Source organism: Coenobita brevimanus, chromosome 58 (assembly GCF_032717465.1).
Source record: "Coenobita brevimanus isolate Jiangsu-jjx chromosome 58, ASM3271746v2, whole genome shotgun sequence".
Classification (NCBI taxonomy): Eukaryota; Metazoa; Arthropoda; class Malacostraca; order Decapoda; family Coenobitidae; genus Coenobita; species Coenobita brevimanus.
In genome coordinates this window covers 18,888,536-19,003,557 of record NC_137011.1, presented here as the reverse complement: position 1 = coordinate 19,003,557, position 115,022 = coordinate 18,888,536, and the positions used below count along the sequence as shown (strand labels likewise).

The following is a 115,022-nucleotide window of genomic DNA, read 5'->3' as shown; positions in this document are numbered from 1 at the left end:
TGTCACTGCCCTGCTCCCAACTCACACCCCCCTCTCTCATCTACCTCTCCACCCCATCCCTCCATCTCATCCTCGGCCTCCCCCTCCCTCTTCCCCCCTCCACCTCACTCACATACACTCTCTTCGTCAGTCTATCACCCTCCATCCTCTCCACATGGCCAAACCACCTCAGTGTGTTCCTCATAATGCTTCCTATCACATCCACATCCACACCACAACGCTCCTTTACATCCTCATTCGTCACCCTGTCTCTCCATGTGACTCCACAGGCTCCTCTTAAATAACTCATTTCCATTGCTCTCACTCTTGACTTGTGTCCTTCCAACAACGTCCAAGCTTCACTTCCGTACGTTAGAGTTGGTATCACAATACTGTCATGTAGTAACTTTTTCACTTCCATGCACACTTCCCTGTTTCTTATCACTGCTTTCAAAGAACCAGCAACCTTTCTTCCCTGCTGTACCCTTTCAAGCACTTCACCCTCCAAACCTCCATCCTTACTCATCACACTACCCAAGTACTTAAACGTACTCACATTTTCCAATTCCTCACCATCCAACCTCGTTGTACATTCACTGACTTCACCTCTCTCAAAGACCATCACTTTACTCTTCCCTACATTCATCTTTAGATTCCGTTTCTTACACACTCTCCCAAACTCATCCACCAAGCCTTGCAGCTCCCCTTCGTCTTCACTCAACAACACAGTATCATCTGCAAACAACAGTACAGGGAGTTTCCAAACACTATCCTCTCTCACCAGGGCCACTCCAACATCCACTACCCTACCTTGTACCTCTTTTATTACCCCATCCATGTACAGATTGAACAACCATGGAGACATGACACATCCCTGTTTCAACCGAATTTTCAAAGAGAAAAATTCACTTAGTTCACCATCCACATGCACTGCAGCCTTCGCACCATCATACATACTCTTCACAGCATTCAACAACTTCCCATCTACTCCATATATTCTTAACACTTTCCACAATCCTTGTCTATCCACCCTGTCATATGCTTTCTCCAAATCCATGAAAGCCAAATACAACTTCTTTCCCTTCTCTAGAAACTTTTCCACTAAAGATCTAAGAATGAATATCTGATCTACACAACCTCTTCCTTTCCTAAAGCCTCCCTGTTCTTCTCCAACTAATTTCTCTGTTCTTTCTCTAACTCTGTCAATAAGTATCCTACCATACACTTTTCCTATTATACTAAGAAGACAAATGCCCCTATGATTACCACACACTTCTTTTTCCCCTTTTCCTTTGTACAAGGGAATAATTATACCTGACTTTCAATCCTCCGGGACTCTACCTTCCTCCCAGGCCAATCTGCACATCTTCCACATCCATTCTACTACTATCTCTCCCCCATGCTTCAGCATTTCACCACACACTCCATCAATTCCTGGGGCTTTCCCTGATTTAACTTTCTTCATTGCTTCCACAACTTCTATCCTACTGATGTCTTCCTGTCTTCTCACCTCCCTCCTTCTCCCAGCCATTACCCAGCCACTTACACTCGCATTACTTCCATCCTCTATGTACAACAATTCCTTAAAGTGTCCTCTCCAACTGCTCACTTTTTCTCCCTTCTCCACTAGTAATCTACCATTTTTATCTTTCACCCCCCTTGCTAACTTCACTTCCACCCTGTCTTACTCTTTTCACCTCTTTCCAGAACATTTTCTTACAGTCCCTCCACTTTACACTCAAATTCCTTCCAAATTCCTCATCCACTCTCGTCTTACTCTCTCTTACTAATCTTTTCACCTCTCTCTTTCTTTCTACATATAACTCTCTCTTCTGCCTCTCATTACAATAGGGTAAAGATCACTACCATGCAAATCTGGCAAAGTCTGACAAGAAAGGTCCACCAAACAATCAGGGGAGACCAATGTAATGTCAAAAACAGATAAAGTACCGGTAGTCAGAAGAACCAGGTCTCAATCCTGAATCAAAGATGCCAGGAGATCATCACAGGAGTTAGGCAGAGTATCACCCTACAAAGCATGATGCCCATTTAGGTCACCTAGGAGAATAAATGGCCAAGGAGGTTGACAAATAAGGTGATCAAGATCAGCACGTGTAACAGGTACAGAGGGTAGTATATAAAGGCTACTATTATGTAAGTCCTCTCCAGGTGTAATTGAACAGCCACAACCTGTAGGGGGGACTGTACAGAAAATGAAATTAATGGAATTTCTGTACAGCACAGAATAACACAGCCTCCTTGAGAACCACAGTGTATATGAGGTGGTGAGTAGAAAGCTGTGTATCATATGCGAGCAGGAAGAGGCCTGCTTTCAAAGATAGTTTCCTGATGGCAGACACAGAAAGGGTAAAACTCTGACAGAAGCAGTTGAAGGTCCTCCCAATTGGCTCTGACACCTCTGCAGTTCCACTGCAGAGCAACATTTACTAGACCAGGCAAAGTTGATTACTTTAATCCATTTAGAGGTGCGGGACTGCATAGCCCCTGACAAGTGAGCAGGTTTGGACTGATGCTTAGGAAGACCCCGAGAAAGGGACTGCCAACCACCCGGAACCCACACATTGTGTCGACCATCTGAAAGCAAACGTGAGGACGAAGAAGAGAGTTTTACAGTACACTGCTTCTAGGTGGGAAGAACTGATTGCATGGAAGATGGCTGACAGGCCAGCCTAGGTGAAGTAGGGTGGCAAGTGCCACCACCAGAAGCTTCAGAAGTAGAGGCAGAGTCCACAGAACCATTTGGTGGAAATGAATTATCAACGATCCACACAACTTCATCCCCATGAGGGAGCCAACCCCTGGGAATTTACCAGCTTCACCCTGCACCTGGCTAGACTACTGAAACTCCATGGCAAGGGGAACAGCAAAGAGGTCTTTACAAGGTTCCACAACAGAACTTAGGTGGATGGTCCTCAGGCTCAGAGGATACTGAAGAGCCACACTGATCCTTTCCAGGTACAGATGGAACTTCAGGCATATTGGACAAATCGGGACAAGGAAACACACAACATGGATATCCGCCACCACCTCGGGAGTGGGCAACCCCTCAGCCACCGATGTGGAGACAGAAACAGTTTGAGAAGAGGGTGAGTGAGCACCAATCTTACATGTAATACTAGTCTTGAGGACAGCATTTGGCAAATCACCAGACAGAGAAGTGGGCACTGGAATGAGTCAAGGCAACTTCTGTGCGTAGGTCCTTTAGAAAGGACAGAAGCAAGTCTGGGCCCTCCTCTTATCTTCTAGAAATGAAACTTTCTCTTGTGTACGAATGGTCAAATCTCCTTTTTCAGTCAGTAGCAAGTAAAAATTCGAGAAGATGCAGCATGGGGACCCCCACAGTAATTGCATTTAACCCCTTGGCCATGACATTCCCTTTAAAAGGTCTGATCGACAGGCTGCACCATTCCGTTTAAAATCCACGAATTTATTTCAAAAGCTGCGCCCTGTATTTTGGCATGAGTACTTTGTGTGTCCATCCAATCACACTTAGGGTTGCCAGGTTGTCCTTTTAACATCCTCCACACCGCTTCACGCATTACCCAACCACGTGAGCCCAGTTTGCATCAGGAAGTCATGGCATCTACAGGTGGTTTGTGGCGTTTGCCCCAGCCCTGAGCTTTACGTGGTGTTACCAAGAAAAGAGGTGCTAGGGGTCGTATTGAACAGAAAAGGAAGTATGCACCTTCTAGTGACAGAGATTCTAGTGATTCTAGTGTGGAATATACTGTAAAACCTCTGAGAAAACATGCCAGCAAACCATACCCCAAGCAGCGCCAACCCCATGTTACACTAACGTGACTTTTACACATTCGTCAAGTTCTAGCCCCTCTGGAAAAGTGATTGAACATATCTAATTGACAGAGAGTAAGTGTAAGTGTAAGTGACTATAATAATAGGAAAATGATAGTTTCTGCTGTAGGCTATGCAAATATCTTTCATTGAGTTTAGCGTCATTTACTATTACTGGGTAGTTTTTCATGGTTTGGTATCACTCCAATGTAAATAAGTAATAGAGAGTAAGTGTAAGTGACTAAAATATAAGGAAAGTGAAAGTGTCTGGTGTATGCTAAGTAAATATCTTTCGTTGAGTTTAGCGTCATTTACGACTACTGAGTAGTTTTTCACAGTTCAATATCACACTATTTTGTTTTATAATATCTGTAAGATAATGAATTTGAAGTGCTAAGTGAATCATTCAAGATAATGCAAAGTGATGTGTATACTGGTGCGTGGTTGGAAAATGAAGTGTGCTGAGTGGCTGTGTGGTTGGTGGTGCGTGACAGACAGCTACAGCAGCCCCAAAAAAAACACCGAAAATGGCGGTGCTTCCACCTCTCTTTACGGCACCGTATGAGCATCTGAACATTCAGTGATGTGCTCATGGGTAAGATGAAAAGTTTCGCTTTCTTGTGCTTGCTTTATTTTGTTGTGTCGTGTATTAATATGAAAATTATTGCATTGAAAATGGGTAACTTTTGTGTTGATTGCTGCAACAGGGGTATCGTTCTCACCACCTTAAACGCAATCAGGGGGTTAAGGGGTCCTGGTCAGTAATTGGTGTGGCTCGGTTCGCTACAGGAGACACATACACAAGGAAAACCAGCCTGACAGTGGAAGCACCACTTTGGGTTTGACACATACAACTTCACAGGACGTGGCAGCCAACCAAGTTTCACAGAATCAGGCAATGTTAACTTGTCAAATGTCAGGAATGAGGTCGGAATTAAGGTCAGAACGCCATCTTTTTTCTTCTGCAGGTGCTCAACAGTCACCACACTAGATGACTGCTGTTCCTCCAACTGCTATCGAGTATCAGAAGAGGTCACGTGATAAAATGACATCCCACATAGGTTAAAGTGGTAACACACGAAACATCTGCACCAAAAACAGAAGTCAGAGCCATTAAATGGGAGTTTTCTTCTGGGAAGAACAACTCAACAAGGGTGCTTCCATCCCCTTGAAAAGAGATTTTAGGTTCTCTGCCACATGCACTAACAATGGCATGGAGCAAATGATAAATGTCAGTATCCAGCACTGACCTACCCACAGAGGAATTCAGCACTAGACATTTCGCATATGATGCAGGCACCGTATTGTCTGTGCCTAAACACAGAACTGCACGAGCCCGAAGTGAACACTCCCAAGTACCATTTGGATGCTGGGGTAATGAAGGACAGTTGTCGAGGGCCTAGTAAGGCTCTTTAGTAGCAATAAGGGGAGAAGCATCTGAAGATTGTCCCTAGGGAGAGATGCAGCGTCATTAGCATTTTTAATCAGACATGCCATCAACAGCAAACAAAACTTCACTTCCTCAACCCTCCACCCACAACTGAGACCAACAAGGGGAGGTCATTTGCCAGGGAAAACACCGCTGGTGACCCCAGAGGTAGTGAGATAGTATATGCAAGTAACCACCAAGGAACCAAGGGAAGGGTGACCCCAGAACAATAGGAGCCACCAGGCCCGTGAGTGCCCACTTGACCCTAGCCAACAAGTGACCAGCCAGTTGACATGATCGGGCTCCGACAGGTTGTCTGTCCAGCCAGAATAGGGGACAAAAGAGGTGTGTTGCTAGCTCCAAGGTGCATCATGCAGCATCACTCAACCCCTAGGACTCCCATTTCCAAGCATTATGGGACGCTATGCGTGGCAAAAATACGGGGAGGCAAAAGCCCCACCTAAAATGGAAGATGGACAGGGACGAGCAACATTGCCAGCAGGCCTCCTTTACCAGTGATGCAAGGAGAATGCTTGGTCCACGAGGCCAATAGATGCCGAACTCTACAAAGGTGGGCACGCCTCCCAAGTACTGTAGGTGGCACTGCCAGCCATGCCTCAAGCCTGGCCACCACATCAAGATGACCCTCCCCCCCTCCCTTAGTGCGGGAGAGGAGGGGGATGTTGTAGATTAACATTATGATATCTATTACATCATTGATATTGGGAAGAGACGATTATATTCAGCAGGAAATTGTGGTAGCTGTCGTGGTGATGGTGATGGCAGCTGTGATGATGACGATGGAGATGGTAGCTGTGGTGGTGGTGGTGGTAGCTATGATGATCGTGATGGTGGTGATTGCTGTTATGGTGATGGTAGAGGTCATGACATTGGTGGTGATGGTGGTGGTGGTAACTTCGGCGGTGGCGGTGGTGGTAACTGTGGTGCTTATGCTGGTGTTGATGGCAGCTATGATTATGGTGATGGTGGTGGTGGTAACTATGTTAGTGGTCATAGCTGTGATCATGGAAATGGTGGTAGGTTGTCAGAAACGGCTTTCCTTCGGGCAAGTGTGGTTCAGAGACATCTCTAATTTGGACAAGTAATAAGCGGCCTGACAGGGCCGCGAGGCACTTATTTGTTTTTAGAACATTTACACATAATTATTTTAGTAATATTGTTCCTAGAGTGGTGACGTGGTATTGATCTGTAGATGATGTTTTACTTATATCCTCTCTTAGATTAGATCTTGTAAAATAATGACGTTAGATACAACCAATTCTGTGACAAGTACCTTCGAAAGACCAGTACATAAATTATGTTGCTGTGTGCTTTCTTTTGTACTCCTTTGTTAGATAAAACCTATCATGCAACAAATAGCCCTGAAAGGTCCAGTATGTGTTTTGCAGTGTGCTTTCCCATGTACGTACTTTTTCCACAAATACGATCTATCCTATTACAAATACCCTATACCAGACCAGTAAATCTACTGCTGTGTGTTTTCCTTTGTAATCTTTAGTACAGTCATGCTACCCTCTCCCCCTTGCTTTCATCAACCCTCCCCACCGCACTACCTTTCCCCACGCCACTATACCCTCCTCCAACCCCCACCCTCTCACAGCCCAGTCTTACAAGTTTCCTTTTCACTGATTGTCTACACGAAATTTTATTTTTTCACACAACCTGTTGGTCTTCTTCGTACTTGCTATGAACATCCGTTTAAGGCATATGTGTGTAAATTATTACGATTTTACATGTTGTGTACTCGTAATACACAAAGAAAAAGTTTATGAGAGCTGTTGGCAGGTGCGATCAGCATTCTATCTGGAATAAGCCCTGTCCTACCACAGATAACTATATTCCTAACTCAGACCAACGCTCTCCCTACCCTCCTTTCCTAGTGTGTGTGTGTGTTAGTGTGTGTGTGTGTGTGTGTGTGTGTGTGCACTTGACCAACTTCTGCATCATGTGGATCTGGCCTAGGGAATATTGTGAGGTCTTTACACTTTTCACCTGGCCTCAAGATCGAGGTCGAGATGTGAGCGACCTGTAGAGGGCGGGGCCAAGGTCAAGGCTGAGAACCTGAAAACGAGGCCAGGCCATACTTGGTAGGTGGGGCACTGGACATTGGAGTGCCTCTAATGTGAGACGGTAGCGTGTGAAAATTTCTTTTTCTGTTGTTTGCTGGTGATACCGTATTGTTATGTGAAAATGAATGTGAGCTACAAGGCTTGTGGAATAAGTTTTGAAGGGTATATAGGAAACAATATATATGTGGATGTCGATAAGAGTAAATTTATGGTCTTTGAGAGAAAGGAAATCGCGGCATGCACAGTGATGCTGGACGGTGAAAAAAATAGATAATGCTGGTGCATTCAGGTTCTTAGGTAGTGTGGTGATGAGTAAGAATGGAAATTTAGAGGATGACGTGCTTGAATGGGTGCGACAGATAAGAAAGGTTGCTGGTCCATTGAAAACAGTCATGAAGAATAGGGAAATGAGCAAAGAAGTAAAAAAAAAAAGAAAGGCGCTGCATGAAAGTCTTGTGATCCCCACTCTGACATGCGGAAGTGAAGCTTGGACCCTGTTGAAAGGAATCAAGCCAACAATGAGAGCTGAAGAAATGAATTTTTTGAAAGGAGTGTGCGGAGTTATATAGAAAGATTAAGAGACACATGGGGAAGTAAGGCAGCGTTTTGGTGCCGATATGTATGTACCTAAATATGCGAAGAGAAATACTTTGAGATGGTTTGGCCATGTGGAGAAGATGGAGAATGTGAATTTAACTACATGACGAGTATAGATGAGTGATGTGGAGGAGGAGAGGAGGAGCAGGAGACCAAGAGTGAGATGCAGGGATTGAGTGGATAGACATTTTATGAAAGAGGGAAGTGTGAGTTGGATGGAATGCAGCCAAATGGCGGAGGACAGGAAGACGTAGAGACAATTTATGTGAGGCCACGTCTTACGGGATTAAGGAGTCTAACAATAGATAGACATAGATAAAACTTAAGATGGAGAGATGTCTATTTTGGGCTTGGTTAAAGTGAAGACAGTAAAGTTTGGAACTTCAGACATAATGCATTCTCACCAAGGTTACTAGTAGCAGTCCAGTGAATTGGAAAGGCTGTCATTTTGCTACATTAGTTTGGAACCAGGGACGAGTAACAGTAACACTACAACCAACAACAGCAGTATATTTAACATTCTTATGCTGAAGTGTTGTTGTAGATGGGTTACTTTGTGACGCTGAGGGGTTAACACTACAACCAACAACAGCAGTGTATTTAACATTTTGAAATATGTTGAAACATTGTTGTACATGGGTTACTTTGTGACAGAAGAGTAATTATTAATATTCTTGATATTCATTTATTGCTTGACTATATATAGAGAAAGAACAGAGAAATTAGTTGGAGAAGAACAGGGAGGCTTTAGGAAGGGAAGAGGTTGTGTAGATCAGATATTCATTCTTAGATCTTTAGTGGAAAAGTTTCTAGAGAAGGGAAAGAAGTTGTATGCGGCTTTCATGGATTTGGAGAAAGCATATGACAGGGTGGATAGACAAGGATTGTGGAAAGTGTTAAGAATATATGGAGTAGATGGGAAGTTGTTGAATGCTGTGAAGAGTATGTACGATGGTGCGAAGGCTGCAGTGCGTGTCGATGGTGAACTAAGTGATTTTTTCTCTTTGAAAGTTGGTTTGAAACAGGGATGTGTCATGTCTCCATGGTTGTTCAATCTGTACATGGATAGGGTAATAAAAGAGGTACAAGGTAGGGTAGTGGATGTTGGAGTGGCCCTGGTGAGAGAGGATAGTGTTTGGAAACTCCCTGTACTGTTGTTTGCAGATGATACTGTGTTGTTGAGTGAAGACAGAGGGGAGCTGCAAGGCTTGGTGGATGAGTTTGGGAGAGTGTGTAAGAAACGGAACCTGAAGGTGAATGTAGGGAAGAGTAAAGTGATGGTCTTTGAGAGAGGTGAAGTTAGTGAATGTACAGCGAGGTTGGATGGTGAGGAATTGGAAAATGTGAGTACGTTTAAGTATTTGGGTAGTGTGATGAGTAAGGATGGAGGTTTGGAGGGTGAAGTGCTTGAAAGGGTACAGCAGGGAAGAAAGGTTGCTGGTTCTTTGAAAGCAGTGATAAGAAATAGGGAAGTGAGCATGGAAGTGAAAAAGTTACTACATGACAGTATTGTGATACCAACTCTAACGTACGGAAGTGAAGCTTGGACATTGTTGGAAGGACACAAGTCAAGAGTGAGAGCAGTGGAAATGAGTTATTTAAGAGGAGCCTGTGGAGTCACGTGGAGAGACAGGCTGACGAATGAGGATATAAAGAAGCGTTGTCGTGTGGATGTGGATGTGATAGGAAGCGTTATGAGGAACACACTGAGGTGGTTTGGCCATGTGGAGAGGATGGAGGGTGAAAGACTGACGAAGAGAGTGTATGTGAGTGAGGTGGAGGGGGGAAGAGGGAGGGGGAGGCCGAGGATGAGATGGAGGGATGGGGTGGAGAGGTTTATGAGAGAGGGGGGTGTGAGTTGGGAGCAGGGCAGTGAAATGGCGGGGGACAGGGCGACTTGGAGGCGATTTGTGTGTGGCCACCCCAAACGGGATTGAGGCGTCTGGCAATAGATAGATAGATAGACTATATATAAAACATGCATTATGGAATGGTATATAGCTTGAAGTAGAATACCACGTTAATATATCTGTCTGTCAGAAGAATTTGCTCATTCTCATATTCAATGAACTCCAAAAGGTACGATACACTTATTATTGAGGGGACATAGTTATTGGGATATTTAAAAAACGAGCACTGCCTTATCATAGATGGGAGTACATATAGCTCTGGAGACGTGGATGCACTGAACGCCTTCTTGGGAGCCACGCCACTGCACGGAGACTTCGTTATCCTTATCATGCAGAGAAGCCAATCGGTAAGGACTTCAAGGGACACATTAACACTGATGGTGGTTTAATTTCAGTTTATTCTTGCTACTTCGAAAAAGACATTATTTAGCGCAAGGGAGACTTCTAGTAATGGAAACCTTTAAAAAGGCTGTATCTAGTCCCTTCAGATTGAAATGTCTCTCTTGACCTGAATACCTGTATAAATTACCTCCGCCTGTCATTAGAAAAACACTTTTTTTGTATAAGTAAGGTAAATTTACTGTCTTTTCACTTACAATTATTATTCTTTAAATTAGCCTATTATTTTTAAATTTAGTCTAACATTCGCGTCCTCTCCTGAAATCTATCCATAGCTAACATAACATTTTTCTTGGTTGCTGATTATAATTACATCTCTTTCATTGATTTCTACTTCCATGTAGATACATGCATTACTCTGTTCGTATATTCTGGCGTGCTCAATGCTTACACCTATTGATACACGAATTACCGCAGGTTTCTTTGGGCAAAAACTTTTACAATTGTCGTGACTGAAAAAGTTCTGCAAAGTACTGACAGCAGTGAAAGCAAGTTTTGTCTCAACGACCTACTTCTATTAAACTGAATTACATGAACCGTCATATTTTGTTTACTAGTCTGTGCGTGTGGATGAGGTTGCAGCACCATGGGGAGTTTCTGTGTTTGAGGTGGCGGTGGATGGCCAGGACGCTAACGTGACACAGTTCTCGCGGGTGGCCAGTCAGGTTGGCAAGGTAGGTAATTCATGTTAGAGCTAGGCACGGTAGGTCACTCTCAGATTACTGCTAAAATGAGTTGGTCAGTGAACCATCCTCTACTCATCCTCAGCTGCGACAGATGTCATGGCCTGTGACCATGGTGGTGGTAAGCGATGACCCAGCCTTCCTCGCCAGGTTTGCTGAGTGGTCCCTCAAGGGCCACCTCCTGGTGTGGTCAACGAGGCTCCTCTTCCTCACGTACCTCCCAATCCACTGTCTCCAAAACATCCACAACACACTTGCGATCACCAACTCCATGTTAATTGTCCTCACCCATTCACCAAAACTCAGGTAGGCCCAAGGATATGATTAAACATTAAGCTTTATCAAAATCTGTAAACATTTAAATTAAGTAGACGTGCAGTTTCTTTCCGTGCATTCAGAGAAAACATGAAAATTGCATACCGAGTCCTGCGATATATGTGATGATTTCTTTGAAAGCCCTGTGTATGGATTATTTTTTTGTATTCATTTGTTTTTTCCTTCCTCTGTTCTGTTATTTTTTTTAAAATCCCCTATTTCTTATCATTTTCATTATAGGTAAGGGCTCACCCCTTAAGAATGATTGGGGTGATCAAGTTCCCGAAATATCGCATTACAGATGAGAGTTCAATGTACAGCTTGTACCAAAACATCCATTCACTATACCCGTGAAAGTTAAATTTGGTGAGGGAGGCTGACCCCACTAAAATAGTGTGTGGAAAATTGTATACAGTGGAAGACCTTCGGAGTAACCTGGGAAGTTTAATTAAAGTCTATTTTCTATTTCTGATTGTTTATATTTTTAAGAGCATGCTAGCTTTCCCAAGACTTACTGGGGGAGCACACTCCCCATGTGTCGCATTGCAGTTGAGGTCCATTGTACAACTTGTAAGAAGATATCAAAACCATATCACTATATCTGTCATTCTTTCCCTACTTTTGAGATTTCTTAATCAGATGATTGATATCCATGTGCTCATTTTCTCTTATTTCTGATCGATTTTATTTTTGGGAGGGGGTTGACCCCTCAAGAATCATTGGGAAGTCACTATCGCCAAATACAGCATTATGGATGAAAGTCCACTTCACAACATGCAGCAAGACATTAAAGCCATATCGTCCCTCCTTTCACTTTTTTTTTTTTTCGAGGAGACCTAACCCCCTAAAATTCATGGTTGCAAAATTGTGTTCAGTGGAGGACTTTCCCATTAACCAGCTGAACTCACTTGGGAAGTGTGATTCATATCCAACAAATAGCCTATAAGGAGTTAAAGCACACACACACACACACACACACACACACACACACACACACACACACACACACACACACACAGGGTTCAGTGCTGGCACCAATCATGTTTTTAGTGTATATAAGTGATATATACAGTAACACTGGAAATGAGAGCTATCTGAATATGTTTGCAGATGCCGCAAAAATACAAATACACTGCAAAACACTGAATAAGAAGAGAGGTGATAAAGACGTAAGGAAATTCAGTTTCCCAAACAGAGCAATTGATCAAAGGAATGCACTACCGAATGAAATAGTGTGTGCCAAAACAATTCACAAATTTAAGGATATGTACAATAAATATGGTTTAAGACACGGGGCAGTACGAGCTTGACTCATTCCTGTAAAGATACAATTAGGTAAGAACAATTAGGTAAGAACACACACACACACACACACACAGCCTAAATCAAGCGCAACGTTGTAAGGTGCTTTACCGAAAATGATACCATCCTGCTATGCTGGATTGGTAATACTAAATGAGTAATTACTGTAAGGTTAGCCCATTCTGATTACGGGCGAGGGTGAAGCCCTCTCTAGTTTCTCGTCATGTGGCATTTGCTCACGTACAAGGGGCCCAACCCAGCCCTGCTCAGCCCGGCCCGACTGTAACGTTTTTGAAAAGCTTTTATCTCAGCAACTACAGGGCCAATCACTGCGTGGTTTGCACCTATGATAACGCAATTCTTCAAAAATTGTTTTTGACAGGTTTCATCACATCCAATAGGTGCAATGCCACGTGACACGCGACAAGTGCAGCATATCGAAAATCTTCAAAAGAGGGCCACAGGCCAGACAGTTTGTCGTAAAGGCATGAAACTTGGCTGGTAGATAGCCATCAATAGACTCTAGGCATCCTCGGGGCGTAAGGAGACATTTCAATGTTTTCTAAATCAAATGGACTCATTCGTACTTCGCCAACAAAGGCATTTTATTGATAAGTACACTGTTGTAGACGGGGCTTCATATTAGTTATCAGAGAGTCACTTCAACGACTGCCAAGTCTAGAAAGAGGTGGTAGATCCTATTCATGCACATTTTCGTAAAAAAATTACCCAGCCAGCTTGATTGGATGTCAGCGTCCTAGTCTGGCCAACCTTCATACCTCAGTCCTATACCAAACCTATTTACCATATCAGTCCATTTTCTTCTTAGCATACCACGCCTCACCTCACCTTGAAACTCTCTCACATTCACTCTTTTCACAGCCCAGTTCATATCTATTCTCTTGATTTTGACCTAAACATATCATCTAAGAACGTTCTGGTAAACGCTCTTGCCCACAAACTCCTCACTCCATCTTTCTTGAATCAAATTATTTCTTATTTTATGCAAACTCCTCACTCCATCTTTCTTTAATCAAATTATTTCTTATTTTATGCAAACTCCACACTCCACACAAGTTTGTCATAAATCCCAAATTTTGATGCCACACTAATATCACACCCATATGTTAATGAGAGCAGTAATAAGCCACTCCATGTAGTCGTCTTGAAGCTATCACGCTCGGATCTCTTGATTTATATCAAGGTATAGCACCAGCCACTTTCTTTCGTTGTGCCAATCTACATTCCATTTCTGTTGTACAGTCGTGGTCATAAATAATCATCTATCGTCCGTTATCCCGTGCCTCAGGCTGCCTCCTTTATGCGCGGCAAGTCACACTAGAATAAGAGGGTCTGAGAGGGAGGGGCCAGAGAGAGAAGGGAAGGTGGATGGTGGGACTAGTGATGGTGTGGGGGTGGAGAGAGCGAGAGGAGGGAAGGTAGGTAGGGGAGGGAGAACGAGATTGGAAGTGTTGGTCACATTATTTGTCTATTTCCTTTCATTCAGGGCATGATATAAAGGAGTTAATATTGGGTAGATAATGCTGCATTACATCCTGTATAGCTGCACCAGCAACAAGCTTTAGATATAGGTGGTGATATCAAGGGCTGGCTCGTAAGAAAAATATACTGACGTGACAGATCAAACATTAGTGCAGAGCCATCGAGACTGTGTGGGCCCAGATTGTCAACGCGTGGGAACCAGAGAACGAGAGGGCACGGGCCTACCTCCTCAAGCACACCAAGGACGAGTGGTAGCTGTTCGCACGAAACCAGCAAACCATCAACAACATTGTTTCCTCGGTGACGGGAAAACCGCAAGAGGTTATCGAGACAGGTCACTGGACTACTTACTAAGGCTTTCCTGGTTGCTTTGGCTTGACTAGTGTCGGTAAACATTAACTTAGTTACATTTTGGGAGTTTGGGTGGGATTTTCTTTCATTTTCCTTCTAACAGATTATGAGATATCGTTATTGTATCCACCCATGTGCACAGGCATCAGATTTATTTACCTTTTATGCACAATTATTTTCAACAGACTTTTCACATCGAGATGCCATAAAATAGTTGACATGATGGTGACTCTGTAGAAGGAGTGTACAGCGAGTGGATGCTCATATTTACTGTTGACAGGGCCGTGTCAAAGGCTGGATGTCATACTTAGGACCACAATTTATTTACATGTAATGGTAGAGGACGTTTCTTATACAAACATTACGGAAGTCAAAGCCATCCTGATTCCATTCTGCATCCGAAGTCTCCGAAGTCAAAATTCACGGATAAACACAAATATTGGCTCCGTACTAATGTTTGATCTGTCATGTCGGTAAATTTCTTTCACGGCCCAGCCTACGATATCACAACCTATCTAAAGCTTGTTATCTGACGCCGCTATACAATGTGTAATGCAGCATTATCTACCGAATATTAACTCCTTTATATGATGCCCAGACTGTAAGAAAATAGACAAATTATGCGACCACGACATCGCATTTCATTTTCCCTCCCCTACCTCCCCTCCCTCCTCCCCCTTACTCCACCCTCGCACCATCACTCGTCCTCCACCCACCTTCCCTTCTCTCTCTTGCCCTCCCTTTCAGCCCCTCCTTCTCTAGTGTGACTTGCCGAGCAGGAGCCAGCTTAAGGCACGTGGTACCGGAGGATAGGTGATTATTTATGTCCACGACTGTGTGACTACTGATGTTTTCTATAACTGCATCCAGGAACTCAACCTCATCAATTCAAAGTCTTTCCCAGTTCACCGTAGCATCACACTGGGAGTTACCCTCTTTGTCAACAATCATCATTTTGTTCCATAGATATATGGGACTGGTCTTATAAAAAAGAGGAAAAAAACATCAGCAGCCGCAGCAACAGCAGAATAAGCCTGGTTCACGGTACCAGATCAGTGAAAGACGATTATAAAGGCCTCTCCCTAATCTCACTCGCTTCTCTCTATTGTCAGTCTGATTTGTTCTCTTCCAGCACACTTTCTTGAGTTTATTACCCTGTATGTTTTGTCTGTCTGTAAACTTACCCGTTTCCATTTCAGAGCCCTCATTTTGTTCTGGCAGCTGAATCACCTGTTATACTCTATTTTAAGTAATTATGCAACCTACTTACGGCACTGGCGTATGCTTTAATATAGTTAAGATATTCTTGGCTCTAGTCTAAATTCTTACATTCTGTCTTCTCAAATCACACTTTGCATTATCCTCTCCGTCATACCAAGGACAGCTTACGCAGACTTGTATACATGCAATATTGTATGATTTACATGGCTGGTCACAACTTACTGTCTTCCTCATGCCAAGATCTGAAAACGTTGATAATGGTCAAGCTACACTCAGACATATAATATACGCCCCGGTTCATAATGTAATACTGTGAGTCTGTGATAATCATCTGACAGTGTCAAAAAGTGAGTGAAAGTGTGTCAGTCAAACTTAATGTTGGTGGGAGCCTACCTCTTCATTTTATTTATTTATTTATTTATTTTTCATAAAATAGCATTAATCACTATGGGTATCTTGGTTTGAGGATCCTCAATTTACATCGTAAAAGTAAATGCAATGAAAGATTTAACATCAAATTCTGAATAAAGCAAAGCACAACAAAACAAAAGATTTGCCTAAGAATAATCTACACAGGTCACGGCATGCTTCCCAAACACAAAAATTCCAGCTAACCATGCCCTGGCCTTCAGAATCCATAAGTATTTGTCATCACTATACACCATCACTGCTCTACATAGTGCGAAAAGGAACATTAACCCTTTAACCGCGGGTGTCATTCCAGAATGACATTAACAAAACTGGACCAAACCGCGGGTGTCATTCTGGAATGTTCGTGAATATTTTGAACACTGCGCATTTTTCCTGTGCGCAAATTGTCACACGCAAGAGTAGCTGTCGAGTTCTTTCATGCCAGCCATCCCACACCTCCCTCCTCCCACCCCGAGGGGGGCCCCCCCCACCCCTGCCCTGACATGCATCAGTCAGTATCTGTCCAGCTCTGTGCGTGATAATGGCGCTCCGTTCCGACTCATCGTTGCTCGTTTCCTCCTCGCAAATGATCAGTGCTAGTGTGCCTTCGACCTCTACACCGGTGAAGGAACTGCCGACGGCGAGGCAGAAGGGGTTGAGCACTCCAGAAATTAGAACAGAGCTGGACAAAACTGTAAGTACTACTCTGGATTGTGGCAGTGAGAGTGATACACTTACAGCAAGTAGTGATGATTTTGCAGTGATTGGTGGTGAACCCTTTACCATTGACAGTGACAGTGATGAAAGTGAGCGTGTAGTTTCCCCCCCACCACCCCCAACTTACTCTGGGAAAGGGCAGGCGCCTATGGGGAAAATTGGTGTTGCACGTGGGAAGGGAGTGAAGCGCAGACTTACGTCTCCTACACCAGGCCCTAGTAAGCATTTCCCACCACTTTCCCATTCCCCTAGCCCTATTGCCCTCACATCATCTTCATCTTCTGCCGTGCCCTCTTCTCAGTCTACATCATCTGAGGAATATGAATTCCCAGAGCCTGCACAGCGAGGGAAGGCAGGCCGTGCAGGCCGTGCAGGCAGGGTAAGCAGGGCAGGCCGGCCTAGAACAAAGGGGATGCGTGGCAGTTGGAGGGCAAAGCTGGGCGATAAGCGAGGTGATAGGCGAGGTGATAGGCGGGGAATAAAGGGTCAAATTTCACCACGCACCAGGTCAGTAACCCCCCCGCCTGCCCCCCGCTCAGCTCCCTCACCCTCGCCACCCCCCCACTCACCGCCCTCGCACTCACCCCCCTCCTGCTCGCCTCCTGCCTCACCTCCTGCCTCACCCATTGCCTCACCCATTGCCTCCACCTCAGCTCCTTCTCACGGGGAAACGAGTGCAATGCGACCTGCCACTTCCACTGAACCACACACAGGGAAAGTTGATGCATTTGTTTGGTCTGACGGTGCAGATTTTCAGCCACACAATCCGCCGTTTGATATGACAAATGCTGGAATACAGCCTGCCTTTCCATGCAACGCAGGAGATGATTTTGTTGACTACTTCCTGGCCTTCATGGATGACGAAATCGTGCAGCATGTCAGCGATGAGACCAATAGGTATGCAGCTCAGTGTGCAGCAGAAGGGCTGGGACCTATTGGCTCACCAAAGCAAGTGTCGTGGTTGCCTGTTGGGATCAGAGAGCTGTATGTGTTCTTTGCACTGATGTTCTTGATGCCCCATATCAAGAGACATGAGTTGGAGGAGTACTGGCTCGTGGATGACATTACTTCTATCCCAACATTCGGGAAGTATATGTCACGGGATCGGTTCTGACAGCTGCTAGGATACCTGCACTTAGCTGACAATGGAAACCCGTCCCAAACTGACCCTTTGTGGAAAGTGAGGGATTTTCTCAACAGGATTAGGGATCGATTTATGCGATTTTTCCGTCCTATGCAGAAAGTCGTCATAGACGAATCCCTGGTATTGTTCAGAGGACGCCTCAAATTCATGCAGTACATCCCCAGCAAATGCCACCGCTTTGGGATAAAGTTCTTTGTGCTGTGTGACTGTGAGACGGGGTATATCCTTGATTTCGTCATCTACTCTGCAAGCACAATGGACGTGAACAGGAAAGACCCCCTTGGCTTCTCTGGCTCCGTTGTAAAAGTGCTGATGGAGAGGTATTTTGGTGGGAATCATGTGCTGTACACAGACAATTATTACACAGCACCGAAACTCTCCAAATACCTGGCTGAACACGGCATTAGCACTGTTGGCACTGTACGGAGCTATAGGAAAGAGTGGCCAAGTTTCCCAGAAGCATCATCCTCATCCAAGGGAGATGTGCACCTGAAGAAGTCAGACAAGCTTCTGGCGATCAGGTGGCATGACAAGAAGGTCGTGAATATGATCAGCACCATCCACAAGGGGGAATTGCAGAGAACTGGGAAGGTCAGCTACAGGACGGGAGAGCCAATCATGGAGCCTGATGCCGTCATTGACTACAATGTCAACATGAGACTTGTTGATAAGTCTGATATGTGATTGGCGAAATAGACTGTCTCAGGATAGACACCCGATGGTACAGGAAGGCTTGCCTGCACATGCTCGATATGTGCATGCTCAACACCTTCATCCTCTACAAGACACAAGTCGGGGGCATAAGGCAACCATCCTTGAGACAATTCTCCAAGACTGTCGTGCAGCAGCTGCTTGCACGATTTGGTCAGGTGACGGCATTGACCCTGAGGCGACACTCTGACACACAACCTGACCGTCTTGAGTGCCGCAATTACATGAGACGGCACCAGCTTGTGAAAATGCCTCTTGCAGCAGGTGGCAGGTTGTCACAGGGCCACTGCAGAGTATGTCATAACACCACACGGAGGCCTCGGACGAGAAAAATGAGCACACACCAGTGCCAGGAATGCCAAGTCGCTCTCTTTGTGACTCCATGCTTTGCCGAGTACCACTCTCTGAGTAAATACTGAAAGTGACAGTGATATACAGTGATGCAACAGTGACGTGCTTTACCAATAATTGTATAATGGATAATGTAGTAATAAGGGATATTTTGCCTAGAAAAAAATGTAAATATTGGCCAGTATAATAAGTGATATTGTAATAAGAGAATCTGCGGCACTTGTGTAATTCTGCGGCACTTGTGTAATTCTGTGATGCGACAGTGACGCAATATAGTAATAAGTGCAGTGTAAATATAATGTATATTGCCCAGATTATATGTAAAATAATATTAGAAGTTAGAAATAATGAAAAGATCGCCCCAAACGTCAGTGAGCGGGTGAAGCCGCAGTGACTTGGGGTGCAGCCGAAGTGAAGTGCGGGTGCAGCCGCAGTGAAGCGCCTTTTTCCTACCTCAGTGAACACAGACTGGGTGTTTATCGTATGTGCAGTGTTGATATATGTTTATATTACCATTATCAGAGAGTGGTTGGCATTTGATACTGGTGTTTGGGGCGTAAAATAGTGATTTTACACCCCTCACTTCTAACGGCACTGCCCGTCCTGTGAAAGTCAACAAAGTCATGAAACCTACATCAATGGAAAGCTGAAGGTTAGTACTTTCTAATGGTACCTTATTTTTTTTCTCTAGCTTTATTCTGTGCAGAGTTATTAAGGTTTAAAGGCTTGTTTACATTTGGCTGAAACCCCCGCGGGAGAGGACAGTCAGGCCAAAACAATGCCCACGGTTAAAGGGTTAATATCTCTCCTCCACACACACACAAATGACTTCTCTAACTTTCCTGGCTGTCCGGTCATGATGTGGCGTCTCTCTGGAATGTAATCCAAATGAGCTGGTGACACTCAACTTTCGCAGGTAACAGTCAGGGAAAACTCTGTTACAGTGCACAGTTAAATTCAGTTCGATGGTGTAGAATGAACATTCTCCCTTCGAAAAATCTAAATTACGTCCGGTAATTATTGATTGTACTTAGGAACTAACTACGCTGGGTGGTAACCATATAACTGTGGGTTTTGGCCGGGTTAACTCTCCCCTAGATTCCCCTATCTAAAATCACATAATATGGCAAAAGTTTCAGAGGAGATCCCAACACCTCCCCAAGGCCCCAACCAAATGGGCAGAATCGTGTGGCCATTAGGGTGGAGTGTTTTTTTTTTATCATCAATTTTTAAAAAATGTAGGTACCAAGCTTCGACAAACATGTCAAAGCTAGAGAAAATGCTATTTGGGGGGCGGTGCCATCTTCCGCATGCCAGCAACCCTCATTTTATTCCTCCAGAAGAATCGTCAACTACAGGAAATTTTTAAACTTGGTGTAAATCAGAATTACCTGCTTAGGGATTATGATTCTCAGTTTATATTATCCACAAGTGAAATCAATTGCATAATATATTGGGCCACATCCTAAATATTGTGTTGCTTTGTCATGCAGGTATTGGTTAGATTTGTGTTATGGTTCATCAAAGGCTCGTATATGCCAATGTTATGTGTATTGGTATGTAATAATGGAGACTAGCAAGAATGCAACAAATGTCAGAGTACTGCATAGTGGTCATACATTCAGCAACATCGAAAGTTCTCACCAGGCATCCTCCCAAGTAAGAGGCAAATCATTGAGAGAATTTCGCACTCCAAGAACTTCAAGATGGTCAACTTCTCTGACAGTGTTGCAAACGAGCTTCATGACAGATTGGTATGGTGTAATCTCTACCCTCTTCATCGGTTACAATATCGAAGAAGATCCACAAACTAATATCATCATTCATTTCACTCGACAGATGGCCCAAGAAGAAATGAAGCGGAACGTTTTTGATGAATGAAGGATATTAATGATCTGTTCAATATATTTTGTAAGGATGAAAAGCAACAGAAGAATTTGGAGAAGGACTACAAACTGAGTATGACTGAAGAAGACTTTACTTTCTATGAAGACCAGAAGAGTGCTTGCATCAGTCAATGCCTGGATATTGTAGTGTAGTTGACTCCATCTGATGAAACATTCATCCACAGGTCGTGTTATGCACCTGCATCTACATCTGTTCCTGCATCTGAACCCTTGACAACTGCATCTGGATCTGCTCTATCTTCCCTCTCCTTAAGTGACCAACCATCCGGATCTGGTTACTTGTCCATCGATTCATTGTCTACAACGACAACAGAAACAGCAGTAACTTCAGAATTCGCACCAGGTGCTTCTGCACAATGCAGCAAGCATAATCGCAGGGAGTGGAAGAACCTTGTTATGATGTGTGAGCAATATCAGGTGTCTGACAGAGCTGTTGCTGCAATCACTAATAGCATGTTGGGCATCATATCTGAATATGATAGAAGACATGTCATCGACTGCAGTAAGTTGCACAGCCAACGTGATAAATATAGGGAGCATATATGAAGAGAAGAACAAGTAAATTTCAAGCTTGTTGACAGCATTTATCTAGATGGGCGAAAAGACAGTGCACTGATGATGTTGGAAGGAACAAATAAGAAGCACAGTACAGTTCAGTTGGAGGAACATTACACCGTATACTAGTTGGGGAACCTGTTAGTTATTATTTAACTCACCTATTGCCCAGTGATGGAAGAAGTTGGACGTTGCTCAGGCTGTTTATGATGCAGTTAAAGGCACCGAGTTGGCAGCTACATTGGCGGTTGTTGGCACTGATGGAACAGCTACTATGACAGGACCTGAGCCTACTAATGCCAAGTTGGATTCACTTTCCATCAGGGCGCAGGGAGGCGTGTCTTGTGTGTTACGTCAGAAGGCTTATGTAACAGAAAATGCATAAAAGGGCAGACTCAAATTAAATATTTATAATTAGGGAAAATGAAGAAGGGGAAGAAATGCTGACTCGTTTAACCCTATAATAAAGCAGTAGGTTCCCTCACACCCTTACACCTTCCATCACACCCCCACACCTCCATTCACACCCTCATATCCTCCCTTACACCCCCGCACCGGGTTGTGTCTTGAAGGTAGTGCTTATACATTCATGGGGCAAGCATTCACTCACGACCATGGTCAGAAGTCAAATGAACTGGGGCTTCATACCCACTAACGTCACTCTTATGCTCCGCCCCCTGCGCCAGCTTGGAGCCATTTTAGAAGGAAGTGATCCGACTTGGTATAAGTAGACTTGGGACAGGACGGCATAATGGTTGGATACGGGCTCCTGAGGAGATGAAAAAGCCACTACAGTGGGTTATTTGTCTACTGCATACAAATGAATTGCCATTGTAATATGTATTTGCCTACACCGACGGAACCACAAACAGTCCTGACAGCTTTGCAGGACCCATTGGCAAACAACTGAATGGCACAGTGTCTGATTGGGTAGTTGTGGGGTTCCAACCTGTGACCAATCCAAACTTCCCTGAATTACCTGAGTCTGCTGTTGATGATCTGAATACAGACCAACACTATGGCTACAGAATCTTCAAAGCTGTCATTTCAGGATTGGTGGACAATGACCTGCAGCTCCTTGAAGTCGGTCTGACTGTACACTCACGAAGGATGACTCTTGGGTGCCGAATCCTACAGCACTATGTATCAGTTCAGAAGCCCTCTCTTGCTCTGGTTCTACTGGTAGAGTTTTGTATCTTGGTGTACTTTCCCACATGGTTCAACATCAAGTTTAACTGCAGGCTGACTGATGGAACAAAGAACTATTATCAACTTGTCCATCTGAATGAGAATTTACCAAACGTAGAGGCCTGGGATGTTGCTCTGAAAGTGGTTAGGAGGAACTCATTCTTCGTGCATCCCGAGAACGTCCTGCTGACGATGCTGGCCGACGATAATGAAGAGATTGACAGAGAAGCAGTGGCTAGAGTGGTTACAGGACAGGGGTTCGACTGAAATAGGAAATGGATTTATTGAGAGCAAGAAGCACATAAAGAGACTAGCAAACAGGAAAAAGAAGGAGGTATATGATGATCTAGGAAGAGAAATGAATGCAACCTACTGTGAAAATAGGAAGTTATTCTGCAAAGAGGTGCGGAAATGTAGAAGTGAAAGCAGAAAGAAATGTGAAAGTGTGAAGGATGTAGGTGGTAGATTATTAACCCATGGGGATGATGTAAGGACAAGACAGAAGGAATATTTTGAAAGCCTGATGAATGGGAATAGAGAGAGCAGAGGCACTGTAAACATAATTGGTTTTGGGGGTGTACAGAGAAGGAATGCAGTGCCAGGAGACGTGACACTCGCACAGGTGATGAGCACTGTGAAATGGTTGAAAAATGGGAAAGCAGCTGAGGTTGTTGAAGTGTATGAAAAGATGATTAAGAGTAGTGGAGACAGCGGAATAAAGTGCTTGTTGGAGATATGTAAGAAGGCATGGATGAGTGAAACTGTGCCAGCGGTGTGGAAAAATGCTGTGATTGTACCCCTGTACAAAAATAAAGGGGAGCAAAGTAAGTGCAAGAATTATCTTGGCATAAGTTTACTGAGTGTGGTGGGGAAGGTATATGGAAGAAATATTATACAGAATATAAGAGAGATATCAGAAGTCTTAGTGAGTGATGAACAGGGTAGCTTCAGAAGTGGCAGAGGATGTGTGGATCAAATACTTGCAATGACACAGATAGTAGAGAAGGCTTCTGAGAAGGACTGTAAGGTGTTTATGGCATGCATAGATCTGGAAAAAGCATACAACAAAGTAGACAGAGAAGGATTTTGAAAGGTTTGCGCATGTGCAGTGTAGATGGTTAGCTGCTACATGCCATCAAGAGTTTTTATGATGGTAGTGAAGCATGTGTAAGGGTTAATGGGCATCTAAGTGAATAGTTCACGATCGATGTGCGCGTGCGATAAGGTTGTATGATGTCCCCATGGTTGTTCAATATATTTTTATGGATGGGGTGATGAGAGAAGTAAAGACACAAGTAATGGAGATGGGGATGGCGTTGGTAATGAGTGGTGATGAATGAAATATCTCAAATTTGTTGTATGCTGATGATGCAGTACTACTTGCAATACTGGACAAGAACTTGTTAGACTAGTGCAGAGTTTTGCTGATGTCTGAGAGTGCCGTGCCTTAAGAGTAAATGTAGAAAAGAGTAAAATGATGGTTACTGAGAGAGAAGGTAACTCCGAGTGCGATGTTATAGTGAATGGAGATAGACTGGAATTGGTGGGAGAGTTCAAATACCTGGGTACAGTGATAGAGAAAAGAGGAAAATGTGCAAAGGAAGTGGAAAGTAGAGTGACACAAGGAAAAAAAGTAGCTAGTGCAATGGCCTTGATAAGAAACAGAGGTTTGAGTGTTGCAGCTGCATGAGGCTTGCGTGAAGTAGTGTTAGTGCTACCTTTAACATAAGGATGTGAGACTATGGGGAGGGAGGGGCATGAAAATGAAAAGTCAAAAGTGAGAGCAGTGAAGTTGGGACTGCTGAGGAATGTATGTGGAGTACAGAGAGGTGAATAGTTTACGAAATAATGTGATTCGTGAAAGGTGTGGAGTGAGGAAGTCTGTGGACACCAGAATCGAAAAGAGTGTACTGAGATGGTATGGTCATGCTGAGAGAATGGATAACAATAGAATGGTGAAAAAGGTATATGGAAAGGTCAATGTTGAGAATATCTTTAACCCGTCACATCCCGAGGTTTTCCGCACCTCCGACATCCCACAGTCCCGAGCCTTTTTGGAAAAAATTTTTTTTGGCTAAAACTTCCGCTTTGGTTGAGAAACGAAGGAAAATCACCAAGAAAGGGTTTACCGTGGTCTATAAGTGGTCGGAACAGGTGAGGTCCCCCGCACCAGGTATCATATTCTTTCATTGACGTGTCAGGCGCTCACGTTTTCTATGGTAGGGAATACTGGGAGAAACAATACACAACACCTCTATATTTATTGAATTAGAACTAATAAACAATAACAGTAACAATATAATGGATTTCAGACACATATATATGAAAAATAAGCATTGTAGGCTACCATCGCGCGAGCATAGCGAGTAAGGTCCGAGTCGTAACATGCTATATGCTAAGTTTCTTGTATCAGTCAACATATCATTTTTTCTACTTGTATACTTCTGTTTCAATGACATTTTACCAATTTCTACTGTTTGTAAATGTTTTCAGATGTTTTCATTCATTATGATGACATGCAGCATAAGTTTAGTGCACATCAGCTTAGTAAGCGCACTCGCTATGACTCGTATTTCAACATACCCAATTGTTTTATCACTTTCCTATTATTTTTCCCTTTACATAGAACCTTTCCTCCACCACTGTAAATGTTTTCAATTATTTACATTCATTACGAGGGCATTTAGCGATATGCTAGCGCATATTCACGTAGCAACCACAATCTCAAACACTCGTGTTTCATCTTCTACTTTATTTATTCACTCCAATTATACTTTCCCACTTACATTACACACGTTTACACCCCTATACTGCACTGTACATACTTACTGGCATTATTTATTCAAGTGAGCGTCAGAATATCACATGAAAATACCCTAGCCATGAATGTTTCGACCAACATAATACTCAAACACTTATATACTAATTCTTCACATATATTACACACTTTCCCACTTGTTGACTTCTATTTTCATTATTACGGGCCTTATTCATTCAACTGAGCGTCAGGATATCGCATCTCTATACACACGCTATGAATATTTTGACTTAGAATATATTTCAGCACTTACAATAATTTGAACTTATATTATACCCGTTAGCATTTCCAATAATAATAATTACATAATTACGGGCCGTATTTATTGCACTGAGCGACAGAATATCGCATAAAAAAAACCCTCGCTATGTATGTTTCCAGTTACAGCATATTTATACACTTACATACAATTTTTGCACTTATGTTATACCCGTATGCACTTTATACTAATATTTTCAGATCAACATGACTGATAATTTCACTGAGCGTCTGTCTGTCGCATTTACTTCATAGTTTCAGCGTCCTGTCGCATTCACACCATATCAGAATTGCATCAACGTGTGATATTCGCTGAAACATGGGTGAATACAAAGACCCACGTCACACTCCACGCACTCATAGCGGGTGTCCTTCCTCTGTGTCTTGAGTCTCACCCGGTAATTGCTACACACGTGACACCTGCGTTGGGACCTAGGTCTGTTTGGCTGGGGAGGGATAGGAGTGGGGAAATGGCGGCCGGATATTCTCAGGGGAGTTTGGGCAATAGGGGCAGTGCGGGTGCGATGTTGGGGCCTTTCTACAGCATAAAGTGCAAACATCTCTCTTGTGAGCTCCCTCACAAACCCTTCAAAGGTTTCCTGAACTCCTGTTGTCATGGCATGAAGGTGGTGGCAATTCAGAGCAGTGATGTCTAGCAAGTGAAAGAACAGTTTCTTATACCATTTCATCGTGGTCCTGGCACACTCTACCGTCGATATCATGGAGTCTGACTGGTCCACCAGGCACATGTTTATGTTATAGTCCATGACACACTCAGGTTTCCAAATGTGACGCCTGTTCTCGCTACGGTAATCTACGGAATCAGTACGGTGCATCAAGGGGCGGTGAACCGTTGACAAGAGGCTTATTCTCTATTGTGGTTCCACACAGTTGCAAGGATGTTGTTGGCTTTGAAGAAGACAACCTCATTCCTTGCAAGTTTCTGCCCTACCTTGGCCATGTGATGCCGGTTCACCTTCATGGTTCCACAGACTCCCGTTTCATGCGTGTGAAGATAACGAGCGAGAAGAGGGCTAGTGTACCAGTTGTCCAGGTAGAGGACGTGACCACAATGAAGGTAGTCTTCTATCATCGTCTTTACCACTGCTCCCGACAGTCCAATACTTCGATCTTCTATTATGTCTGTCTGTACACCGGTGTACAAGACTATGTCTTGCACATATCCAGTCCTACAGTCGCACATAACAAAGATCTTGAACCCAAAACGGTGCCTTTTGCTGGGTATATACTGCCTAAATGAAATATTACCTCTCCACAACACGAGACTCTCGTCTATGACAAGGTCTCTATAGGGATAGAATGACAAACGAAAGGTTTGCCTCAGGTGATCACAGACCAACCTAATTCGCCTCATTTTATCAGTGTCGTTCGCATTTGCAGGATCATAAGCATCATAGAAATGGAGGCGACTTAGAATTTGTTGAAACCGATTACGGCTCATCACTTGCCCAAATATTGGGGTAAACATAACAGGGTCCCTCGTCCAGTAAGCAGGAATTCTGTTCTTTCGTATAATACCCATCAAAAGGACCAGGGCAAAAAATTGGAACATTTCTGAAAGGGAGACAGGGTAATCATATATGATAAAATGCCTACTCCTTGTTCCCAATCTTTCACTCTCAAGGTGCTGGGTGCTTACGAATGCCTCACTAAAAAACAGGTGGAAAAAATCCCACCTGGTGGAATTACGGTGAATTCCGGGAGCAATGTAGCCAGAGCGCCCCTGCTCAATGAAGGGGTGAATGAGGGGAGAAAAATCACTCCCATCCTCTCAATTCCATCCCACAAATCCCTCGTCCCCATCATCCCCATCACCGCCTTAGTCTGGGTGGGGAGGAGATCCTGGTGGGGGAGGTGGGGGAGAAGGAGTGCGGAGGGCTTCCCCACTGTCACTCCTCTTCCCTCTGCCTTTACCCTTTCCCTTTCCCTTACCCTTACGGCCTTGAGGAACATTAGGGGGCTGTGGGGATGAAATAGGGGAATATTGGGGAGCATAAGACGTGCTGGGGAGTGGTTCCTCCCCACCTTCCCCCTCCATGACAACACCACGTGCTTTCTCACGCACCGTAGCTCGACCACATGTTAGGGGATACTGGGGAGCATAAGACGTGCTTGGGAGTGGTTCCTCCCCACCTTCCCCCTCCATCACAACCCCACGTGATACTGAACACACCCGCACTCGCCCACGTGATACACTATGCCGCCTCACACTATCTAGGGAGAGCAATGACTCACTCACGTCACTCTCACTTTCCCTAATCCTCCCTGCACTTTCCCTTTCACTCCCCACTCCCTCCACGGCACTTCTTAACTCCCCAAACAAAATACTAGGCTCATACTCGCTCGTCCGACGTGGTGTGCGCTCTGGGCCGCGATGAGTGATTACCTCACGTCCATACCACGTGGCAGCACGTCCCACGACTCCGTCCTCGTCCTCATCCTCGTCATCGAAATCTGGTTCCAAATCACGTTGGGGATGGGCATAGGATGTTCCACGTGGTTTCTTGGCCGGCTGCCCCTCTCCAGCAGCACGGTAAGTCACGTACTGCCGCTTCTTGGGAGACGGGACATCTTCATCACTTCTGGTGGTTTCTTCCTCCTCTAGCTGCACATAATCTTTATCCAGAACCTCATCGTCCAGTGGGGAATCACTGTCGCCTGTAAAGGCGTCCAGGGCGGCTTGAATTTCGCCCTCTGAAAGACCTCTCTTTGCCATGTCTGAGTAGGGCCATTGCTACCAGGTGAGTGGACGAGTGGCAGGTTAGCGCGGGTTGCGAGGGGTCGCCAAGTGTCCCCGCCTGGTGGCAGGTAGGGGAAGGTCATGTGAGGATACGTACCGCAAATCAAGCACGAAATTTGAAAATTGTCGAAATTATGCACTTTGCAATTGCACGATGTACCAGTACGTCGCCGGGACTGGCAAATGCAAATCGTTGCAATGTACCCATACGTCGACGGGACGGGGCGGGTTAAGAGACAGGAAAAGATCAACTTGGATGAGAGGGCAGACAGGAGGTGGAGAGATGAGATAGAGAAATTTGCAGGGAAAACGTGGCAAAGATTGGCTCAGCCAAGGAATTCGTGGAGAAGGTTGGGGGAGGCCTTTGTTCAGCAGTGGACTTATAATGGCTGCTGCTGCTGCTGATATATATATATATATATATATATATATATATATATATATATATATATATATATATATATATATATATATATATATATGAGCGAATTTGAAGGAGGGAGGAAGCGAGGTAGGCCAAGGAGAAGGTGGAGGGATATGGTGGATGAGTGTGATATATATATATACAGTATATATATATATATATATATATATATATATATATATATATCTGAGCGAATTTGAAGGAGGGAGGAGGCGAGGTAGGCCAAGGAGAAGGTGGAGGGATATGGTGGATAAGTGTGTGAGAAAGAGGTATGGAAGTTGGTGAGGTTAGGGGACTGACAAGAGACTGTGCTGGCTGGATGAATGTTGTGGGAAAAGTGCATGGTCATGGATATGGTACCCCTCTTTAACGTGACAGCATTCAAACTGACTCTGTCGGATACGTTTATGTGAAGCTACAGAATCTGATGAAAGTTTTTTGGCGTATCAGAGAGAGCCAGGATTCCGTGAGCTTGAATGATGAGTGAATGGAAGCATGGCCCATTGGATTTGGCAAACTTGGGCTGTCAGGACATTGTTACTCTTCACTGCCCTAGGGTGGGTAAGGAGGTCCGGATGATGATGATGATGAATGATGATATACAGATTTAACTGCCATCATAATCACTCTTTAATAGCATGCTGCAGTTATCTTCAATGCCATACATATGCTAACCCTTCCATGATACCTTTCTATTTCCTTTATTAGATCCAAAAATCGAATAAACACCTTAGTGTTTTGCTGAGGAATTCTGAAGTGTGTCGTAATGCAGATATCTGATCCACACATCCCCTATCATTCCAGACGTTCCAAGTTCGTCACTCACGAAAACATTTGATATGCCCCTTTCTCTCCCTGTGATAATCCTCCCATTAACATTTCCTATACTCTCAACACATTTTTACCGCGATCACTTTTGCAGTAACATCGACCACCTTTACATTCATATGAGGACACAATGAAGCTTTCTTCCACTCGGCTGGTAAGTTCCACTCATCCAAACTTTCATTCATATTTCCAGCAAACACTTAATTCGAACGTCTCCACTACTCCCTAGACACAAAGTCTTCACTACTGCTGTAGGTATAATGTGTTGTTTCACCTAAGAATACAAGGATATTACTCATCTCCCTCAACCTCCGCTTTCAAGAGCCAGAAAATGACTGGATTTCATTTCAATCACCTTACTTGGTTTAGATTACCCCAATTTTTTCATGAATTATCCTAAAGGCCATCAATAACCGTAACTGGACTATAGCGAAATTTCAACACACTAGTCCGGAAAAGTACTCGGGGTACTATTTACAGATTATAATTTTTCTTTAAAAATGTACTTTCATTACTACCTATAAAGTTGAGGTCTGGATTAATGCATTGGTTTATCAGCCATACACATCTGCATAAATGCAAGAAAGTTTTGAGAAGTCTTGAAACACGAAACCATTTGGAAAAGTCTTATTGTTTAACACGTCACAACCGGCATATATTCCCGCCAACCCTTCTCCCAGCTGGACATTCCTGAGAAAATCGTTTATTTTTCAACCTTCATATCTCAGCTAATACTTAACCAGAAATAAAAAAAAACTATCTACCTATCTATTGCCAGTCGCCTTAATCCTGTAAGGGATGGCCACAAACAAAACGCCTCCATGTTGCCCTGTCCACTGCCATCTCACTGCCCTGCTCCCAGCTCACACCCTCTCTTTCATATACCTCTCCTTCCCTCCATCTCATCCTTGCCCTCCCCCTCCCTCTCCCCCCCTCCACCTCACTCATATGCATTATCCTTGTCAATCTTTCGCTCTCCATCCTCTCCACATAGCCAAACCACCTCAATATGTTTCTCCTAACGCTTCCTATCACATCCACATCCACACCACAATGCTCCTTCACATCCTCATTTGTCAGTCAGTCTCCCTATGTGGCTCCAGTGGCTCCTCTCAAATAGCTCATTTCCACTGCTCTCTCTTGACTTCTGTCCCTTCAACAAGGTCCAAGCTTCACTTCCATATGTTAGAGTTGGTATCACAATACTGTCATGTAGTAACTTTTTCACTTCCATCTCACTTCCCTGTTTATTACTGCTTTAAAGGAACCAGCAACCTTTCTTTCTTATTGTACCCTTTCAAGCACTTCACCCTCTAAACTTCCATCCTTACTCATCACACTACCCAAGCACTCACATTTTCCATTTCTTCCTCATCCATCTTCACTGTACATTCACTGACTTCACTTCTCTCAGAGACCATACTTTACTCTTCCATACGTTCACCTTTAGATTCCATTTCTTACACACTCTCCCAAACTCATCAAAGTGTCATAATACTCACCAATCCTTCGATTTCAAGCTAAAGGCCCCAGATTGACCGTGAAGGGCATGAAGTCAGAGACAGTGAGTGGGGAAAAGGGGTAATTTTGTTGTTGTTGTTGTTGTTTTGCCCGTATCTGTAAGCATGACAGATGTGTGGTGACACAGTTAAGGCTTATACTAGTCCTCCACAATGATAAAACTTCCAGAAGACCGCAGTCCACCACAAGCACCATTTCCATGTACAGTACGTTTTTCAAAATGTGGAGGGAGAGCTGCTTTGATTCTAGTAACCATAGCAAAGACCTTGAGGCAGGCTGCCTCAGGTACAGACACGGGTGCTTGCTCGCCTCACCACCGCTTTACTACCACCACCTTACACACACACACACACACACACACACACACACGTACGTATTTTTGGCTTGCATTGTCGCTCGATTTTAGCACGGCTATGCCACTAGAAGTCTGGGTATTACAACAGTTACTACAAATACTACTACTTCTGCTACTACTACTGTATTACTACTACAACTATCACTACTACAGCTACTACTATTACAGCTACCACCACTACAACTACTACTGCTACTACAACAACAACTACTACTACTACTACAATTACTACTACTACTACTACTACAATTACTACTACTACTACTACTACTACTACTACATAAAACTTAAAAAAAAATATAGTGAACTATTACTACTACTGCCACTGCTACTACTACTACTAGTACTATTACATAAAACCTAAAAAAATAAATAGTGAACAAAATAGTCACATACTGTCCGTAATTGAAAATACTGTATTTTCTACTATAACAGAAGTTTTTTTTCCTGTGATCTGTTCTGCTTTATCATAATAAATGTACACACACAAAAACTTTCAGTAAATAGTATAGCAATGACTTCATCATGAAACAAACATTCTGCTTCCATTATTCATGAAAGTAGACAGAGCGGTGGGATTCCTCCTCCCTCCTCCCTCGCTCCTCCCTTGCTCCACTCCACTATAATTTCCAGCATAACAAATTTTTGCCTGTGATTTTTACCTTTTCATCATAACAAACATACACACACGAAAACTTGCAATAAAAACTGAAGCACTCATTTCATCATAAAACAAACTTTCTGCTGCCATTACTCATGCAGACAGAGTGGTGGCACAAGGCAGTGGGGGTTCCTCCTCCCTCCCACCTCCACATCCTCACTTTCTCCACTCCCTACCTTTTCTTCCATCTCCTCATCTGTGCCAATATCCCCCTCTCCAGGATCGTCAATACCCTCTGAACCATTCCCATCATTGGTAATAACAGATGAATGTACAGGGGGAAATGATGGCTGCACAGTGGAGGACTCACTCCTCCTCCTTCCTCACACGACGCATAAATATCGGCACTCATTATGGTGGTCGTTTTCCTGAGAGGAAGAGTCACTTTCTCCAATCACAATTGGCATTAATGTCACCTCTAGTTCTCTCTTTATCATACTGTCACTAAGGCCTTTTCTTTTCTGGCCTTTGGACTTCATTGGTGTTGAAGTCGGTGGCTGCAGGAGCTCAGCCAAGGATCCGGACACAGGGACAGCTTTTTGTGTAGGTCTATCCATTATGGAGGTAGGCAGGTAACTGAAGCATGACCCAGATGCATACAGGGGGGTTGCCAGTGGTTGCATGTGGTGAAAATAACCCGCAGAATATTCAAACAATGCTGTGAAACACTAGATCATATATATGTGTCACCCGGATATCCCTGGGGCATCATGTATACATGTCACCTGGACACAATGGGTTAACTATAGTATTAAAATCATTGTTGTACCACTGAGGTAATTAACATTGTTAAAGCCTGTGTTCAAACAGGTCATACTTGAATTGATTTACCTGTCCCATACCCATGACGTATAATGTACGTCGCAACTTTTTTTTCACACTCAGTCCCAACGATGTATGATGCACGTTTAGCTATTGCAATGTCCGTCGTTTGTACATTTTTCAAATTTCGCGTATGATTTTTCGTTCATATACACAGGACACCTTTCTCTACCACACCTTAGTACATTTTAGTACATTACTATGTCTATCTATCTATCTATTGCCAGACGCCTCAATCCCGTTCGGGGTGGCCACAAACAAATCGCCTCCAAGTAGCCCTATCCCCTGCCATTTCACTGCCCTGCTCCCAACTCACACACCCCTCTCTCATATACTATGTGCTTCAACTAATATTAGGCTCACTATAATAGTAAGGCCTGTAAATATTCAATAATATGATGCTCACTACAATAGTAAGGCCTGTAAATATGTGATAAGTTATATAAGGTGGAAACTGGTATACTGTTAGTGGAAAAGTATAATGTAAGTTGAAACAACAGTCATAGTGAGTCAACTGTGCAAGAATTTGGCAATTTTCATGTGTTTGTGAATGAAACAACGCTTATATCACCTATATATTTGTGTGAAACCAATAAATTCTTGTACAACATGTAAATTTGTACAAAATTAATAAATATCTACATATTTTGAGTGGTTTCCAATAGTTACCCTTACCATAGAAAACGCCACAGTAGCAGCACGGCTACAGAGAAGACAATATCAGGTGCTCAGAGGGTCACCTGTCTAGACCATTTCTAACCTCAGGTGAGCACTTTATTGGTGATTTTCCATTGTTTCTCACCAAAAACGGACATTGGAGCAAAAAAAAAAAAAAAAAAAAAGTAAAAAATTTGTCGGATTTTGGGTGTAGGTTTGGTAATTAATTGGTCGGTATGGGTGGGTTAAATTGTTCAGAATTAACCATGATAATTTTATGCATCATGGGGTTCAGATCATTTTTTTGCTGAAATTATATAACAACGATTCCTTCATGAAGTCAATATTTTAGTACATCACCATTCTTTTTTTTTTTTTCCCCAGTGTATAACAGTTCTCTCTAGACTTTACATTTCTCATTCCAATTTTTTCATGGTACTCTGATAGGATTTACCTGTTTATGGAATGTTTCAGGGGTGATGCATACGTGGTCCTGCCTTACACCTCATCAAAGACACAGCCACTGTCTGTAGCCTTCTGGTCTTCTGAAAAAGGATTAACAATACATTCAGCATTTATGTTATACTCTGATAAGTTTTCCAAGTAAGTGTTTTATTATTCATTTTGATGTCTCTAACACAGACATTGCAGTAGCAACCTTTTTAAATTTTATACACTTTTTACATTCTTTTTTCCTTAGAACTTTGTGTGCTCCCTGTACCACTCATCTGTCCCATGTTATTCGGTAGGTATATTCACACTCTCCTCAGTCCATGTGTCACATATCAAGATGTACTGTAGAAACGCCCAAAGAAGTGGTGACCCGATTCTCAGTACCTTTCCCTCAGAAATTGGCCTAGTCATATTTCCTTTATTGTGAGTAAGAGGGGTAGGCAGCCCCGCCCAGGGAAGCTCTACCGCCAAGGTAACGGGAGACTCAGGGAATAGCCTGGATTCCATTTTCTCTCCTAGGACTTGGTAGCTGATTACACATCTTTCTGCCTCAAACATCAGAGGGCATCAGGCTGCCCTCTTTACACAACACACACATCCACATTATATCACATCACCTTAAACCAGCTATCCTCTCTCCATAAAACACCAATCTTGTCATTACATATCATACACATTCCACAACTCATCCTAGCTCTCCCCCCCCATAAAAAGAACCATGGCTGCTGCTATACTGGGAATTAGTGCGGTGGTTTCTCGGGTGACCACCACTGGCAGGGCTGGGTCGTCTGCACAGCGTCCTCCCGGTCATCATGAAATGACTATGCCACTTCCAGAGTTGTGGCGCCCTAAATCTGCTCGACAGTGCAGTAAAATTTTCTTTTGCAATATTGGAGGACTTCACTCCGACATCAACTCTGTTCAAAATTTCCTCCAGTTTGCATCCCCTGATCTGCTATTTTTGACAGAGACACAAGTTAGCTCTACCTCAGATTTAGCTAGATTTAATTTTCCTGGTTATATCTTGATTCAAAATTTCAGACCCAAAGGAGGCGTATGTTGCCTTGCTAAATCCGAAATTGCCCTGGAGGAGATTACTAAATTTAATTGTCCATATTTCGATTATTCCATATAAAAATTAAATTCTTAGGGTAAAATTATGTATTTCTGTTGTGTTTATCGTTCCCCTAATGCCCCTCCAGAGCCAAATTTATTCGACTCTGTCTTCACAGCTAAGTATCCTTAACATTAATACTGCATCAGAAATTACTATTCTGGGTGATTTTAATGTCTATATTGTTGAATGGCTCACTTACTCAGCCAGAACTGATGACTCTGGTCTTGAATGTGAGCTATTTGCAGACTCATTTAATCTCACCCAGTTAGTCAGTCAACCCACCCGTGTACCAGACAACCCCGATCAAAATCCCCACCTATCGGACTTGTTTCTATCAACCAATTCAGATAATTATAATGTCGAAGTGGAGTCCCCCCTCGGATCCTCGGATCATTGCCTGATTTAAGCCACCAGTTTAACACCTACCACACCCTCCTGCTTTGAACCTGTCATGGTGACTAAATGGCACTATGACAGGGCCGACTGAGAGGGACTCCATAATTTTTTCATGGATGTTCCTTGGACCTCCTTTTTCTCCCAAGATGCAAATTCCACATTGGGCCACAAACAGGATTTCATTAAAGTTGGCATGGAAACATTCATTCCCCATCATACTTACAGAAAAAGATGTAATTCTTCTAAATGGTTTGACCACAATTGTGCTAGAGTAACAGAACATAAAACAATAGCCTATCACTCTTATACAAGGACCAAAACAAAGAAGCCTTTAACTATTATAGAAATATCAGAAACCATGCCAAAACTATTATCAATCTATCTAAATCAAACTTTCTACATAGACAGGCTAACAAACTACTAAACAACCCAAATGATAACAAAATATTCTAGTCAATGCTTAATTCATTCAAAACTAACTTCACTAACACCTCTTCCATTCCACCTTTACAGTCCCCCAATCTAGTAAGTGACCCACGTGGAAAAGCCAAACTTCTTGTTGACATTTCTTCACCAAACTCAACCCTAAGTACAGAAAATCACAATATTCCTGCACTTGATTTTGATTCCCTTCAAATACTTCCTTTCATGATTCACACCAGATACGTACAAGCTGTATTACAGAATCTCTCAGCAGACAAAGCTACTGGTCTAGATGAAATTCCTTCAATAAGGAAAATTTTTCCGCTTATGCATCTGTACCTCAAGTTTTCCAGCCTCTTGGAAAGAAGCAAACATCCATCCTGTTCCTAAAAAGGGGGCAACTTCAGATCCATCAAACTATAGACCAATTGCAATAACTTCCATTCTCGGTAAAGTGTTTGAGACACTAATTAACAAACACATAGTCAAGCATATAGAAATTAATAAATTATTCAATGATCGACAATATGGATTCAGATGAGAACGTTCAGCTGTAGACATTCTTTACCTTCTTACCCATCAGATTAATAAAACAATAGACCAACACGGTGAAACACACACAATAACACAAGATATATCAAAAGCATTCGACAGAATATGGCACCGGGCCTTATTGTCTAAGATGTCACACTATGGCCTTGCATCACTGGTTCCTCTAATTTCTTCTTACCTTCATAATGGAAAAATATGGGTCATGGTAGATGGAATTTATTCTCAGTTTCATTTCGTAAATGCTGGCGTACCTCAAGGATCAGTTTTGGCACCAACCCTCTTTCTCATTCATGTAAATGACCTATCTGTCACTCACAACCCAATACACTCTTATGCTGATGACTCGACCCTTCATAGTTATTTCACATTTAGTACCTCCTTTACACAATTTGATATTATATATTCCCAAAAAAACAGCAATTTTCTCTTAACCAGGACCTTTCTAAAATTAATCAGTGGGGACAAACAAATCTGGTCTCATTTAATGCTCAGAAAACTAAATACATTGATTTCTCCAAAAGAAAAAATCCCTCACACTCTCACATAATTTAAAATGATGTCAATGTTCCCATATCCACTACAATTGATATCCTAGGTGTTACTCTAAACCCCAACCTAAGTTGGACATCTTATGTTAAATCCCTTGCTAAAAATGCCTCCAAAAAATTGGGACTTATGTCCAGAGTTCGTGAGTTCTTCACTGACGAGCAGATGGCCACAATATACAAAAGTCATGTGCGTTCTCAGATCGAATACTGTTCACCACTGTGGAATGGATGTGGAGCGGTTGCATTGAGGCAGTTGGACAAAATTCAAAATAAAGCCTCTAGATTAATCAATAATCCTGCCATTACGCAGGACCTTCCTCCTTTATCAGTACATAGAGATGTTACTTCTTCAGCATTATTCTATCGATATTTTTACCGTAAGTGCTCTGACGAACTAACTTCAATTGTGCCTCCCCTTCACATTTTCTCCCCAAATACTCGGGCAGCTGAGAGCGCCCATGAATTCACACACTCTCCCCCGCAATGCAGAACCTCTGCTTATGAAAATTCATTTATCCCCAGAACTACTACTCTCTGGAATTCACTTCCTGGGAGTTGTTTCCCACAAACATTTAATCCACTTCAATTCAAATCCATTTATTATAAATATTTTATGAAAGGAGGATGCCTTTAGGCACATGGATTTTTTTTTTATTTCCTTTGTTTTTCCTTCCTCCATTCATTAATATTAATAATAATAAAAAAACAGAAAGAATGGTATTTAGGTTAACCCGCCCCATCCCAACCACTTTTCCACCACTGACTCCCCCCAATCCCTACCATTTTAGGAAAAATTTTTTTTTTGCTCGAACCTTCGCTTTTGGTGAGAAACATCGAAAATTCATTAAGAAATCGCTCACCTGAGGTTTAAAATACTCATTACAGGTAGGAGTACCTCCTTACCTTACTGGGTTTTCTATCAGGCTGGCACCAAAGAAAACGAGTTCTATGGGAGGATAACTATTTCACACCACTCATAAACGGTATTTATTTATTTACTTGGTACGAATTTATATGTAGTATAAGAGTATATTGGTTTTCAAGCAGTAATATAGGCATTACAAGCATTGTTTCACTCACTAATACCTGACCTTTTTTTGCCACATTACCTGATCATCATTTCTAACTGTTTCTTCCTCTAATGCTATGTAAAGTTTGTCCTCCACATTGTCACTGATTGGGGAATCACTCTGGCCCTGAATTTCGTACCGTGGGGCATGACATGGCTATACTGGCCAGGTCACTGATAACAGGTGAATTGCTGAGATAATGGCATGCGGGGGGGGGAGGAGGTCATGCTGGGTAAGGCATTGTCCCTGCCTGGCATCTTGTTGAGGAAGGTGTCACGTTTATACGTACCAAAAATGACTCGCGAAAGTTGAAAATTGTGCAAATTAGGGACCTTGCAATTTTTTCGCGTTTATGTACATTGACGGGATTGGCAGTGACAAAACGTGTGGACGTTAAAGAACGTCGACGGGATTGGCAGTGACAAAACGTGTGGACGTTAAAGAACGTCGACGGGATTGGCAGTGACAAAACGTGTGGACGTTAAAGAACGTCGACGGTACGCCGCGGGTTAACATAAAAAAATCATTATGTAAGTGTTGTTAATGTGTGTATCTTCAATTACGTGAAAGGAAACCACAATATACTTGAGTTGAGGCTGTAGCCATAAGAAAAACTATGAAATGCACAAGCTTTTGCACAACGATTTCAGGGTTAAAATGCAGCGAATCTCTAGTAATGCTTGTTATATATCCTAAATCAACAATACTGTGGGGTAAACGTTGCTTGAAATGAATTCTATAGTCAAAAGTAATGTCCAAATCACGAGTGTCATCGAAAATAAGTATCAAAAAGTATATTTGTACCCACATTTAAATCTCTATGCAGGATGAAATTCAGGCAGGAAAACAAAGCTGTAAGTGCAACATCACGAGCACTATGAGCAAACAGTGGCATAATAAAAGGCAGCAAAGGCTATCTACTGAACCTAGTGAAGAGGTGAAATTATTGGAAAACAACTATAATCTTTTACCTTAACCTGGTCCAGATTTTCATCATTTTGCAGTTTATCTCTAGTAATCTAATAGAGGCAAGACAATACTATGGCTCCACAGTTATTCCCATGGCCCTTCTTTCTAACTGTTATCATAATTTAGTACTCATATATTTTTACAATTCACCATTCAAGATGGAAATATGACAATTTTAACCCATCACGTCCTAAGGTTTTCCGCTCCTCCGACATCCCCCAGTCCCGAGCTATTTTGGAAAAATTTTTTTTTGGCTAAAACTTCCGCTTTGGTTGAGAAACGAAGGAAAATCACCAAGAAAGGGCTTACCGTGGTCTATAAGTGGTCGGAACAGGTGAGGTCCCCCTCGCCAGATATCGTATTCTATCATTGCCATGTGAGGTGCTCACGTTTTCTATGGTAGGGAATATTGGGAGAAACAACACACAACACCTCTATATTTATTGAATTTGAACTAATAAACAATAAGACTAGCAATATAATGGATTTCAGACACATATGTATATGAAAAATAAGCATTGTACCATCGTGCAAGCATAGCGAGTTAGGTCCGAGTCGTAACATGCTATATGCTAAGTTTCTTGTATCAGTCAACATATCATTTTTTCTACTTGTATACTTCTGTTTCAATGACATTTTACCAATTTTTACTGTTTGTAAATGTTTTCAGATGTTTTCATTCATTATGATGATATGCAGCATAAGTTTAGCACACATCGGCTTACTAAGCACACTCGCTATGACTCGTATTTCAACATACCCAATCGTTTTATTACTTTCCTATTATTTTCCCTTTACATAGAACCTTTCCTTCACCACTGTAAATGTTTTTAATTATTTACATTCATTATGAGGGCATTTAGCGAAATCCTAGCGCATATTCACGTAACAAGCACAATTTCAAACACTTGTGTTTCATCTTCTACTTTATTTATTCACTCCAGTTATACTTTCCCACTTACATTACACATGTTTACACCCCTATATTGTACTATACATAGTTACAGGCATTATTTATTCTAGTGAGCGTCATGAAAATACCCTCGCAATGAATGTTTCGACCAACATAATATTCAAACACTTATATACTAATTCTTCACATATATTACACACTTTCCCGCTTGTTGACTATTTTCATAATTGCGGGCCTTATTCATTCAACTTCGTGTCAGGATATCGCATCTCTATACACACGCTAGGAATATTTTGACTTAGAATATATTTCAGCACTTACAATAATTTGAACTTATATTATACCCGTTAGCATTTCCAGTAACAATAATTACATATTTACGGCCCTTATTTATTGCACTGAGCGACAGAATATCGCATCATAAAAACCTCGCTAGGTATGTTTCCACTTACAGCATATTTATACACTTACATACAATTTTTGCACTTATGTTATACCCGTATGCACTTTATACTAATATTTTCAGATCAACATGACTGATAATTTCACTGAGCGTCTGTTTGTCGCATTTACTTCATAGTTTCAGCGTCCTATCGAATTCACACCATATCAGAATTGCATCAACGTGTGATATTCGCTGAAACATGGGTGAATACAGAGACCCACACCACACTCGATGCACTCATAGCGGGTGTCCTTCCTCTGTGTGGTGAGTCTCACCGGGTAATTGCTACACACGTGACACCTGCTTTGGGGCCTAGGTCTGTTTGGCTGGGGAGGGATAGGAGTGGGGAAATGGCAGCCGGATATTCTCAGGGGAGTTTGGGCAATAGAGGCAGTGCGGGTGCGATGTTGGGGCCTTTCAACAGCATAACGTGCAATCATCTCTCTTGTGAGCTCCCTCACAAACCCTTCAAAGGTTTCTTGAACTCCTGTTGTCATGGCGTGAAGGTGGTGGCAATTCAGAGTAGTGATGTCTAGCAAGTGAAAGAACAGTTTCTTATACCACTTCATCGTGGTCCTGGCACACTCTACCGTCGATATCATGGAGTCTGACTGGTCCACGAGGCGCATCTTTATGTTATAGTCCATGACACACTCAGGTTTCCAAATGTGACGCCTGTTCTCGCTCCGGTAATCAACAGAATCAGTACGGTGCATCAAGGGGCGGTGAACCATTGACAAGAGGCTTACTTCTCTATTATGGTTCCACACAGTTGCAAGGAAGTTGTTGGCTTTGAAGAAGACAACCTCATTCCTGTCAAGTTTCCGCCCTACCTTGGCCATGTGATGCCGGTTCACCTTCACGGTTCCACAGTCTCCCGTTTCATGCATGTGAATAGAACGAATGAGAAGAGAGCTAGTGTACCAGTTGTCCAGGTAGAGGACGTGACCACGATGAAGGTAGTCTTCTATCATTGTCTTTACCACTGCTCCCAACAGTCCAATACTCCGATCTTCTATTATGTCTGTCTGTGCACTGGTGTACAAGACTATGTCTTGCACGTATCCAGTCCTACAGTCGCACATAACAAAGATCTTGAACCCAAAACGGTGCCTTTTGCTGGGTATATACTGCCTAAATGAAATATTACCTCTCCACAACACTAGACTCTCGTCTATGACGAGGTCTCTATAGGGATAAAATGACGAACGAAAGGTTTGCCTCAGGTGATCAAAGACCAACCTAATTCGCCTCATCTTATCTGTGTCGTTCGCATTGGCAGGATCATGAGCATCATAGAAATGGAGGCGACTTAGAATTTGTTGAAACCGATTACGGCTCATCACTTGCCCAAATATTGGGGTAAACATAACAGGGTCCCTTGTCCAGTAAGCCAGAATTCTGTTTTTTCGTATAATACCCATCAAAAGGACCAGGGCAAAAAATAGGAACATTTCTGAAAGGGAGACAGGGTAATCATATATGATAGAATGCCTACTTCTTGTTCCCAATCTTTCACTCTCAAGGTGCTGGGTGCTTGCAAAAAGGTTGATTTGGTAAACAATCTGCTCAACGAATACCTCACTAAAAAACAGGTGGAAAAAATCCAACCTGGTGGAATTATGGTGAATTCCGGGAGCAATGCAGCAAGAGCGCCCCTGCTCAGTGAAGGGGTGAATGATGGGAGAAAAATCACTCCAATCCTCCCAGTTCCATCCCACAAATCCCTCGTCCCCATCATCCCCATCACCGCCTTCGTCTGGGTGGGGAGGAGATCCTGGTCAGGGAGGTCAGGGAGAAGGAGTGTGGAGGGCTTCCCCACTGTCACTCCTCTTCCCTCTGCCTTTACCCTTTCCCTTTCCCTTACCCTTACGGCCTTGAGGAACATTAGGGGGCTGTGGGGATGAAGTAGGGGAATATTGGGGAGCATAAGATGTGCTGGGGAGTGGTTCCTCCCCACCTTCCCCCTCCATGATAACACCACGTGATTTTTCATGCACCCTAGCTCGCCCACGTGTTAGGGGATATTGGGGAGCATAAGATGTGCTGGGGAGTGGTTCCTCCCCACCTTCCCCCTCCATCACAACCCCACGTGATACAGAACGCACCCGCACTCGCCCACTTGATACACCCCGCCGCCTCACACTAGCTAGGGAGAGCAATGACTCACTCACGCCACTCTCACTTTCCATACTCCTCCCTGCACTTTCCCTTTCACTCCCCACTCCCTCCACGGCACTTCCAAATTCCCCAAACAAAATACTAGGCCCATACCTGCTCGTCCGACGTGGTGTGCACTCGGGCCCACGATGAGTTATTACCTCACGTCCATACTATGTGGTAGCACGTCCCACGACTCCGTCCTCGTCCTCGTCCTCATCATCGAATTCGGGTTCCATATCCCGTTGGGGCGGGCATAGGATGTTGCACGTGGTTTCTTGGCCGGCTGCCCCTCTCTAGCAGCACGGTAAGTCACGTACTGCCGCTTCCTGGGGGACGGGACTTCTTCATCACTGCTGGTGGTTTCCTCCTCCTCCGGCTGCACATAATCTTTATCAAAAACCTCGTCATCCAGTGGGGAATCACTGTCGCCTGTAAAGGCCAGGGCAGCTTGAATTTCCACCTCTGAGAGACCTCTCGTAGCCATGTCTGAGCAGGACCATTACTAACAGGTGAGTGGACAAGCCGTGGGTTAGCGCGGATCGCGCAGGGTCGCCGAGTGTCCCCACCTGCTGGCAGGTAGGGGAAGGTCATGCGAGGATACGGACTGAATATCAAGCAGAAATTTGAAAATTGTCGAAATTATGCACTTTGCAATTGTACGACGTACCGGTACGTCGCCGGGACTGGCAAATGCAAATCGTTGCAACATACCCATATGTCGACGGGACGGGGTGGGTTAAACCAGGTAAAAGGGGTAGTTATTTCTGCTGATGATGAAATTTCAACATGGAGTAGCATCTACAGTAATTCCTCAATTATTCGGACATAACAGAGCCAAAGGCATGTCCGGGTAATGGCAACATCCGGATAATGAACACTATTCCCCTTCCACACCCAAACCTTACCTATACCCACCTCCAATTAATACCAAACACATTTCTGCAGTTCCTATGCTTGATTTGGCAGTGTTTTTCGGACATTCAGGCTTATTGAGACGTCAAAACACACATAGGCATATCAAAAATAATGGTAAACACCAAGAAAAATATGCAGGAAAACCACTGAAAACCAAAAAACACCTTACCCAAACACTATTGTATGTACAGCATATCTCCTTATTTTGGTAGTCTTTTCATGTCATTCTGGCATATTTTGGCATAAAACATACATAGGAATATCCTAAATAATTTTCAGGACCAAGAAAACCTTGCATAAGAACCACAGAAAACCAAAAAACACCCTACCTAAACACCACCGTATGTACGGTACTTGTCCTATTTTTGGCATTGTTTTCGGGTCATTCTGCCCTATTGTGACCTCAAAACACACATAGGAATGTCTTACATAAATTTTAGCACCAAGGAAACTACAAAAGAAACCTAAAGCTACCTGCTGAAAAAACATTCAGTTGGGCTACTTACCAGCCAGAGCACTGCCACCAGGCATCGTAACCCGCCATCTCCAGCAGGATGTCCTGTGTGGTCTAGTGGCAAATTCTAGTGTCTAACAGAGGTCAAAGAACTCGGCCTCGTCATCCTGAACCTGCTGGAGCTGGATGATAGCGGGTGATACGTGGTACAGTGATGGAGGCCTAGCCACCTCAGGAGACTCCGAAGACAGCTGCAGACTTACGTTTAACAGAGACTCAATGGCTGTCAATGTGCTCGGTTGCGGGTCCGTAGGTGAAGGGGGGAAACGAGGTGGTGGTGGTGGTGGTGGTGGTGATAATGTGGTGGCACTCATGGGACTCACAGGCTTGAAGAACAAGTTGATATTGGTCTGAGTGGAACCGATGGTTATGCTGGAGGATAACAGTGTCCCAGACTGCCCACAGCTCCATCGCCAGGCTGAGTGGCACCAACTCCCTGTCACAGTATGGATGCTCAGCATACTCCAGCATCTCTTCCAGGTAGCCATGGAGGACACTGAGATGAGGGAGTGAAGGTGTTGTGGAGGGCTGTGAGTCAGGGTCCTCATCCTCATCCTTGTTGGTTCCTCTGTCTTCTTCCACGCCTGCAAAGGCAGCAGTGGCGATCTCCTCATCAGACATGGTCTGGTAGCCAAGATCACTGCTGTCATTGTCCAACCAATGCCGCATGTCATCAACATTCACCTGTTTTCCTGCTTGTCTAAGGTGATTGTTGAAATCATCCACGTCAAACCCCTCAAAATCTTGCTTGGCTTCGATTCCCTGCAGGAAATGAGACCAACCACTCTTGAGGGTTTTGATGGAGACTTCATTCGACATGTTCGCTCAGTTGATCACGGCAGACTTCAGGTCATAACGCCGAAGATTCTGCGAGGTCTGCTCCCCACGTATGTCCTCAACCGTGTCCTCATCCTCCAGCACCACAATCACCTCGTTGAGGAACCTCCATCAGTGCAGTCTCTTCTCAGCCAAGATCACACCATGGTCCATTGGTTGAATCAGAGCGGTCATATTAGACGGCAGAAACATGCACATAATCTGCCTGTCAAAAGCAACCAAATGCTTCTTAGACAGATGTGCAGGAGCATTATCCAGGAGCGGGAGTGCCTTCACCTGGTTGTGAGTGATTCCAAGGACCTCCATTTGATAATACATAACTTCCTCAACAAAATGTCTGTGGAACCAATCTCTGAGAACTTAGAGGTAAAGCAGGCCTCCACAGAATGGTACCAAACAACAGGCCGGCTATCCATCAATGCATGGAGACAACGTTGTTGTTTTGCATGCCCAACAACAATGGGTTTGAGGCTATGCATCCTGTTAGCATTGGCACAGCCTAAAACAGAGACATATTGTTTGGACAACTTCCCACCAGGCACAGACTTCTCCCTTTCCTCAGCCACGGTGTGGGTGGGCAAGGAGAGGTAGAAAAGACCAGTTTTGTCTGCATTATAGACTTCACCAAGGGCAAGGCCCTCATCCTTTATTAGGCGCTGCACTTTCTGGCAAAATGGGTCAATTCATTTTGCTGCTCCATTCAATGCATCACCGTGTGCCTAACGACCTGTAAATTCATGGCGTACCTGAAACCTAAACAGCCATCCTTCTGACACCGTGAAGTCCTGGATGTTGTGCAGGGATTCAAACTTCTCAGCAGCAGCCTTCACTTTGGTCCCACGCACTAGCACACCAGCACCATATTGCTGACGAAACCACATCAAAGTTGACTAGACAATAATGGTGTGCCAGGCCTGGGTCATTACCTTCCTCTTGCCATGTCACGTGCTTTCGCTGAAGTCCCATCCATACTGTCTAAGCTTGTTGTCTGACTTCTTGATATCAAACAATGTTGAACGGGCTAGATTATATTCGTGAAGAATGCGTCCTGTGGTCCAGCCTGCATCAACCTTGCTCAGTATCTCATGCTTCTTCTCCAGACTCAGAACCTTCCTTTTCCGTTTCTCAGGTGGTGACAACTGTCTATAAAGTTCACTTCCGTTCATCCAGGCAAGGGTTAGTACATGACGACAACAGTGGATGACCAGTAGATCACTGCCTCAGCCAGTGTATGATTCTTGTGGCCTGCCAGGCGACTGACCATTCGGTAGGGAAGTGGACAAGAGTGCATGATGTGGGGTTTCCACACTAACCCCGAAGGCTGGGGGACTCCTGCCATTCGGTGTAAGGCCGGACAGGCACGGTGACCACCGGTACCCTTCAGCCAAGAACCATGCTTGCCTCGTCCTTTCAAAAATAACCATAGGATTTTCTTAAAAATGGGCTCAATAGGTTGCCAAGGCAAAATTATATTGATTACCTGTATTGTACCTTACCAAACCTAACCTATCCCAATATGGCTGCCTAGCAGAGGTGGATGACTGTGCAATTGAAATCAATTCCCACACTATATGGAAGTGTACTGTACAGTATTGTATTGTACATTCACACATACAGTACTGTACTGCATACAGTACACTACTGTAGTACTATTATATATATTGGTACAGAAATTACAGTACTGTACTGATATTGTACTCAGCGTAGGAAGGTCTCTCTCTCTCTCTCTCTCTCTCTCTCTTTGTGTGTGGTGCGAGTGCCTCCTGATGGCCGTGCAATTTTCGACGTTCGGTAGAGAGGCGGATGGGCGCTATCAGTGAACATGTACTCATGGCTTGTGCTCTGTGTTACACACATTGTGGCAGTGAGGACAGAGCTAGTCCAGTGGCAGGGTGATACCAGACATTGGGTGGGGATGCGTACGGACATTTTGACACAACTTGCACGTTATAGTCATATTGCTCTGGTGCTGGAGTTTCACTGGGAGCGATTTGATGAGCACACAACTTTGACCATTCAGTACAGAAGCAGACGGACATTTTAGCTCTGGTTGTGGGTTGTGGACTTCTTCCCATTCACAGCTGGAGCCCAGTGGCCACAATACCGAATGTCAGGACATGTCGGTTGGCTGAAAGAAGTTCTCAGGCACTTTTATGTTCAGATAGTAGCAAGTAAATTCGGATAATGGTTTAATAGAGCCAAGGCACAGCATCCTGATACTGAACACATCCAGATACTGAAAGTCCGAATAATTGAGTTATCTCTGTATTAAGCAGTCTCATGAAAGACGATGAAAAGGGTGGTGGCAAAAAGCAAGAGTGACAGAACAAAAAAACTAAGTTAGTGGTAATAAAACTTGGGGGGTTAGCAAGGCAGGAACATGAAAATGAAGGATGGAGAGATACACCTACCCTCCTGGCGTGATCAAGACTGACGCAGTCCTTTGCATCGCTTGGGTGCAACTGAAAATAGGCCAAATATTGGTTATTATTTAATTGTTGTTATTAATATGAAATATCGAAGACGAACCTTAAGTTAGTTTTTCACAAGATCAATTATTATTTATTTCGTCAACAGTGTAAAATAAGTTAGGAGGGTAGGTAAGTTATGAAAAACATTAAAGAAAGGATACCACATTCAGGGAGTTTTATCCGACTCTTAAAGAAAGGTAGCCATCACTCATTTAGGTAACTGTACATTCATGGTGCAATACTGTGCAAAGAATATATATATATATATATATATATATATATATATATATATATATATATATATATATATATATATATATATATATATATATATATTATATATATATATATATATATATATATATATATATATATATATATATATATATATATATATATATATATATATATATATATATATATATATATATATATATATATATATATATATATATATATATATATATATATATATATATATATATATATATATATATATATATTATCATCATCAGCCGTTTGAGTATCCACTGCAGGACCGGCCTATCCCAACCGAAGTGGGGACGATACAGCCAATGAATCTCTACCAAGTGGCTTAGGCTGTCTGATAGAGACTGTAAGTAGGGTGTGAACTACTTGTAAGTGTAACTGTAGTGTTGGAGTGGCATTGGTTGTGTGTGTAGTCTGTGAACCAAGTGTAATCGGCCCGCGCAAGCCGACTGGGTGGAAGCATATTTTATAGTATGGGACACTGGTTCAACCACAGCACCCCTGATGTTCGCCAAGCAGTACGTGGCCAGGAGAACGCTCCCAAAGTTTTTGACCATGGCGGTGCGCGAACCCTCACTCTCCAGTGTATGAAAATGCACACTTTGCCACTGTACCACAGAGGCTCATATATATATATATATATATATATATATATATATATATATATATATATATATATATATATATATATATATATATATATATATATATATATATATATATATATATATATATATATATATATATATATATATATATATATATATATATATATATATATATTGCACGGAATTTGTGTAACCAGTGATTTCATGAAATCCCTAGGGAAATCATGAAATGAGTTTAAATTAGGATGGGTTAAGTAAGGTTAGGTTAATTTAGGCTGTGGTTAGGATAGGCTGGAATAATTTATGTTATGTTTAAATTAGATTAGGTTAGGTTTTATTAGGTTAATTTACATGAATGCCTTAGATAACTTAGCTTTCATTTAAATTAACCTAACCTTATCCAACCATCCTAGCATAACCCAATCTAAACTTTAAGTAGATTATCCCAGCCTAATGTAACCGCAGCCTAAATTAACCTAACCTTAAGTAACCCATCTTAATTTCAACTCATTTAACGAATTCCTTAGGGATTTCATTAAATCACTGGTTCCACAAATCCCTGTAACAGAGAGAGAGAGAGAGAGAGAGAGAGAGAGAGAGAGAGACCGTAGCACCAGTCGAGCAGGGCAGTACTCCAAAGGTGGAAGGAAAGCTGATGACAGGGAAAGCTGGAGCTCTCGTTTCATCAGTCCTCAGGACTAGTTCCTGACTATCCCCCTTTGCCGAACTTTTCTCAGTAACACAGAGAGTAGTCCAGCATGCTCTACAATACAAGTTTCTCAACACCAACCTACATGTACATTACACACTACGCTTCCATTTCAAAATTAAAGAAAAATAATGGCATCTAATAACCAAGCCTCAGAGTCCCGGGATGAGGGCATAAATGACCCCACTAGCCACCCCTCTCCGTGCTGACAAACGAGCTGCCTGGAACCACTGTCTACCTCGTTCATTTCTGCTCCAACTTTCCCTCTGTTGATTACCATCTCTCCTCCTCTAAACCTCACCTTCTCTTCTTAACTGAGACTCAGTTGTCTGAGGCAACTGATAGCAAACCCCTTTTCTGTATCCTCCTATTTTCTTTATACTCATTCCAAAGCCAAAGGTGGTTGTTGTCTGTACACAACGACTTATCTTGCCCTCGTATTCCTGAACTTGATTCTTCTGAATTCTCTAGTCTCGGGCTTCAGCTTTCCTGACATTCTCTGACTAAATATATCTGTGCTGCTTACTTGTCCCCTAATTCTACTGACTTAAAAATTCTTCGACTGTCTTACTTCTACGATGGAACACATCCTATCCGTTTCTCCTTTTCTGAAATCATCATTCTAGGAGATTTCAATGTTCACCACCACCTTTGGCTCTCCTCTCGTTTCACTGATCCACCTGGTGAACAAGCCTACATCTTTTCTCTCCTTCATGACCTAGTGCAGCTTGTACAGCATCCTACCCATATCCCTGACCTCCCTGGAGAGAGGTCCAACATACCTGACCTCTTTCTTACAACTAATCTTTCTGCTTACACTGTTACTCTTTCTTCTCTGTTGGACTCCTCCGATCACAACCTTATTACCTTAACCTGTCGTATCACACCAGTACAGCCTGTGGACCCTCGAAAGAAACGTCGGCTGTGGCACTTTGGAGATTCTGATTGGGATGGCCTCAGGCAGTACTTCTTTGACTTTCCCTGGAATGATTATTGCTTCCATGGCCGGGAGCTATCTGAGTGTGCCATGCGCATTCCATAGGATATTTTCATAGGCATGGAAGCATACATTCCTTTCTCATTCCTTTGACTAATGCAAAAAAGCCTTGGTTTAACCCCTACACCGCGGGCATGTTTCCCAATGTTTTGCGTGTCCCGCAGGGTTTTTCGGGCTCCGACAGACTCTCAAAATATTTTTGCCAAAAATCAGTTATTAGTCCTAGAATATTAAAATTACATATGCTTATGGCACATACCTTCAGCTTTCTCTTGGAATGTTTGTTGAGCCTTCGTCTGTTACCGTAGGACTTGTGGAGACCTCTGAAGTTGGGTAACGAAGTCTCCACTTTACACTTCCCGACAACCCGTAATATGATTACCACAGCCAGACTATAAACACTATAAACACTACTCTATGATTTTCAAGTAGTTTGGGATCCATACTCCCAAAAAAACCCACTGTGAAAGCAATGGAAATTACGAGCACGTCTGACCGTCGCACTTGTGCTAGTTCGCTCTTGGTACTCTGTCATTTATTATTCGTAAAACCCCTCACACTTTATATTTCTATTACTATATCACACTCATATATATCTGGAGTCTTTCTCCATAAGTTTCCTTCAGTAGTATTACTTTATTGTCACTGAAGTCATTCAATTTTTCATTCAGTAAAATACGTAGAGAGCCACGGATTCACTTTCACTGTTATAACAAAAAGTATTTGTACTCATATTCTTATACTACTAATTACTTGCATTACTATTTACATTTTCTTTTCTATTTTCAATATTTACCCTTCTATCTTACTTACACTATGTTATTCACTGTCACTTTCAGTATGATAAAAAAATAATACACTGTTCAATCATATGTACTGAACATCCATTGCTTTCATTTGCTATTTACACATTATTTGCACATTATTTACTCATTATTTCCACATTATTTCCACATTACTCTCCTTTCCCACTTACACTGTTAGAACTGCTTCTGGATGTGGTAATCAAAGAAGCAGGTAATACGGAGGGGAACCTGGCACTCAGCGCACTGCCAAGAGGTGCATTTGTGCTCAGGTGTGTGGCGGGTGGTATGTGCACACACCTGACACCTGCGGATCGCAGCCTTCCTTTTCCCTGTGGCAGGCATTAGCTCCAGTCTGTGCCGATTCATATACGCCCTCTGCTCAAGTCGGTCGGGAAGTGTTACTGGATGGCTCCTTGGAGTTGCTGCTGTCACCCTACCATATCTTTCCAGGGGCTGCTGGACACAAGTCCTGGCGAACAACCTCAGGGAGGACTTGGGTGGCTTGACCTTCATCTTGCACAGGATGAAGGCGTTCAGCATCGTCATATCTATGAGATGCAGAAAAACTTTCCTGTACCACCTAGTATTCTTCCTGAGGCAGTCGATCTCACCAATCATCATGTCGGACTTGTCCACCAGCCGCATGTTGATATTGTAGTCCAACACAGCATCAGGTTTCATCACAGGTTCGCCTGTCCTACGGTCGACCTTCCCACTGTCTGTCATCTCCCCGTTATGTATGGTGTTGAGCATGTGCACGACCCTCTTGTCATGCCACCGTATTGCCAGCATCTTCTCAGAGTTGTGTAGGTGCACGTCTCCTCGCTGCGAGGTTCCTGCCACTGTGAATTTGGGGAAGTGGGCACGATTCCTTTTGACAGTGCCGCAGGAGCCAATGCCGTGCTCAGAAAGGTATTTGGCAAGTTTCGGTGCTGTATAATAGTTGTCTGTATACAGCACATGATTCCCACCAAAATACTTTTCAAGGAGCACTTTCACTACACAGCCTGAGAAGCCAAGGGGGTGTGTTTTATCCAGATCGACAGTGCTGGTTGAATAAATGATGAAGTTAAGGATGTACCCCATCTTAGAATCGCACAGTACAAAGAACTTAATTCCAAAGCGATGGCGTTTGCTTGGAATTTACTGAACAAACCGAAGACGTCCTCTGAACAAAACCAAGGATTCGTCAATGACAACCTTCTGAAAGGGGTGGAAGTATGACATAAACTTATCTTTCATTCTGCTCAGAATCTCCCGGATCTTCCAGAGTGGGTCGGTTTGGGAAGGTACATCGTTGTCGGCAAAGTTCAGGTTTCCCATGATGTTCCGGAAGCGATCTCTGGCCATGTACTTATTGAAGGTGTGTGAGGGTAGTAAGGGGTCCATGGACCAGTATTCTTCCAACTCATGCTTCTTGGAGTGTGGCATGAGAAGCATGAGGGCAAAGAACACATACAGCTCCTGCACTCCCAGCATGGATCTTGGCTGCACCTGTACCACTTGCAGCACGTTGTGATTCATACCTGTTGGTCTCATCACATATGTGCTGCATGACTTCGTCATCTAGGAAGGCCAAAAGGTAGTCCACACACTCAGCATTATCGTCAATAGTGAAGGCAGGCTGAACTCCTGAGGAGCTCTCATCAAAAACTAAATGTTCAGGAACAAAATCGGACCCTTCCGTCCACGCGAAGGCGTCCAGGATTCCTTGTCGTGGGGGTGTAGGGTGGGTGGTGGTGGTAGGTGGCTGTGAGGAAGATTTACCCCGTTCAAGGTCACTCGCACTGACCCTGGTTGCCGTACAGCACTAGCAGCCCTTATTCTACTACCAACTCTACTTTTACCAGTCCTGGATTCACCTATTCCTCTACGGCCTGCCTTCACTGTTGATGCTGGTGGTGACTCCGACGACGAAGACTCCGGAGATAACTCAGCCGACGATGAGGAAAAAATGAGTGAAGTGGGGCTTGGGGAACTGGGAGGTGAATCAACTCGGGACTCATGGCAGGCTGGGTCACGTGGGGCCATTGTTCTGGGGCTAACACGCCGCCTTTTCACTCCCTTCCCAAATTCATTCCCTTGCTGCACTAACGGCTCCTTTCCCTTGGAGCTAGGGATAACTTCCGACACTGGAGCACTCGTACTAGCACTTTCTGGCACGATTACCTCACCCGGCTCATCACACGATTCACCCGAATCGTCAAAATCACTATCCATCATCACCATGGACAAATCTGGTAGTTCATGTGCCACTGCACGACTTTTTATGGGGGTAGAGGTCACGGGGCCCTTTGCAATGGGCGCAGAAGCGGCAGAAATGGCGGGGCGCGAGTGCGACATGGTTTGACCACAGCGGAGGACAAGGAACTAAATGCCGCGGCTTATCTGCGAAGGCAAGGGTTGACAATGACACTGAGGCTGACAACTGCTAACTTACATGCTAATTTTTTATTGGTAGAAAATCTCGCCAATACATAAAGAAATAGGTAGTTCCAGGTGAATGTAAATGTCACTTAGGCTTCTCCCTTCCTTTCTGATATATATTTTTATTACAGACATCGATTACAAGGCATAATTCAAAGGGGAAATTACCGTTGTAATGTAGCAAATGAATGCACGTGAGGTGTTGTCAGGTGATAATTAGCCAATTCCTTGTGTATAACACTATCACTTACCTTATTTTTTGGGGGTATATATTATTTTGTATAAGTATAGGGCATAGGGCTTATTTCAATGGATGAAATCTGTGGAAAAATCTGGGGGAAATTTGCTTAGCGCAGCGAGGCGTGGGAGATGAGAGGACAGGGTAATGGAGGGAGGGCAGGTAGGGAGGGGAGTCAGGAAGGGGGGAAAATCGCTAAAATGTCAACAATGGATGGGAGTATAGATGAGATTTGGAGTGCTGACTAGTGTTGGACATTGGCGGTACTGATAGATGATACAAGCCACCACTTGAGAGCCCGGGATAATTCAAAATAACACAGAATCACAAAAGTGACACCCCGTGGTATGATCCATTGTGGCTGAGCGTCACGAAAGTGACGCCCTGCGGTTAAGGGGTTAATCATCCTTGATCTAATGTTGTCCACAACAAGAAGGCCTATAAAAGGTACCAGAGGCAACCCACTCCTCAATCTCATCTTTTTTATGTTTATGTCCGGAATCATGCTAAGTCTGTTCTTTGCTCTGCTAAAAATAATTTCATATGTATTAAATGCTCTCAACTCTCCAACTGAAATTCTTCCCATACCTTCTGGCATCTTGCCAAAAACCTTTCTAACAACTTTACCTCATCATCATTCCCTACTCTTTTCTACTCTGATGGCTCTGAAGCTATTCCTTCTACTGATAAAACAAATCTCTTTGCTCAGACTTTCTCCTCCAATTCCACCTTAGACGATTCCGGTGCTGTTCCTCCATCACCTCCCCCCTTTGACTTCCTCATGGGTGACATTAAAATTTTTTCAACTGATGTATTTTCTGCCATCACTGGCCTCAATACTAACAAGGCATATGGGCCTGATGGGGTCCCTCCTATTGTCCTCAAGAACTGTGCTTCTGTGCTGACACCCTGCCTAGGTAAACTCTTTTGTCTTTGTCTGTCAACTTGTACATTCTTGCTGGGAGTTTGCTTTGATTCAGCTAGTCCCAAAGAATGGTGACCATTCTCAACACTCTAATATCACTCAATTTCTTTAATATCCTATGTCACAAAAGCTTTTGAGTATATTCTTAGCAGAAAAATTTTAAAGCATCTTTCCTATCACAACCTTCTTTCTGATCGTCAGTATGGGTTCCATCAGGGACGCCCCACTGGCTATCTTCTTACCTACCTTTCAGACTCCTGGTCATCCTCCTATCGGGACTTTGGCGAAAGCTTTGCCATTGCACTTGACATCTTAAAGGGTTTCGATCGAGTCCGGCATAAATCTCTATATTTCAAACTGCCCTCTTACTCTTTCAAGCCTTCTATCCGTGCCTTCATCTATATCTTCCTTTCTGGTCGTTCTAAGGCTGCTGTTGTAGATGGCCACCATTCTTCTAGATCTATCAATAGTGGTGTTCCTCAGACGTGTGTCGTATCACCAACTCTCTTCCTTATTTACTCATCAATGACCTTCTAAGCTGTACATCTAACCCTATTCATTCATAAGCTGATGATTCCACAATTCACCTTTCCATTTGGTTCTTGCAACGTCCATCTCAGCAGTTACTTCAAGAAACAAGGGATGAGGATATGGCACAATTAATGTCTCATTTGGCCCATATCTCTGACTGAGGTAAAAGTAATCTTGATTTTAATGCATCAAAGACTCAGTTCTTACACCAATCAGCCCAACAAAATCTTCCACAGGAGTACAGACAAATGTTTAATAACATCCAGCTCAATCCTGGATCATCCTTAAACATACTTGGGGTTTCAGTCTCTCGAGATTTATCTTGAAAAGACCATATTTCATCTCTTGTAATATCTGCTTCCAAGAGATTAGGTGTGCTAAGGTGACTCCAAACCTTCTTTACACCTGCACAGTTGTTGACTTTATACACAGGTTTTGCTTGCCCCTCTGTAGAGTACAACTATCATTTGCGGGGAGGCTCGCCACATACAGCTCTTCTCAATATGGCGGAGTCAAAAGCTTTTTGTCTCATTAACTCTCGTCCTCTTACTGGCTCCCTTCAACCTCAGTCTTTTCACCGCACGGTTGCATCTTTATCTCTTTTCTATCGTTACTTCAATGGTCTCTGCTCCTCTGAACTGTCTGCTTGCATCCCTCCACCTCTGTGATGGGTGCATAGCATCCGTCTGGCAAGAAATTCTCATTCCTTTTCCGTTCATCTCTCTAATGCAAGAGTTAACCATTACTTCCAGTCCTTCATTTATGCAACAGGTCAACTTTGGAATTGTCTCCCTTTATCTGCATTTCCTACTTCCTATGATCTCCAGTCTTTCAAATGCAGTGTGTCCAGGCATCTCGAAATGAACCGATCTTGAATTTGGCTGTCTTTTTTATTGTTTTTGTTTTTTTTCTTGGAAGGAACAGTTTGCCAGGTCCTGACCTTTGGTTCCTTTTTCCTTTAATAAATCAATCAATCAATACACACACACACACACACACAATATATATATATATATATATATATATATATATATATATATATATATATATATATATATACAGTATATGTGTGTGTGTGTGTGTGTGTGTTGTAGAAACTTCGTAGCTTCTTGTAGTGTGTTTTGCAGATCATTTATACATATATTAGACTCGTGGACGAGCGGCTGGTGTACGTGAGTAGTTTTGTAAGTAGATAATCTTGGTTCCCATTTGTCATGCAATGACAGGAGAGGTAAAGATTAGTATGGGACTATTTTTATTATTCTTGGAAACATTAACTAAGGCTCTCACACACAAGTATAGAGTCTCTCTGTTACCTCCACACTGTCTCACTCTCTCTCTCTCTCTCTGCCACACTCTCGCCCCTGTTACTAACCTCCTTTTCTCCAATACCTGTCGGTTCTATGGCTAGCCCCTCTCTGACCTCTGATTCCTACATTCTTGATTAGCAGGGGTCATGTCACTTGGGCTATAGTGTTGTTGAAGCTTCTAGAACACTGTATGTCTTTGTGTTTGTGCTGCTTCCGGTTCACGTCAAGCGTTCCTTCACTTAAGGGTTGTAAGCCCGTTTCTCTTTGGTCGATTCTCATTGAGACACTTCCTACCTCACCCCCTGGCTTGGTGCTTCTATCTATCTATCTATCTATTTATCTATCTATCTATGAGTTGTATTATTATAATATGGTGTCCTGACATCTCTCGGTCATGCCAGCTGGCGGTCCTCTGACAGTAATCATCATTGACATATGCTAATCTATTAATACATAATATTGATTATAATATTGTATAGATACTGTATAATATTCATGTTAATATTGCAGTGATCCAGTAATATTAATTTTAAACAAGTTGTATGCATAACTGAACAAATGCACTATAGTTAAATTGATTATAGAATATTGTATAACATATTGTAAAATGTGTATGCATAACAGACATACGCATATAATTGTGCAATGGTAATACTGCTAGGTCATTACATTACATATGGAGTTATCCCTTTAGTAATGTCTAATATTTCACCTAACGTGTGATAATTCTGGTTGTATGAATTGTTACACAATAATTGTACTGTACATAATTGTATTGTAATTGTTATATATCGTTTGTAGTGACATAACTGTAGCAAGTGTAACATAATTCTAGTAACACTGCAGTAATATTGTACTAATATTGTAGTAATACATAATTGTAACATTGTATGAATTGTTACATAATTGTATTGTTACATAATAATTGTATTGTAATTGTTACATATCGTTTGTATTTACATAATTGTAGCAAGTGTAACATAATTCTAGCAACACTGCAGTAATATTGTAGCAACATTGTAGTAATACTTAATTGTAACCTTGTATGAATTGTTACATAACTGTATTGTTACATAATTGTATTGTACATAACTGTATTGTAATTGTTACATATCTTTTGTAGTTACATAACTGTAGCAAGTGTAACAATTCTAGTAGAACTGCAGTAATATTGTAGTAACACTGTACTAATACATAAGTGTATCATTGTATGAATTGTTACATAATTGTATTGTTACATAAAATAATTGTATTGTACATAATTGTATTGTTCATAATTGTATAGAAATTGTTACATATCGTTTGAAGTTGCATAATTGAAGCAAGTGTAACATAATGCAATCGTTTGTCGTTACATAAATGTAGTAACTGCAGTAATATTGTAGTAACTTGAATTTGGCTCTCTTTTGTATTTTGTTTTTCTCTTGGAAGGAATAGTTTTGCGGGCCCGTTGCCTTTGGTTCCTTCATCCTCACATAAAAAAAATAAATAAATAAAAACTGCAGTCCTGACATCGCTAATCCGCTCATGCTGCAGTCGATGATAGTGATGATGTGCCTTGCCACTGGTTCGTGGAGAACAATAATTTGCTATTTTTTTTTTTCACTTATAGAAAGAGTTTATGTGGTATTTTGGCATTTGTAGCAACACTAACACATATTTTCATTTGTTTTTTATGTGACCTTACTGTATTTTTTTTCTTTTCCCTTTTTTTTTTGTGTGTGTGTATGTATTGATATTCTATAGTTTGTTTCTCTTCGAGTTAGAGAAAGAACAGAGAAATTAGTTGGAGAAGAACAGGGAGGCTTTAGGAAGGGAAGAGGTTGTGTAGATCAGATATTCATTCTTAGATCTATCTATCTATCTATTGCCAGACGTCTCAATCCCGTTTGGGGTGGCCACAAACAAATCACCTCCAAGTTGCCCTGTCCCCCGCCATTTCACTGCCCTGCTCCCAACTCACACACCCCTCTCTCATATACCTCTCCACCCCATCCCTCCATCTCATCCTCGGCCTCCCCCTCCCTCTTCCCCCCTCCACCTCACTCACATACACTCTCTTCGTCAGTCTTTCACCCTCCATCCTCTCCACATGGCCAAACCACCTCAGTGTGTTCCTCATAACGCTTCCTATCACATCCACATCCACACCACAACGCTCCTTTATATCCTCATTCGTCAGTCTGTCTCTCCATGTGACTCCACAGGCTTCTCTTAAATAACTAATTTCCACTGCTCTCACTCTAGATTTGTGTCCTTCCAACAACGTCCAAGCTTCACTTCCGTACGTTAGAGTTGGTATCACAATACTGTCATGTAGTAACTTTTTCACTTCCATGCTCACTTCCCTGTTTCTTATCACTGCTTTCAAAGAACCAGCAACCTTTCTTCCCTGCTGTACCCTTTCAAGCACTTCACCCTCCAAACCTCCATCCTTACTCATCACACTACCCAAGTACTTAAACGTACTCACATTTTCCAATTCCTCACCATCCAGCCTCGTTGTACATTCACTGACTTCACCTTTCTCAAAGACCATCACTTTACTCTTCCCTACATTCACCTTTAGATTCCGATTCTTACACTTACTCCCAAACTCATCCACCAAGCCTTGCAGCTCCCCTTTGTCTTCACTCAACAACACAGTATCATCTGCAAATAACAGTACAGAGAGTTTCCAAACACTATCCTCTCTCACCAGGGCTACTCCAACATCCACTACCCTACCTTGTACCTCTTTTATTACCCCATCCATGTACAGATTGAACAACCATGGAGACATGACAAATCCCTGTTTCAACCCAACTTTCAAAGAGAAAAATTCACTTAGCTCACCATTCACACGCACTGCAGCCTTCGCACCATCGTACATACTCTTCACAACATTCAACAACTTCCCATCTACTCCATATATTCTTAACACTTTCCACAATCCTTGTCTATCCACCGTGTCATATGCTTTCTCCAAATCCATGAAAGCCGCATACAGCTTCTTTCCCTTTTCTAGAAACTTTTCCACTAAAGATCTAAGAATGAATATCTGATCTACACAACCTCTTCCCTTCCTAAAGCCTCCCTGTTCTTCTCCAACTAATTTCTTTGTTCTTTCTCTAACTCTGTCAATAAGTATCCTACCATACACTTTTCCTATTATACTAAGAAGACAAATGCCCCTATGATTACCACACACTTCTTTTTCCCTTTTTCCTTTGTACAAGGGAATAATTATACCTGACTTCCAATCCTCCAGGACTCTACCTTCCTCCCAGGCCAATCTGCACATCTTCCACTTCCATTCTACTACAATCTCTCCCCCATGCTTCAGCATTTCACCAAACACTCCATCAATTCCTGGGGCTTTCCCCGATTTAACTATCTTCATTGCTTCCACAACTTCTGTCCTACTGATTTCTTCCTGTCCTCTCACCTCCCTCCTTCTCCCAGCCATTCCCCAGCCACTTATACTCGCATTACTTCCATCCTCTATGTTCAACAATTCCTTTAATCTGTAGTGGAAAAGTTTCTGGAGAAGGGAAAGAAGTTGTATGCAGCTTTCATGGATTTGGATAAAGCATATGACAGGGTGGATACACAAGGATTGTGGAAGGTATTAAGAATATATGGAGTAGATGGGAAGTTGTTGAATGCTGTGAAGAGTATGTATGATGGTGCGAAAGCTGCAGTGCATGTGGATGGTGAACTAAGTGAATTTTTCTCTTTGAAAGTTGGGTTGAAACAGGGATGTGTCATGTCTCCATGGTTGTTCAGTCTGTACATGGATGGGGTAATAAAAGAGGTACAAGGTAGGGTAGTGGATGTTGGAGTGGCCCTGGTGAGAGAGGATAGTGTTTGGAAACTCACTGTACTGTTGTTTGCAGATGATATTGTGTTGTTGAGTGAAGACTAAGGGGAGCTGCAAGGCTTGGTGGATGAGTTTGGAAGAGTGTGTAAGAAACGGAATCTAAAGGTGAAGAGTAAAGCGATGGTCTTTGAGAGAGGTGAAGTCAGTGAATGTACAGCGAGGTTGGATGGTGAGGAATTGGAAAATGTGAGTATGTTTAAGTACTTGGGTAGTGTGATGAGTAAGGACGGAGGTTTGGAGGGTGGAGTGCTTGAAAGGGTACAGCAGGGAAGAAAGGTTGCTGGTTCTTTGAAAGCAGTGATAACAAACAGGGAAGTGAGCATGGAAGTGAAAATGTTACTACATGACAGTTGTGATACCAACTCTAACGTATGGAAGTGAAGCTTGGACGTTGCTGGAAGGACACAAGTCAAGAGTGAGAGCAGTGGAAATGAGTTATTTAAGAGGAGCCTGTGGAGTCACATGGAGAGACAGGCTGACGAATGAGGATATAAAGGAGCATTGTGGTGTGGATGTGGATGTGATAGGAAGCGTTATGAGGAACACATTGAGGTGGTTTGGCCATGTGGAGAGGATGGAGGGTGAAAGACTGACGAAGAGAGTGTATGTGAGTGAGGTGGAGGCGGGAAGAGGGATGGGGAGGCCGGGGATGAGATGGAGGGATGGGGTGGAGAGGTATATGAGAGAGGGGAGTGTGAGTTGGGAGCAGGGCAGTGAAATGGCGGAGGACGGACGACTTGGAGGCAATTTGTTTGTGGCCACCCGAAATGGGATTGAGGCGTCTGGCAAAAGATAGATAGATGTTTCTTTTCGTTTGTCTACGCTTTTTCGGTGTTGTCCAAGGTTGCATAATTGCTGGTAAATTCCCTTGGGACCCTTTTTTTAAGGCTTAGTTTATATTGCAAAGATATTAATGAAAATGATATTATATAGCCCCATATTTTGTTATTATATATATATATATATATATATATATATATATATATATATATATATATATATATATATATATATATATATATATATATATATATATATATATATATATATATATAGTTACATAGCCTATGATTTCATCATCCTTTGTGTAATTCTAATGTACAGTGTGCTACCTGTTTGATCACGAGCGTGTTCTACCTCACTCCCCCTTTCCACCGTTATAGTAGAGTAAGTCGTTCTTTCTGCTGTTCAGAGCGGGATTGTCAACTCTTTGTCCCCATGGCTTCATTTGCGCGTCCTTCTTACACGTTGTATCAAGCTCTGCCAGCCCCTATATAATGAGCTCAGAGTCTGCATCATGGCCACTTAGATCTACTCCTCATTTTGTTCACATCTCTGTCCTCCCCTGTACAGTTATTATTGTGAGTGCTCAAGAAGTCTCCAACCATCTACCAGCTATGTAATTTGAGTATAAGTGTTGTTGCATTTTTTCTTGTACTGTGTAGCATAAGGTTGATTCTTAGGCCTAGTTAGGTTTTTGTAATTCATGTAAGATTCTTTATGTCAGTCATCATTAATAATATTTTGTATCTGTAATAATTTATCTTGCATTCACTGAGCATTACCCAGTGTATTTTCATTTTATCAGGGCTGACTTAGATAAATTTACTCTTGCTATTTTCGTGTTAATAGAGGCTATTGCAGTTAACCATATATTTAACCTGTTTTTTGCCATTACATTATCCTTATGAGTCCTGAATGTTTTGTTGTTAGTTTGTGCATTAAACTTTAACTTGTAATTTTATCTAACTCTTTTGTTTTGAACCTGGAACTTTACGGGACAGTAGTGATTTTTAGTATTCTCACTTAAAGTGTACATTATCTTTCGCTGTTCCGTAACATAAATTTGGCGACCTCTCATCAGGATATTCAGGATATTATCATAAGGATATTGCTTGATATTTTGTGACTGTGATTTATTCATGATGTCTACTATTACTACACTTGGTGAAGCCGAAGATTTTTTGTCAAGTGTGCAAACAGTGTGTGATGTAGAGAACAGAACAAAGAATGAACTTAAGCTTGTTGCTCAACAATTGGGAATTGCTGTTCGCTCTCATCATTGTAGAGATCAAATTGTTGACATGATTAATGAAAGCTTGTTTAATGTAACTCCTCCAAATGAGCAAACGCAGATTGAATTAGCTAAGTTACAGCTAGCCCTGCAGGAGGCTCATTCTAAGGAGGCGGAGTCTCGTGCTAAGGAGGCTGAATTTCAGGCCCGTTCTAAGGAGGCTGAGGCACAAGTTGAAATTGCTAGGATTCAGGCAGACCATGAGTATCGCATGAAACAAGGTGGAACTGGATCATCTAGCTCTGATGATTTTGATGTGGCTAAAAATGTTAAACTTGTCCCTCCTTTTAATGAATCTGATTTAACAAAGTATTTTCAGTTGTTTGAGAGGGTAGCTACAGGTTTTAATTGGCCCAAACAGTATTGGCCAGTACTCCTTCAAACTATTCTCACCGGTAAAGCTCAAGTAACTTATGCATCTTTGCCTCAGGATCAATCTGATAATTATGATGTAGTTAAGAGCTTGATTCTTAAGGCCTATGAGCTTGTTCCTGAAGCCTATAGAGTAAAATTTAGGACAACTTACAAGCAAGATATGCAATCCCATGTTGAGTATGCAAAAATCAAAGAAGATCTGTTAGAGCAGTGGTTAAATTCTAAGAATGTGGATTCTGATTTTGGTAAATTTAAGCAGATGATTTTGCTGGAGGACTTCAAGAGGTGTATTTATAAAGATGTAAGCCTATATCTTGATGAGAAAAGAATAGATAATTTGTCTGATGCTGCAGTTTTAGCTGATGAATATGTTCTCACTCACAAGAGATATTCTAAAGAAAAAGAGAAAGCTGAGAGTAAGTACGTTGCCTCTACTCAGAGTACAGGTAACAGGAAAGAGAATAAAGATGATGTTTCTCAGGAAGTAAATACCAGCTCCACCTCTAGATTTCAGAAAAGTAAATGTACTTATTGTAGTAAGCTTGGTCATACTACGGAGAAATGTTTCAGGAGACAGCGCGATGTGAACAAAAAGGAGTCTTTAAATATTCAGTCAATTGGTCTAGTGTCCACCCTTGAGAGTTCCCATAATTCTTTAACTGAGTTAACTGAACCTGCTTTGAGGGGTAACTTAAATTCTCATGATGGAGCTCCTCTTTTGAGCAGTAACGTGGGTGACACTCTCAAGAGTTCATGTGCTAATTTCCTTTCTGATGGTTTTGTCAGTCCTCTGGACAGTAATGACAGGAAATCAGTTAAAATATATTGTGACACAGGTGCTTGCCAATCCCTTATGCTGACCAGTGTTCTAGGCTCTAATGTTAATTCCTCTGATGAAACTGTAATCTTACAAGGTGTAGGGAATAATTACTTCTCTGTCCCTCTGTGCAGAGTGAATTTAGAGTCTGGTTTTGCTAATGGTTTCGTTATGGTTGGGTTGGTTGAGACACTCGCAATGTCAGGTGTAACTTCCTTACTTGGAAATGATATTGGTGGAAGTCAAGTGTGTCCAGCTCCTCAGTTGTCTAGTGAGCCAGTGGCTGCGGCCCAGGATTGTGATGTCCCTGATGTGTTCCCTGCATGCGCTCTCACTAGGGCTAAGTCTAAAGTTACTGGTGATTTAGAGGATAATGATGATGATGATGTTATCCTAGCTGACACTTTTCTTGCTAATTTGGACCACTCACCAGATGAGGCAGTACCCCGTAGTGTTGATAATTTGTCTCGTCAAGAGTTGGTTGAGTTGCAGGTTGCTGACCCTGAGTTGAAAGGTCTAGCTAACTCTGCTTGCAGTGAGGAAGAGTCAGCTGGTGCTTCTACTTGTTATTATATAAAGTCAGGAGTACTTATGAGGAAGTGGAGACCCCCAACAGCATCAGCCGACTGTGAATGGGAGGTTGTACATCAAGTTGTCATCCCTCGTGTTTGTAGGCAGGATATCATTAGAGTGGCTCATGATTCCAGTTTGGCAGGACACCTTGGAGTGAGGAAGACTGTGGCACTCATTTTGAAACACTTCTACTGGCCAGGTATCTTCAGGGATGTTTCCTGGTATTGTAAGTCTTGTCACACCTGTCAAGTTGTGGGGAAGTGTAATCAGACCGAAAAGGTTGCACCTCTAGTTCCCATTCCTCCTTTTGAGGCGCCATTCACACGTGTGTTGGTGGATATTGTGGGCCCTCTTCCTATGACTTCTTCAGGATTTTCTTATGTGTTGACCCTGATTGATATGGCTACTCGTTATCCTGAAACCATTCCACTTAGAAATATCTCAGCAAAGAACGTGGTTAAGGAAATGCTAGGGTTCTTCACAAAGTTTGGTCTGCCCAAGGAGGTACAGTCAGACCGGGGAAGTAATTTCATGTCAAATGTTTTCAAGCAGTCTCTGAAAGAGTTGGGCATCACCCAGATCACGTCTTCAGCTTACCATCCCCAGACTCGAGGAGCGTTGGAGAGATATCATCAAACACTCAAATCGACGCTCAAGAAATACTGTTTGGAACATCAGAAAGACTAGGATAAAGGTCTTCCATTCGTTGTATTTGCTGCAAGAGAATCTCCAAATGAATCACTGGGCTTCTCACCTTTTGAACTACTGTTTGGCCATGAAGTAAGAGGACCCCTTAAGTTACTCAAGGAATGCTGGCTGTCGGAGGAAGATGACGTCAACCTGCTGGAGTATGTGATGAAGTTCAAAGAACGGCTGTCCACTGCTTTACAGCTGGCGAGAGAGAATTTAGGAGCTGCTCAGGAGAAGATGAAGACTTGGTATGATAAGAAGTCCAGGTTACGCCACTTTCAGCCAGGAGATCAGGTTTTGATTCTGCTACAAGTTCATGGGCAACCTCTTCAAACCAAGTTTAGTGGTCCTTATTTCGTGGAGAAGAAACTCAGTGATGTCAACTATGTCATCGCCACACCAGATCGTAGAAAGAACAAGCAACTATGTCACATCAACATGCTAAAGTTATATCACAGGCGGGACGAAAATAATCCAGTCTGCACTGTAGCTGTTCCACCCGAGTCTGCAAGTGAAGCTCTCCCATGCAGTATGAGCCTGAGTGATAGTTTGGGGAAGAATCCTGATATCATGAATGATCTCCAGATTAAGCTTTCTTATCTACCTCCCGAGAAAAGGCAGGAGTTTTCGGCATTACTGCAGCAGTACCCGCAAGTGTTTCGTGCCACTCCAGGAAGAACCACTGTGTTGATGCATGATGTCGATGTTGGAGACGCAAGGCCAATTAAATTGCCTCCTTACCGTGTGAACCCAGTGAAAGTTCCTCTCGTCCAGAAGGAGCTTGGTTACCTGTTGGACCACAAGATGATTGAGCCCTGTCAGAGCGAGTGGAGTTCTCCTGTCACTCTAGTCCCTAAGCCAGGTGGGTCACAGCGGCTTTGCATCGACTACAGACGTGTTAATCAGATAACCAAAACAGACACTTACCCTCTCCCTCGCGTGGAAGATTGCATAGACAAGATCGGAAAGGCTAGGTACATAAGTAAGTTTGATTTGTTAAAGGGTTACTGGCAAGTACCTATGACTGAACGTGCTAGGGAGATCTCATGTTTTGTAACACTAGGAAAGACTTTTGCATGTTCTGTAATGCCATATGGTATGAAGAATGCACCAGCCACATTTCAGAAGCTCATGAATGTTGTAACAGAGGGTTTGGCAGGGTGTGTTGTTTATATTAATGATGTATTAATCTTCAGTGACAACTGGAAAGATCACCTATGCCATGTCAGTAAATTTCTTGACCGTTTAGTTCAGGCTAATCTTGTAGCTAATTTATCAAAGTGTGAGTTTGGTCAAGCTAAAGTTCAGTACCTTGGGTACGTAATTGGTGATGGACATATTGCACCACCAGCAGCTAAGGTTCAGGTTATAAGTGATCTTCCCAGACCTAAAAGTAGGAAAGAGCTACAAAGATTTTTGGGAATGGTAGGTTATTACCAGAGATTTGTTCTTAACTTTTCAATTCTTGTATCACCACTTACAGACCTACTGAAAAAGGGAGTTAAATTTGTCTGGACCGATAACTGTGAATCCTCTTTCAACAAACTTAAAGCTATCCTATTAAGTCAGCCAGTGCTCGCTACTCCAAATTTTGCTAAGCCTTTTAACCCTTTCGCGCACGATAAGTTTCAATAAGTTTTCTGATCCCGGAATTTCGACTACGAAGCCGCCCGGCCGGTGAGCGCGCGCGCGGCAAATTTGAGCAAATTTGAGCGAATGAAACACATTCTTGCCTTATTTTCGCCCCCCCAAAATCAATGTATTCCCATGAAACCTATGTCCAGGTATGCATGGATGTTTGTTCTATCTGATAAACATGACCAAAACACAGGAAAACAACAGCACAGAAAGTTATGAGCCCTGGAAGGCATGTCGAGTAAACATTTTTGACTTCCCAACATCACCGTTTGAATGTTTTCCATCCTACAGGAAAATGATCTAATATTTTTTCATAGAGAATTTCATCAGCTTTCTAACGAAACCAATCTGGTTTAGATACGATGTATACTTTTCGAGAAAATGGTCAAAAACTGAGAGCCATTTTCGAAAAATTTTCACTGACCTCTGAGAGCTAAGTTTTCCCAGGGACCTAACGTTTTTATTACATAGTAATATGCCCCCATTATCCAGCTTTCCCACTGTGACGGGAAAACCCCATACGCCTCATAGTTCTCGAGTAAATCGAAAAAAGTACAAGGCACTCCGTGCGTGATTGACTTTCGTGATGCGCGCATGGCGTACGCAATGTTCCCGTCTACGTAACCACGAATTCTTATGAGAAATATTACATTTTTATGTATTGTACATATATAGAATTTCCTGCTCTTCATCATGGTTCAAACGTGAAATCGATACGTCCAATAGTTTCCGAGTAATTGGCAGAGAAAATGAGAGTATTACTACGAGCCTTTCTCAATGGTAACAGCCGGGAAGAGACACTCATTTCCACCGTCTTTTATCGCACAAAACGTAACATAATGCTTACATTTTGGTATTGATCATACGTAGAATTTAGTGGTATAGATCATGGTTGTTACAGAAAATCGATAAGTCAAACAGTTTTCGAGTAATTGGCCGACAAAGTGAGGTTATTACTCCGAGCGCTTGTCACTGATAACAAATGCGAGGAAAAACATTTCCCTCGCCTTTTACCCCCCAAAACGCTACCAAAGGCTTACATTCTGGTATTGATCTTACGTAGAATTTAGTGGTATTGATGATGGTTGTAACAGAAAATCGATAAGTCTAATAGTTTTCGAGTAATTGGCCGACAAAGTGAGGTTATTACTCCGAGCGAATGTCACTGATAAACGCGAGGGAAAAAAAAAACATTTCCCTCGCCTTTTATCCCCCAAAACGCTACAAAAGGCTTACATTTTGGTATTGATCATACATTGAATTTAGTGATATTGATGATGGTTGTAACAGAAAATCGATAAGTCTAATAGTTTTCGAGTAACTGGCCGACAAAATGATGTTATTACTCCGAGCGCTTGTCATGTCACACAACAACCGCTAGGAACAAAAACATTTCTCTCGCCTTTTACCCCCCAAAACGCTACCAAAGGCTTACATTCTGGTATTGATCTTACGTAGAATTTAGTGGTATTGATGATGGTTGTAACAGGAAATCGATAAGTCTAATAGTTTTCGAGTAATTGGCCGACAAAATGATGTTATTACTCCGAGCGCTTGTCATGTCACAAACGACCGCTAGGAACAAAAACATTTCTCTCGCCTTTTACCCCCCAAAACGCTACCAAAGGCTTACATTCTGGTATTGATCTTACGTAGAATTTAGTGGTATTGATGATGGTTGTAACAGGAAATCGATAAGTCTAATAGTTTTCGAGTAATTGGCCGACAAAGTGAGGTTACTCTTCCGATCGCTACCAACTTTTACACACACTGTTTCTTCCTCGCACACCGGCCTGAAGACTACTGTATGCTACTAACTTTCTTTTTCCCCTATCTGTAGACTATTACATCTTCCATGGATGTTTTTCTATTGTTATAACCTACTACACATAAACATAACTCTTCTATAGTTACTGCTGTGGAGATTTACTTTCTTTCATATGTGTAATCTGTAGGAGAAAATGGATATTTGTCTGAAAGTGTGAGAGGTAATGGTAATAGATTATTACATATATCAACAAAATTTGCAGAACTCACTTCCTCCAGGGGTGTTGATCCAGTTAGACCACGGATTTGAAGATAAGGAGTTATGTAGTGTGTGTGTGTGAGTCAGCTTCTCCCTGAGAGCATGAGGCAACGCTATTTTTAGCACACACCACACTCGTTCACGGAAACTCGCAGCTTGTTTGACGTATATTTCATACAATTCCATACGCATTTACACTATCAGAATCACAATAATTCCAGCCCTAAAAACACCGGTAATTCTCCTCCCAACTTCAGGTTTGCCCCTTCACAACACTGTTTCATGCCACACATAACGCTTGCTGGCTCCATAATTTCACCAAGCCATCCACAGTATGTTTCACACAATATATATTTATGCCTTGGCTTCATTTATATACGTATTTCCACTCACGCCATACGGCCTACGGGGGGTGGAGTGGTGCAACCCCGCTACACTGACCATGTGTCTGGCTCCAAGGCCCAACGATTGCTAACGGCCAGAATTGCTTTTCAATACATATATGAATGTTCCATCAACAATATCACATCACTATATGTTCACATACAATGTATTATCTCACTGATTCAATAGGGTCTTTGCCTTGGGCAAGAGGAGGAGAATTATGGACGATTTAAAGGGAACCACGAGCTGTCAAACATCACTGGCTGACTGCTCAACAAACACTGAGGTTGGAGGGAGCGGGCTGAGGCTGATAAGGCAAAGCAGTGTTGCCAATGACTTACCTCCAGTAGGCCTTGGCTACCCTAAGACGCGCCAAAAAATCACGCAAATCGGCCTATAAGTTTTTTTCTGACGAATATTTTTGGGCCTTGAAGGGGCCTTAAGGACGCGAGTCGCGTGACTGTGTCTGGCGGAGTGCAAGCCGACATCACGCGAATCGCGCGACTGTGCCTGAAAGGGTTAAGATGACTGTTGATGCAAGTGATACAGGAGCTGGGGCTGTTTTGCTGCAAGAGGATGATCAGGGTATTGAACACCCTGTATCTTACTACAGTAAGAAGTTCACTCCACCTCAAAAGAACTACTCAACTATTGAGAAAGAGCTTTTGGCCTTGATTGTGGGTTTACAGCATTTTTCATTTTATTTGTGTTCTGGTTTTGACCCCATAGTCATTTATACCGATCATAACCCACTGAAATTCCTTAGTAAGTTTAAAGATAAAAATCAGAGATTGACAAGATGGAGTCTACTTCTTCAGGAGTATTCATTAGACATACAACATGTCAAGGGGAAAGAAAATGTTATTGCAGATTGCTTATCTAGACTTCAGACAGATTGTTTTAGAGTAATAAGAAATTTCCTTTGTAAATTTCTTTTTCTTTGTGGGGAGGTGTTACATAGTCTATGATTTCATCATCCTTTGTGTAATTCTAACGTACAGTGTGCTGCCTGTTTGATCACGAGCGTGTTCTACCTCACTCCCCCTTTCTACCGTTATAGTAGAGTAAGTTGTTCTTTCTGCTGTTCAGAGCGGGATTGTCAACTCTTTGTCCCCATGGTTTCATTTGCGCGTCCTTCTTACAAGTTGTATCAAGCTCTGCCAGCCCCTATATATTGAGCTCAGTCTCTGCATCATGGCCACTTAGATCTACTCCTCATTTTGTTCACATCTCTGTCCTCCCCTGTACAGTTATTATTGTGAGTGCTCAGGAAGTCTCCAACCATCTAGCAGCTGTGTAATTTGAGTATAAGTGTTGTTGCATTTTTTCTTGTTCTGTGTAGCATAAGGTTGATTCTTAGGCCTAGTAAGGTTTTTGTAATTCATGTAAGACTCTTTATGTCAGTCATCATTAATAATATTTTGTATCTGTAATAATTTATCTTGCATTCACTGAGCATTACCCAGTGTATTTTCATTTTATCAGGGCTGACTTAGATAAATTTACTCTTGCTAATTTCGTGTTAATAGAGGCTATTGCAGTTAACCATATACTTAACCTGTTTTTTGCCATTACATTATCCTTATGAGTCCTGAATGTTTTGTTGTTAGTTTGTGCATTAAACTTTAACTTGTAATTTTATCTAACTCTTTTGTTTTGAACCTGGAACTTTACGGGACAGTAGTGATTTTTAGTATTCTCACTTAAAGTGTACATTATCTTTCGTTGTTCCGTAACAATATATATATATATATATATATATATATATATATATATATATATATATATATATATATATATATATATATATATATATATATATAGATAGATAGATAGATAGATAGATACAGTATTAACCATATACACTGACTTATTCACTTGTACCTATCGTGGGCAATATATGTTTCAGCACTGTGTGGAAATCTTTGTCTTCACGCTTGTGTGGAAGGTGTTCTTCATTCTTGCTAACGTCATTTGTGTTAGCCATTTTTTTTTTCTGGTATATTAATTTTTAAATGTTTAATACAGTTCTTTTAATCGCTCACTGAGTAATTATGATAGTATATTTTCATTATTACTTTGTAGATGTAATAATGTATAGCTGTACGTATGAAACACATATTTTATGTATGTATAAATGATAACATTCGTTGGTAGTAAATAAATGCTATATTAAATGAATGAATATATACAGTGTAGAATATTTATTGTTGGTGCAAGTATTCAGTGATTGAATTATGCAGCTAATTGAAGTAGGTATATGTATTTAAGTTGTAACTATACAGCACGTTTTAGAGGTTTGTGCAAAAGGTGTCATCTACCACTGTCTGTTACCGCGTATTGTATAAATGAAGTAACTATGTAACTCACTAATTTTTATTGTGGTGGGAATGGTGTTATTGATGGTGCAGGTGGTAAGTTGATTGACGTGTTGTGGGGTGTCCTTAACTTCTCAGCAAAATGCTAGGAACGTCGACTTCTCACACTCTGGTAGCTGTGGTGAGTAAATGAGTAACGATGAGTAATGTAGAGTAACGATGAGTTAGGTGAGAGGTGAGTAAAGGATCTGGTATTTGCTGCCGTCGTCACCCCTGCCTCAGTGTTGTGGTGGTGGTGGAGGTGATGGGTAGGTTGGAGAGAAGGGTGAGGTTAGGTGGGGGATGATGTAGTTGTGGGTTGTGAGTTAACTCTCGCTCTACGTTTGCTTGTTTTGTTTTTCTTTCCCGATGTATTCTCGGTCCTTTTTTTCTTGTGATTTACTCGTCGTGGGATGAAGAATGTATCTACCTGTAGATGCGTGAAGAAGTTTATAGAGATGTCTTGTAGACTTGTTACTTGTAGTTGATCATAGATGGTTGTAGTTCGTTGGTTCGTCATAGAAATTGGAAGATTGTATCAATATTTTGTTAAACTACACGCAAGGCGTCGTGTGACTTCTTCACCTCTACAAGAGCATGATGATCGGGGAGATGGAGGGGGGGGGGTTGGAGAGAATACTGTCAGGAACTGGTTGTGAGTTGTTGGTAGCAAGAAGTATTGTTTCTTTTATATCTTGATAATGTAGACTCAACTGTACACTCGAAGGCTCGTAGACTCGTTGACTCATAGGCTTGTAGACTCGTAGACTCGTGAACTCGTAGACTCGTAGCCTAAACTCGTAAACTTGTAAACTTGTTCTTCTTGCTGTATACTCGTTTGTGGTTACTTGCTCATAGAATTGTATTTTCTTGATAGTGTAGAATCAACTGTAGAACTAAATCTGATATTGGGTACAGTCTCTCCTGCTTTTGTAGAAATTCACTTTAGAACTGAAGCTAATCTTGGTTAGAGTCTTGCCTGCTTTTATAGAAATTCACTGTAGATTCATGGACGAGGTTCGTACTTTCCCTGCCACCATATCTTGTAAAAACTTCGTAGCTTTTTGTAGTGTGTTTTGTAGATCAGTTATACATATATTAGACTCGTGGATGAGCGGTTGTTATATTTGAGTAGTTTTGTAAGTAGATAATCTTCGTTCCCTTTTGTCATGCAATGACAGGAAAGGTAAAGATTAGTATGGGACTATTTTTGTTTGTCTTGGAAATATTGACAAAGTCTCTCGCACGAGTGAAGTATAGAGTCCCGCTGTTACCTCCCCACTGTCTCACTCTTTCACCCTCTGCCACGTCATGCCAGCTGGCCACCCTCTCACCCCCACCGCTGCCACCATATCTTGAAGAAACTTCATAGCTTCTTGTAGTGTGTTTCGTAGATCAGTTATACATATATTAGACTCGTGGACGAGCGGTTGTTATATGTGAGTAATTTTGTAAGTAGATAATCTTTGTTGTTCCCTTTTCTCATGCAATGACAGGAGAGGTAAAGATTAGTATGGGGCTATTTTTATTTGTCTTGGAAATTTAAACAAAGCCTCTCACACACGAGTGAAGTATAGAGTCCCGCTGTTACCTCCCCACTGTCTCACTCTCTCTCTCTCTGCCACCCTCTTGCCCCCGTTACTAGGCACCTTCCCTCCAATACCTGTTGGTTCTATGGCTAGCCCCTCTCTGACCTCTGATTCCTACATTCTCGTTTAGCAGGGGTCATGTCACATGGGCTATACTGTTGTTGAAGGATCTAGAACACTGTATGTCTGTGTGTATGTACTGCTTCTGGTGCACGTCAAACATTCCTTCACTGAAGGGTTGCAAGCCCGTTTCCCTTTGGTTGATTCTCGCTGACACACTTCCTATCTCACCCCCTGGCTTGGTGCTTCTATCTATCTATCATCTATCTATTTATCTATCTATGAGTTGTATTTATATAATATGGAGTCCTGACATATGTAGATAGATAGATAGATAGACAGATATGGCACCTCACTGGTAGAGCACCAGACTCGGGACCAAAGAGTTGCAAGTTTGTGCTGTGCCTGAGTAAGCCGCCTTCCCGGTAGAGGTAGCGATCTCCGGTCACCTAACTGGTTGTAGTAGGCATGGCTCAGTGGGTTAGTGCACTCTGACCGAAGGGTCGGAGGTTCTAGTCCTCCCAAGGGTTACTTGTAAACATCAAAAAGGAAAGTGCTGTATGTTTCAAAACGAAAGTCCTCTGCCCAGGGGCAACACCTTAGCCCTTAAGTAAATGGGACATGAAGTAAAAGTAGAATATATATATTTGTATATATATATATATATATATATATATATATATATATATATATATATATATATATATATATATACATATATATATATATATATATATATATATATATATATATATATATATATATATATATATATATATATATATAAGGAATCCCTCCATTATCCAGACGCCTATGTTCTGGACATCCCCACTAACCAGACATAATCGTCCTGGGATCTAATATTCCCAAAATGGTCCGAAAACTGCAAAAAATAAAAAATGAAAAAAAGATTCTTTCCCGCCCGTAATTTGAACTTGGCGCGCGGGGCACGGGACAGCTTTGTTGTGGCACGTCATTCCTCCAACGTCCGGTAGAGCGCCCCTGCATCCTCTCCACTTACCGTCTGTCTCTTGTCGCGAGTGAACGCTCATCGTCATGGCTGCCCACGTGCTCGCTTCTGTGGTGGTTCCTTACCTGCTGCAGGCACTCCTGCTGCTCTCGTGCCTCTCCTTCGTGTGTGTGATGATGACCCCACTGCCTGAGATGAGGAAGAGAGTGGTATTGACTCTGGAGAAGAAGCAGGAGATATTGGAGAAAGTAGATGCGGGATGGTCTTCTTCAAGCATCCTCTGTGAGTTTAACCTGGCCCAATCTACTTTGTTTGATATTAAGAGATCCGAAGACAAACTCATGGAGTACACGGCTCACTTCTCGTCGAAAAGCAAACGCTACATGGAGAGGAAGGTGATGTTTACTCCCAAGTTTGCTGAAGTCGACCGCTCCACGTTAATTTGGTATCGACAGCAACGTGCTGCTGGTGTGATGGTACTTGGTACGGAGCTGAAGGCTGCTGCTAAGAAGTTCGCAAGGTTTCACAACACCCTAGACTTCAAGGCATCTGAGAGTTGGCTCTTCACGTTTAGGTTACAGCATGGCCTTACCAACAGTAAGTCTCATGGTGAAGCTTTGGACATTAACGAGGATGGAGTAGAGGAGTTTCAGCAATAGGTGAAGGGCTTGATCGACAGGGAGGGCCTCACTCTCAGTCAAATCTACAACACTGACAAAACTGGTTTATTCTATCTCTCTTTGCCAACGAACACTCTAGCTGAGGAGATGGAGTAGCGTGTACCTGGCTGCAAGCTCTCCAAGCAACAGCTATCTGTTTTGTGTTGTGCCAATGCTAACGGCATGCACCGGCTTAAGCCCGTTATTGTTGGCCATGCAAAGCAGCCTCGGTGTGTTCGTGGGGTGATGGATGTCCTTCCTGTCGTCTGGTACCATTCTTTGAAGGCATGGTTCACAGCCCAGATCTTCAAAGAGTGGTTCCACAGCCATTTCTTCAAGGAGGTCATACATTACCCGACGGAGAAACTGGGAATCTCACGCGACCAGGTAAAGGCCCTCCTTCTCCTCGACAATGCACCTGCCCACCCGTGTGACAAGGACTTGGTGGTTGAGAATGGCTGCATTAGGTGCATGTTTCTGTCACCTAATACTACTGCTCTCATCCAACCAATGGACCAAGGAGTGATCGTGGCAACAAAGCACCTATACCGACGGAAGTTCCTGGACAAGGTGATGGTTGTTCTTGGGGATGAGGATGAGCGCAGGGAGGATGGGACACGTGAGGCCAGCGGACTTTGGAAAACCTTCGCCGCAACAACATCAAGTCTGCCATTTACAACTGGGCCAGTGCATGGAAGGAAATCCCTGTCAAGACTCTAGAAAATGGTTGGTCTCGTCTGCTTCTCGGAACGGATGTGGAGTACGATTTCCTAGGTTGCAACGTGGATGACTTGCATGCACGTCTACGTGCGCACGGCGATGATGTTGATGTGGACGAAGTGCGTGAATGGTTGGATGACGACGAGGGCGATCCTGGGTATCAGACCCTGTCTGATATCGAGATTGCATCTTCAGTTGCAGGTGTCAGTACCCAGCTTGAAGATTCTGACGAAGATGGCGATGATGATGCGGACTCCTCTCAGCATGACACAACTCCAGCCATCCCCAAGCTGAGCGCACTCCGGGAACACCTAGAGTTCGTTCTGGACTACCTGGAACACCCGGACTGCGACAGGGAGATGGGGCCCTAGGGACTTGTGGAGGAAGTGCGTGCTTTCAGGCAGCGCATCGTAAATCGTCAGAATTGTCGTTCCTTACGTCAATCAATGATTGACAGCTTTTTCAGGCCTGTGACCCCAGCTGTGCCGAGCCCTGGCTCCACTCCATTGCCTCCCCAAGACAGGCCCTCATGCTCCGCGCCACAGCCCAGCACATCAGCCATGGTGGAGTCACCGCTCGACGTGAGTTTGCGTCTATCTTCAGAGTCATCTGCAGTGGGTATGCCATCACCACGACCCAGTGACGCACCCCTAGGTCACCTGCCAGCAATACTCTCAGACTCTGACAGTGATTAAACGGCAAGAACTTCTCCACTAGACCACGCCAGAATTTAGTGTTGTGCAGTGAAAGAAAAACAGTGCATACAGTATTGTAAAGAAAGTAGAAATTTGAGTGAAAAGACAAAATTTTTGGACTAAATTTAACGTAAATACACTTGTGATTTGTTTTGAAATTGGTTTTATGAGTGGAAAGACTTAAAATGCAGAGTGCAACACTTATTAAGTTACAATGGAGCATAAGTAAGACAAAGAGTGTGCAGTGTGAAGAGAATGGACTTCTGAGTGCGAATGACTAAGTTCAGTGCAAGACTTCATGAACAGTGTACTGCAAGTGCTTCAGGAAATCCTTCTTACTGTCAGAGTCTGAGAGGAGGTGGTTATTCATCGAGGTGGCCATGGACTTGCTGTAAGTAGGCAGAATGTTTCATACTGTACTCTACTGTATTTTCCATACTATACTTACTTTAAATACCTCATTTCACTCTTTTATGTCCCTTATTGGTGTGAATATGTTGTATCTTAGTTGCTATGCATGTGCAGTAGGAAGGTGTTTTTCTGAGTTAGGCTAGGTTAGGGTCCATAACTACCAGTTCAGGAGCCAGGGACTTGTAAGTACCCAGAATGTTTAATATTGTATGAACCTACCTCAAAAACCTCATTTTATGCTTCTTTTGCATTTATTTCAGTCTTTTATGTCCCTTATTGGTGTGATTTGGGTCTTAAATAGGTGCTATGCATGTCCAGAGGGAGTTGTATAGGTGTTTTTCTGAGTTAGGGTCCATAAGTACAAGTCCAGGAGGCTGGTGCCCACTATCCGGACAGGACCACTATCCAGACATGCCTATGGCTCTATTACATCAGATAGTGGAGGGATTACTATATATACTGTATATATATATCTGTATATATATATATATATATATATATATATATATATATATATATATATATATATATATATATATATATATATATATAGATAGATATATATATATATATATAGATATAGATATATATATATATGCTGTTCCTGGAGCACTACCTTGCAGAGGTAAACAAGCTAGGCACTGCATGACCTAATAGGACCAGGCTGGATAGGTACATCCATAGTAGAAGGGCCTACACTAGCAGTAGACAAACATTAGGTCCCTTGACAGTCTCATGAGTCATATCCCCAGCCAGAATAGTTGGCCACTCTTCAAGGTTAGGAAGGAGGAGGCTGGCAGGACAACTCTCCCACCTCTTCTGAGATGCTCTCGAACCAGAACTCCAACTGATAAAGGCTGGAGATGGGCCTCTTCGTAGAATGCTACTTACGCTTGTGAGCAGACTTGAGTGCTGCTCTGACTAAGCAGGGCCATAATAGAAAAATACATTAGCAACAGTCTAAAAGCACTCCTCCCAGCCACTGTGGAAGGGAGGGGGGGACACGACACTACAAAGCCCTGATAAACATGGAGCGTTGGCATGAAGGAAGGCATCCAGCCATAAAACCAGCTATAAACAAAGTGACATATAAAATCAAGGTGGTCTTGGGAAGTGTGGTCAATCACATCACACCCTAATAAATGTGAAGATGGAAAATACTGCAGGTGCCAGAATTACTGTGTTTCCCTTCCCCAGTCTTTCCACCCCTCTTACTTTCCACTTCTCTCTCTCTCTCTCTCTCTCTCTCTCTCTCTCTAATGTGGCACCATGATTCCTGGAATGTCCCCTGTGTGCATATATATATAAATGTCAGATGGTCCACATTTAGTCAAGTGCAGCAATCGTAAGGCTTACCTTCATTACTTTTTGGTGGATGGTGCTAATTTATTAAAACATTTCCCCTGAAGTCTGACACATTGATGTTGTTGTTGTTGTTTTCATCCCTGGTCCATCTAATCGAGGAGACCTGTTGAGCACAATTTTTTTTTTAAGTAAGGAAGAAGGAACAAAAGGTTAGGAGCCCGCAAATTGTTCCCTCCATGAAAATACAAAAACAAGATAACAGAGACCAAAATTTAAGATACGTTCATTTAGAAATGCCTGGACACACTGCATTTGAAAGACTTGATATCATAGGCAGTGGGAAATACAGACAGAGATAGTTCCAGAGCTGACGTGTTTGCATACATGAAGGATTGGGATTAATGGTTAACTCTTCCATTAAGGACTTGGACAGAAAACAGATGAGAGTTTGTAGCTAGAGGGGTGCTACGCACCCACTGAAGTAGTAGAGGGATGCAAGCAGACAGTTCAGAGGAGGAGTGACCATTGAAGTGACGACAGAAAAGAGATAAAGATGCAACAGTGCGCCAAAGAGACAGAGGTTGTAGGGAGCCACTGAGAAGAGGGGAGTTGGTGTGACGAAAAAGCATTGACTGCACTTGTTGAGATGAACTGTATGTGGGGAGCCTCCACACACGTCAGAGTTATACTCCACACAGGGGCGAATATAACTCGTGTATAAAGTCAACAACTGTGCAGAGGTAAAGAGGCATGGAGTTGGTTTAGCACAAATAATTTCTGGGAAGCATATTTTACATATGAGTGACCACCCCTTTCTGGTTGTCTCACAGGTTCTCAACAGTGTTGATAGTCTGCAATTTTCTGGCTTCTGCTATGCAGGCCTCCATTTTGTTTATTATACTGTATGAGGCTATTCTACTAGCAAGTCTTGCACCCAACCCAAATCTAAGGAGGTATACTCACTGAAGCATGGTTAAAAACTGTCATTTTTCCATTTTGAATGGTGACTTGTAACAAGAAATTAACACTAATATATTATGTTTGACGAAAAGTGGGAGCAAAGAACAGCACGGTGGAATGAAGGGCTAAGGCAACCTGTGGCACAAAATAAGAAACCATACAGTGAGTTGATGGGAAGCAAAGGCATGGAGGAATTTGAGAGACAGAAGAGAGGAAGGGACAGGTGAAAAGATCTGTAACAGAGAGTAAGAGACTGGATGAGGAATTTGGAAGGAATCTGGGTGTAAAATGAAGGGAATGTAAGATTTTTTGTGTATTTCGGACCGATTCTGAGCAAAGGCTTAAAGGAGTAACCTCAAGGCCCACTAGTCCTCCTACAGACTTCTACATGTCACCACTTCGGCGCTAACACCCATAGTCCATATTAAATGTATGCTAGGGCTGTCTCATACAGGACTGGTATATTGGAAAGAGGTAAAGAGAGTTAGACAGGGTGATAAAGAAGTTAGTAGGGGAGTGAAATATAAAAGTGGTTGAATGATAGTGGAGAAGTAAGAAAAAGTGAGCATATGGCGTGTACAGTTTAAGGAACTTTTTAACACAGAAATGAAAGTAATTTGGTTATAAATGGCTGGGGAATGGTTGGGAGAAGGAGGGAGGTGGGAAGTGAGAAAGAGTGCAGTAGGATGGAAGTTGGGGACACAATGAAGAAAGTCAGCATGGGGAAAGCTGCAAAAATTGATGGAGTGCATGGTGAAATGATGAAGCGTGGGGTAGAGATAGTAGTAGAATGGATATGGAAGATGTTCAGATTGGCCTGGGAGGAGGTAGAGTTCTGGACGACTGGAAGTTGGGTATCATTATTCCCCTGTACAAATGACAAGGGGAAAAAGAAGTGTGTGGTAATCACAGCAGTATTTATCTTCTAAGGGTAAAAAGAAAAGTATATGGTAGGATACTTAAAAACAGAGTTAGGGAAACATCAGAAGAAATAGTTGGAGAAGAAGAGGAAGCTTTGAGGAATGGAAGAGGTTGTGTAGATCAGATATTCATCCTTAGGTCTTTAGTGGGAAAGTTCCTAGAGAAAGAAAAAGTTGTATGCGGCCATCAGGGATTTGAAGAAAGCATAATTGTGGAAAATATTAAGAATACATGGAGCAAGTAGGAAGGCTGCAGCGTGTGTGGATAGTGAACTGGGTAAATTTTTCTGTCTGCATGTTGGATTGGAACAGGGATGTGTCATGCCTCCATGGTTATTCAGTCTGTATATGGATGTAGTTATAAAAGAGATACAAGGAAGAGAAGTGGATGTTTGAGCAGGTCTGATGAGAGAAAGCAGCGTTTGAAAACTTTCTGTATCATTGTTTGTGGATGATATTGTATTGCTAAGTGAAGACGAAGGTGAACTGCAAGGTCTGGTGAATGAGTTTAGGAGAGTGTGTAAGAAACGTAATCTAAAGGTGAATGTAGGGAAGAGTAAAGTAATGGACTTCGAGAGAAATGAAGTCAATGAATGTACAGCCAATAAAATAATTAATGGCACCCCATGCTTTGATGCTCTTTGCAACTATCTTTGGCACAGAAGCCATGAATGTGCAGTAAGAATTAGTACACTTGTTTCTCCCACCTTTCAATCTGTCTGCCCCTCCATCCCCCCCCCCTCCATCTCTCTGTCCCTGTCTGTATGTCTGTCTCTCTCTCGCTCTCTTTCTCTTTCTGTCTCCCTTTTCTCTCTCTCTCTCTCTCTCTCTCTCTCTCTCTCTCTCTCTCTCTCTCTCTCTCTCTCTCCAGATATATTAGGGCGCGTCCACACGAGCCCTCAAACAAACGTTGGCAACACACCTGGCAATATGTTTGGGAATGTATGCTGCAGCATTTGGACAGATGTATGCAAACATGTTTCAGTGCAGCTTTAAACACTGGCAGCAGAGGGGATGGGGAAAGTGTGTCCATACCAGGCAGCTGCAACTTCATCATGATGTTGCCAAAATGATCTGGAAGCTGCTGTTCCCAACATGATTGCAATATGTTCATTACTGTGTTGCTTACATGTTGCCAGCACTTGTTCGAGAACACATGTGGATGTGCCCATGTAACTCCCGTACCTGCATGTCGTGTATAACTAATAATTCATAGCAATGGACATTATGTTAGAGGAAAGATCTCAAAACAGCAATGCCTTATCCACAAGGTAATATTGAAATCCAAGTGTTATTTGTCTGCTTGGCACCCATCTTATTCGAGGTTATCACCTTAGGATTTTCTTACACGTTATCATACAGTGACAGCCACCATTAGCATTTGAAGAATGGGTTTGATGACAAACTATATAGGCCTAACTGTCCAGTTAATATAAAACCCCATAAACAATGCATGTAAAATTTATACAGTACAGTATGTGTCATGTGTCGTAGTATTGCAATAATATTAACCACATCAGTGACACAAGAATGTAGTAGTGCATGGATACTGAAGCTGAGAATGGTATATCACCAGTTTGACAAAGGTGATAACATCGCGGAGGGGGTGACTAGTAGGCATATCCGTTTATTTGACCCATCTCGTCCGGGTGACATGTATACATGTCCTCCCTGGCCATCCAGGGGTCATGTATACATGATCTAGTAATTTGCACCATTGTTGGAATATTCAGCTGATTATTTTCACCACCTGCGCCCGCTGGCAACCCTTCTGCATGCATCCCAGTCACGCTTCAGTTTCCTGCATACCTCCATGATGGACAAACCTGCACAAATCCATGTCCCTTGTCTGACTGCCCATGGCGATTGTCACTGGGGAAAGTGACTACTCTGAGGAACCAGATTTAGCGATGCTGAGTATGGAAAAATACGCATCAGAGGAGGAGTGTGACCGTGATTTCTCCACTGTGCGGTGATATTATCTGTCTGCAAGATCATCAGCCATTTCTGATGATGAAGGATCAGATGTAGTTGATGATCCTGCAGAGGGTGATACGCACAGTGGAGAAAGTGGAGGGGGAGATAGAAGGTGAAGGAAGCAAGGAGGCTGGCGGGAGGAGAAAATGCCACAGGCTGAGCCACCAGGCACAAGAGTGGCCTAAGGTGGAATTTTCCACCCATGCACCATCATCACCACCCTCACCCACACGGCCTGCATCACTTTATTCATCAGCACGTGCCTCACGACGCTGGCCTGCATCACTACAGGCCTCACCATGTGCCTCACCATGCTGACCTGCCTCACCACGTGCTTCACCATGACGATCTGCCTCACCACGTGCCTCACCACGCCGAACTGCCTCACTTCAGGCCCCATCACGCTGGGCTGCATCATCCAGGCCTCACCACGTGCCCCACCACATTGACCTGCATCACCACATTCCTCACCATGCCAGCCTGCCTAACCACATGGCGCGCTATGCCAGCCTGCCTCACCACGTGTCATTTCACCACAACCTGGCTCATCTGGTTATGTTGATGCAGGTGCACGCCGGGGGAGGCGGTGGCTCAATTGGTAGAGAGGTGGCCTGCAGTCCTTACGGACCCAGGTTCGAATCCCGGCTGGGGCAGGGAACAGTTTAAGGATTTGAATTTCATTAAATCAGGCTTTACTGATCTACCACAAGACCCGCCGACATGTCGTAAAAATACCCCCGCTAATACCAATACACCAGTCCTGTATGAGACAGCCCTAGCATGTATTCAAAATGGACGGTGGGTGTTAGCTCTGAAGTGGTGACATGTAGAGGTGTATGGTATGTAGGAGGACTGCTGGGCCTTGATAGCAGGCTGTGAAGCCTATGCCCAGAGTTGGACATATTAAAAAAAAAAAAAAAAAAAAAAAAAATCATGTGCCCGCTGACATCTCTCACCAACTCCATCACCACCATGATCACCGTCACCAGCATCATCACCTGCCTCATCTAGTGGTGAGTCGGCAGAACTGCCACCACGCAGCCATGCTAGGGGCCATGGCAGGGCATGGGGCAGGCCACGTGCATGGCAGACATGACAGGAGCCTAGGACAGGTTGGTTAAAAACCTTTGTGTGGGAGGAAGGGATGGGGTCTCAGCCTGAAGTAGCTGTGTTTGATGACACAAACTCAGGTGTGCAGCCAGAATTTCCCTGCAACACAGCTTCTTCTGTAGTGGACTTCTTCCTTACTTTTCTCACAACAGCAGTGATGGAGTTCATTGTGAAAGAAGTGAACAGTTTCAGGGTTTTCTGCTGCAATTGGGCTGAAACCTCGCACCTGAGAGAGAGTGCAAAACTGAAGGAATTCACTGCAACAAGTGTTAGCAAAATTTATGTTTGGCTAGCATTGACAATGTTGATGCCTCATGTCAGAAAACATAACATACACGATAATTGGCTCGTGGATGATATTGCTGCAATGCCTGTATTCGGTAAGTATATGCCACGTGACTGATATCTTGATATCCTGAGGTACTTGCATTTTTCCAGAAATATGGGCCCAGATCCGAATGATAGACTGTGGAAAATTCGCTCGATTCTGCAGATGATGAAGGAAAAATTTCGACCTTTTTTCAGGCCATTCTAGAAGGCTGTTATTGATGAGTCACTTGTTTTGTTCAGGGGACATCTTGTCTTCATTCAGTACATTCCATTAAAGAGACATCATTTCGGAATAAAGTTCATTGTATTGTGTGATTGCAAGACTTGGTACGAGCTTGATTCATTGTGTATACAGTGAGTGATGTGGTGTTGTCAAGGGACGATTCCTATGGTTTCTCTGGCTCTGTAGTCAAGAAACTAATGGACAGGTACTTCGGAGACAACCATATCCTTTACACTGATAATTATTACATGGCACCAAGTCTTGCAAAGTACCTGCAAGAACACCCAATTGGATCGTGTGGCACTGTTCGTGCAAAGAGGAGGCACTGGCCATCCTTTCCTAAAGGCACTGCAAAAGGGGAGTGCAGGCCTTGCAATCAGGTAAACTCCTGACAATTCACTGGCATGATAAGAGAAAGGTGAATGTCCTCTCCACGGTCCACGAAGGTAAGTTGATTGACACAGGCAAGGTCGATAGAAGAACGAGGCAGCCAGTTTTCAAGCCTGATATCGACTATAACCTGAACATGCAACTCGCAAATAAATCAGATATACAGATCAGCACAATCGACTGTCTGAGGAGGTGTTGTAAATGGTATAAGAAGGCATTCTTACATGTACTTGACATCCGTGTACTGAATGCCTTTATTCTGTACAAGGATGTTACACAGACCAGCACATCCCTCAGAGAGTTTGAGAAGGATATAATTTATGGCCTTCTGGAGAGGTATGGACAGGTAAATCCCTCCGTGAAACGTAGGCACAGTGTACAGCAACTGCCTGACCTCCTGCAGTGCAGGGACTACTTCAGCAGGCATTTCATGGAAATACTACCTTGCACACCTGCAGGCAAAGAAGCCTTCCGGCATTGCTATGCTTGCGCCAATTCATCGTGCCGACCACAACAACCCCGCAAGACGAGGTGGTGGTGTGCTGAACGTGAGGTGGCACTGTGTACCGACTGTTTCTTTGATTTCCACGCCAACACCGAGTGGTAGGAGTCCGGGTATTATGAATAACTTAGTTTTGTACATACCGGTATGTTGTTTTTTGTTAAAATAGGAAATATGATTTCACTACTCTGCGTATATTTACGAATATATGAATAATGGAGGCAGAAAGTATGTTTCATGATAAATATGCAATCTTATTTTATTTGGAAAGCATGTGTTTATACATATTTCTTAAGATGAAAAAGTATAACTCAAAAGAAAAAGAAAGTCATAGTGGTAGGTATTTCCGTTTGTGGGCAATACGTAAATGACTACCGGTACTTGGTTCACATTTTTCTTTTGTAGTAGTACTTGTAGTGGTAGTAGTAGACTAGTATGTGTTGTACTGTAGGTGTGGTAGTAATAGTAGCAGATGTGGTAGTTGTAATAGTTGTCGTTGTGGTTGTGGTAGTAAGCTAGTACTTGTAGCAGTGGTAGTCGTAGTATTAGTAATAGTTATTGTAGTGGTAGTTGAACCTGTACTTCTAGTAGTAATAGTATTATTTCTAGAGTTGCAATACCCAGACTTCTACTCGCTCACCAATGCCAGAATCGAGCAACAATCCTAGCCAAACGTACATTTCCGTGTGTGTGTGTGTGTGTGTGTGTGTGTGTGTGTGTGTGTGTGTGTGTGTGTGTGTGTGTGTGTGTGTGTGTGTGTGTGTGTGTGTGTGTGTGTGTTCTTACCTATTTGTTCCTACCTAATTGTATCTTTATAGGAATGAGTCATGCTCGTACTGTCCCGTGTCTTAAACCATATTTATCGTATATATTCTTAAATTTATGAATCGTTTTGGCACACACTGTTTCATTCGTTTGTGCATTCCACTGATCAATTGCTCTATTTGGGAAACTAAATTTCCTTACGTCTTTATCGCCTCTCTTTTTATGCAGTCTTTTGCAGAGTCCTCTTGCTGATGTATCCCCATAGGTGATGTAATCATTTATGTCTATTTTCTGCTTCCCTGATATGCATTTATATAGCATAATCATGTCTCCTCTTTTCCTTCTCTCCTGTAGTGTAGGCAGATTCAGTTTTTCTTGTCTTTCTTTGTAGATTAGATTCCGAAAGCTTGGTACCCATCTTGTAGCGGCCATTTTAACATTTTCAATCTTATCTATTTGTTTTTTGAGATGAGGACTCCAGACTGATGATGCATACTCCAGGGATGGTCTGATGAATGATGTTATTATCTTTCTTAGCATGTCTTCATTTATGTATGTGAATGCTATTCTCATATTTCCAAGCAGTGTATACATGTTCCGTACCTTCTAACTGATGTTGTCAGCCGGATATAGTCTATTATTACTGATCTCTCCTAGGTCCTGCTCTCTTTCTGATGTGTGTAGGGGTTTATTTCCTAACTTATAATCCCAATCAGGTCTTTTTCCACTTTTACCAAACTTGATTACATGACACCTGTCCACATTGCATTCCATTTGCCATGTATTACTCCATTCATGAATTTTATTTAATTCTTCTTGTAGCTCTTTACAAGAGTCTGCATTAGTAATTGACCTTTGTATTTTTGCATCATCGGCAAACATATTTAGATAACTTTCATTTCCAATCTTGCTATTTATATAATTTATATACACTAAAAACATGATTGGTGCCAGCACTAAGCCCTGTGGAACTCCACTAGTCACTTCTCTCCATGTTGAGTAATTTCCCCTTAGTACTGTTCTAATTTCTCTTTTGAGAAAATCTTCTATCCAACAATACAGTTTGCCTCGAATTCCTCCTTGATGGTACAGTTTCCATAAACGTCTTTGGTGCGGTACTCTGTCCAATGCTTTCTTAAAATCTAAATTGATACTGTCCACCCATCCTTCTCTTTTCTGTAATGTTTCTGTTACTTTATCATAGTACCTCAACAGATTAGTAACACGAGATTATCCTTTTCTGAAACCAAATTGTCATTCTATTATCATATTGTGTTCTTCTAGATGATTTACCCAAGCTTTTCTTATCAGCTTTTCTAATACAGTACCTTGCTTTAAACACTGGTTAATGATACTGGTCGGTATTTGAGTGGATTTTGTCTATTTCCTTACTTGAATAAGGGAACAATGTTTGCTTTCTTCCAAATATCAGGTAGTTTACCTTGTCCCAAGGATTCCTTAAAAATTAAATATAATGGTTTACTTAACACCTTTGCACATTCATGTACCACCCAACGTGAAATTTCATCAGGACCATTTGCTTTTCCTTTGTCTAATTTATTTAGCTCCTCCTGTATTTCTTTTTCTGATATTTGTATATCTGGTAATATGTGTGGGCATGCCCGTTCCATATCATCCCTCTCAAAATTATTTTCTTCTGTAAAAACTGACTGGAAATTCTTGTTTAGTGCTTCACAAATATATTTCTCTTGTGTATAGGTGATCCCCTCATCCATAATGGATTGTATTATATCTTTTACTTTGGTTTTGCTTCTGATGTAGCTGTAAAATACCTTCGGTTGATGACTACTTTTATTTATGATGTCCTCCTCAAACTGTTTTTGAGCTTCCCTCCTTATTCTTGTATAATCGTTTCTTGCCTATTTATAGTTGTTATATGCCCTCTCACTACTGTGTCTTCTGTATCTATTCCAAAACAAATCTCTTTTTTCTTTTGATTTTTTACATTCTGTACTGAACCATTTCTTTATTTTATTTTCTTCTTCTTTGTGCTGTGGAATGTACTTCTGGACTCCTATTTCATAAAGTTCATAGAATTTTTTATATATAACATTGAAATTTGTCCTCTAAGCTCCTTTTCCCAATTAGTGTCTAAGAAGTACTTCTTGAGGTCATGATAGGTTCCCTTTTTATAATTTAGGCTCTTTTTGTAATTTTCATTGCTGTTAACTATGTGATATGCAATCCTGAAGTTGCAATTCAATACTGCTTAGTCGCTTTTGCCAAATGGAGGGTGATACATTAAACTGTCAATATCGTTTTTTTGACTAGTAAATATATGATCTAGCACTGAGGGTGCATCGAGTCCTCTTTTTCTGGTGCTTTCCCTTACATGTTGCGTTAGGAAAAACTCCTGCACGAGATCCAGAGGCTTTTGGTCCCACCAGCTTCCTTGGCTTATTATATCTATAATACTCCAATTTATATTTGTATTAAAATTTTCAGTTAGTATAATTCTTTCCGATTTCTCTTCCATTCTATGTAGTACTGCTCTTAAACTCTGAACTGTACTCTCTGCCAGATCCTCATATTCGCCTCTTTCCCATGTGTTTGATCTGGGTGGCATGTACAAATTGGCTACAATTACTTTTCCTTCGGATGTATTGATCTCTTCTGCAATCAGTTCTACCTGTGAGGGTATATCTAGTTCTGTTTCTTTGACTTTTAGATTTTTCTTTGTTAATATTACAATTCCTCTACCTTTTTTAAGTTCCTAACTCTTCCCCATATATTGTAATCCTCTAAGTTTAGGATGTCATTTGATATCCTTGGTGTTAATTTTGTTTCAGTTAGGCATACTGTATGTGGTTCATTTTCTGTGATATAATCATTCATCTCTAATAATTTATATACGATTCCATCCACATCTGAGTACATCAACTTAATCATCTTTTTTACATACATGTCATGACTTGGTTTTACTACCTTCCTCCTTTTTATTCCCTCCTGTTTATGTACCACTTTCGAACCTGCAATCCGATTACTTTGCAAAAAAGTGTATCGTTCTCCTCCTCTGAGCTTCCCTCGTTCTTTGTTTTTGCTTCCTCCCTCATCTCTTTAAGTAATTCCAGCTCTTCTTGAGTTAGACATTTTTTATCCATACATTTTTGAAATCCTTTTTTTTATATGAGTTTTTCTTTGTATTTTTTAGTATCTCCTCCACAGTGTTTACACTATGGAAGGTTACCTTTATAGGCCTTGACTTACTTTTCTCATACTTCCCTAACCTTTTGTGTTCCTCTATGTCTTTATTACAGATTTCCTGATACTTCCTTCAATAGGCTCATTACATTTGCCATCTCCTTTTTGTCTCTCGAGATCTTGTTTTTTATTTCTTCCTCTTCTATACCAGTGATTACTATAGATTTGTTGATATCTGCTGAATCTCTGACCAATTTAGAGTTGTTCTGGATTATTCTTTTCACTTCCATTTTAATGCTTTTTTTCTTCCACCCTTGCTTCAAAGTATTTGTTTACTTTCACCATTTCAGCGTATGTGGTTTCCACATCATTTTTGTAGCTTGGCCCCGCTTCATTCACCTGTGTTATATTCTCCTCAATATCACTGCTCTGATCTATCAGATTGCTTGCTTGCCTAATTGTCTCTGTATCATCTCTAAACTCTTCCATAATACTCTTGTGGTTGACCACTGTACCTGCCATTTCACTAATTTTCCTCCTAAGTGAACCTATCCCTACTGTCAGCTCATCTATTGTTGTGTCTTTCTTTTTTACTTCTCTTCCTAATTTTTCTATTTCTTGCTTCTGCCAGTGCAACTGTTGCATGATTTCATAAATTTCATTCTGAAAAGCCATCTCTAATCTGCTTACTCGTTCCACCAGTTTATTGTAAGTCTCCATTTCAACCAGTTCTGGGTAGAAATCATCATCCTGCTTTCTGTCTTTATCCCTTTTCTTTTGCAAATTTGCTTTTACTAAAGTAGGCCATCATGCAGTACTAAGAGCACAGATTCTACTTACAGTACATTCCTCGGCGCAGAGTTGCAGACTAAACAACTGCTCAGCTGATCTTGCACATTTTTGTGCTACTTCGTTTTCTTTACTATCTGAACAACGGTCTTACTTATAATTTCTTTTTATATTAGGACACCATTTAATCTAACCTGGTACAGAGGTTGATTCATACAAAGATACTAATTTAGGTATAACCACTGGCCAGGTTTTGGCCTGGTACAGAGTGGTGTTGATGTGCGTCCACTCTGCCCAGTGCCTGGTGTGTGTCTGTGTGTGTATGTGTTCTTACCTAATTGTATCTTTACAGGAATGAGTGAAGCTTGTGCTGTCCCATGTCTTAAACCATTTTTATCATACATATCCTTAAAGTTATGAATTGTTTTGGCACACACAATTTCATTCGGTAGTGCATTCCACTGATCAGTTGCCCTGTTTGGGAAACTAAATTTCCTTACGTTTTTATCGCCTCTCTTTTTTTGCAGTTTTTTTGCAGTGTCCTCTTGCTGATGCATCGCCATAGGTTATGTAATCATTTATGTCTATTTTCTCCCTCCCTGATATGAATTTATATAGCATAATCATGTCTCCTGTTTTCCTTCTTTCCTGTAGTGTAGATAGATTCAGTTTTTCTAGTCTTTCTTCATAGCTTAGATCCCTTAAGTTTGGTACTGATCTTGTATCGGCCCTTTGAACTTTTTTCAATCTTATCTATATGTTTTTATGAGATAAGGACACCAGACCACTGACGCATACTCCAGGGTTGGTCTAATGAATGATGTTATTATCTTTCTTAGCTTGTCTTCATTTATGTATGTGAATGCTATTCTCATATTTGCAAGCAGTGTATACATGTTCCGTACCTTCTCACTGATGTAGTCAGCCGGAGATAGTCGGTTATTGATAATCACACCAAGGTCCTCCTTTTCTGATCTGTGTAGGGTTTTACTTCCTAACTTATAGTCCCAATCAGGTCTTTTTCCACTTTTACCAAATTTGATTACATGACACTTGTCCACATTGAATTCCATTTGCCATGTATTGCTCCATTCATGAAGTTTATTTAATTCTTCATGTAGCTCTTTACAAGAGTCTGTGTTAGTAATTATCCTTGTTTTTTTGCCTCATCAGCAAACATATTTAGATAGCTTTCATTTCCAGTGTTACTGTCTATATCATTTATATACACTAAAAACATAATTAGTGCCAGCACTGAGCCCTGTGGAACTCCGCTAGTCACTTCCCTCCCTGTTGAGTAATTTCCTCTTAGTACTGGTCTCATTTCTCGTTTTTTGAGAAAATCTTGCATCCAACAATATTGTTTGTCTCGGATTCCTCCTTGATGGTACAGTTTCCGTAAAAGTTTTTGGTGCGGTACTCTGTCAAATGCTTTCTTGAAATCTCAGTAGATACTGTCCACCCATCCTTCTCTGTTCTGTAATGTTTCTCTTATTCTGTCATAGTAGCTCAATAGATTAGGAACACATGATTTTCCCTTTCTGAAACCAAACTGTCTTTCTGTTATCATATTGTGTTCTAGATGATTTACCCAAACTTTTCTTATCAGCTTTTCTAATACCTTGCTTGCGACACTGGTTAGTGATACTGGTCGGTAGTTGCGTGGATTTTGTCTATTCCCTTTCTTGAATAAGGGGACAATATTTGCTTTCTTCCAAATATCAGGTAGTTTACCTTGTCCCAAGGATTCCTTGAAAATTAAGGTAATAGTTTACTTCATTTCTTTGCACAGTCATATAACACCCAACATGAAATTTCATCAGGACCATTTGCTTTTCCTTTGTCCACTTTACTTAACTCCTCCTGTATTTCTTTTTCAGATATTCGTATATCTTGTAGTGTGTGTGGGCATGCATGTTCCATATAATCCCTCTCAAAACTATTTTCTTCTGTAAAAACTTATTGGAAATTCTTATTTAGTGGTTCAGAAATATCCTTCTCTTGTGTGTAGGTGATCCTCTCATATGTAATGGATTGTATTTTATCTTTTACTTTAGTTTTGCTTCTGATGCAGCTGTAAAATAGCTTCGGTTGATCACTATTTTTACTTATGATGCCCTCAAACTGTTTTTGGGCTTCCCTCCTTATTCTTGTATAATAGTTTCTTAGCCTCTTTATAGTTGTTATATGCCCTTTCACTATTGTGTCTTCTGTATCTGTTCCACAACAAATTCTTTTTTCTCTTTTTTTTTTTTACATTCGGTATTACACCATTTCTTTCTTTTCTTTTCTGCTTCTTTGTGCTGTGGAATGTACTTCTGGACTCCTCTTTCATAAAGTTCACAGAATTTTCTATATATATCACATTAAATCTTGTCCTTTAAGCTCTTTTTCCCAATCTATTTCTGAGAAGTATTTCTTTAGGTCATGATAGTTCCCCTTTTTATAGCTAGGTCTCTTTTTATAACTTTCATTACTATGAACTATATCATATGCAATCCTGAAGTTGTAATTTAATACTGCGTTATCACTTTTGCCGAATGGAGGGTGATACATTATATTAATACAATTTTCTTCCTTAGTAAATATAAGATCTAAGTAGTACAACAGTGGCCAGGGGTACACATGCGTCCTCCTGGGCACCATGTAATGGGCATCCGCTCCTCCTCCTTACCCCCCGCACCCTTTGCGTACCACTGGGCATGCCTTCAGGCAAACCCCACTTCAAGCCTCTGTTCAGGTCTACCCACGCTTAATCCTGGACACTTTGTAATAGGCATCCCCCCCTCCTCCATTATTAGGTCAAATACATCCTGTCCAAATCTACACAGAGTTGAAGATGTTTTAATCAAGAGAGCTCATCTCACACGTCCACCTTCTGTGGTGGGTGATGGGTAAATGACTGAGGGAAAGCTCGAGTGAGTGGCCTTGTCTAACTTTCATATGCGAGTAACTCTCCCTCTCTTCATTCTGTTTTCTATCAAATTTCTTCTTATTCTCCAGACCATTACCACTATTATTATCTGATTTAAGAAACGTCTTTTCATGTAAAGGACAAATAAAAAACAAAGCGATATATTTGAAGACATTTATTTAATCTCTTTCCTATTGCACACAACATAAACCAAGACATATCAGGCACTGTGGATCACTCAGGTACATTGGATCTACACATTTAACAGCAAAATTTTAAAGCATCTTTCCTATTACAACCATTTTTCTGATCGTCAATATGGGTTACATCAGGGACGCTCCACTGGTGATCTTCTCACGTAACATTCAGACTCAAGGTCATCCTCTCTTAGGGACTTCGGCGAAAGCTTTGCCATTGCACTTGACATCTCAAAGGCTTTCGATCGAGTCTGACATAAATCTTTTATTTCCAAATTGCTCTCTTATGATTTCTATCTTTCTATCTGTGCCTTCATCTATAGCTTCCTTTCCAGTCGTTCTATAGCTGCCGTTGTAAACGGCCATTGTCCTTCTCCTAGATCTATTAACAGTGGTGTTCCTCAGGGCTCTGTCCTATCACCAACTCTCTTCCTTTTATTCATCAATGATCTTCTAAGCTGTACACCTAACCCTATCCACTCGTACGCTGATGATTCCATCCTTCAACTTTCCATTCTGTTCCCGCAACGTCCATCTCAGCAGTTACTTCAGCAAACAAGGGATGAGGCTATGGCACACCTAATGTCTGACTTGGCTCTAATCTCTTACTGGGATAACAATAATCTTGTTGTTTTTAATGCATCAAAGACTCAGTTTTTACACCTATCAATTTATCAAAATCTTCCACAGGAATACCCATTAATGTTTAATAATGTCCAGCTCAATCCTGCATCATCCTCGAACATGCTTGGGGTTTCATTCACACAGGACTTGGAAAGATCATATTACATCTCTTGTAAAATCTGCTTCAAGGAGATTGGGTGTGCTAAGTCAGCTCCATGCCTTGTTTACTCCTGCACAGTTGTTGACTTTATACAGGGGTTTTATTTGCCCCTGTTTAGAGTACAACTCTCATGTGTGGGGAGGCTCCCCACATACAGCTCTTCTCAATAGGGTGGAGTCAAATGCTATTCGTCTCATCAACTCTCCTCTTTCTGGCTCCCTTCAACCTTTGTCTCTTCACCGTGCTGTTGCCTCCTTATCTCTTTTCTATCGCTACTTCAATGGTCACTGCTCCTCTGAACTGTCTGCTTGCATCCCTCCACCTCTACGACGGGTGCATAGCACCCGTCTAGCAACAAACTCTCATCCCTTTGCTGTCCAACTCTCTAATGCAAGAGTTAACCGCTACTCTCAGTCCTTCATTTATGCATCAGGTCAACTTTGGAACTGTCTCCCTCTGTCTGTATTTCCTACTTCCTATGATCTCCCATCTTTCAAACGCAGTGTGTCCAGGCATCTTGAAATGAATGGATCTCGAATTTGGCTGTCTTTTGTATTGTTTTTGTTTCTTTCTTGGAAGGAACATTAATATGGGCTCAGCCTTTGGTTCCTTCTTCCTCGCATTAAAAAAAAACCATACGTTCCCATCCATTTGCTAGCAAGGAAGACAGGGTGGTGGGTCATCATTAGCAGCAGTTAAAAAGATGAGAAAATGCTCACTGCCATGCAAGTCTGGCAACACAAAGGAATCGGAATTCAAGGCAGCATCAGCTGGGTACACAGACAAATTGATGGTAGTAAAAGTTCCTGTCTGGCAATGGAAATGGGTTATTTCACCAGAAATCAAGACACTTAACTCCTCATTCTCCACCGAAGAAGCCAGCAAAGTACACAGAGGATTGACCACACCACACCACAGTAGGTGACGACCATTCATTTCTCCCAGTAAAAGAAAGGGGGAAGGAAGAATTTGAATAAAATGTTGCAGATTCATCGCTCTTACAGCAGCACCAGGAGGGAGATAAAGATAACTTGCATACCGACAATGCAGCAAGACCTGAAAAGCAGCAGCTTGTAAGTGGAAAGGCTCAGACAAGTGAATGGAATATCACAATAAAGGAAGACAGCAATACCCCCATGATCTCTTTGGGCAGGAACAGCATCAAAATAAAAGAAAAGGTAACCAGCAGGACTGGAAGGAACACCACCACCAGTCATGGTCCCTGTATGCACTTGCAGACTGGCAAAACCTGTGCAAAAAGAGGACATATCTCCTCGCTGTTTTCACATGTCATAATTCCATTGAATGATAGAACTCACAGTGGAGGGAAAAGCAGGATAAATTGCAAGAATGAACGGTCCCTGAAAGGTAGTCAGGTTTGGAACAGTGCTTGGGAAGGCCCTTAGAAAGAGACTGTCTAGCATCAGGAGGCTGAACACCATGCCGACCATTTGAAGGCAACTGTAAGGAGGAGGAACAGTAAGGTTTTACAATATTTTTCTTCAGAGCAGGAAAAACAGGCTGCTTGGCAGGCGGCGTGCAGGCTGCCCTAGAAGATTTAGGGTAGCCAGCACTACCACCAGAAGCACAAAAAGAGGCAGATTCCACAGAAGCAGGACCCTACGAGGATGAGAACACATGCACATGAAGAGGAGCACCAACAATCTGGGCAACAATATCACCTGGAAAGGGCTGGACCACCGCCAAAACACCAGCCCCAGACTGCACCTGGCCAGGCTCCAGAGATGCCAGGAGGAGGGAATCAGCGGAAGGATCCTTACAAGGTTTCATTATGGAGACTTTAGGTGGAAGGTACACTGGCTCAGAGGATTCTGAAGAATCAAGGCAACACTTACAAGGCACTGGAGGAACTGTGGGGAGGCTGGACACATCAGGAGAAGTGGACGCATCAATATGGACTTCTGCCACCACCACGGAAGGGCTCAAACCTTCTGTCATTGAAGTGGGGACAGAACATCTGAAGAGGGAGAGTGAACACCAATTTCACAAGCAGTAGGATATTCAGGAATCGTGACTGACAAACCGGAGAAGTGGATGTCGAAACAGACTGAGGCAGCTGCAGAGACACAGGACAGTGCACAGGAGCACCAGAAAGGACAGAAACATACGTAACCCCAGGCCTGAAAAAGCAGGTCTAGGGCCTCTTCTCCACTTCAGTGAATGAAACCTTCTCACGAGTACACATGGACAAAATCTCCTTTTTGAAGAAGTAGCTAAGACTGTGCTGAGAAGATGCAGCATGGGTACCTCCACAGTGGTAGCATGTAAGGAGCCTTAGACAGCCAAAGGCATAGGTCAAGCTGCCACAGGAGACACAGATACCAGGAAGCCTAACTTGTGCACGGCAGCAAAAGTGGCTAACTTGTCCATATCTCTGATAATAATAACATCGCTTTGTGTTTGGTATGGAGGGTTTCACAAGAAGTGACAACCAACTGAGTTTCGCAGAGGCAGGCAATGTCAGCAGGTCACAGGCTACAATCCGGATTGGAGTTGGGGTCATAATACCACCTACTGTATCTTTTTCCGTAAGTGTTCAACAGTCACCACACCAGAAGGTCTCAGTTCCTCCAATGGCCATGTCTCCTATCATTGCAGAAGGTCACAAGAAAAAATACACCTTACACTAGTGAAAAGTAGCATAAGGGATACAAGATACATTGTTACCAGATACAGAAGTCAGAGCCTGTAAATGGAGCTCTCTCCAAGAACACTTCTATATGGCTCTTACCATCCTTCCAGGAGGAGATTATAAGTTCTCAACCACAAGCAGAAACAGTGGCACAGTAACATGTAAATACATGAAACACATCCAGTGCTGGAAGATTTCAAAATGAGGTATTTCACATATGAAACTGACTCAGACAAATTACCACAGGGCGGTACTAAAAAGACAGACAACCCAGTGAGAACGTCTCCTAGTCCCAGTCAGACACTGGGACAAAGGAGGACAATCCCCATGGGTCTGGAAAAGATCCAGAGTGGCAATATGAGAGGAAGAGTCTGAAGAATGTCTGGGAACAGATGCATCATCATCATCAATATTTTTAAGTGAACAGGCCATGTCCGGAGTTGGACAAAAAAAAACAAAAAACAAAAAACTCTCCTGCACCCCTTCACTCAGCATGGAGTCCAACAGGAGTCTGTATGGCAGGGATAACACCACTGGAGACCCCATTGTTAGTAAGGGAGTTTACATAGTAACCGCCAGGCTACCCAGAGAATGGTGATAATTGGAGCCACCAGATACTGCAGCGTTCACTAAACTCTAGCCAACATGTGACCAACTGGTTGACCTTTGCCGGGCCCAGTCAGGCCACTTGTGTAGGAAGAATAGGGAACCAATATGATGTGTTAATATGTACGGGGCACGTGTGCACCATTGCTCAACTCCTAGGACTTCCATTTCACAGAAGTATCTAATGCCATGCACAGCAAACACGTGGGAAGGTTAAGACCCTGCCCGAGATGGGGAATGGACAGGGAGGAGCAACAACACCGGCAGGCCTCACCTATTACTGATGCAAGAGGATTGCTTGGTTAATGAGGCCAACAGATGCCGAACCCCACAAAGGTCGGTAGGCTGCCAAAGTAGGTGAAACTGCCAGCCGAACTTCAAGCCCCACCGCCACTTCAAAGTGACACCCCCTTAGTTGGGCTTAAAGAGTAAGTCATCTGTGGAAGGTGTTTTGGTGCTGCCAGCAGTGATGAGTAGAGCGTTGTTCTGTATGATTTCCTGGGTGTTGTCAGTGTTAGTTGGGATGGGAGCTCTTGCTGGGGAGGTATAGGGCATCACTGAAAAAATGTGTTGTTTTTAGACCAAGCAGAATGTTCTTTTTACTGACCAATGCCTGGTCCCATAGTTGCCCAGAGTGCATTGAGCCTGCATGCTCCGTCTCTGGATATATTTTAAGTGATCCTTGAAGGTGAGTTCAGTGTCATATGCCACTCCTAGGTTCTTAATGAAGTGGGTATATGGCACAGGAACATTGTTAAATGTGATGCCTGGGGAGTACCTGTGCTCATGCTTGCTGCTGGTGATGAGTGTGGTGGTGGATTTCGCTGGAGTTATTGTCAGCTTGTTGCTCTCGACCAAAGTCTTTAGGGTGTTGAGGTAGTTCTGTTGCACCGTGCAGGCTGCGTGATGTTATCTGTCTGAGAGCAGCTTGGGTATGGGAATCATGTATATACTGTAGGGTAAAATTGTAAATATGTGCCCCGATCAGTGATAGGTTAAATCCCCATGTACAAAATACTGTTTATATTAAGAAGATATCAGTTTCATTAAAGAGAACATTAAGGTTTCATACAAAAAAATAATCTCTACTTTTTTACACTTGTAGACTTTGTAGTTTCTGGATACTCTGTACTTCAGATGAAAATAGGAAACGAGGTTTTATGCTGAGTCTTGTTACTTTGTCATTAACTTTTTCAACTTCGTTTGTCACATTTCTTCCAATTGGCAGCTTCTCTCACTTCCTGTTTTTCCCACTGTCCTCCTCCTCTGGTAATCTCTCTTATGGTTTGTGGAGAGGCTTTTAATGTCACTGATGTGGAAATAACAGAGGTAAAAGAAAGCTAAACTCGTTTAAGTGTGTCAGCTATTTATGTAGTTTTTCATATTACCAATTTGGAGCACCTAAATTCCTAACTCCAATAGCTGGCTAGCCCACGAGAGGCTAGAGTTTGAAACTGTCTTAAGAAACTCTCTAGGATAAACACTGAACTAATAGAAATTTTGTCTCTCTAGGTTCCCCTACAGACCACGGCTGCCTGTAGGAAGATTCTTGCTTCCTATTTTTGAACGGACAACATTGGATGATCCAGATGCACCAGGGGAAACGAAGATAATTGGCCACTCCCCAGAAGAGTACCTGGTCAAGACACTTGGTGAAGAGATGAACTTTGCGTGAGTTTGTATATATTGTTTCTTTACCCCTGGGGGTAGGGGGGTTTCAACAATACTCCCCCAGTATTCCTGCTTGTCGTTTGGGGAGACTAAAAGGGTTGGTGGTGGGTTAATGCCTCACCCCATGAAAAGAACTAACTAAACAAGCGAATAAAGCGCCTCAGACCAGAACGGACCATATGTTGACGACTAAGGAACAGACAAAGGAAATTCTGAGGGTGGGGACATGGAATGTGAGAGGAGTGAATGATGAAGTGAAAGAGATTGTACAGGTGCTTGAAGATGCAAGAGTGGATATATGTGGAATGACTGAAACTAAATGGGAAGGTGAAATGGTGAGGGAATGGGAATACGGATTAGGAATATGTGCAGGAGTTAATGAGAATGAGAGGGCAAGAGAGAGAGTATGTCTGATGATAAGCAAGAAGTGGAAGGAGAATATAAGAGAGTATGGAACAGTGCATGCAAGGATTGTATGGGTGAGGATGAATGTAGGTATACAAGCGTGGGTGATTGTGTGTGTGTATGCGTCGACAGAGGACCGAGTGGCAAGAGTGAAAGGTGAGTTTTGGGCAAGTATAGAAGCATGTATGGACAAGTTTGAGAGGAGTGAGAGAGTGTTTTTGATTGGAGACATGAATGGCAAAGTCGGGAATGTACAAGTGGATGGAGTGGTTGGTCAGTGGGGTGTGCCAGCTAAAGTAGATGGGAATGGTTGTGCTTTGCTGGACATCTGTGCTGGTAAGAGGTTAGCAATAGCTAACACCTACTTTCAGCATAAGATGATCCACAGGTATAAATGGAGAGTTATGATGAGGATGGATGGTCAACTTGTTGAACGAAAGGCAATGATAGACTATGTGTGTGTGGATGAGCGAATGAGAAGACAAGTGGTGAATGCAGGAGTGTGGAGAGGCTGGGGGAAGAGAATCTCGGACCATCACTTAGTGATGGCCAAGGTAAGGCTGCAAAAGAAAATGGTTGAAGAGACACTGGGGAAGACAGGAGGAAACACCTCCTGTGAGAAAAATTGCAAGACAGTGAGAAAATGGCAGAGTATAAGAGCATAGTGGAAGAAAGATTGGGAAGGTATGAGTTAGAGCAGATGGAAGGGGTGGAAGACGTATGTAAGATATTCACAGAAGAGATACGTGCAGTGTGTGAGGTGGTTTGTGGAGTGAGGAGGAGATGCAGGAGTGTGCAAGGGACAGCATGGTGGAACGATGAGGTGAAACGAGCTGTGGAACAAAAGAAGAAGGCATGTAGTGAATGGCTAGTGAGTAGAGATAGAGGAGAAGATGAGAGAGAGAAGAGAGAGGTATATGTGAGCAGGAGAAGGGAGGTGAAGAGATTCATCAAGGAGAGTAAGAGGAGAGTGGATGATGAATTTGGGAGGAATCTGAGTGTGAAATGGAGGGAGAGTAAGAAATTGTTTTGGAAGGAGGTAAAGAAAGTAAGGCAGTGTGAAAGGGGTAATAGTAGGGGAGTGAAATATAGGAATAATAGATTGTCGGTGGAGAAGAGAGAGAAATTGAGGAGATGGAAGGAGCACTTTGAGGATTTGTTGAATGTAGAGAGTGAGAGCAGTGCGAGTATAAGTGGTTGGGGAATGGCTGAGAGAAGGAGAGATGAGAGGAGGGAGGAAGAGATCAGTAGGTCAGAACTAGTGGAAGCAATGAAGATCAAGATGGGAAAGGCCCCAGGAACTGATGGAGTGTGTGGTGAAATGCATGTATGGGGGTGAGATTGTAGTGGAGTGGATATGGAAGTTATGCAGATTGGCTTGGGAAGAGGGAAGGGTTCCGAAGGACTGGAAATCAGGTAGAATTGTTCTTATGTACAAAGGAAAAGGGAAGAGAGAAGTATGTGGTAACCATAGGGGTGTTTGTTTTCTTCGTGTGACTGGAAAAATATATGGTAGAATACTCATTGATAGGGTTAGGCATATAACAGAGGAGTTAGTTGGAGAAGAACAAGGGGGATTTAGGAAGGGAAAAGGGTGTGTAGATCAGATATTTGTTCTAAGATGTTTAGTGGAGAAGTATCTAGAGAAGGGAAAGAAAGTGTATGCTGCCTTCATGGACTTGGAGAAAGCTTATGACAGAATAGATAGACGAGGTATGTTGAAGGTATTGAGAATATATGGAGTGGAGGGGAAATTGTTTAGTGCTGTGAAGAGTATGTACGAAAGAGTTAGGGCCACGATGAAAGTCGATGGTGAGCTGAGAGAGATCTTTGATCTCAATGTGGGACTGAAACAGGGTTGTGTGATGTCTCCATGACTGTTTAATATATACATGGATGGGGTTGTAAAGGAGGTGCAAGGTAGGGCAGTGGATGTGGGGATGGTTCTAATGAATGAGGGTGAATATTGGAAGATTCTGGTCTTGTTGTTTGCTCCTGATACAGTATTGTTGAGTGAAGATGAATGGGAGTTGCAAGGTTTGGTGAATGAATTTGAGACTGTGTAGGAAGAGGAATCAGAAAGTTAATGTAAACAAGAGTAAAGTTATGGTGTTTGAGAGGAATGAAGTCAAAGAATGCATGGTGAGGTTGGATGGCGAGGATATGGAGAATGTGAGTGCATTCAAGTACTTGGGTAGTGTGATGAGTAGGATGGAACTCTGGGGGATGAAGTGCATGAAAAGGTACAGCAGGGAAAGAGGGCTGTTGGTTCACTGAAAGCAGTGATGAGAAGTAGGGAGGTGAGTATGGAAGTTAAGAACTCGCTGCACGATAGTATTGTGATCTCTACCCTGACATATGGAAGCGAGGCATGGACCTTGCAAGAGGGGAACAAGTCAAGAGTGAGATCAGTGGAAATGAGCTACTTGAGAGGAGCATGTGGAGTGACATGGAGGGACAGGTTGACGAATGAAGTAGTGAAGGAACGTTGTGGGGTGCATGTGGATGTGGTTGAGATTAGGAGATATACACTGAGGTGGTTTGGACATGTGGAAAGAATGGAGAATGAAAGACTGACTAAGTGGGTGTATGTAGGTGAGGTGGAGTGAGGGAGAGGGAGGGGAAGACCGAGGATGGGGTGGAGGGATGGAGTTGAGAGGTATATGAGGGAGCGAGGAGTGAGTTGGGGGGAGGGTAGTCAAATAGTGGGTGACAGAGCGACTTGGAGGCGTTTTGTCTGCGGCCACACTATGCGAGATTAGGGCGTCGGCTATAGATAGATAGATAGATAGTTTTTCCTGTCAATACATACAGTAGAACTATTCGTAAATAATAAAATAACTGAAAACACTTACCACTTTATGGATCCTATGACTCATTCTCATATGGATAAAATCATCCAGAATTTACTGAAACAAAAGACTTATACTGACCATGAGTGTTAATAGTGACAATACTATATATCTAAAACTTTCAAGGCTCACTCTTAGCTGATAAAGTCGACCAGCATTAGCTGGAAGAGAATAACAGGACTGTGTTTAATATAGGAGACTTAACTGTATGCACCTAAGCTGTCAGTATGATCGTGAATCAATGAAAAGTATATATTTTTACGGCTATTCTGTTATTTCCTGATATATTTGCAATTTGATATTTAATGAAAATTAAATGACTGTTACAGAATAAAGTACTTTGCGCCAGCAGATGGACAATGGGGGATGGAACTCCCTGATGGCTCTTGGACAGGCATGATTGGCCAGCTGGTGAAGAAGGTCAGGATATAAAGAGGCTATTACGAAGTCAGAAGTTGAGCTATGTATATATATATATATATATATATATATATATATATATATATATATATATATATATATATATATATATATATATATATATATATATATATATATATATATATATATATATATATATATATATATATATATATATATATATATATATATATATATATATATATATATATATATATATATATATATATATATATATATATATATATATATATATATATATATACTGTATATATATATATATATATATATATATATATATATATATACATATATATATATATATATATATATATATATATATATATATATATATATATATATATATATATATATATATATATATATACATATATATATATATATATATATATATATATATATATATATATATATATATATATATATATATATATATATTGTTACATAGCCTGTGATATCATCATCCTTTGTGTAATTCTAACGTACAGTGTGCTGTCTGTTTGATCACGAGCGTGCTCTACCTCACTCCCCCCCTTCTACCGTTATAGTAAAGTCGTTCTTTCTGTTGTTCAGAGCGGGATTGTCAACTCTTTGTCCCCATGGCTTCATTTGCGCATCCTTCTTACAAGTTGTATCAAGCTCTGCCGGCCCCTATATAATGAGCTCAGTCTCTACATTAATTGCCACTTAGATATACTCCTCATTTTGTTCACATCTCTGTCCTCCCCTGTACAGTTGTTATTATTGTGAATGCTCAGGAAGTCTCCAACCATCTAGCAGCTGTGTAGTTTGAGTATAAGTGTTATTACATTTTTTCTTGTACTGTGTAGCATAAGGTTGATTCGTAGACCTAGTGAGGTTTTTTGTAATTCATGTAAGGTTCTTTTTGTCATCCATCATTAATAATATTTTGTATCTGTAATAATATATCTTGCATTCACTGAGTATTATCCGGTTTCTCATTTTATCAGGGCTGACTTAGATAAATTTACTCTTGCTAATTTCGTGTTAATAGAGGCTATTGCAGTTAACCATATATTTAACCTGTTTTTGCCATTACATTATCCTTATGAGTCCTGAATGTTTTGTTGTTAGTTTGAGCATTAAACTTTAACTTGTAATTTTACCTCTTTTGTTTTGAACCTGAACTTTACGGGACAGTAGTGATTTTTAGTATTCTCACTTAAAGTGTACATTATCTTTCTCTGTTCCGTAACATAAATTTGGCGACCTCTTATCAGGATATTCAGGATATTATCATAAGGATATTGCTTAATATTTTGTGACAGTGATTTATTCATGATGTCTACTATTACTACGCTTGATGAAGCCAAAGATTTTTTGGCAAATGTGCAAACAGTGTGTGATGTAGAAAACAGAACAGAGAATGAACTTAAGCTTGTTGCTCAACAATTGGGAATTGCTGTTCGCTCTCATCATTCTAAACATCAAATTGTTGACATGATTAATGAAAGCTTGTTTAATGTAACTCCTCCAAATGGGCAAACGCAGATTGAAATAGCTAAGTTACAGCTAGCCCTGCAGGAGGCTCGTGTGAAGGAGGCTGAATTTCAAGCACGTGCTAAGGAGGCTGAGTCTCAGGCTAAGGAGGCACAGTCTCATGCTAAGGAAGCTGAGTTTCAGGCTCGTGCTACGGAGGCTGAGGCACAAGTTGAAATTGCTAGGATTCAGGCAGACCATGAGTATCACATGAAACAAGGTGGAACTGGATCATCTAACTCTGATGATTTTGATGTGGCTAAAAATGTTAAACTTGTCCCTCCTTTTAATGAATCTGATTTAACAAAGTATTTTCAGTTGTTTGAGAGGGTAGCTACAGGTTTTAATTGGCCAAAAAAGTATTGGCCAGTACTCCTTCAAACTGTTCTCACCGGTAAAGCTCAAGTAACTTATGCATCTTTGCCTCAGGATCAATCTGATAATTATGATGTAGTTAAGAGCTTGATTCTTAAGGCCTATGAGCTTGTTCCTGAAGCCTAGAGAGTAAAATTTAGGACAACTTACAAGAAAGATATGCAATCCCATGTTGAGTATGCAAAAATCAAAGAAGATCTGTTAGAGCAGTGGTTAAATTCTAAGAATGTGGATTCTGATTTTGGTAAATTTAAGCAGATGATTTTGCTGGAGGACTTCAAGAGGTGTATTTATAAAGATGTAAGCCTATATCTTGATGAGAAAAGAATAGATAATTTTTCTGATGCTGCAGTTTTAGCTGATGAATATGTTCTCACTCACAAGAGATATTCTAAAGAAAAAAGGAAAGCTGAGAGTAAGTACGTTGCCTATACTCAGAGTACAGGTAACAGAAAAGAGAATAAAGATGATGTTTCTCAGGAAGTAAATACCAGCTTCACCTCTAGATTTCAGAAAAGTAAATGTACTTATTGTAGTAAGCTTGGTCATACTACGGAGAAATGTTTCAGGAGACAACGTGATGTGAACAAAAAGGAGTCTTTAAATATTCAGTCAATTGGTCTAGTGTCCACCCTTGAGAGTTCCCAGATTTCTTTAACTGAGTTAACTGAACCTGCTTTGAGGGGTAAATTAAATCCTCATGATGAAGCTCCTCTTTTGAGAAGTAACGTGGGTGACACTCTCAAGAGTTCATGTGCTAATTTCCTGTCTGAAGGTTTTGTCAGTCCTCTGGACAGTAATGACAGGAAATCAGTTAAAATATATCGTGATACAGGTGCTTGCCAATCCCTTATGCTGACCAGTGTTCTAGGCTCTAATGTTAGTTCCTCTAATGAAACTGTAATCTTACAAGGTGTAGGGAATAATTACTTCTCTGTCCCTCCTTGCAGAGTGAATTTAGAGAGTCTGGTTTTGTTAATGGTTCCGTTATGGTTGGGTTGGTTGAGACACTCCCAATGTCAGGTGTAACTTTCTTACTTGGAAATGATATTGGTGGAAGTCAAGTGTGTCCAGCTCCTCAGTTGTCTAGTGAGCCAGTGGCTGCGTCCCAGGATTGTGATGTCCCTGATGTGTTCCCTGCATGTGCTGTCACTAGGGCTAGGTCTAAAGTTACTGGTGATTTAGAGGATAATGATGATGATGATGTTATCCTAGCTGACACTTTTCTTGCTAATTTGGACCACTCACCAGATGAGGCAGTACCCCGTAGTGTTGATAATTTGTCTCGTCAAGAGTTGGTTGAGTTGCATGTTGCTGACCCTGAGTTGAAAGGTCTAGCTAACTCTGCTTACAGTGAAGAAGAGTCAGCCGGTGCTTCTACTTGTTATTATATAAAGTCAGGAGTACTTATGAGGAAGTGGAGACCCCCAACAGCATCAGCCGACTGTGAATGGGAGGTTGTACATCAAGTTGTCATCCCTCGTGTTTGTAGGCAGGATATCATTAGAGTGGCTCATGATTCCAGTTTGGCAGGACACCTTGGAGTTAGGAAGACTGTGGCACTCATTTTGAAACACTTCTACTGGCCAGGTATCTTCAGGGATGTTTCCTGGTATTGTAAGTCTTGTCACACCTGTCAAGTTGTGGGGAAGTGTAATCAGACCGAAAAGGTTGCACCTCTAGTTCCCATTCCTCCTTTTGAGGCGCCTTTCACCCGTGTGTTGGTGGATATTGTGGGCCCTCTTCCTAAGACTTCTTCAGGATTTTCTTATGTGTTGACCCTGATTGATATGGCTACTCGTTATCCTGAAGCCATTCCACTTAGAAATATCTCAGCAAAGAACGTGGTTAAGGAAATGCTAGGGTTCTTCACAAAGTTTGGTCTGCCCAAGGAGGTACAGTCAGACCGGGGAAGTAATTTCATGTCAAATGTTTTCAAGCAGTCTCTGAAAGAGTTGGGCATCACCCAGATCACGTCTTCAGCTTACCATCCCCAGACCCAAGGAGCATTGGAGAGATATCATCAAACACTCAAATCGATGCTCAAGAAATACTGTTTGGAACATCAGAAAGACTGGGATAAAGGTCTTCTATTCGTCGTATTTGCCGCAAGAGAATCTCCAAATGAATCACTGGGCTTCTCACCTTTTGAACTACTGTTTGGCCATGAAGTAAGAGGACCCCTTAAGTTACTCAAGGAATGCTGGCTGTCGGAGGAAGATGACGTCAACCTGCTGGAGTATGTGATGAAGTTCAAAGAACGGCTGTCCACTGCTTTACAGCTGGCGAGAGAGAATTTAGGAGCTGCTCAGGAGAAGATGAAGACTTGGTATGATAAGAAGTCCAGGTTATGCCACTTTCAGCCAGGAGATCAGGTTTTGATTCTGCTACAAGTTCATGGGCAACCTCTTCAAGCCAAGTTTAGTGGTCCTTATTTCGTGGAGAAGAAACTCAGTGATGTCAACTATGTCATCGCCACACCTGAACGTAGAAAGAACAAGCAACTTTGTCACATCAACATGCTAAAGTTATATCACAGGCGGGACGAAAATAATCCAGTCTGCACTGTAGCTGTTCCACCCGAGTCTGCAAGTGAAGTTCTCCCATGCAGCATGAGCCTGAGTGATAGTTTGGGGAAGAATCCTGATATCATGAATGATCTCCAGACTAAGCTTTCTCATCTACCTCCCGAGGAAAGGCAGGAGTTTTCGGCATTACTGCAGGAGTACCTGCAAGTGTTCCGTGCCACTCCAGGAAGAACCACTGTGTTGATGCATGATGTCGATGTTGGAGACGCAAAGCCAATTAAACTGCCTCCTTTCCGTGTGAACCCAGTGAAAGTTCCTCTCATCGAGAAGGAGCTTGGCTTCCTGTTGGACCACAAGATGATTGAGCCCTGTCAGAGCATGTGGAGTTCTCCTGTCACTCTAGTCCCTAAGCCAGGTGGGTCACAGCGGCTTTGCATTGACTACAGACGTGTTAACCCCTACACCGCAGGCTTGTTTACCAATGACTTGCGAGTCCCACGGGGTTATTTGTGCTCTGACAGAATCTCAAAAAATATTTGCCAAAAATCAGTTATTAGTCCTAGAATAATAAAATTACATATGCTTATTGCACATACCTTCAGCTTTCTCCTGGAATGATTGTTGAGCCTTCGTTGGTTACCGTAGGACTTGTGGAGACCTCTGAAGTAGGGTAACGAAGTCTCCACTTTACACTTCCCGACAACCCGTAATATGATTACCACAGCCAGATACAAACACTATAAACACTATTCTACAATTTTCAAGTAGTTTGGGATCCATACTAAAAAAAAAAAACACTGTGAAAGCAATGGAAATTACAAGCGCGTCTGATCGTCGCACTGGCACTAGTTCACTCTTGGTACTCTGTCATTTATTATTCATAAAACCCCTCACACTTGATATTTCTATTACTATATAACACTTACATATATCTACAGTCTTTATCCATAAGTTTCCTTCAGTAGTATTAGTTTATTATCACTGTAGGGATTCAATTTCTTTCAGTAAAATACGTAGCATTCACTTTCTCGTCCTGTATACTGGCATTGAGAGTGAATGTCACTTTCATCTTCACTCTTATAACTCATAGCATTCAGACATGCTAGAGTGAAACTTTCACTTTCATTACTCCTAGGGTATATACTCGTATTCTTATAATACTACTCATTTACATTTCTATTTACGTTCTCTATTTTATTTACGTTATTTACATTTCTATTTTATTTACACTGTGTTATGCACTGTCATTTGAAATAACTTTTAAAACTATTTTCCATTGTTCACATATATTTACATTCATTACTTTCACTTGCTGTTTACACATTATTTACAATTCCACTTGCACTGTTTTACTCAATAGAAAGCTCGTAGTCACTCTTTTATCAATTGTCAGCCCTTTTCCTCTTTCCACACGAGGTTTAGTAGGGGGTAAAGGTCACAGGGCCCTTTGCATGAGGGTGAAAAAAGGCCTTGAAGTCAGCAAGAAGAAACATACGTACCCTCGCTTCGGAAGATGAGAGTAAACTGATAACAGAGGGCCGGGGTGGAGGCCTGCTTAGGGGTTATTCAGAGTTACCAATATTAGCTCTTGAAACAGCTATGTCTAGCACTGAAATGATTGGCAGGAAATCTAGACACTACATTATAAATTAGGTAGTTCCAGGTGAATGTAAATATCACTTTGGCTTCTCCCTTCCCTCCTTACATGTATATTTATTACGAAAATAGATTAGAGGCCTACTTAGGAGATATAAATTCAGAGCTACCAATGTTAGCTCTTGAAACAGCTTTGTCTAGCACTGAAATGATTGGCAGGAAATCTAGACAATACATTATAAATTAGGTAGTTCCAGGTGAATGTAAATATCACTTAGGCTTCTCCCTTCCCTCCTTACATGTATATTTATTACGAAAATTGATTATACGGCATATTTCAAGGAGAAAAAAACAGCGAAAATTAGCGAACGAGTGCACGTGAGGTGTTGTCAGGTGATAATTAGCCAATTCCAGGTGTATGGCACTCTCACTTACCTTATTTCTTTCTTGTATATATTATTTGGTATAAGAATAGGACATAGGGCTTATTTCAATGGATGAAATCAGTGAAAAATTCCAGGGAAGATTTACTTAGCGTAGCATGGCCGGGCAGGCAAGAGGATAGGGTAATGGAGGGGGGATAGGGAGGGGAGTCAAGAACGGGGAGAAATGGCTAAATTGTCAACAATGGATGGGCGTACAGATGAGATTAGGAGTGCTGACTAGTGTTGGACATTGGCAGTACTGATAGATGATACAAGCCCCCACTTGGAAGCCCGGGTGAATTCAAAATAACACAGAATCACAAAAGCAATGCCCCGCGGTATGATCCCTTGCTCCCAAGCGTCACGAAAGTGACGTCCCGCGGTTAAGTGGTTAATCAGATAACCAAAACAGGCACTTACCCTCTCCCTCACGTGGAAGACTGCATAGACAAGATCGGAAAGGCTAGGTACATAAGTAAGTTTGATTTGTTAAAGGGATACTGGCAAGTACCTATGACTGAATGTGCTAGGGAGATCTCATGTTTTGTAACACTAGGAAAGACTTTTGCATGTTCTGTAATGCCATACGGTATGAAGAATGCACCAGCCACATTTCAGAAGCTCATGAATGTTGTAACAGAGGGTTTGGCAGGGTGTGTTGTTTATATTGATGATGTATTAATCTTCAGTGACAAATGGAAAGATCACTTATCCATGTCAGTAAATTTCTTGAACGTTTGGTTCATGCTAATCTTGTAGCTAATTTATCAAAGTGTGAGTTTGGTCAAGCTAGAGTTCAGTACCTTGGGTACGTAATTGGTGATGGACATGTTGCACCACCAGCAGCTAAGGTTCAGGTTATAAGTGATCTTCCCAGACCTAAAAGTAGGAAAGAGCTACAAAGATTTTTGGGAATGGTAGGTTATTACCGGAGATTTGTTCTTAACTTTTCAGTTCTTGTATCACCACTTACAGACCTACTGAAAAAGGGAGTTAAATTTGTCTGGACCGATAACTGTGAATCCTCTTTCAACAGACTTAAAGCTATCCTATTAAGTCAGCCAGTGCTCGCTACTCCAAATTTTGCTAAGCCTTTTAAGATGGCTGTTGATGCAAGTGATACAGGACCTGGGGCTATTTTGCTGCAAGAGGATGATCAGGGTATTGAACACCCTGTATCTTATTACAGTAAGAAGTTCACTCCACCTCAAAAGAACTATTCAACTATTGAGAAAGAGCTTTTGGCCTTGATTTTGAGTTTACAGCATTTTTCATTTTATTTGTGTTCTGGTTTTGACCCCATAGTCATTTATACCGATAATAACCCACTGAAATTCCTTAGTAAGTTTAAAGATAAAAATCAGAGATTGACAAGATGGAGTCTACTTCTTCAGGAGTATTCATTACGCATAGAACATGTCAAGGGGAAAGAAAATGTAATTGGAGATTGCTTATCTAGACTTCAGACAGATTGTTTTAGAGTAATAAGAAATTTCCTTTGTAAATTTCTTTTTTCTTTGTGGGGAGGTGTTACATAGCCTATGATTTCATCATCCTTTGCGTAATTCTAACGTACAGTGTGCTGCCTGTTTGATCACGAGCGTGTTCTACCTCACTTCCCCCCTTCTACCGTTATAGTAAAGTCATTCTTTCTGTTGTTCAGAGTGGGATTGTCAACTCTTTGTCCCCATGGCTTCATTTGCGCGTCCTTCTTACAAGTTGTATCAAGCTCTGCCGGCCCCCATATAATGAGCTCAGTCTCTACATTAATTGCAACTTAGATCTACTCCTAATTTTGTTCACATCTCTGTCCTCCCCTGTACAGTTGTTATTATTGTGAGTGCTCATGAAGTCTCCAACCATCTAGCAGCTGTGTAATTTGAGTATAAGTGTTATTACATTTTTTCTTGTACTGTGTAGCATAAGGTTGAATCGTAAGCCTAGTGAGGTTTTTTGTAATTCATGTAAGGTTCTAATTGTCAGCCATCATTAATAATATTTTGTATCTGTAATAATATATCTTGCATTCACTGAGTATTATCCGGTTTCTCATTTTATCAGGGCTGACTTAGATAAATTTATTCTTGCTAATTTCGTGTTAATAGAGGCTATTGCAGTTAACCATATATTTAACCTGTTTTTTGCCATTACATTATCCTCATGAGTCCTGAATGTTTTGTTGTTAGTTTGAGCATTAAACTTTAACTTGTAATTTTACCTAACTCTTTTGTTTTGAACCTGGAACTTTACGGGACAGTAGTGATTTTTAGTATTCTCACTTAAAGTGTACATTATCTTTCTCTGTTCCGTAACAATATATATATATATATATATATATATATATATATATATATATATATATATATATATATATATATACATACATATATGTATCTATCTCTCTATCCATCTGTCTATCTTCCTATCTATTTTCCAGTGTGTGCGTGTGTGTGTGTGTGTGTGTGTGTGTGTGTGTGTGTGTTTAATACAGCATTGTTTTTAGGAAGTGGCAATCAGTGTTGGGGCATTTACTATGACACCACAACGGAATGCAGTGGTTGGCTTAACCCACCCGGCAACCATGTACTTTTCACAAATCATTGCTGCCCGTGGGAGCCCTGAGATCGACCCTTCGGGATTTTTCCTGCCCTTAACTCCTTTGGTGTGGACGTCCATCCTTGCCTCACTGCTAGGGGTGCTCCTTGTCATGACTCTGTTACTCTCCTGCCTTCCTGTCAACATGAAGAGTGACTTCCTCACTTACGCTGACAGATTGGTCCGGGTGTTGCTGCAGCAAGGTGCGAAATACAAACACTACTTTTATTGGCCCTGATTCCTAATACTTATCTATCGGGGATTTCTCTCTGATAACAAAGGAATTGTGACTTTAGCTAAATTAAAAGTTGTATTTTGTCCATTGGCTAAGAATAATATACATTGCCTAGGAAAAAAAGCTGAGTAGTTATGCATTTTATGTGCACTGATTTCTGTAGAAAAACATTTAATGGTAAACCAGATGTGTGTGAGGGTTAGTGATTTACCCTTGCCGGAGTAATAGTCTAACTGTACCCCATTTATCTAAAATTAAATGTAGTTTTGCATTTTACTTGGGAAAACTTCGTTTTAAAAATTATTATTTTTAGCAGATGTGAGTTTGTTTGTGGGCTGGTGGTGGTGGGAGCGTGTGGTTCTTGGGGTGTGGATGCTGATGACGCTGGTGCTGACGCGGAGCTACACCGGCAATCTTATGTCCCAGCTGGCCGTCAGATACATCCCTCAGCCTTTCCAGACACTCCAGGATGTGGTCAATAACCCAGTCACTGTTCTCATTAACAAGGGCAGTTCTGACGAACAGGCATTTAGGGTAGTATCCTCTTGATATTGCTTCATCTATTGAATGTGGTCGGACATTTACCCCATTGTCTGATGATTTAGTCTATTTTATTTTTGCGATCTACAGACGACATTTTTCTTTTTTTCATCGTACTGTAGAGATTATCTTTATAAGTCAAGGTGATGTTGAACGCTATATATAACCATTGCAGTTCGAAAAATTTTTATGGCGAATAAAATCATCAAGATATAGGAATATAATAAACTACCTTCACTTAGACAGATCATTTCCACTCAACAATATCACCTGACAATAATGAGGATGAAATGCCTAAAGCAAAGAGTAGAGTGAAAAAGTTATTGGAATATATCTCAAACCATTTCCGTAACATATTCTGGAGGGAACAAATCTTATAAATATCAACGTACTTGTACTGCAGGTGTTAAGATGCGTTGGAATCCAAGGCAGCCAGAGAAAAGGAAATGGTATAACAAGCGATATTAGTTTTGATAAAATCCTTGTTATATGAGTATGGCTCTGAAAAACATCTGCTGTGTTTAGTAAAACATTAAATGCCTTGCCAGGTGACCAGTGTTGTCCTAAATCAGTCTGAACAGTTGCTCATTCAGCCTGCCGGCAGCATAACCTTGTGTCCCTTCTACAAATACTTTTCCACTAAACATCTTTGAGCAAATATGTGGTTTAGAATCTTCCTTATCATCCCCAGACCCCATTGGTCTTCTGCAATTATTTCATCAGTTTTCTTTCTAGCTCCATCTACAGGTATCCTACCATACATCTTTCCTATTACACTGAAAACATAAATACCCCTATGATTGCCACACACACTCTCTCCCCATTCCCCTTGTATAGGGAAACTATTATGCTTGACTTCCAGTCCTCTGGAACTCTAGTGTCTTTACAGTCAAATCTTCACACATTCATTATCCATTCTCTTAGTATCTCTTCCCCGTGTTTCAGCATTTTGTTACTGATACCATCCGTTCCTGGTGCTTTCCCATTTTGACTTTTTCTGCCTCACACAAGTCTATCCTACTGATCCAATCCTCCCTTGTAGTTTCTATTCTTTTCCCAGTAATTTCCCAAGAACTTAAACTTCCTAGTACTTCCCTTCTTTGTGTTCAACAGCTTCTTTAACCCCTTAACCGCGGGGCATCACTTTCGTGACGCTCGGCCACAATGGATCATACCGCAGGGCGTCACTTTTGTGATTCTGTGTTATTTTAAATTATCCCGGGCTCTCAAGTGGTGGCTTGTATCATCTATCAGTACTGCCAATGTCCAACATTAGTCAGCACTCCAAATCTCATCTGTACTCCCATCCATTATTGACAATTTAGCGATTTTACCCCCTTCGTGACTCCACTCCCTACCTGCCCTCCATTACCCTGTCCTCTCACCTCCCACGCCGCGCTGCGCTACGCAAATTTCCTCCGGATTTTTCCACAGATTTCATCCATTGAAATAAGCCCTATGCCCTATACTTATACAAAATAATATATACCAAAAAAAAACAGGTAAGTGATAGTGTTATACACCAGAAATTGGCTAATTATCACCTGACAAAACCTCACGTGCATTCATTCGCTACATTACCACGGTAATTTCCCCTTTGAATTATGCCTTGTAATCGATGTCTGTAATAAAAATATATATCAGAAAGGAAGGGAGAATCCTAATTGACAATTACATTCACCTGGAACTACCTATTTCTTTATGTATTGCCGAAATTTTCTACCTATAAAAAATTAGCATGTAAGTTAGCATCAGTCAGCCAAAAGTGTCATTGTCAACCCTTCCCTTCTCAGATAAGCCGCGGCATTTAGTTCCTTGTCCTCCGCTGTAGAGAAACAATGTCACACTCGCGCCCCGCCATTCCTGCTGCTTCTGCGCCCATTGCAAAGGGCCCCGTGACCTCTACTCCTAAGAAAAGTAGTGAGACAAGCAGGAAAGGCCTTAGTGACTCTGCAGTGGCACGTGAACTGGCAGAATTGTCCATGATTATGATGGACAGTGACTATGATGATTCGGGTGAATCTTGTGATGAGCCGGTTGAGGTTATCATGCCAGAAACAGCAACAACGAGTGCTACAATGTGTGAATCAGTGTCTAGCTCCAAGGGAAAGGAGCCTTTAGTGCAGCAAGGACAGGAATTATGGGAAGGGAGTGAAAAGGCGGCGTGTTAGCCCCAGAACAATGCCCCCACGTGACCCAGCCCACCATGAGTCACGAGTGCATTCACCTCCCCATTCCCCAAGCCCCACTTCACTCATTTCTTCATCATCGTCAGCTGAGTTATCTCCGGAGTCTTCATCGTCAGAGTCACCACCAGCATCAACAGTGAAGGCAGGCCGTAGAGGTAGAGGTAAATCAAGGAGAGTGAAAAGTAGTGTAGCTAGTAGGGTAAGGGCTGCTAGTGCTGTACGGCAACCTAAGGTCAGTGCGAGTGACCTTGACCGAAATAAACCTCCCTCACAGCCAACCTCCACCACCACCACCACCACCCGCCCTACACCGCCACGACAAGGAATCCTGGACGCCTTCGCATGGACGGAAGGGTCAGATTTTGTGCCAGAAAATCTAGTTTTTGATGAGAGCTCCTCAGGAGTTCAGCCTGCCTTCACTATGGACGAAAATGCTGAGTGTGTCGACTACCTTTTGGCCTTCCTAGATGACGAAGTCATGCAGCACATATGTGATGAGACCAACAGGTATGAATCACAACGTGCTGCAAGTGGTACAGGTGCAGCCAAGATGCAACAGTGGTCCATGCTGGGAGTGCAGGAGCTCCGACCCACTCTGGTAGATCCGGGAGATTCTGAGCAGAATGAAAGATAAGTTTATGTCATTCTTCCACCCCTTTCAGAAGGTTGTCATTGACGAATCCTTGGTTTTGTTCAGAGGACGTCTTCGGTTTGTTCAGTACATTCCAAGCAAACGCCATCGCCTTGGAATTAAGTTCTTTGTACTGTGCGACTGTAAGACGGGGTACATCCTTGACTTCGTCATATATTCAGCCAGCACTGTCGATCTGGATAAAACACACCCCCTTGGCTGGGAATCATGTGCTGTATACAGACAACTACTATACAGCACCGAAACTTGCCAAATACCTTTCTGAGCAAGGCATTGGCTCCTGCGGCACTGTGAAAAGTAATTGTGCCCACTTCCCCAAATTCCCAGAGGCGGGAACCTCGCAGCGAGGAGACGTGCACCTATGCAAGTCTGAGAAGATGCTGGCAATACGGTGGCATGACAAGAGGGTCATGCACATGCTCACCACCGTACATAAGGGGGAGATGAGAGACAGTGGGAAGGTCGACCGTAGGACAGGCGAACCTGTGATGAAACCTGATGCTGTGTTGGACTATAATATCAACATGCGGCTGGTGGACAAGTCCGACATGATGATTGGTGAGATCGACTGCCTCAGGAAGCATACTAGGTGGTACAGGAAAGTTTTTCTGCATCTGATAGATATGACGATGCTGAACGCCTTCATCCTGTACAAGATGAAGGTCAAGCCACCCAAGTCCTTCTCCCTGAGGTTGTTCGCCAGGACTTGTGTCCAGTAGCTGCTGGAAAGATATGGCAGAGTGACAGCAGCAACTCCAAGGCACCATCCAGTAACACTTCCCGACCGACTTGAGCAGAAGACGTATATGGATCGGCACAGACTTGAGCTTATGCCTGCCACAGGGAAAAGGAAGGCTGTGATTCGCAGGTGTCAGGTATGTGTGCATACCACCCGCTGCACACCTGAGCACAAACGCACCTCTTGGCAGTGCGCTGAGTGCCAGGTTCCCCTCTGTGTTACCTGCTTCTTCGATTACCACAGCCAGAAGCAGTTCTAACAGTGCAAGTGTGGAAGCAGAATGATTTGGAAATAATGTGTAAATAGCAGGTGAAAGCAATGGATGTTCAATACATATGATTGAACAGTGTATTATAGTTTTATCTTACTGAAAGTGACAGTGAATAACATAGTGTAAGTAAAATAGAAGGGTAAATATTGAAAATAGAATAGAAAATGTAAGTAGTAATGTAAGTAATTAGTAATATAAGAATATGAGTACAAATAATTAATGTTATAACAGTG

The 115,022-nt window shown here is 42.1% G+C and overlaps 2 protein-coding genes across 2 annotated transcripts; both read left to right on the top strand.

Annotated features, from left to right (window-relative positions):
• Nucleotides 1-3,056: 3,056 nt before the first annotated feature.
• Nucleotides 3,057-101,135, top strand: LOC145402667 (uncharacterized). Its single transcript, XM_080274649.1, has 9 exons — nt 3,057-3,086; nt 4,500-4,631; nt 5,089-5,194; nt 10,059-10,165; nt 10,775-10,891; nt 10,986-11,206; nt 34,156-34,284; nt 97,288-97,446; nt 101,033-101,135. Exons 1-9 carry the CDS (start codon nt 3,057-3,059, stop codon nt 101,133-101,135), a joined length of 1,104 nt encoding a protein of 367 aa, XP_080130775.1.
• Nucleotides 101,136-110,107: 8,972 nt separating this feature from the next.
• Nucleotides 110,108-110,947, top strand: LOC145402666 (uncharacterized). The gene is made up of 2 exons (XM_080274648.1): nt 110,108-110,366; nt 110,715-110,947. The coding sequence occupies exons 1-2, from the start codon at nt 110,150-110,152 to the stop codon at nt 110,945-110,947; spliced, it is 450 nt and encodes a 149-aa protein (XP_080130774.1). The 5' UTR covers nt 110,108-110,149.
• Nucleotides 110,948-115,022: the final 4,075 nt, after the last annotated feature.

Bases quoted from the DNA above. Each gene is read 5' to 3' on its own strand.
- LOC145402667 (XM_080274649.1), top strand. From the start codon at position 3,057: ATGTGGAGACAGAAACAGTTTGAGAAGAGG. The intron at 4,632-5,088 runs GTTTGACACATA...CATATGATGCAG, and splicing joins CAGTGGAAGCACCACTTTGG to GCACCGTATTGTCTGTGCCT. The intron at 11,207-34,155 runs GTAGGCCCAAGG...GGAATGTTTCAG, and splicing joins ACCCATTCACCAAAACTCAG to GGGTGATGCATACGTGGTCC.
- LOC145402666 (XM_080274648.1), top strand. From the start codon at position 110,150: ATGTACTTTTCACAAATCATTGCTGCCCGTGGGAGCCCTGAGATCGAC. The intron at 110,367-110,714 runs GTGCGAAATACA...TATTTTTAGCAG, and splicing joins CCGGGTGTTGCTGCAGCAAG to ATGTGAGTTTGTTTGTGGGC.